The 144,179-nt window shown below is 40.3% G+C and overlaps 1 protein-coding gene and 1 non-coding gene across 2 annotated transcripts in view; both read right to left on the reverse strand.

Annotated features, from left to right (window-relative positions):
- LOC127091959 (convicilin) overlaps window positions 1-1,869 on the reverse strand; it is a 2,434-nt gene extending 565 nt beyond the window's left edge. The window contains exons 1-5 of the mRNA XM_051030709.1: window positions 1,173-1,869; window positions 846-1,021; window positions 668-742; window positions 242-565; window positions 1-153 (exon numbers count right to left, since the gene is read on the reverse strand). The exon at window positions 1-153 is cut by the window's left edge and continues 130 nt beyond it. Of these exons, the coding sequence (XP_050886666.1) occupies window positions 1-153; window positions 242-565; window positions 668-742; window positions 846-1,021; window positions 1,173-1,833 (1,389 nt within the window). The 5' untranslated portion in view covers window positions 1,834-1,869. The remainder of the gene's footprint in view (window positions 154-241; window positions 566-667; window positions 743-845; window positions 1,022-1,172) is intronic.
- A 140,594-nt stretch (window positions 1,870-142,463) lies between these two features.
- On the reverse strand, window positions 142,464-142,570 carry LOC127099182 (small nucleolar RNA R71). Its single transcript, XR_007793722.1, has one exon. It is a non-coding gene; the product is annotated as a small nucleolar RNA R71 (small nucleolar RNA).
- Between the last annotated feature and the right edge of the window lie 1,609 nt (window positions 142,571-144,179).

Here is a 144,179-nt window from a genome sequence, read left to right on the forward strand (position 1 = left end):
TTCATATCTCTGCACTTCATTGTTTCTTTCTTTTCTATCTTCCCTCTCTTGTTGCTCATTTTTTAAACCCAGAAGTTCAAGGTTTCCTTTTCCTTCATTAACTAATAGTACAACTATTGCCCTTGAATTGTAGTGTGGCAACATTAGAGCTCCCTAAAAATTTAAGCAAAAACGCATTAACATATTTCTGTAATATAATTAAAATTATGTGTTTTATATATATTTAGTGTTGTGTACATACCTTGTTAATCTCCACACAACTAACAAGTATATCTAAATCTTGAAGCTGAGGGTATTTTTTCTCTGGAGTAATCTCAAACAACTTGCCAAACTTATTAGAATATTCTGGCTTGTGGCTTCTCAAGTTGAAAGGTTCAAATTCAGAGGGTAAGCTTTTCTTTGAGCTTGATTTTGCAAGCTTTCTCAATTCCTCAATTTGTTCCCTTGATACTTTGATTATTGCGTCTCTTTCTTCCCCTTGTTGTGTTCTTTTCCGATCTCTCAATTGTTGTGGTTTTTTCTCTTGCTCTTCTAAAAGAACCTTCTCTATGGTCTCGTATTTAGTCTATATTTGCGAAAAAGGATACAAAATATAATGGTTATATTTATTAAACATTTGATAAAAAAATCACACATTAAGCTTAACATGTGTTGTTTGCATACTTACATTTAAGGAGGCCTCTAAAATGTTCTTGCTGAATCCTCGTAAGTATTGGTTTTTATTTTCAGATAGACCAAAAGCCTGTAGAAGAAGGATAAAGATCAATTTTTCAATCCAGACAAAAATAAAAGTAATATAAAGGAGGTGTTTTAATAAGAATAAAACATGTGAAGAAAATTATTACCTCAAATTTACCAGGCCTGTTCACGGGTATTACAAAATCCACCACTCTTAGATCTTCTTCATCATCTTGGTTAACTAGATAAGATGTTGTTCCTGCGGGAATTTTGATGGTATCACCACGCTCAAGATTATACGAGTTTCTATCATTGGGACTCAACACTGTCAATATGGCTTTCCCTGTAGTACATATTAACCACACCAAAATTTAATTATGAAATATAAGAAATATTGCTAAATTGAACTTTACAATATTTTTATTTTAAATAGTCATATTTCTATAAAACAAAAGATTTGTTATAATAATATTATAAAGAAAAATAAAAATTACCATTGAGGACTACAAGGATTAAGTCAGCATCTATGTGTTGAGGAAGGAAGATGGTGTGGGGTTTGGCTCTATATTCCACAAGACGATAGTTTTGGAGATTTTCAAATAAGTCTGAACGTTTGTCGAACCTTTGAAGGCGACGAATGTGACCGTTTTCGTTTTCAAAGAGTGTCAGAAACTTGTTAGACTTGAATAAAAAGGGGTTTCTTTGTTCTTGTGATTCTGAAGATCTTTCTTCCTCCTCTCCTTCACGTTGATGGCGTCTGTCTCTTTTTGTTCTCTCCTCTCTATGCCTTAGCCTTGCCCTTTCTTCGGGATCTTCACGACGTTGACTTCCTCTCCACTCTTCGTCTACTTGTTCCTCATCTTCCTCTCTTTCCCATCTCTCACGTCCAGGTTGAACTTCCTTTTGTTCCTTCTTTTCACGTTGATATCGATATTTCTGCTTCTCTTCTTCATCTTCTTCCTTTTCATATGAAGGTCTCCATTCTCCATGGCGTTTTTCTTCTTTCTCACCCTCTTGGCGACCTCTTTCTCTTTGTCCCGGTACCCTAGTTTCTGAACCTTCATCGTAATTGGCATAAGTGACGCAAACAGAGGCCAGGAATATAATTCCCAGAAACAATAAAAGTGGAAATCGTGATTTGACAGTGGTCGCCATGATTTGTATTTCACTAGTTCGAACTTTAGATGATGAAATAAAAGATTAAGTTGAAGGATATTTATAGTGATAGAACGTAAAGCTAGATGAATAACGTGGATGGTCATTTGGGTACATTGTGTCATGTAACTTGACGAGTGTTGAAATGAACAAAATTGAGGTGGCAACTGAGTTGTATTGCAACTGTTAGAAAGGTGCGGATGAGCTCGCGGGTTGAGTTGTTGATTATTTTGAGCTGCATGTGTGACACATTGGTCGTACGTGTTTTCATGCATGGAGTTTGGGGTCCAGTTCTTTTAGATTTACATGGATGCGGCGATCATGACCATGATTATGTCAAGTTTTTTGTTTTAATTGGATGAATGAATGAATCTGGAAATTCTTTAATATTTAAACTCGTTAATTTTTTATGTCTAAATTAATGCTTATGATTGAAGCCACTTGAGAGTGAAACAAATAAACATAAAATTACGGCGAAGCAAGAAAACTTGATTGATCGGTCCTTCTGCATGTGAAACAATCTCATTACTAATTAGTACTTTCACTGTTTGATATAAAAAGTTTGTACTAGATTAAAGTTTCAAGGTACCAAAAAAATTATTGATATTTTTTTATTACTTTTAGATACTCTTTATTTATTTATTTTTTTAATTACTTTTTTTATTATTAATGAAGAATAATTTTATAAAATATTTTTTTCTTTTTCATATATAATTAATTTTATTGTTTAATAACAATAAACATGACAGAAAAATATATAATCAAAATTAAAAATAGTCTTAGGTTTGTAATATGTATCTAATATTTTTTTCTTCGATAATACACATTTTTTTTTATAAAATTTTAATTCACTTAACAACTTCATTAATTAATTATAAGTAATAGAAATAATTTTAGTAAATGACATTAACTTATCATTAAAATCAACTCAACTAATCATTTCTTTAAAAATTACACAAATCTATTTTGAACGGGCGAAACCAAATCAACATGAAAATATGTCACCAATGTCTGGTCAATTTGAGTGGACCGGCAAATATGCACACCCATTTGATCAAGGTCGATGAAACATTACATACCTTTAAATAAGGGCTCGCAAAATCATCTGACAAAGACAATTGTCTTCAAGAAGGTTTTAGAGCCTCTAAACCCTAAATATCTCGTATAAAGTTAATCTTATAGTTCAAAGTCAAAATCTCGTTACAATGGAAAACACATATAATAACGGTTGTGAAACACATATAATAACGGTTGCACATTCGTTGTTAGCTAGTGTGTGATTGTATGTATGGTGGTTTTTACAACGGGCGTGTGATAATTGTTATAAGCAAGGTAGCTTGCTACCTATCACAACAGTTATATTAAACAACCAATGTGATATATATTAAGTTCATGTGTTCGAAATCTAGCAGCAGCAACAATTTATTTGGAAATAATTAATATTTCACCACGGTTACACAATATAACCGTTGTTAAAAGTACCTTGAGTTTGTTATAAAATATGTAGATTGTTTGTTTTTTCTTACACCTCACTGAACATATACAATCATAAACTTGATGTACACGACAATAATTAAAAAAAAAACTTGAAAAACAACTTAAACGAACCACTATTTTTCAAATTGCATTCATACCATAATTCATTTCTTGCTTCTTAACACGTAGTATTTGATTCAATGCCCCAAATTCTTTAAAACAACAGTTCCTTCCTAATTTATTTTGCAAAGCATCAATATGTTGAGTAATTCGGGATCACCATCATCGCTATCAACATCATTATTTTAATCAATGATGAAGATTAATATGATGACAACGATTAAGATGATCCAATTTCTCAACAAATTTGATGTTTTGCAATATAAATTAAAGAGAATGAACTGTTACTTTGAAGAATTTGGGGCAATAGACCTAATTCTACGTGTTAAAAAGCGATATAGATGAATTACGAGATGAATGCAATTCGAAAATCATGTTTGATCTAAGTTGCATTTCAAATATAACATAATTTTCAGATTATTATTTTCTAAATCACTTTAAATGAATGCATGTTCAATGAAGGGAGTGAAACAAACAATCTACATGCATTATAATAAACTCAACAACAACATAAACATCAATAAAACAACAACAACATACCTTTTATTAAAAAAATCGTGGAATGATCTGAAGTTGATCTATTTTGTGTTGCCATGAAGAAAAAGTATAAGGCGAATAAAGCTTCCAAGGTTGATTCATACTTCTTGTAGTGTTTCTCCATAGCAAAATAAAGCATTTATAAACCACCAATCATATAAGTTAACCTGTTTTGAAAATATAAACTATCATTAATATTAAAACATAACAAGCAACAACAAAGTATTAAGGAAGTAAATCATGCCACAACAAAAAACGACATGTTAACATAAATAAGAAGTACACTGTAACTAAACAAGTAACAACAACCACAAAATAACTACCATTAACATTGTAACATAACAAGCAACAACAACCAATAATACATATTTAACCCTAAAATGAAGTACATCATGCCACGACAAAAAGCAACATGTTAACAACAAATAACAACAAATAATAACAACTACCCACAACAAATCAAAAACCTGTCAACAACAACAACTAACAACAAATCATGTAAAACATGACAAGGTCTTTTATCTTCATGCCTAGTTGAATACGTGCAGTTCTCAAGGTCTTCAGAGTTCTCAAGGTCTTTAGAGTTCTCAAGGTCTTCAATTGATTCAGAATCAGTTACATTCATATTCATAAATTCATTCATAATATATTCTACCTTCTTCATCTTTTCAGAGTTAAGATTCCTCAAATAAATCTTCTTTTAGCCTGTTCCATTGGAAGGTTCAACAACAATAATGTGTTCCCTAACAGATTCAACTTCCTTGGCTTTGTTCAACCATAACTCCACCATATCAATAACCTCTTTTGTAACCCGAATCTTGTGGATAAGTTTGTTGCTCCCACTATTCATCATGAGAGAAGAATCTGAAATCGGAAAATACAACAACAATAACAACAACAACAACAACATAAACTACAACAACATACTAAAACACTTTCAAACAAGGAAGAAGAAGAATACCTTTATGTATGAAGTGAAAGCTAATGACGAAGAAGATAGAAAATGTGTGTTAGAGTTTTACTGTGATAAATATGGTGATACTGTCAAGAAGCGATAGCTAATTCATTTATATTATAAATAAGTAAACAATTTCACCATAATTATTTTAAAAAATTGTGATAAAATGTAATGACTTTCACAAGAGTTGTCACCATCAACCGTGGTGATATGTATTTCATTTTAATTTATATTATAACTATAAGGACAACATCAATTATAACGAAAAAGTAGAAATTTTTTGGAGTTGGGATTCGAACCCTGTCATTCGATAAATGTATAATCACGGTTTATTAGTTTGATCGTAGTGCAATGTATTTACATAAATATAAATAAAAAAAGTGTGTCTACAATTGAGGTATCACCATAGTTAAAAAACAAATTGTTGTAGTTTAGTGTGACGAAAGATCTATTTTATAGTAGTGAAAACATAAATCCACACTCATGATATTTATTAGCTAGCTTGTTCCAGTCAGAGGCAAGAGAATTTGGAAGCAAATATATCTTATATTTCTGCTAATCAGGAAGTTATGACTAATAAGAAAAGGGAGATGGATGATCAGATGAAGACTATAAATTCCATACAAGATGTGATGGGTGTTGATCTAAAGGAGTTTTGGAGCTTCTGAAGCAAAAATATTAGGCTCTAGGATTTAGTCACCATTTGTTTTATCTTTTTTGAAATTGTGCTATGCATATTTTGTTAATGAAAACTTTTCTTCAGTATATTTTCTGTTCTTTTTTAATTTATCTTTTTGTTGATGACAAAAGGAGGAGAGATAAAGACTATTTAAGAAATTAGTTCTTTCATTAGTAATTAGTAATCCGTACAATCTCATTAGTAATTAGTACTTTCATTAGTAATTAGTACAATATCATTAGTAATTAGTACTTTCACTGTTTCATATAAAAAGTCTGAACTAGATTAAAGTTTTCTTCGATTTTGGAATTTTCACGTTATGTTCTATTATTGTGATTGTGTTCCTCATTTTTCTCTATAATTTGCTTTGTGTTTTTTACAATAACTGGTATCATAGTTTTTAGTTCGATTCAAGGATAAGTGTTCTTAGTATGCTTTGTGGTTGCAGTTTTGTCTGATCTTCCATATCAGAAAAGAAGGATAGTGTTGTGGAAGAGTTGTTGAGCTGTAGTAAAAAATTTCATTGTGCAGTTTGGGATAGAGAATTTTGACGGAAGATTTTGTGTGACTTGTGAAAAGTTTAAGTCAATGATGTGTTGATACAATCAAGATTACACAAGGTGCAAGATTATGTCGGTGCTTGAAGAACTTTCTGCCAACTAGAAAGTTGCACCATAATGTTTCAACCTGATTTTAGAAATGTAAAAATTCTTGAAGTGGTTTATCTTCAAGTGAAGTATACTCTTCTTTAGCTGGATTATGATAGTTTTTTAAAACCATGATTGTCGGTGAAGACAATCTGAAATTCTTGGAGTGGTTTAACTTCAAGTGAAATTTATTCTTCATGATAAAATATATGATTGTCGGTGATGACAATGTGAAATTCTTGAAGTGTTTTATCTTCAAGTGAAATATATTCTTCATGAGAGAGTATGATAGTTTTTGAAACTATGATTGTTGGTGAAGACAATGTGAAAATTCTTGTAGTAGTGTAGTTTCAAGTGACTATATTGTTTATCGTGAAGTATGATTGTCGACGAAGACAATTAAAGTTTATGTATTATTTTCAATCAAGGTGGAGATTGACGGGATTGGTTAAAAATATACATATTGAAGAAGTCCCACATTGCTTAGTTTTGTGAATGAAGAGAGAGTCAAGGCTTCATATAGGATACAAGTTCTTTGAAGTCCCACATGGCTTAGTTTTGTGAAGAAAGAGGGAGTACCAGGCTATATATAGGATTCAAGTTCTTCATTTGAAGATGCACTAGTCAAAATGACTTTATGTTTGTATTTGACTTTCTTTGTTCTATTATGCTCTTGTATTAGAGCATTGTGAGATGTAGTTAAATATTTGTTTTGGAGGGTGTGGTGTACTAGGGGGCTGAGTTAGTTGAGAGTATATTATGTGTTGTAATAATTTTCACATAGTATTATTCTCTAATTGTCATTTGACAACGATCGTAATTTTTTCTCCAATTTTAAAATTTCCACGTTATGTTCTTGTGTTGTAATTGTGGTTCTCCTTTTTCTCTATGATTTTCTTAGTTCTTTCCCAATAACATGTGAACTTTTTCATTATAAAGCATATGTCCATTAAGGCATACATGGTTCTTCTAAGCCTATAACCTCCCAGTCCAAAAAAAAAACACTTCAAAGAGTTGTTACAACTAAATAGGAGAAATCATCATAAGCAGACGAGTGAAGGTTTTCAATGGTCTATATCTGAGCGATGATTTTTGATCTGATGCGATCAAATTACTAGATCTCTGTCGATTGGAATCAAACATTATTGATAACAAAGGTCCTTCAATTGAGAATTATAATTTCAAGTTAGATACTTATTTAGAAACACTGAGTTTATTGAACTGAATTAATTAAATAAATTTTAAAAGTAGAACTCAAGTAGTAATCAAATATTGATATTTTAAAAACTGAATCAATTGACTTTATTAAATTGAATAATCAAATATTTTTCAATTATTTATTTTATAAACATATGTTCTCAAATTAATCAAAAATATATTTTTTAAAATATTTAATTATTTCATATTGAAAAATAATAAATTAAATTAATAGTAATTCAATAAAATCATAACTAATTCATTTCTATTTGATCAATTATATTTAGCACTTACATTTTATTAATTATATTTAGAGCTTGCATTTAATTAGTTTAAGCTTTATTTGATTAATTATATTTGATTAATTTAAAAATATTCATTAGAAATAAGTCATAAATATATATTTACTTATTTTTCAATTTTTTTTTTTGTGTTTTAAAATTTCAATTGTTTCTTGAGAATTTCAATCTATATATTAATGGTTCCACGACAAACAATTGAAATTTCAAAACATAAAAAAATAAGTAAAATAAAGGTGAATTTAAATAAGAACAAATAAAAAATATGTACTTGTGTATTATATTAAATAAATACATACTTAATCATGTATTATTAGAAATAAGTAAATATTTATTTATGTATTATTTTAAATAAATAGATACTTATTTGTATATTATCTTAAATAAGTAAATATTTATTTATGTTTTATTCAAAATAAATAAATATTTATTTATGTAATATTTATTTGCGTATTATTAAAAATAATTAAGTATTAATTTATGTATTATTTAAAATATGTAAATATTTATTTGTCACTTATTTTGATGACTAGGTATAATGAGGAGAAAAAATAGGATAATCTTTATAAGGGAGATAATATGAACTTTTTTTTACAGAGGGTTTAGATATTAACCCTTAATTGTATTGTTTTAATATTTTAAGTATGTATCTTATCACCCCATAACATATTAAATAAAAAACGGAGAGTGCGATGAGATGAGATGAAATGAAATTTATTTTATCATGTTCCATTTCATTCCATTTGACATGTTATTTATAAATCTAAACAATAAAATTATATTGTTTATCACGTTATTCTATGACATACTATTAATTTAAACATAGACTTTTTGGACTAACCCTTAGATACAAAGCATACTTCTTAAGGTTAAGATCCCTAGGTTGTTTACGATTACAAACTATCATGAGGGGAGTGTTGGTCAAGTTGGTAGGTGGGATGGTGACCCCTTAGATTGAAATTTCAGGTGGAGGAGATCTTTCTTTGTGTAAGATAAATTTATAGTTTCTATTTTTTTTCTCGGTCATTAGAGGGCGTCTTTTCTCCATAGTTAGAGATAAGTTGGTTTGGAATTATTTTAAGGATGGTGTTTAATCGGTGTCCTCTGCTTATCACTTTCTTTTGATATCTTCTAGCCACTCATCTTCTGATCACATTCAATTTAATCCCCACATCTAGGGTAGTTGCGCACTTTCTAAGGTGATTATGTTCTCTTGAAAGCTTCTCAATGATAGGTTCCTTTAGTCTTACTTTTGTGTCCCTTTTGTGGTGTTTCCGTCGAAATGACGTCTCACTTGTTTGTGACTTTTGACTTGGTTAGTACAATATGGTTAAGTTTTTTAGTTGGTTAGATTGGAAAAAAATTCTTCATACGGATTATAGTAGTCTTTTGGAAAGTTCCATCTCTTTAAGCGGGAGAGCAATGTCTAGAGTGTGTTTATCTGTGATCTGGCATGCATGAGTTTAATTTTATCTTGTTCCATTTTATTTCATTTTACATGTTATTTATAAATCTAAATAGTAAAATTATATCATTTTTCATGTTATTCTATGGCATACTACTAATTCAGACATAACCTTTCTAAGGTAGGATCTAGGTTTCAGACATCCTTTTGAAATGACCCTTGGATATGAAGTATACCTCTTAGGGTTAGATTCACTAGATTGTTTATGATAATTGACTATTCTAAGGGGAGTGTTGGTCAAGTTGGTATATAGTTTGGTGACACCTTAGTTTGAGACTTCAGGTGGAGGATATCTTTCTTTCTACATAAGGAATCTGTAGTTGCTGATTTTCTCGTGGTCATTCGAGGGCATATTTTCTCTTTGGATAAAGATAAATGGGTTTGGAATCTTTCGAAGGATGGTGTTTTCTCGGTGTCCTCTACTTATCACATTATTCTGACTTCTTGTAGCCACTCGTCCTCCGATCAAATTCAAGTTAATCCCCATATTTGGGGTAGTTTGAAACCTTCTAAATTGATTGTATTCTCTTGGCAGCTTCTCGATGATAGGTTTCCCTCTAGAGAGAACTTATTCAAGAGAAAGGTGATTGACAAACCTAGTCTTACTTTATGTCCCTTTTTGTGATGTCTCTGTCGAAATGAGGTCTTACTTATTTGTCACTAGCTTGTGACTTTGTTAGTACAATCTAGTATAAAAAATTTATATGGTTAGGTTGACAAGTAGTTCTTCAGAGGGACCCGAGTAGTCTTTTTCAAAGTTTCATCTCTTTAAGTGATAGAGCGAAGTCTAAATGGGGTATTTTTTATGATTTGGTCTATTTGGAGGATTAGAAATGAAGTCGTGTAATTTTAGGTCTTCAACAAACGTGAGAGATGTGGAGGAGAAAATTATTTTTGGACTTCGAAATAGTTTTTTAGAAGATTAGCTAAGAACTATTGCACCTTCATAGAATGACTTAAGAATCTCATTCTTTAGATTAATCAATAGAGGATTGAGATTTATGGTTAGGTTGTGAGTTTGAGTGTTCCTTTCTTTTTCTTGACAATCTTTGATTCGGTGTTAATAGTCCTAGTGACTTGAGATCTAGTTTGTTCTTCATCATAGTGAAGTTTTGAGGCTAGTTACATAGAAGTTTGAGTCGTGGTGATTTTTGGTTTCTTTGTGTGTTTGTATTTGTTTGTCTTCTTTAGTTTATATTTTTGGATTCTGAGATGTTGCTTTCGAACTTCTTATGCTATTTTTGTGCCTATGTACTCTATGAAGTTCATCCCTCTTTTTTCATTTTTATTATATATAATTATTATTTACCTTTTAAAAAATTAAATATATTTTAAAATTTTAAATTGTGACAATAAAAAATAGAAGATGAATAAGAAACATATATAATATAAAAAGTAAATTAAACATCTGATGGTCACAAATGACAAGGAAGAGGAAAAGGGACGGGGATCAACATGAAATGATGATAAAAGACAGAATCATGAGAAAGCCTAGTGCATTTCTTGAATTCTCTATGCTCATCATGCGATTTCATATTCGATCACAAAATTTCCATTTCTCAATGTATTTTGGCTGCTAGGATCGGAGTAGTTGTTGAAGTTCCTAATAAACCACCCTTCCTTGCGTTGAAGGATACTCCTGTAGGCTCAAGAACAGCTGTTGGCACAAAAAACATTTCAACAAAAGCTTAAATAAGATCATCAAAAGCAAAACATTTAGCAATCATATATGAGAATGATGAAGTGAAACTTACGGTTGTTTTCGTACATGGGGAATTTACACCGATATTTACATATAGGATCGGCGATGGGTTTTGGGTAAATCATGGATTTGTAGCAATAATCGTAGCATGCTTCCGGGGTCATCAATTTCCCTTTACCCTGAGTAGTTACAACACACACCAACAACAACAATGCAACTAATTTGTTTGACATTTTTGTTTCTAACTCAACTTTAAAATGTACAACTATTTGCTTTGTTGTTGTTGGTGTTTTTTATCTCTTCCTTCTTCCTTATCATTATTTATCCACAATGGTAACTATATATATATATACTACATAACCCGGTGTGGCTCGTGAGCCATACATATTTTTAATGTACAGTGATAAAATTTCGGTGTTTATTTTTAAGAAGAAAAGAATTTTTTCTTGAAAGTTTCAATGACTATTTCTATTGAGCAAAATTTTAGGATTATCGAATGTTAATTTTCTTTTTTAAGATAAATTATTTGGAGTTTTGTTGTATATCATTATATATCATTGTTTTGGAGTTTATGTGTACAAATTAATTGGTGTGTTGGAGTTTTATTGTATATCACCATTATGGTGTGAGTGTTTTAGAGTTTTACTTTTAAGGTTGAAATGTAAAAAGAAGAAAAGAAAAAAAAGGAAAGGTTGTACCTCATATTTTGTTAGGAGTTAAAGATATATACAATATTTAAGGGGAAAAAGGAAAATGATTTGTTATTCCATGTGAATAACGATTTTATATATGATTTAAGCAAGGAGATAATGTTGGTGCCGTTAAATAACATTTGCACAACGTCCTTGAATATTTGTAACGTCATCCTCATGAAATGGTGTTGAGTCTTCAAATATTTGAATAAATATTAAATAATATTAGAATATTGTATTAACATTTAAGAAGATAATTAATACATAATAGATTTTTTTTGTTACATATCTGATTCCATGAATTAACAATCCCAACATATATAGTGTTTAACATATATAATAATAGTCACACTCATAATTAAATGATTTTCTTTGGCACTACAATTACCATAAATTATAGTAATTAAATAGTATATATATATATATATATATATATATAATATATATATATATATATATATATATATATATATATATATATATATATATATAAAATTATTAATCAACTTTAAATTATTTATAAAATTGTCAACTTACTTTGAGAGTAATGTTCCATTTTATTTTTGTGTTTTCTAAACCTTTCAACCTATTAAACCCATTTATCGCACTACGATAATAAAATATACTTATTAAATTTATCTTCTAAAATTTCATAAATTACATTTAAGGTAAATAAATTCTACATGCGAATCAACAATAAGAATAAGAACGATATTTTTGTCTGGCTTCAACCCCATCAAACATTGAAAGATTGAATTTTATTATGCTCATTAATGAGCAATTTTCAATGATGACTACATTCCATAGAAAACAAAAATTAAATGTGACAATTTTAATTCTTTATAATATGTGATTAACTAACAGAAACTAGTTTAGTAAAAAAATGAAGATCAAATACACTTACTTGTTGAGGTATGGAAAAAAAACACTCTTTGTCATTCTCAAGTAGGTTTTAAGTTATATGAGACTGAGAACTAGCTCGATCATTTTGTGGTTGAATGAAATTTGGATCCATGAAATCGTACATGTTACTCTTGTCCAACTGACTACAAAGGTGTTTTATATACCTAAAGCCAAACACCAAATACACCCCCCCCAATGTGTTGTAGGGTAATTTAGTATTTTAGTATTTCACCTACGTGACATTATTATTTGTGTATATATAGTATTGTACCTGCCAACATTTGTATCCACTGAGTATTGTAGTGTAGTGTGCAACCATTTTATTGTAACTGTTTTTAGCAGAGTAGTGAAAGCTTCTTATTCTCTCTTCTTTCTCTTCTTTAATTTTCATCTTCTTTATCTTATGAATCAACAATTGGTATCTAAAGCTCCGGTTCAGATCCGCAGGGAAACACGAATGAACGATGAGGCGTTGTGTGATTGATTTAGTTTCTCGAGTTTGTGTTGAACTTTGATTAGAATTGTAACAAAATCACATTTCTTAATTCTGCAGGATTGGGAATCACTAGTCTTTGGTGATATCTGATTTTTGCACAAGGTTGAATATGAACGAAAAATGGTAAATCTGAGTACTAAACTTCCAGTGTTCGATGGCAAGAACTAGAATCAGTGGTCAATTCAGATGTGTGTGTTATTTGGCGCTCAAGGTGTTCTTGATCTCGTCAACGACAATTACATTTAGGATGCACTTCCGGAAAATGCAACAAATACGCAAAGAAATGTTTAACGTGATATGAGGAAGAGAGATCAGAAGGCGTTGTTCTAAATCCATCAGTGTATGGATGTGAACCTGTTTGATAAAATCGTTGGTTCGACGATGGCGAAGGCTGCGTGGGACACACTGGTACGGTGCTATGAAGGTGTTGCATCAGTAAAAGAGGTAAAGCTTCAGTATCTACGTAAGTAGTATGAGAATCTCAACATGAAAAATAATGAGAAGGTACCTGAATACATCTCTAGAGTAATTCTGATCACAAATGAGATAAAGATGTATGGAGAAACTCCCTCTGAAGACAATATCATTGAGAAGGTACTTAGATCTCTTACTCCTCAGTTTGGTTACATTGTGGTAGCAATTGAAAATTCTAAGGATCTTAGCACCATGATAATTGAAGAGATGCAAAGCATTCTAAAGGCACAAGAGTTGCGTCTGACTAAGATAAACTCTGAAATAGAGGTAGAGCAGCAGACTCTGAAAGTAGCTTATGGTAAGAAGTATCTGAAGCAGTCTTGGTCAGAAGCCAAGAAGAGATTTTATGGTGTTTAGAAATCAGAAACCTCAACTTCTTGAAGGCAAAAGAGTGTTCACAAGGGGAAGAATAAGTATGACAAGAAGAAAGTTCAGTGTTATTGTTGTAAGAAGTTTGGCCATTTTGTCGCATTACGCGAAAAACCGGCGGAGAAAACGAAACAACAGAGCCGCCACCGGGCGTTATTTATCCCAAAGGAGGGAAAGGAAACGCTCGAAGTAAACTTGGAAAGGAATGGTCTCGCGACCAGAGATGGATGAGTATGGGAGTCGGCTATGTGAAGGGAAGGTATTAGCACCCCTACACATCCGTCGTACTCGACGGGATCCACACTCAGAAAGAAAGGATAAGGTTGCTAGAAACTGCTCACAAACTGCACAAGGCTGGAAACAAACACAGAAAGACGAAAGAAACGGGACTCGGCAGGATATCGCATTCTGGGCCTACGTAGTCTGTCAGACACAAACATCAGAGTCGACGTAGTTCGGGAACAGGGGAAACGTGCTCGCTAGGATATCACATCCTATGCATACGTATCTTCTCTAACCAGAGTAAGAATCAGAGCACTCGTAGCTCGGCTAACGCACGCCAAACAAAACACAAACAGGAAACCGACTGCCAATCACTGGACTTATGTCAGACTCCACACAAACAGGAAAACATGGAAACTGAATGCCAATCGCTGGACTTACATCAGACTCTGAACCAACAAACACACACTGGAAACCAAATGCCAATCGCTGGACTTACATTAGACTCCAAGCACACGACAAACAAACACACACAGGAAACCGACTGCCAATCGCTGGACTTATGTCAGACTCCAAACACACACAAAGGGTTGAAAAAGCAAAAGGTTGAAAAAAAACAAAAGGGTGCCCGGAGAGATCAACTCAATCTCCTGCCTACGTACCTCATCTGGTATGAGGATCAGGGCGACGTAGTTCCCCTTAACAGGGAAAGAACTTCTAACCTAACCAGAGACAAAGGGAGATAACAGACTACTAGGGAGACTACGACTCGAGCTTAGAAGTTGTCATGCATACGAACCCTATGTTGAGGTCTCTATCCTAACTTGCACAGGAAGCAAGCTAGCCTAAACAGCACAGTAGCAAACACAAGCAAGCACAAGTAGCACACACTATATGCAAACAATTGGCTCACACAAGGCTGGGCTTTAGACAAGGGGTCATGTCAACCTCGACAAACAAGCCAACTGGAATGGGGTGTGGTTAGCTCTTAACCCTAACATTAAGAGTTAGGGTGAAGCAGATGAAATGAGAATGAGGGTAAGACCTCATAGCTCTTATCCCTGGCCTGGGAGAGCTTCAGACAAATGAAAGTGTGGGAGTCCAGAATGTGGGACTCTTCTCCACATGACTGACACAACAAGATCTTGGGTTCTTATTCACAATGCATCAACACAAGGGTGTGAGCAGAATGAATGACACAACTGAATAGCAGGGGATAGATTGCACATCCCTTTTATCTGCCAATTGCTTCTCAAGAGGACTTTACCTGCTTGGCACAAAATTAAACAACCACAAACATTGCCTCTTAAGGAGGGCTTCAGACAGGTGCCTGCCAAAGTAACATGACAGGTCTTCCAGACTACATGAAGATCAAGGAATTATATCTCAGTGGTATGCCAACCACAAGCAAGCAAAACAAAGTTCAAATGAACTTAAAGCAACTTAGGTACCTGTGGAAACAACTAAACCAATCAGTTCAGCTGTACAGACAAACAAACAACAGTTAATAACCCACAGATAATCCCAGTGTACAAGGCAAAAGCCATAAACCAAACTCAAATGAGTTATCATCAACCTACAAAACACCAAGTGTTAGTAATCAAAAGCAAATATCAATGTTCAAATGATGAAGCATCATTAACCATGGCATTTGGATGCTTAAACCTGAAATCAAAGCTCACATGTAAGCAACAAACCACTAGGTCAAAGCCTAGGGTCAAAGGTGAAGAAAAAAAATTCAAAACAGGAGCTGAAATTCAACACATTGCAACTTCAAACACATATTAACATGTCCTAAAAAGGCTCACATTAAAATCAATCATCAAGAGCATTTCATGATCAAAAGAAATCAAAGGCAATTTCAAGGCTCATATATGGACATCATGAATGAAAATTCTCAATCAAAACAGGAATGATTCAAATAATTCTGGAAAAAATTCATGAACACTCAAGACATCCAAAACATCCATCACACAAAAAATCAGAAGCATTAGAGGTCATTTGGCATGGAAATCACATTGTACAAGTTAGACAACCAAATGTGTGACACAAATTGTCACACCATGTTAACACAAGCATAAAACCGAAATGGTGAATGAGAAAAATACCAAACCAAAACCAAGACATTCATCAATGTGTCTAGAATCAGCATATAAAATTTCAAGCTCATTGGATTAAAATCAAGCATTTCACAAAGGAAAGAGTAAGGCAAGGTCACAAATACATACGTGTTCAATCAACCTAGAGCAAATTAATTTTCCAGCCATGCACAACTTTCAAATTCATGATCATAAAAAACTAGACATTCTAAGGAGCATTTTGCAAAAAATTGGGATTGAATTGGATAATTTTTCAATTTACTATGATTTTATGAAGTTGGGAAAAAATTGAAGTTTAAAAATGAACATAGCATGAAATAATGGAGGGAACATGTGAAAATGATGACCAATTTGAATAAAATGCGCTTGGCCAGAATCGATCCTTGGCCAAATTTGAAGATGCGCGCTTAAGTGAAACGACACCGTTTCACTGGATAACCCTAGGCCTGGCAAAATTTCCAGAAATTCGTAGCTAATTCTAGAAATTCGTAGCAAAACATGAACATTCGTAGCTAATCTGGAAAAACCTCATGATCTTCATCTTCTTCATGAGGTTTAAGATGAAGATGAAGATGAAGATGAACTTCATACAAATTCCAGAAAATTCCAGAAAACTCCAGAATCCAAATTTTTTAACACCATTCGAATCCTTGTTTCATGTATATTAAAGATCAAACAACAAATCATGCTAAAACCTCATATATTGTTCAGATCGAAGAAAATAAAAATTGACATCAAAATTTCAAACACACATAACTTCATGAAGAATGCACCATTTCACTTGATTTTTCTACCAGAATGATCACCAACACAAGATCTACACAAATATAACAATGAATTTGAGAATAAGTGAGATCGAAACTTGACCTCTTGAAGAACAACAAGTGGAAACGCGTGCTACAAGGCTCAGCAATGGTCCAAAGCTCCTCTACAATGCTTGTTGAGATGATTGATGGAGAGATTAAAGCTCAAACACGTGTGAATCCAGTAGAATTTGAAAATTCCATTAATGCTTCATGCTTCACGTATGGTTGAGTATGGCACGAATTCCTCTAAATTCACGTTCAATCTTCCTCAGAAACACTTCATGATCATGAATTTAACAAGAGAAATGGTCTTTGTGTGAGAAAATTGGAAGTTCTTTTTGAGAGAAAAATTTGATCAATTCCAAAATCTAGATCTGAAAGTGTTGTTAATGATCAATGCAGTTGTGATTATCATTATATATGCCTTGTTAATGAATCTGAAATCATGCTTAAGCCAAAACTAATTGGGATTAACAAGTTACAAGGTGTGTGCACAAATTTGTGTTTTCACCTCATGCATGAGATGCATGCGTGAACAGTGCATTATGCTGACCCAAAACCACTTAAAAATAACCCATGCACACTTTGGAATTGGTATTTCATGCATATGATCACCCAAATTGATTTTGATAACTTTCCCTTCAAAAATATCATGCATGAGCATATGATCATGCAAAGGAATTTCATGCCATGTAATGAGATATTTGGAAAGTGCATGTCATGAGGAACAAAATGCAAAAAGAGCCACCAAAATTGGAGTCTTAGTTCAAAAGATATGGCCATTTGAATTTTTAAGCACACTTTGCCATGATTTGATCATAACTTCTCAACCACAAATCAAAAATCTATGATCTTGGACTTTTTGGAAATGGGAGAGAGAGATCTTCAACCTTCATGTTCAACAAAATTTCATTTGAAGCTTTTTTGATGATGTAAAATTAAGTTGAAGTTGGTCTAAAACCTTTCCATTTTTGGAAATTTCAAATTATGGGTCACTTTCTATTTTGGGAATTTTTTGACTTGACTTCAAATTCGTCAATGTGAGTGTTTGAAATGTCAAATGAGACTTGTTTGAACATGAATGAAGTATCTCTAATCACTTCCCATCTCCAAATCCACAGTTGACTTTGCAGTTGACTTTTATGGGCCTCAAATGAATTGGACATGCACTGTGGACTATGAACCTTCAACACTTGGCCAAGTTGCTTCAAAATGATCCTTGGGTCATGTAAGCTCATTGGAACCACCATAGGGCTTTCATCTCATGGGAAATGCTCTTGCTCTCTTGCACAGTTGAATCTCCTGATTAGTTTTGACTGATGAAATGCAACATGCTATGCAATGCTAATGACCTAAAAATGAAATGACTGTACAATTGGGAGGTGCAAATTTGAGGTGCTACAGCTGCCCCTATTCAATCAACTGGGAACTTGAACGGATGAGAGCAACGGTTGTCAGACATTCAAGGTAAACAGGGATTGAATACCAAAGAACCGTAGAAATTTTCACTCTACGGGGATCCAAGAAAAGAAAGTTCACCAAGGGTAACTTCAACTGGGATATGATATTTATCACCGGGGATTTTGATTTTTATCAATGAAAAGGAACTACAACCATACATCAACAGGTGATGAATAAGAGAAAGAGGTACAACCAGACGTCAGCGGACGAATGGGAAAAACTCAACGTTTATCGACACCAACGGAGAGGTGACCAGACATCAACGGATGAATGGGAAAGACTCGACCATACGTCAACGAACGAATGGGAGGAACTCAACGTTTATCGACACCAACGGAGAGGTGACCAGACATCAACGGATGAACTGGGAGAGGATACAACTAGACGTCAACGGACGAATATGAAAAACTCAACGTTTACCAATACCAACGGAGAGGTGACCAGACATCAACAGATGAATGGGAAAGGACTCGACCAGACGTCAACGGACGAACGGGAGAAGCTCGACGTTTATCGATACCAACGGAGAGGTGACCAGACATCAACGGATGACCTGGGAAAGAGATACAACCATACGTCAACGGACGAAATGGGAAAAACTCAACGTTTATCGATACCAACGGAGAGGTGACCAGACATCAACGGATGACCTGGGAAAGAGATACAACCATACGTCAAACGGACGAAATGGGAAAAACTCAATGTTTATCGATACCAACGGAGAGGTGACCAGACATCAACGGATGACCTGGGAAAGAGATACAACCATACGTCAACGGACGAAATGGGAAAAACTCAACGTTTATCGATACCAACAGAGAGGTGACCAGACATCAATGGATGACCTGGGAAGACTCGACCAAACATCAACGAGTGAATGGGAGGACTCGATGTTTATCGACACCAACGGAGAGGTGACAAGACATCAACGGATGACTGGGAAAGCGGAAAGAGGATGTTACTAACATCGAAAGATGATGTCTACAGAAATGAAACAAGACTAGACATTTACCGATGACTGGGGTGGGACTCGATGTTTACCGACATCGAAACAATGGTGTTTACCGACACCAAAGAATGAACACACGCGGGTACTAACATGACATTTACCGGTATTACAAGGATGACATCTACATATGTCAGGACAAGGCCAGACACTTGTCGGGGATCTCACGGGGGAGAAAGCTTTCCTCTCACCTGCGGGTGAGGAAATAAACCTCTCTGGGTATTGCCAATCCTGTCTATCAAGAGCAACTGTAGCAAATGTGTCATACAGATGTTGAACACTGACCTGCCTCTGCTGGGGATATGGTCCAATTAGGTTTAACGCATGAATGCATATGTTTGAATTTTCTATGGCGTAATGCTCCATATTGAATGGAAATGCTACACGATTTGAGGATGCAATGATTACTATATGCAAAAATGCAAAATGAAGAAAACTCCTGCTGGGGAGCAAAAGGTCGCTCCGCTGAGCGCACAATCTGATTAGGTTCTCCAACTCTGTGGGGAGACGCACTGCCGGGGGTGCTTTGCTAATCTGATACTCTGGGGATGGCAGAGAAACCAACTCAACTGGGGAGATTCTGGTTGGGGAACGCACCAACCTCTCAAACACGCTGGGGAATAGCACTGCTGCTGGAGAAAGGACAAATCCCACCAGGGACAACCCTCACTGAATCTAATCCATTTAGGGACTCCGCTAGGGAAACAACCAACGCTCACCTCTGTTGAGGATAACTGCCAATCCACGGGCAGGATAAACTCTACTGGGGATAATTTTCACCGAACCTGATCCACTTGAGGACTTCGCTGGGGAAAACCATCAACACAAACCTCTGCTGGGGAGATCTGCTAGGGGAAAACATTCACAACCCTGCTGGGGAAATTGCAGACCCGACCATGTTGGGGATTACAGTACTTCAGACCCGACTGCTGAGGAATATACCACTCACTGACACCTCCGCTGGGGATACGACAACCTTCCGACTCAGTGAGGACCAACAATCTTCAGACTAGCTGGGGAACGGGTGGCCTTTGAACCTGCTACCCGACTGCTGGGGAAGCACAATTCTAACAGCTTTCAGATTTGCTTGGGGAAACAGCCACTTTCAAGCCTGCTGAGGAATCCCTGATCTTGACTATGCTGGGGAGACAAATCTTGAATTTGCTTTAGACAACCCCACCTCTCACACCACTGGACAGTGCTAAGACATCTTTGAACAAACAGTGGCTTATCTGCTTCAGCCAGGAATCAAAAGTAATGACCTGCAAAACAACGAGACATACATGCCCCAGGGGATTGCATGGACAAGATACACTTCAGTGTACTCAACATTCAAAATGATTTTCAAATGTTTTATCTTTCGGCACGTTATTGTCTAGCCTTCATGTTTTTATATGCAATGTTTATAAAAAATTCGGACGTTTTTGCAAACAAAACAGTAAAATAAAAACAAGAGAGCCATTTATCTGAATAACGACTTTTTATTGATTGAAAATGGGCCTGAAAAGGCGAATACATCGGGAAGCAATTCCTAGGAAGAGGTAATTGCGCACAAAAGGAAAATAAACTATCCTAATGGCAATGTGAACACGGCATCCACCATTTCCCAATTCTGTTATGACTCACAGATTCTCAATTTTATCCCCAAATTCCTTGCTTTCTGAGAAGAACGACTGGACCGATCACATCTTTGGAGATGGCAGACGATGAAGTGCGATGAAGTACAGATAACTCAGACTGTAGTCTTCGCTTTAATCCCTCTTTTGTCTGGATCGCCCTTTCGGGTTTTCAATCCACCGGGATACCCATTTTTGCCTAAGCCGCCCTTGCGGGTTTTCGACTTACCGGGTGTACATATTCTTTTCATTCTTTATCCCTAAGTTTTGCCTGAACCTTTTCTCTTTTTTTTTTTGGGTTCGCCGGGATGCCCTTTTTTGCCTGGACTCTTTTATTCTTTTTGTCCAGCGGGTCAACTTATGCGAAGTATTTTTTGACTACATCTGAGTTAACGGGGGACGGAAAATCTTCACCATCCATAGTTGTAAGCATCAAGGCTCCACCAGAGAAAACCTTTTTAACAACATATGGACCTTCATAATTAGGAGTCCATTTGCCCCTGTTATCTGTACCGGGAGGAAGGATCCTCTTCAAAACTAAATCACCAGTCTGATAGCTTCGAGGACGCACTTTCTGATCAAAGGCTCTCTTCATCCTTTTCTGATACAACTGCCCATGGCACACAGCCGCTAACCGTCTCTCTTCGATAAGGCTCAACTCGTTAAACCTTGTTCGAATCCACTCAGCTTCGTCAAGCTCAGAATTATTTGAATCATTTCTGTTTTGTTATGGAATTTTCATTCTCAATGTCCATTTGAATGCTTTGAAATTGTCTTTGACTTCCCTTACACATGAGATGCCTTTGCTTGATGATTTTGATTTGGTCCTTTTTAGGACATGTTAATATGTGTTTGAAGTTGCATGGTGTTGAATATTAGCTTCTGTTTTGAATTTTTTCTTCACCTTTGACCCTAGGCTTTGACCTAGTGGTTTGGACTTACATGTGAGCTTTGAATTTCAGGACCAAGCATCCAACTTCCATGGTTGATGTTGCTTCATCATTTGAATGTTTGTAGGTGTTTAATTGGTTGCATTGTATGGTAAAACACTAGCTGGATTCTAATGTCTTGACTGATGTCATGACATGCTGTGGAGGTGTTTGTGTGACTGCATTGTAGGTTAGAATATCTAGCTGTACTCTGATGTCTTGACTGATGTCATGACATACTTGAGTAGTTTACTGCAGGATTAGCTAATACAGGATTTATTGAATGTCAAATTAGATGTTGTGACATTCATCCCTGTCAGCAGATACTGAGGAATAGAACAGTTGGTGTTCTGTTAGAACTCTGTATTTATTTTCAGTCTGGTTATCAAGGAAATACCAGATCTGGCATAAGGCATACTGTCTGAATGTCAAACTGGATGTTATGACATTCATCATTGACAGCATATACTGAACAATAGACAGAGTGGTGTTCTGCTACACTTCAGTATGTTTCTCAGTCTGTTCTTCAAGAGGATAACAGAACTGACTTAAGGCTAAATGTGTAAATGTCAAATTGGATGCTTTGACATTTATTAATGTAAGCTGTTATTGTAGAATGGACAGATTGGTCCTGTACAGTTCAACAAATTTGTACTGTCTGTTTTCAGGAAAAACAGACTTAGCATATTGTAACACCTCAAAATTTGCCCTCCTCTCTTGGGGCTAGCATATCATATTTCATATCATTGTTAGGTCATTAGACATTGCATATTGCATATCATGTGGTTACATTGTGCAAGCCATTCTCACAAGTCTTGATCAGGAGATAAGAGGTCATATGCAAGCTAGGGTTTTTGGACTGATCATTAATCATCTGAAGGTTGGTGTGTCAAATTAGGGTTTTGTGATTCTCAAAGGAGATTGGTCTTCATCTTGATTGAAGTGATACATCATCATCATCATGGTCTTGATATCATCAAGTGTTGAAGCATATTTCTTGAGATTAGGGTTTTGACCACTGGTCAACCCTAATCAGTTGCATTAAGCCAATCAGGGCATAGCAAGGAGATGGGGTCTATAATGGATATGAGGATCATCTCATGGTTTTATTGAGATTATTGAGGCTAGGGTTTCATCCTTGGGCCATTTCATTAGAAGATTGGAGCTCAGTTTGATCTATGCATTGCCAAATTCATCTATCAGTTGAAAAAGTCAACTGTGGTCAACTGTGCATGATTTAATGGATTTGGAGGAGGGATTGAGTTGGATACACTTCATTCATGTTGAAACAAGTGTTATTTGACATTTCAAAGCTCAAGAATGGAGAAAATAAAGTCAGGACAAAAGTTGCCAAAAATAGAAAGTGACTTGTAATGAAAGTTTCCAAAAATGGAAAGTTTTTGACCACAAAATTCCGTGTCCAAAAAAGCTTCAAATGAAAATTTGTTCAACATGAAAGTTGTAGATCTTGGTCTCACCTTTCCAAAAAGTCCAAGAACTTGAAAATCCCATGTATGGTTGGCAAGTTATGGTCCATTCAATTTCAAAAAAGACCCATAATCAAAGTGGCATAACTTCCACATGGAGTGTCCAAATTGAGTGATCTTTTTATGTGCAAACTCCATTTGACATGTTATTTCATGGTGCATAATTGGAATTCATCAAAAATGGTCAATGCAAAAGGTCAATTTTCAAGTGTACAGTTAAAAAGTCAAGGGCAAAATGGTCCAAGTTGAGAAATAATTGGAATTTTGGCATGGGAGTTTTTGCAACACCTCACATTTGCCAATTAGAGATGGTTTGAACTGTCATAAGCTTGCAAAGTCCAATATTTGGTTAAGTCATTTTGGAATTGTACTTGAAAATACACAATTTGGCATAGCATAGTGAAAATGAAAATTACAAAGCCAATTGCCATGAGACAAGTGCCAACACATCACAACTGGTATTTGGAGAGTGTGTGAGCTGTCATACAGCTGTCACAGAGCCCTATGTGAAATACCAATTTTGCCCTTGCCTTAAGAAAATGACATTATGCTAATTATTTCATTTTTGGTTAATTGGTGATTAGGAGGTGATTAAGCTGAGGTATTTAATCCTAATTGTAACTGAATTGCACACACAATCACATTCACCAAGATCTGTAACAGAATTTCACCAAAAACCTCTCAAATTCTCCAAAAAGCTTCATCACTTTTTCTCATCAATCTTCATCAATTCTCAATCATTTTGCGAAATTCCTTTTGCTTCATCTTCCATGGATCATTGGCTTGGACTGTTTTGAAGAATTGGAGCAAGAAAGTGGCCAAATCGTGACTGTTCATCTTTAGCTCATCCATGGTGAATTGAAATTTCTTGCACTTGGATCAACGTTGGACCAAGCTAAGCATTGCATTCACTTTCCTATAGCTTCTCCTTCATCTGTTTTAAGGAATCACGCGCCAAAGCTCCAAGAACATCAACTGCTTCATCCAAGGTACCAAAACTCGACCTCAATGTTTGCTTCAATTGTTACATGCATTCTGTAGTGCCTTCCATGTAGATGATCATGATATAGGTAGTTTTTGATTTAGTGAACTATAGGTCGAGATATGTTGATTTTAAGATTTGAATGCAAAACCTAAATCGCTCGATCCGTGAGCTACAGTTAGAATTAGGATGAATTAGTTGCATATTAGAAATCCTCATGCTTAGACCTTTCCAACCATATAGAGTTTGTGAATTTTGGTTGAGGAATGATCGAAACCGAATTGGAAGGCGATGAACATGTGTGAGTACGCGAAGAAGATGCTGAACTGTTGCGTTTGATCCATGTAATTGCCTTGGCTGTTTGAATCTTTGTTTGCCGCGCTCAGGAGCCAATAGGAACATTTCGTTGCCATTAAGCCATACGACGTCGTTTTTGCCTGGCACGTTAATATTACAACAATGCCATTCCTTCAATTTATTTTGTTATTTCATTTTCTTTTTCTTATTTCAATTTCAAATTTGTTACCACAACTTAGAAAATTGATATCTCACTCATAATTCATCCAAATTTTGTGAGATTTTTTGTGCCATGCTCATGAGAATGTGTAGAATTTAATGATATTTTTTGTGGATTTTTTGCACGTGTAGAAAAATAAAATGCTTAGGGATTGTTTGATGTGTCACATTTTTGTACACTTCACCATATTCAACATGAAATACTCATACTTGTAAAGAAATGAATAAAAAATTTTGTGCTTATTTTGGACTTGTTGATGGTGATTTCCATGTAGAGTTTGTGGTTTTTGGATACTTGGTGATGGAGATATGATTTTTTGAAGTAAGGTGTGACAATTTGTGTCACACCAAGCTAGGTCAACTTTCTGATTTTATTTGCATGACCTAGGATTGTTGAATTGCTCCAATTATTTGTGTGGATGATCATTTATATGTCAAGATTACATGTGATTTTTGCAGGAATTTTTGATGGAGTTTTCTAATTGATTGATAATTTTCTTCTCTGTATGCTCATTTTGTGAATTTATGTGACACATGTTGGCATTTTGCTTGTGAAATTCTCATATGGTACTGGATGAAGATGAAATTTGATATGTTGATTGTAGACACATTGTGGGACATCATGCTTTTGGTCCCATTCATTTCTTAATTGTTGTCACTGTTTTATGAATTATTGAAATGGATGCTTGCTTGGATGTCTTGAATTGGCTTACATAATTGTGTCTGGACTTTTTGATTTTCATTGACCTACTTTATTTTGTCCAATTGAGCTGAAAATTGACATGCTACTTGTTGATTGTGTCCTGTTTAAGTGTGAATTATTTGAGGATTTTTGGAATTGTTTTGGTATGCCTTTGATTGAAGTCATTCTGTTTGGACTTTTGGTGTTGTATTTGACCTAGTTTGTGGTATATTGTGCATGAATTGATATTGGTGAATGGTATAAGCATGGGACCAATTGCATTTGCTTTTGAATGGTTTTAATTTGATTTTGGATTGGTTTGGCTTGCTGTTTAGATTTTTTTCTCCCTTTTGGACCCTAGGCTTGGCCTAGTGGTCTAGTTTCTCACATTTGGTTTGGATTTTCAGGATGAAATGCACAATGCTTAAGGAGATTGCTTCAAGGCAATTTGAATTGAGTTTGGTTGATGTTTATAAACTAACTTGACTTTGTTTTGTAGGTTGTGATGCTTGAGCTTGGGCTTATAGCTTGCACTTGTGTGCATTAACTTGTGTTGCCTGTGCAGTTTAACTGATTAACAGTTGCTGTTTACTGTTGGTTTGTCTGAGTACTGATGATACTTGATTGATTTCAGGTACATTTAGTCGCTTACAGTTCTTTAAGAACTTGCTTGCTGCTGCTTGGTTTTTTTTAACCAGTTGAGGTAGAATCTCTATACTTCATGTAGTCTGGAAGACCTGGCGTGTTACTTGGCCAGGCAACTGTCTGAAGTCCTCCTTAAGAGGCGATGTTTGTGGTTGTTTACATTTGTGCCAAGCAGGTAAAGACCTCTATGAGGCAATTGGTGGATCAAAGGGATATGCAATCTATCCCCCACTATTCTGTGAGTCGTCCCCTGCTCACACGGCTGTGTGTTGATGCATTGGGACACAAACCCAAGATCTTGTGTTGTTGCACAATCGAGTCAGAGTCTTGAGCGTAGAAGGGTCCCTCCATTCTGGACCCACGCTCCTTTGTCTGAAGCTCTCCCTGGTCAGGGATAAGAGCTGTGAAGTCTAATCTTCACTCACCTTTCATCTGCTTCACCTTAGCCCCGTAATGGCAAGGTTAAGAGCGAATACTACCCATGTACAGATGACTTGCTTCGGCAGTCAAACCCATTGTTTGAGCCTCACTTGATTGGCTATAGTGTGTGCTTTGTGAATATTTGTTTGCTCTGTTTGCTTGTATGCTTGTATGCTTGCTTTCTTCCTGGATAGGATTAGCTTGCAGTTGTGCAAGTAGGTAGAAACCACAACGTAGGGCAATGATGCATGACAACACTAGGCTCGAGTCCAGCTCCCTGGTAGTGTGTCTTCCCTTGGTTTCTGGCTAGATTTTCTTTCCCTTTCAGGGGGAACTACATCGCCCTGATCCTCGTTCCAGACGAGGTATGTAGGCAGGAGACCGTGCGAGGTCTCTCCGGGCACTTTTTTTCTTTTTTGTGTGTGTTTGCATGTTATCTTCTTGTGTATGTTTGGTTCGGATGCTGACGTAAGTCCAGTGATTGGCGGTCGGGCTCCACGTTTGCCGTTTTGTGCGCGTTTTGGTTCGGATGCTGATGTAAGTCCAATGATTGGCATTCAGGCTCCAGGTTTGCCTGTGGGTGTGTGTGTCTTATTTGGCGTGCGTGAGCCGAACTACGGCAACTCTGATTCTCGTTCCAGACGAGATACGTAGGCAAAGGGTGCGACGTCCTATCGAGCTCCCTTCTCTTAACCCCACCTACGTTCCCTGTGTGTGTGTGCGATGTTTTAGCAACCTATTCTTTCTTTTAGAACGTGGATCCCGTCGAGTACTACGGACGTGAGGGGTGCTAATACCTTCCCCTTGCGTAACCGACTCCCTTACCCTTTCTCTTTGGTCGCGAGACCATTTCCTTTCCAGGTTTCTCTGAGCGTTTCCTTTCCCTATCTTGGGATAAATAACGCGCAGTGGCGGCTCTGTGTTGTTTTTGTTTCAGCCCGCCGGTTGTTTTTTCGCGGATGCGACAGCTGGCGACTCTGCTGGGGACTTGAGATGTTGACCTGTGCTGGTCCATCTTCCCTAAGCGAGTCCTTCCTAGCGTTCTAGGATAGTTTAGGTTGCTTGTGATGCTTGATTTATTGCATTTATTATTCTAACCAGTGTATATATTTGCATAAATATTTGCATGCATCATACTATCATGTTGCCGTCCTCTGTGCAGGTGGTTCCTCTGTTTGGGGTGGGTGTTCTGAGTGGGGCTAAAACCCAGGCCCGAGTATACACCTAGGACTAGTGTGGTCTCATGTTGCCTCCTTCATGTTAGGTCAATATGTGCCTGGCAGCATGATGTACCACAAGCCGGACGAGGTTCATTTGATAGTGCTCTCCTCTGTGGGGTACTCCACTTTGGTTGAGTTACTTCATTTGAGCTGTTGACTCTGGTGACCGATTATTTCCCGGATCTTTGGTTTAGACGATCTTAAGGGAGCTACAATGGCACACCCGAAAGGGCAAACCCATTGAGTATCTCTGCCCGATTGTCGAGACTATTATCCGCCTTAGGATGACCTGTTTAGAATTTACCTGTGAGGGGAGGGTGATTCTTTCAGATGCATGTTCAGATGGTGACTTTTTGTTCTGTGGATCAGAGTTCTATTTATAAGTCGGATTTATGGCCATTTATTGCCGAGACGCCGGAGTGCTGTCCGAGTTATTTATCAGTGGGGATCCGTTTATTTCAGGATTCCCCAGGCCGATTCAGATGGTTATGGGTATCTGCTCAGAGACTGATGATGATGATGATGTATCTGTGTTCCGTTTATTTTGGAACCCTTGAGATGAATTTGTGGTTACATTCTCCTTCAGATGGTTGTGATCGGTTCAGTGGTCCGGGCTGTGGTTCAGAGTAGATGATCAGATGACTTGGAGGACGGCAATGCATTGCATTCATTCATCAGCATCATTACATTTTGCATTTACCTGCATCTAACACATGTTTACCCATATGCAGGGACATTTTGGATCAAGATCCTGGTCGAGAGATTTCTTGCTCAGATATGAGGACCGGTTTGAAGCGTGATGTGGCCTACAGTTTCTTTGACCCAGAGATTGGTGTGCTGAAGGAGATGATAGCATTGATTACACCCGACCATGTGGGGATGTTCAGAGAGTCATACGGTAGTATTCTGAAGATGGTTTTCAGACTCACTGACAGTGACAGGAGCGCCATTCATACTTTTCTCCAGTTCTATGACCCGGGGCTGAGATGTTTCATATTTCCAGATTATCTCTTGGGACCTCTGATGGAGGACTATGCTAGCATTCTGGGTATGCAGATCCGTGATCAGATTCCTTTCCATGTTACTAGGGTGGAGCCTGACGTCCTTGGGATTTCTCGTGCTCTTTATTTGAGTCCGGAAATGGTTGTAAGACCCCAATTTTTGGCCCTAAGATCCCTCATGGCCCATATCATCTCATATCATGGCCTCAAGGATCATTGCATGCCTTAGTTTCCCTCCTAGTGGGTGGTTTGCCTTGTGAGTGTGGTTCTTGATCACCAAGCATGTCTTGCATTTGTATATCTTTGCTTTTCATATGTTTATCATTCACAAAGTACAAAAATATTGTCATTCTAACCTTGTTGCTTGCAGTTGAAGCAATCATCAGCAATTAGGTCAAAATCAGTCACAGTCAGTCATAGCAGTGGATGGTGGCCATTCTTGCAGAATTTGGGCACCATGATCAATAATCAAGGGTTCATATGACTTGGGACATTATTTGAAATCAAGTTCTCAAGGAATTAGGGTTTGGAATTCATCAGAAGTGGTTCAATCATGCAAAACCCTAGAAAAGTCAACAGAAGTCAAACTTGGTCAACTGTGGATTTAATCAGTGATTTGATGGATGGAATTGATTTGAAGGAGCTCATTCATGTCTATACAAGCCTCATATATCATGTCCAACCTCATCATGGAAGAATTTGGAGCAAAATCAGAAATTTCCCAAAATAGAAAGTGGACCTGTAATTTCAACTGCCAAAAATGGAAACTTCTTGATCTTAAACTTACATCATGATACAAGCTTCAAATGAATTTTTGCCCAACATGAAAGTTGAAGATCTTGTTCTCCCATTTTCAAAAAGTCCAAGAACTCTCAAATCCCATGTATGGTTGTCAAGATATGATCAATTCATTTTCACAAAATCTTGAACTTCAAAAGGCCATATCTCATGAACCATTTGGCCAATTTTGGTGGGGTTTTTTCCTACAAACCACATTTCATCTCCTCTTTCCAAAAATATAAATTTCCTGTACCAAAAATCTATGGATCAAAATGGCATTTTTGAGCTTGACTTCATTAAAATTCAAGTGTGCAAAAATGTTGACTTTTTAATTTGGCTATTTTTAACACAATTGGCCATTTGGGAATTGTTTGGAATGGTAATTGAAACTTGTTCAAGGCCCAAACTCGGCCAGAACTCACACCCTCCATGTGCAATGCTCAAAATTAGCAAAATGGCAAAATCTCTTCATTTAAGTTAATCTTTGTTAGCACATCATTAGCCAAGCTAAAACAGCAAATAAAAAGTGAATTTTCTGTCATTCTCAACCCTAGCTGCAGCCTCTAATACACAGAAAACTTTCAATCTCTCTCAATCAACATTTTCACATCTTGGTTTTTCTGCTCAAAATCTTCAAAAGACCACGAGTCCTCTTGGTTGTTCCATGATCTAGCCAACATTTGAGAGCCTTTTCAAGCACACAACACCAGCTGGAGGTCCATTTTCGGGTTTTGTTTCTTCAAGGCATTTCCATGGCGAGTGTAGATTCAAGGTGGAATTGAGTTGTTCGAGCTGAGTTTCTTCAAGCAGTCATCATTATCAGCCATAATCTTCATCTGTTTCAAGCTAAGGCACTCAAAACAACACTGTTTCACAAGTTTCTTCATAACCAAGTAAAATTTCGACTCTCTTTTTTCTCCAATCCATGCTATGTTTATGGTAGAATATTCATTGCTGAGTCCATTGCAACTTGTATCACATGAAATGGTTGAGTTATGCATGAGAAATCTGGATTTTAATTTTTATGCTCAAATAAGTTTTTGCTCGATTTGCTTTGTTCAAGATGAATTAGTGAAAATGGATGTCATATTCGTGTTGTGTGTTGATTGCTGATCATATTGATATGCTCAATTTTATTTTCTGGAAAGTTTGATCATGAGTGATTGTTGATGATGAACACGGGTACTGTAGCCAACCCTAAACACTGTTCAAAGCCCTAAAAATTTCCCAGAACATTGGAAGCGCGTTTGGCTGTTGTGGTTTCGTATACTGCATGAAATTTTACTGTGTTATTGCCAAGCCCTATCGCTGAGTGACACGCATCTAAATGATGCACACCGTTTCACTAAAAGATCCACCGAATTACAGTATTGCCACCGGTCAACCTTGTTGACTTACCATTCCATGTCATTTTATTCATTTTGTCTCAATTGATTACTCAAATTACAAAATTCATAACTCGTGCAATTCAACTCCAAAAATCATGAAATTTTCTGCATCATGTTCATGAGAATGTCCACTATTTTATCATGATTTTTAATTATTTTTTGTGTGGCTGGATTTTAAATGGTATTAGCTTTCTTAACATGTATGCACATTTTGTACCTTTTGCCAATTCTTTTGTGAAATGATGAGGATGTATCCAATGATTCTGAATTTTTTTGTGGTTAATCTACACTCATTCATGTTTGTTTTGATGTAGAGTTTTGGAATTTATCATATGTGGTTTGTGAGATATGAATTTTTGAAGTAGGGTGTGACAATTTGTGTCACACCAATGTTATGCAATTTCATGATTTTTGTTGACATGCTTCCTGACCTCCAATTAATGTGAAATTTTGCATGATCCTTCTCTTATATGTCTAGTTGATGTGTGAATTTTCCTGGAATTAATTATGCCATTTCCTATTTGTTTGAGATTTTTCTTCCCTGCCTAGTCAAATGTTGACTTGTTTGATACATGTTGCCATTTCCTTTGTGAAATTCTCATACCTTATTGGATGATCATGAAATTTTACATGTGCATACTAGACATCTTGAGCTTTGCATTGGTGTTGAACCCATTCATTTCTCATCCGTTTTCATTTAGTTATGATTTTTTGAAGTTGACCCATGAATGTTTGACTTCTTTGTGCATGCTTGAAATTGTTTTGACTTCCTGATTTTAATTGACTATCTTCCCATGATCCAATTGAGCTGAAATTTCATATGCATGCTATGTATTGGCTTGTGACTGACCCTGAATTATTTGATAATTTTTGGAATTGACTATGTTTGGTTTTGAACTAAGTCTTTCTGTTGACTTCATTGAGCATATTCAAATTTGCTTTGACTTCATGATTTTCATTGACTGCCTTCCACTTGTCCAATTGTGATGAAATTTTACATGCTTACCATGCTAGGTGTTAGGATTGATCATGAATTATTTGGTGATTTTTGAAAATGTTTGAGTTGACTTTTGATGCAAGTCTTTCTGTTGACTTCTATAAGCCCTCATTTGCCATGCTTTGCCTTCCTTTGCTTATGAAATCATGATGATGAATGATATGAACTTGAGACCAATTGAGTTTGCTTCTTAAATGTTTTAACTTGATTTTGGTTGACTTTCACTTGCTGTTTTGACTTTCTCATTCCCTTTTGACCCTAGGCTTGTCCTAGTGGTCCTGTTGCTTATGTTTGAGCTCATTGTTTCAGGTTAAGCTACAAATGCTTCAAAGAAACTTTTGCAAGTTGATTAAGTTTGATTTGTTTATCATAAGCTAACCTTTGTTTTGTAGGTGGCTTGACTCATATGACTTGAGTCTTGTGCTTTGCACATTCATCTGATCATGTTGACTGTTAATTCTATTCTCACTTTTGCTTTAAACTGTTGAATTGTGTACTGATTTGTTTGATTATTTCAGGTACCATTTAGTTGCTTAAGTTCTTTGAACTTGCTTTGCTTTGCTATTTAGCAATTTGCTTTGAGGTAATCCCTCTTTCTTCATGTAGTCTGGAGACCCGGCCTGTTATTTGGCCGGGCAAACTGTCTGAAGTCCTCCTTAAGAGGCAATGCTTGTGCGTGTTTAATTTTGTCCCAAGCAGGAAAAGTCCTTCAAGTAAGGCAATTGGTAGATCAAAGGGATAAGCAACCTATCCCCTACTATTCAGTGAGTCTTCTCCTTGCTCCCATTACATGGTTGTAGCATTGAGATCTTAGCCCAAGATCAATCGAGTCAATAATATGTGGAGAGAGTTCCTACTTTCTGAACTCCCACACTTTCTGATATGCTCTCCCTGATCAGGGATAAGAGCAATGAGGCACACCCCTCATCTCCTTTCATCTGCTTCACCTTAGCCCCTCAATGGCAAGGTTAAGAGCACCTGTTACCCTATTCCAGTTGGCCTCAGTGCCTAACCCTCTTGTGTGAGCCTCCTTGTTTGGATATAGAGTGTGTTGTTTGTTCCTCATTGATTAATTGATTACTTCATATGCACATGTTTGCTTGTATGCTTCATGCATTTATCATCATCATTAATTGCTCATTAATGCCCAATCATCTCATTTGTCTTTGTGATATTGTCATTTGTTGTTTGCCCATTGAGGACAATTGTAAGTCCATCTCTTTGGCCATTGTTCCTATGATATGGAAGGATAGAGTGTAAGACCTCATTGGTCACTCATATCTTCTGTTGCTTTGTTTGTATGTGAGGATGCAGTTATAAGTCCCTGTAAGTTGGCATCTGCTTTTCCTGTGATCATAAGTTGGTTTATCTGTTTGTATGTGAGGTTGCAATTATAAGTCCCTGTAAGTTGGCATTTGCTTTCCTGTGATCATTTGTTGCTTTTGTTCTTGTATGTGAGGATCCATTGTAAGTCCCTGTAATGTGGCATTGGTTTTCCTATGAGCATATGTGAAGTTAATCTAAGTCCAGATAGATTGGCAGTTGACTTCCATATTTCATCTTCGTTTTCTTTTGAGGAGATTAGTGTAAGACCATTGAGTGGCCTCTGATATCCAGTTTTGTTTTAGGAGATTGGTGTAAATCCATCTATTGGTATCCGGTATCCGCCTTTTATTTCTTTGTTTGAGGAGATTAGTGTAAGACCATTGAGTGGCCTCTGATATCCAGTTTTGTTTTAGGAGATTGGAGTAAGACCATTGAGTGGCATCCGGTATCACCTGTTTGTTTATGTTATCATTGTTTATTGCCCATTCCAAAGGACACACTTGAATCATCCCTTATATGATTTCAAGAAGTGAACCTTCTAAGAAGTTTTACTTTCCACCTTCATCCATTCATCATTCATTATGTCCTAAACCTTTTCACACTTTACTTTTCAAATTTGAGATAAGTGTTGTGCAAACATCTTCATGTTTTCAAACTAAAAATCTGGACCCAAGTCCTTGACTTTTTTCAAACTCCATTTCATAATACTTCTTTGAATCAATCTTAATCATACTTTGACTCTACTTTCATAATCACAATCAATTAACATCACCCATTCACTTGTTTTGGCTTTGTCCATTGTTAATCTTTTCATGCATTAGCCATAGGTTTCAATTATCATTGTGGTTGATGTAAATCTTGCCTATCCTTAGTGAGTCGACAGTAAGACTTCCGTACTGAAAACAGGGTTAACCCCTCTAGTACGTCGAAGCTATCCTCGCATGGTGGATGTTGGTCTTGGTCGAGTTTTCTCCCATTGATAATGAAGAGCCTCAGTGCTATTGTTTAAAATTGAATCCACCAACTTTTGGAAATCTTTTAGCCGAACTACGGCGTTTTGATCCTTACCTTTGATGGAAGGTACGTAGGCAGCGGGTTCATCCGTTCAAACCCAATAAAAAATGTATATTCTTTTCTCATCATCCCAATCATGTTTGCATAATACTAATGTCATAACAAATAACAATATTATACAACAAGTGTGAAAAGGGCTCCCTAGGAGTACCTAGGACGTAGTGGGTGCCTAACACCTTCCCATTACATAATTTACCCCTTACCCAGACTCTCTGATCTTTTTATTAGTTTTCTACGTGTAAAACTTCTTAGGCTTTTGTTCGCTTTTTAGCCAGTCCTTTGGATAAATAAAAGTGCGGTGGCGACTCGAAATTTCATTGTATGCTTTGCTTATGGTTTAATCAATAAATCATATAGCGACGAATACACCGCTACAGAAAAGTGGCGACTCTGCTGGGGAAAACGATCCTTGGTGGTATTGCCTACTTTTCACCCTTGTTGTGCTATATTATTATTTGTTATTTGACATATTTTTGTACAATTTGGGATAACTGTATTGATTGTAATGTTTGAATTGCTTGATATACAAATGTTGTTTGCTTTGGTGATCTCTGTGAGATGAGTTCTATACCCGAACTCGAGTGCTCTCTAGGATAGGAGAATGGCATAGTCTTGTTGACTGGTGTGGAGTATTCCTTAGCCAGTTGACTTGCGAGTCCATTCACTTGGTGGAGGTCATGTTGAACTAATAATGTCACACAAGTTATTTGTGGTTAGGCATTATTCTTTCAATCATGTGCCGCAGAAGCCAAGGACCTTAGTTTACCAAACCCATCTTGGCCTATTTTTTAGGACCGTAGTGCGGAGGTCGTTCAGATGTCAGTTCTGATACGATTGTTACGCGATACTACACTCATGAGAGTTTCTCTTGAGAATATTTTTGGAATACGAGTATTCGTTCCTCCGATAATATTCGAAAGATGGAACGATGATTATGGGAACCTCTGATAGAACATGTCTGGCAGGTTTAAACCCTAGTACACTCCCTTTGGGTGGTTCTTAACCGAGACTCCATGCTCGTGACTCTCAACAAACCCGTGATTCGTGGTTGAGTCGTTCAAACATTGTTAATATCAATGGATCCCGGATCAGGTGTAAAACCTAAAATCCATCAAAGCGGCTGGTTGATATTAAGAATGTCTGAACCGGTTCATGTACCGTTAATATCAATGGAACTTGGGTGTCGATAAGGTGAAAACCTAAATCCACCAAAATGGATGATTGATATTAGGGATATAATGAGCTTTCCCACGACCTTTGTTTGGCGTGCCTTGCTTGATCCTTGAGTGTGATTGTTGCATTCATGCATTCATACATTCATCTGCATCCATGTCATCAGAAAAAAGAAAATTTTCAAGGAACTCAAAGGAGTTTATTTGCAAAAATTCTCAAAACATGAAAAAACCGGGAAAATTTTTTCACCTGATATATCTGATGAGATATTTTCATATACGATCAAAATGCTTAAATATTTCAAAGTTTGCAAATAAAACCCTCGGGTTCCTTTGATATAAAAAACAAGCATATGCACAAACACTTCATGCATCATTTGCATCAGCAGGTGTTTTGTTCCGGTCTCCCGTCCTGTGGTCTGACCCTGTGATCTTCATTCATTTTGAAGATGCACCTCACCGGTATTATACCAGAGCCGATTCTGCCAGACTGATAGATCATCCTGAGCAAGAGAGCTGTGAATTCAGAGAGGATTTTGCCAGCCTTAGTGCTTTTGATGGATTTATTCCTGTTGATGGATTTATTCCTGGTTAACCGATCCCGGGCTGGCATTGGCTATGGTTCTGGGGCATGCAACGAGCAAGGTCTGTTCACAAGTGGAGGATTCATCCATGCTGATCAACCTGAAGAAGAGGAAGCTGCTACTATCATTGAAGAAGAAGATGCAGAAGACTTGAACAATTTTGTTATTCCTGGTGGTGTCTGCCACAATTGGGTCGCTGTGGATGTTCCTACAGTTATCCATAGATCAGAGTAAATTGTTCACTTTGTTTGAAACCCTTCTCCCATGCCAAAAGGAGAAGTGATGACATTGTTGGCAGCATTTAATACAATGATGTTTTCATTCAATTAATGCATCGTTAAACATTTGTTTTTCCATTTGTTTTCACTTTTTGCTTTTGCATGAAATCAGTGATCACAAAAAAACCTTGAAAAACAATAAAACAATATTTTTCATCTGCATAAATGATTTGCTTGTTTAAATTCAAAAGCTTTTCATTATCCAGAATCATTATGCAGGGATTTCTAAACCCATTGAACATAATGATCCAACGCCATCTCCCAATCTTGAATTCATTGTATCTGAGGCAGAGGAAGATGATGTTGAAGGGGATTCCTGACGAGATTACCCGCCTTCTTGAGCACCAGAGAAGCTCATTCAGCTGTATCATGAGAATCAACAAAACAGTCAAACTGGGGCATTGCAAATGCAATCAAAACAAAACAAACAAAAAATCAAAAAAAAAAAAAAAAAAAAAAAAAAAAAAAAAAAGAGAAAGAGGGTGAAAAAGATGAAAAAAATCAAAAATCAGGAAAATTTTTTCAAAATTTTTCCAAAAGAAAAAGAAAAATTATACCCTCAAGTCCTTAGTTGACTGATGCTGAATGGATTCAGAGTCGTTATGACCAGCTGAATTTGATTGAAGAAAAGCGATTAACGGCCATGTGCCATGGGCAGTTATATCAGCAGAGAATGAAGAAGGCATTCGACAAGAAGGTCAAGCCTCGTGTGTTCCGAGAAGGTGACCTCGTGCTCAAGAAAGTTTTGTCTTTCGCGCCCGATTCCAGGGGCAAGTGGACTCCAAACTACGAGGGTCCATATGTTGTTAAAAGAGCCTTTTCAGGCGGAGCTTTGATGCTTACAACAATGGATGGGGAGGATTTCACTCGTCCTGTGAATTCAGATGCAGTTAAGAGATACTTCGCCTAGAAAAAAAAAGTATATGCAAATGAAAAACAGAATAGCTCGCTAAGTTGAAAACCCGAAAGGGCGGCTTAGGCAAAAATGAGCGTCTCGGTGGAGAACCCGCAAGGGTAATCCAGGCAAAAATTAGAGACTTGAAAAAAAAGAGAATATTTACATCCCGCTAGATTGAGTACCCCACCCTGGGGCAATCTAGGCAAAAATTAGGGATTTGGCAAGTGACTGCATCCTGACAAGACTTTCTGGTTCATCATTCGCCATTTCGTCAGAAGATTCTCGATTCGTCGTCAACTGAAGCTTCGGATACATCGAGATTCAAATTGGTAGAGAAAGGATCATTATGTTCAATGTAGCCCTCTTCCAATATATATCACTGATTTCAAATTTGTACAGATCTATGGAGTCTTGCCATTTGCAGGCTACCATTCCATCAAATCAATTTGAGCTTTTTATCCAATTATTTGCACTCTTATTTGTTTCGATTCAACAAATGTTTTGCATGTTTTAAATTGATAAAATGTCATTGTTTTAAACCAATCAAATTTTTCAAAATTTGTTGTTTTAAGCAAAGTGAACATTCACAAGATTGAAAAGATACTCAAGAATATCTCAGTGCTCTCCCGAGGGTGGCATGATTTCCAACAGGTAAGACATTTGTTCATATTCCTGGTTTGGTGGTATCTTCTTTCTTCAGATCTTTGTTGGGGTTGTTCCCCAGTATAATCGCAAGCAGAGTGTTGTTGAAGACTTCTTTTTCTCCAGCAGCAGTTTTCCCAGCATGGGTGTTTTCTTGTAGAAGTTTCGGCGGTTGATGGTTTGTCATCTTGGTGCCCCGTCACTTTCTCCAGTGGGTCTCCTGCCCCAGACTTTATTTGTCTCCTCAGTGCAGTCATGAGTAGAGTTGTTATTGATATCCTCATCGGAGTCGCGAGCAGAGTTGTTGTCACTCTTCCCAGTGCAGTTGCCAGCGGAATTGTCTGTTTCCTCAGCACGATCGCTTTCTTTTTAAAGACTCGGTAAGTCAGCGGTTTGATACCCGGTACTTTACCTTTTCCCCGGCGAAGTCGTCTGCGGAATTGTTGCTATCTCTCCATCAGAGTTTTTCTCTTCAGCAGAGCATGATTTATTTTCCTACTCAGTGCTTGATTTGGGTTGATATCCCAGTATTTCAACCATCTTTTCCTCAGCGTAGTCTGCAGAGCGTTTGTTGTGGCAGTTTTGCTTGTTGAATACTCCTTCAATCCCCAGTATGGTCGGATGATGGCTCTAGCCTCCAGTGAACGGATTGATTTCCTGACTGTTTGTGATCCCCAGTAGAGTGGCTTATATTGCAGAATCTACTTGTCGTGATCAGTTTGCTGTGTATTCTCCCCAAGTAGAGTGGCTTATATTGCAGAACCTACTTGTTTGATCTGTCCTCCCTCAGTGGTTTGTTTCCCAAGAGAGTAGCCGACAGTTTTCCCCGGTAGAGTTGCTTATGCAGTTAGACTCTATTTGGATGATATCATTCTCCCTCAGCGGGTTGTTCCCCAGTGGAATTTTGTGGATTTGCTTCTACAGCAGTTCGTGCTATGCACCTTTTTGTTTCTCAGTTGACGCTGGGATCCCCTGCAGATATACTTTGGGACTTCTCTTGTTCCCCTAGAGATTTGTCTTGGTGGCTGTCTTGCCCGTTGTGACTTTCTGTACCCTGATGGGGTTGTTTCTTGATATCTCTGATCCTCTGCTTCTTCAGCAGTACCCGCAGATCTTTGCTTTACAGCATGAAGATCTCCGCAGATTGGCTCTCCAGCTGGTTTTTCCCCTGGAAGTATAATACCGGACGTTTGATTCCTGAACCTGTTGTGTTAGAATTGTCTGTTTTGTCAGCATTCATCAAACATAAATCACGCATATTCATCCATATTCACTAAACATTCAGATATTCATGTTGCATTTCTTGCCATGTATCCTTTGTTTGTCGTGTCTCCTGCTATGGTGATATAGATCTCTTTACAGATCTCCCCAAGCAGATGTCGGGTGTTTAAAATCTCTCCATATAGAGTCAACCCCATAAGCAGAAAGTGTTGGTCTTTCATTCTGCAGTTCCCCACTGAGATATACCCTCGTGGATGACGGTTTCTTCCGTTTCCTCCCAACACATATATTGGGATGGATTTTCCTATTTGAGTTACATCCTCATTAGGACGTGTCTTGATTCAGTCCGTCTTTTCGGATCATTCCCGAATTGGCTGTTTGTCGAATGTCTTGTGCTTCCCAGTGGGTTGTTCCCCAGCGGAGTAGTTGTTGGGCCTCTACCCTCATACCGGTAGTTATAAGTCCTATTTTTCCTGGCTTTCTTGACAGAATTTGTGGTTATACACCTTTTATTCTCCAGCCAGAGTTTTGGTTTTCTACCTCATACCGGTAGTTGTAAATCCTATTTTCCTGCTCTCCAGCAGTTTGTGGTTTGTTATCAACCCTATTTTGGTTTCCCGTGCGGATTTGTGGTTTGTTATATCCCCACGCGGAGTTGTTGGTCTTCTACCCCGTATTCGGTAGATGTAAACCCTAATTTCGTGATTATCTTCATTCAATATTTGATGTTGATTTTCCTTTGCTTGGATAAGTTGCTCAGATCGGCACTTATATCCCTAGCAAGTCTTTTGTGGATAATTGCCGTATGCTAGCAATTTTATCCCCAGTGGGTCCTTTCACCGTTTGCTAGTGATTGTGTTCCCCAGATCATTGGTTGTATATCAATACATCCCCAGCTAGTCCCTGTGGATAATTGCCGGATGCTTGCAAATTATCCTCAGCAGATCGCCTTTCATTTACCCTTTTGTTGGTAATGTCTGTTGCTCCCCTTTGATTGGTCATCATTATATACCTAGTTTGGTATCCCGATGCCTTTCTTTTCGGTTGATTTATCCTTTATTAACCCAGTAACCGGTTGTGGATAATCTTCCATGCGAGTATATTATTCACGGTCTGCCGGCAATGAATAATATATCTCATGCACTCTTCAGTCGAAGCCTTTTTGCGTTTCCCTGTTCGAGTAAGATTCGTCATTTTCCCTCTGCGGAGTCGAATATCTCTTTGTTGTTGGATAATTGCCGGATGCTTGCAATTTATCCCTTCGAGTTGTCTTTCGTTTACCCGGATGCTTGGTATCGATTGTCTCTCTGTTTTGGATAGTCACCTATTATATACTTCGGTATCTCTGGTGTCTTTTCCTTTCGAGTATATTATTCACGGTCTGCCGGTAATGAATAATATATCTCATGCGCTCTTTAGTTGGAATCCTTTGTTGATTTTCCCCAGCTGAGCAAGATTCGTATTCTTTGTAGAATCGAATGTCCATCCTTTAACCAGTTTGTGTTTTGGATGATGAGTGTTTTGGAAGTGAAATCCAATTCACGTTTTCGGTAGATCACCTATTATATACCCAGTAACCGATATCTCTGGTGTTTCTTACCATGCGAGTTTATTATCTACGTTCTGACGGTAATAGATAATATATCTCATGCGAGTATTCTTATCCACGGTCTGCCGGTAATGGATATTATATCTCATGCACTCTTTGGGTTTGTGTCCCCAGTTGAGTAAGATTCGTTTTCCCGTTGTGGATTCGAATATCCATCCTATAAACAAGTCTGCTGTTCTAGCTTTCTTCAGGGTGATGAGTGTTTTGGAAGTGAAAACCAATTCACGTCTTCGGATCTTATCCTATAAACAACCCAGTAACCGGTTCAGGATAATTTTCCTTTCGAGTATATTATTCACGGTCTGCCGGTAATGAATAATATGTCTCGTTCACTCTTGGGTCAATCCTTTGTTGCTTTCCCCTCAGAGTAAGATTCGTATTCTTTGTAGAATCGAATATCCATCCTATAAACAAGTTTGCTTTTCTAGCTCTCTTCAGGATGATGAGTGTATTGGAAGTGAAATCCAATTCACGCTTTGGTCGGTCACCTATTGTATACCCAGTAACCGGTATCCTTGGTGTTCCCTCTTTTCTGCTCCCTATTATGACCTCGGTCCCCCTGTGGAGTCAGATTTTCCTGATTTTTGTTACCCTTATGCCGGTAACATCTTTTTCTTTGGTGCTTCCTCAGTGAAGTTTTCTTTTGCTTCTCCCCAGGAGTCAGTTTGTGTCTCTCCAATGGATTTATTTTCCATTTGGAAATCTTTTCCCCAGTGTGAGTCCTTCACTCCCCAGTGAGTTCTCCAGTCTGTTTCCTTTTGTTTCCTAATCAGAGTCGTGTCTTGTTCACGCTGTGTCAATTTTGTTTATCCCCAACTAGAGTCTTGTTAGAGTCTCTGTTCCTGGTGAGTGTATTACTCCGATGGATCGTCTTTTCTTCTGTGTGAATCATATTCCCCACAGAATTTATGTCTTTTGCATACATACATTTGCATCATGAGGTCTCTTAGGGACCAAAATTTGTCTCATTACTGTTATTTAAGCCCATTCTACCGCGTCGAGATGAAGATTTCTAAACTTCACTTCTCCGGCTAGAATGACCTTAAATAGGGGCATCTGTAAGACCCCAATTTTTGGCCCTAAGATCCCTCATGGCCCATATCATCTCATATCATGGCCTCAAGGATCATTGCATGCCTTAGTTTCCCTCCTAGTGGGTGGTTTGCCTTGTGAGTGTGGTTCTTGATCACCAAGCATGTCTTGCATTTGTATATCTTTGCTTTTCATATGTTTATCATTCACAAAGTACAAAAATATTGTCATTCTAACCTTGTTGCTTGCAGTTGAAGCAATCATCAGCAATTAGGTCAAAATCAGTCACAGTCAGTCATAGCAGTGGATGGTGGCCATTCTTGCAGAATTTGGGCACCATGATCAATAATCAAGGGTTCATATGACTTGGGACATTATTTGAAATCAAGTTCTCAAGGAATTAGGGTTTGGAATTCATCAGAAGTGGTTCAATCATGCAAAACCCTAGAAAAGTCAACAGAAGTCAAACTTGGTCAACTGTGGATTTAATCAGTGATTTGATGGATGGAATTGATTTGAAGGAGCTCATTCATGTCTATACAAGCCTCATATATCATGTCTAACCTCATCATGGAAGAATTTGGAGCAAAATCAGAAATTTCCCAAATAGAAAGTGGACCTGTAATTTCAACTGCCAAAAATGGAAACTTCTTGATCTTAAACTTACATCATGATACAAGCTTCAAATGAATTTTTGCCCAACATGAAAGTTGAAGATCTTGTTCTCCCATTTTCAAAAAGTCCAAGAACTCTCAAATCCCATGTATGGTTGTCAAGATATGATCAATTCATTTTCACAAAATCTTGAACTTCAAAAGGCCATATCTCATGAACCATTTGGCCAATTTTGGTGGGGTTTTTTCCTACAAACCACATTTCATCTCCTCTTTCCAAAAATATAAATTTCCTGTACCAAAAATCTATGGATCAAAATGGCATTTTTGAGCTTGACTTCATTAAAATTCAAGTGTGCAAAAATGTTGACTTTTTAATTTGGCTATTTTTAACACAATTGGCCATTTGGGAATTGTTTGGAATGGTAATTGAAACTTGTTCAAGGCCCAAACTCGGCCAGAACTCACACCCTCCATGTGCAATGCTCAAAATTAGCAAAATGGCAAAATCTCTTCATTTAAGTTAATCTTTGTTAGCACATCATTAGCCAAGCTAAAACAGCAAATAAAAAGTGAATTTTCTGTCATTCTCAACCCTAGCTGCAGCCTCTAATACACAGAAAACTTTCAATCTCTCTCAATCAACATTTTCACATCTTGGTTTTTCTGCTCAAAATCTTCAAAAGACCACGAGTCCTCTTGGTTGTTCCATGATCTAGCCAACATTTGAGAGCCTTTTCAAGCACACAACACCAGCTGGAGGTCCATTTTCGGGTTCTGTTTCTTCAAGGCATTTCCATGGCGAGTGTAGATTCAAGGTGGAATTGAGTTGTTCGAGCTGAGTTTCTTCAAGCAGTCATCATTATCAGCCATAATCTTCATCTGTTTCAAGCTAAGGCACTCAAAACAACACTGTTTCACAAGTTTCTTCATAACCAAGTAAAATTTCGACTCTCTTTTTTCTCCAATCCATGCTATGTTTATGGTAGAATATTCATTGCTGAGTCCATTGCAACTTGTATCACATGAAATGGTTGAGTTATGCATGAGAAATCTGGATTTTAATTTTTATGCTCAAATAAGTTTTTGCTCGATTTGCTTTGTTCAAGATGAATTAGTGAAAATGGATGTCATATTCGTGTTGTGTGTTGATTGCTGATCATATTGATATGCTCGATTTTATTTTCTGGAAAGTTTGATCATGAGTGATTGTTGATGATGAACACGGGTACTGTAGCCAACCCTAAACACTGTTCAAAGCCCTAAAAATTTCCCAGAACATTGGAAGCGCGTTTGGCTGTTGTGGTTTCGTATACTGCATGAAATTTTACTGTGTTATTGCCAAGCCCTATCGCTGAGTGACACACATCTAAATGATGCACACCGTTTCACTAAAAGATCCACCGAATTACAGTATTGCCACCAGTCAACCTTGTTGACTTACCATTCCATGTCATTTTATTCATTTTGTCTCAATTGATTACTCAAATTACAAAATTCATAACTCGTGCAATTCAACTCCAAAAATCATGAAATTTTCTGCATCATGTTCATGAGAATGTCCACTATTTTATCATGATTTTTAATTATTTTTTGTGTGGCTGGATTTTAAATGGTATTAGCTTTCTTAACATGTATGCACATTTTGTACCTTTTGCCAATTCTTTTGTGAAATGATGAGGATGTATCCAATGATTCTGAATTTTTTTGTGGTTAATCTACACTCATTCATGTTTGTTTTGATGTAGAGTTTTGGAATTTATCATATGTGGTTTGTGAGATATGAATTTTTGAAGTAGGGTGTGACAATTTGTGTCACACCAATGTTATGCAATTTCATGATTTTTGTTGACATGCTTCCTGACCTCCAATTAATGTGAAATTTTGCATGATCCTTCTCTTATATGTCTAGTTGATGTGTGAATTTTCCTGGAATTAATTATGCCATTTCCTATTTGTTTGAGATTTTTCTTCCCTGCCTAGTCAAATGTTGACTTGTTTGATACATGTTGCCATTTCCTTTGTGAAATTCTCATACCTTATTGGATGATCATGAAATTTTACATGTGCATACTAGACATCTTGAGCTTTGCATTGGTGTTGAACCCATTCATTTCTCATCCGTTTTCATTTAGTTATGATTTTTTGAAGTTGACCCATGAATGTTTGACTTCTTTGTGCATGCTTGAAATTGTTTTGACTTCCTGATTTTAATTGACTATCTTCCCATGATCCAATTGAGCTGAAATTTCATATGCATGCTATGTATTGGCTTGTGACTGACCCTGAATTATTTGATAATTTTTGGAATTGACTATGTTTGGTTTTGAACTAAGTCTTTCTGTTGACTTCATTGAGCATATTCAAATTTGCTTTGACTTCATGATTTTCATTGACTGCCTTCCACTTGTCCAATTGTGATGAAATTTTACATGCTTACCATGCTAGGTGTTAGGATTGATCATGAATTATTTGGTGATTTTTGAAAATGTTTGAGTTGACTTTTGATGCAAGTCTTTCTGTTGACTTCTATAAGCCCTCATTTGCCATGCTTTGCCTTCCTTTGCTTATGAAATCATGATGATGAATGATATGAACTTGAGACCAATTGAGTTTGCTTCTTAAATGTTTTAACTTGATTTTGGTTGACTTTCACTTGCTGTTTTGACTTTCTCATTCCCTTTTGACCCTAGGCTTGTCCTAGTGGTCCTGTTGCTTATGTTTGAGCTCATTGTTTCAGGTTAAGCTACAAATGCTTCAAAGAAACTTTTGCAAGTTGATTAAGTTTGATTTGTTTATCATAAGCTAACCTTTGTTTTGTAGGTGGCTTGACTCATATGACTTGAGTCTTGTGCTTTGCACATTCATCTGATCATGTTGACTGTTAATTCTATTCTCACTTTTGCTTTAAACTGTTGAATTGTGTACTGATTTGTTTGATTATTTCAGGTACCATTTAGTTGCTTAAGTTCTTTGAACTTGCTTTGCTTTGCTATTTAGCAATTTGCTTTGAGGTAATCCCTCTTTCTTCATGTAGTCTGGAGACCCGGCCTGTTATTTGGCCGGGCAAACTGTCTGAAGTCCTCCTTAAGAGGCAATGCTTGTGCGTGTTTAATTTTGTCCCAAGCAGGAAAAGTCCTTCAAGTAAGGCAATTGGTAGATCAAAGAGATAAGCAACCTATCCCCTACTATTCAGTGAGTCTTCTCCTTGCTCCCATTACATGGTTGTAGCATTGAGATCTTAGCCCAAGATCAATCGAGTCAATAATATGTGGAGAGAGTTCCTACTTTCTGAACTCCCACACTTTCTGATATGCTCTCCCTGATCAGGGATAAGAGCAATGAGGCACACCCCTCATCTCCTTTCATCTGCTTCACCTTAGCCCCTCAATGGCAAGGTTAAGAGCACCTGTTACCCTATTCCAGTTGGCCTCAGTGCCTAACCCTCTTGTGTGAGCCTCCTTGTTTGGATATAGAGTGTGCTGTTTGTTCCTCATTGATTAATTGATTACTTCATATGCACATGTTTGCTTGTATGCTTCATGCATTTATCATCATCATTAATTGCTCATTAATGCCCAATCATCTCATTTGTCTTTGTGATATTGTCATTTGTTGTTTGCCCATTGAGGACAATTGTAAGTCCATCTCTTTGGCCATTGTTCCTATGATATGGAAGGATAGAGTGTAAGACCTCATTGGTCACTCATATCTTCTGTTGCTTTGTTTGTATGTGAGGATGCAGTTATAAGTCCCTGTAAGTTGGCATCTGCTTTTCCTGTGATCATAAGTTGGTTTATCTGTTTGTATGTGAGGTTGCAATTATAAGCCCCTGTAAGTTGGCATTTGCTTTCCTGTGATCATTTGTTGCTTTTGTTCTTGTATGTGAGGATCCATTGTAAGTCCCTGTAATGTGGCATTGGTTTTCCTATGAGCATATGTGAAGTTAATCTAAGTCCAGATAGATTGGCAGTTGACTTCCATATTTCATCTTCGTTTTCTTTTGAGGAGATTAGTGTAAGACCATTGAGTGGCCTCTGATATCCAGTTTTGTTTTAGGAGATTGGTGTAAATCCATCTATTGGTATCCGGTATCCGCCTTTTATTTCTTTGTTTGAGGAGATTAGTGTAAGACCATTGAGTGGCCTCTGATATCCAGTTTTGTTTTAGGAGATTGGAGTAAGACCATTGAGTGGCATCCGGTATCACCTGTTTGTTTATGTTATCATTGTTTATTGCCCATTCCAAAGGACACACTTGAATCATCCCTTATATGATTTCAAGAAGTGAACCTTCTAAGAAGTTTTACTTTCCACCTTCATCCATTCATCATTCATTATGTCCTAAACCTTTTCACACTTTACTTTTCAAATTTGAGATAAGTGTTGTGCAAACATCTTCATGTTTTCAAACTAAAAATCTGGACCCAAGTCCTTGACTTTTTTCAAACTCCATTTCATAATACTTCTTTGAATCAATCTTAATCATACTTTGACTCTACTTTCATAATCACAATCAATTAACATCACCCATTCACTTGTTTTGGCTTTGTCCATTGTTAATCTTTTCATGCATTAGCCATAGGTTTCAATTATCATTGTGGTTGATGTAAATCTTGCCTATCCTTAGTGAGTCGACAGTAAGACTTCCGTACTGAAAACAGGGTTAACCCCTCTAGTACGTCGAAGCTATCCTCGCATGGTGGATGTTGGTCTTGGTCGAGTTTTCTCCCATTGATAATGAAGAGCCTCAGTGCTATTGTTTAAAATTGAATCCACCAACTTTTGGAAATCTTTTAGCCGAACTACGGTGTTTTGATCCTTACCTTTGATGGAAGGTACGTAGGCAGCGGGTTCATCCGTTCAAACCCAATAAAAAATGTATATTCTTTTCTCATCATCCCAATCATGTTTGCATAATACTAATGTCATAACAAATAACAATATTATACAACAAGTGTGAAAAGGGCTCCCTAGGAGTACCTAGGACGTAGTGGGTGCCTAACACCTTCCCATTACGTAATTTACCCCTTACCCAGACTCTCTGATCTTTTTATTAGTTTTCTACGTGTAAAACTTCTTAGGCTTTTGTTCGCTTTTTAGCCAGTCCTTTGGATAAATAAAAGTGCGGTGGCGACTCGAAATTTCATTGTATGCTTTGCTTATGGTTTAATCAATAAATCATATAGCGACGAATACACCGCTACAATGGTCAAGGAAGGTTTGAAGGAAAAGGGGAAGTTACCTGGATTTCATTTGAGTTTCTTGGAGGCTAATGCCAAGGAGCATGCTGTTATGGGTAATTGGAAGACGGTTTGCGCTCTGATTGCTGTGAGCATTTATGGAGTTATTCTGTTTCCTAATCAGAAGAATTTTGTGGACCATAATGCTATCAGACTGTTCATACAGAGGAACCCTATTCCTACTCTGATCGGAGATGTCTATTACTCGGTTCATAACAGAAACGAGAAGCGGCGTGGGGGTTTGATCCGGTGCTGTGCTCAGTTGCTATTCAGGTGGTTTATGGGGTATTTGCCTTCCAGAGGTGCTTTTGCTCATCTTGATCCTACTGTTAAGTGGTCCTTCAGATTGATGGGTTTGCGGGCTGATGATATTGCATGGACTCATAATGGTTTGGCAGGACGGGATTTTATATATAGCTGTGGGAGTTTACCTAATGTGCCTCTTGTGGGAGTTCAGGGTTGCATCAATTACAACCCGGTGCTTCTCAGGAGACAGATGGGGTTTGCTGTAGAGGGTCCTCCTCTCGGGCGGGAGATTCAGGAGTCCTTTTACTTCCCGATTGATGGCAATCAGGCCAAGCTGAGGCAAGTGTTGGATGAGTGGCGTGATATTCAGAGGAAGGGCAAGGTTCCTTATGAGAAGGTCAACTGTCGGTATTTTCCGTTATTTGAGGATTGGTTGCGGAAGAGAATTGAGATTACACATCTACCATTTCCGGGAGGTGATCTTGGGTGTCCTATGATCGAGGGTCCAAGTTCTTCTGTCAGTATGGGAGAATTCCTCGAGATGAAGAGAGCCAGAGATCAGTTGCTTATGGAGAAAGCGGAATTGGAGATGACTGTTGCTCGGGTTCAGATAGCCAACCAGGAGATCAAAGTGAAGATGGAAGATCAAGACAAGTGACATGCCATGGAAGCAAAGCGTTTTGAGATAGACACTGCCTACTATGGGAAAATTAACCAAGCCCTAGCGTCATCTACCAGAGAGCACGACATCACTAAGGAGAAGCTAGCCAGAGCTGCAAAGGTTATTGAGGATCAGAAGAGGAGGCAGATTCTCGTGAAGGATCAGAGAGACGACAGAGTCAGAGTCCTCATCGCTGAGTGGGAAGCCAAGCTGAAGGTTAAGGAGGCAGAGGGCATGAAGATCATCGCCGAGAGAGATCATTACATGGCTGAGAGAGATTATTACTTCAGGCAGATGAAGATTCACCAGAAGGAGGTGGGGAGATTACAGCAGGAGAATACAGAGCTCAGGTTCGCCGCAGAGTTCGCGAGGATGGAAGCTGAGATAGGGCCATCTGTGGGACCCTCATCAGGCTAGATCTTTCATTTGGGTTGGATTACCGTCAGGCTTGTTGACGGAATTCATTTTGTTTGTATTTCTTTCCCGATTCTGGAGACTGGTATTTGTTTTGATGTATGACTATGGCACTGTTTGTGCACTTTTGGCCATGAGATGGTTACTTTTCATTCAGTGATTGGTTTTCAAGCTTTATTTGCTTTACCGTATGCACTCACACAAGCACACACATGGTTGGGGGTATCATGCTAAATCACATATCTCCGATCTGCACGATGAAATCAAATGCTGAATGACTGAATATTAATGCCGGATTATTATTTGTCTCGATGATGCCAGGATTAAGAGACAAAGTGTCCTTCATATGGATAAATACTGCATTCATGCATTGATCATAATAACCTGTGTTTTATTTTTGCAGGTATCTGTTGCTAACGTGCTTGATTGTTTCAGGAATCATTGCTCGCGCTCGCAGAACTGTACCTTTGCACTCAACTCGTCCTCACAGATACTTCACCAGACGCAATACTCCCAGACTCATGGATCTTCCGAGTACCGATCTCCTCGAGCTGAAGGACAAGATGAATGAGCTGATCAACATTATGCAAGGCTTTGCGGTTGGTCAGAAAGCTCTGGCAGATAAAGTCGAGAAGCTCGAGCGGGCTTCAGCAGCAAACAGTGGTATAAACTTGGATGGTGTCTCCAACCAGGGGCTGGGTGGCTCAAGAGATGGCGGAAAGAGGACAACGGTCGGTATAGTGAATAATGCCGCTGGTTTTGGTACTGCTGGTGGTCAGCCTGGGCCCGGTCTGGGGCAGAATATGAAGGACGGTCTGTTGCCTCCATTCTACGGGTTTGATGAGGACAGAGAGGAAGACAGGGAAGCAGACCAGTTTTCAATGCATAATGAGCCCTTGGGGAAATATGGGGTCCAACCTCAAAGCAAGGAGAATCAGCTGTTGGCTGAGAAGATTAAAGTGCTGGAAAGTTATGCCACTCCTGGGGTGGTGAACATGTCTAATATGGGGCTTGTTGAGGGGATTGTAATCCCGCAAAAGTTTAAAGCGCCCACGTTTGACCGTTACAACGGAAGTTCTTGTCCAGAGACCCATCTTCAAGCTTTTGTCCGCAAGATCTCTGCGTACACCATGGATCAGAAGCTGTGGATGTACTTCTTCCAGGACAGCCTGTCCGGAGGCTCCTTGGAATGGTACACCAAGCTAAAGTCCTCGGATATTAAAAATTGGCAGGATCTTGGGGACGCGTTCTTCAAGCAATATCAGTTCAACGCTGACATGGCTCCGAGTCGTACCCAGCTGCAAGGTATGTCTCAAAAGAATAATGAAGGATTTAAGGAGTATGCCCAACGGTGGAGAGAGTTGGCTGCCAGAGTGCAACCTCCCCTGGTTGACCGGGAGATGTCAGATCTTTTCATGGGGACCCTACAGGGGGCTTATGCTGAAAGAATGGTTGGTTGTCCGGTGACCAATTTTTCTGATATTGTTGTGGCAGGAGAAAGAATTGAGAGCTGGTTGAAGCTTGGTAAGATTCAGGGTAGCGCCTCTTCTTCAGGATCGAAAAAGCCGTTTGGTAATGGTGTCCAGAGGAAGAAAGAGGGCGATATCAGCGCCGTGTATGCTCAACGGGGACCCAGTAGGGATCGTTACTTCCAGCACACCGCTGCGGTAACTATTCCTGCTGAACATCAGCCTGCACCGCAACAGCAGCAACCTCAACAACAGAGACAACCCTTCCAGCAGAGGCCTCAAAGGGCTGGTTATCAGATGAAGGGAAGAGCAGTGGACAGACAGTTTGATAGGCCTCCGGTGACTTATTCTTTCCTGTTCAAAAAGCTGATGGATCTGGGGTTGGTACAGACAAGGACTCTGGCACCTTTGAGACCTGATCAAAGGCCAGCCAGTTATGATGAAAATTCCAAGTGTGAATTCCACTCAGGTGCGCCCGGACATAACATTGAGAACTGTAAAGCTTTTAAGCACACAGTTCAAGACCTGGTAGACTCCAAGGCTATCAACTTCGCACCATCTCCCAACGTCAATGCTAACCCCATGCCCGCACATGGTCAGAGGGGGGTGAATGCTATCTCCGAGGAGAGCCGAGTTGGGTTGTTGTCTGTGGATCAGTTGAAGACTCCTCTGGCCAAGGTCAAGAGGCAGTTGTTGAAAAATGGGGTCTACCCGGGTTGTGATTCTGGTTGTGCCGAGTGCACTATTGCTCCCGAGGGATGCGTATTGTTGAGAAGGACTGTCCAGGGTTTGATGGACGAGGGAAGTATTGTGGTTGAGAAGAAGGCTGGTAAGGGAAAAGAGGAGGTCTCCACCATAACAATCTATTTTGATCCGGTGGATTTGTCTAATCTTGCTGAAGCGGCTCCAGTTACCATCACGGTACCTGGGCCAATTCCGTATGACAAAGATGATGTCGTGCCTTGGCATTATGGTGGGGAAGTGTATTGTAATGGTGAAAAGTTGGAGGACCAATCTGCTAGTGAAACCACCATTTCAAAGGTGGATAATGCCGGTACCAGTGGTTTCACTCGTAGTGGAAGGTTATTTGCTCCTGATGCGTTGAGGAGAGGAGAAGAAGAAAAAGAGAAAAAAGAAAAGGCCGAGGCTTTAGCCAGGGCGAAAGGAAAGGCTGTGGTTGATAATAGTACTCCAGTTGTGACACCGGCGCCTGCGGGGTCGGATGGAAAACTTGATGATGATACAGAAGAATTTTTAAGAATCATCAAGAAGTCTGAGTACAGGCTGGTTGATCATCTGCAGCAGACTCCTTCCAAGATTTCGATTCTGTCATTGCTGTTAAGCTCTGGGGGGCATAGGGAGGCTTTACTGAAAATATTGAAGAAAGCTTATGTTCCTCAAGAGATCACTATAAACCAATTGGAGACGGTCGTGTCCAATGTGCATGCTAGCCACGGGCTGGGCTTTACGGACATGGATCTGACGGTGGATGGGAGGAATCACAATAGGGCACTACACATTGCTATGGAATGCAAAGGAGCCGTGCTTTCGCATGTGCTGGTTGATACCGGCTCCTCTTTAAATGTGTTGCCAAAGAAGGCTCTGGCAAAGCTGAACTGTGATGGGCTGATTTTGACTCCAACAGATCTGATAGTGCGGGCTTTTGATGGGTCGAAGCGGGCCGTGTTTGGAGAGGTAGAGCGGCCAGTGAAGATTGGGCCTGAGGTGTTCAAGTCAACTTTCTATGTCATGGATATTCAGCCGGCATACAGTTGCCTGTTGGGTAGGCCATGGATTCATGCTGCTGGGGCAGTAACTTCGACTTTGCACCAGAAGTTGAAATACATCTGGGAAGGCCAAGTCGTTACTGTTTGTGGGGAGGAGGACATCTTTGTCAGCCACTTGTCCTCATTTAAGTACGTGGAGATGGATGGTGAGATATGGGAGACGCCCAGTCAGGCATTCGAAACCGTTAAGGTGGAGAATGCTCTGTTTGCTAAACAGGAGGAAGAGAAACCGTCCATTTCTTCATATAAGCAGGCCGCCGAGGTGGTGAAAAGTGGAGAGGCTCCCGGTTGGGGCAGAATGATGGATGTCCCTGCAAAGAAAGACCGATTCGGAGTGGGGTACCAGCCGGGCCGAGGCTCAGGACGGGGTAGAGGACGTCGTGCGTCGGTAACCTTCACAAGCGCCGGAATGCTGGATCCGGATCACATCTGCATGATGGGTGAAGATGCTGATAGCGACTGTGACATGGACCGGTGGATAAAGCCGTGCGCACCAGGGATGGGAATTCAGAACTGGAAGGCTGAAAAGATCATCCGGGTCACTCTGCTGGAAGAGTAATATTTTTCCTGTTTTAGTCTTATATGCATGAAAGCCATGCGTGTTGCCCGACACGTAATGGTTCATTGTAAGGGCCACCTCATGTTTAAATTTGCAAATTCGCATCATGAATAAAAGGATGTTTTTCAGTTAAAAGCGGTGTTCCCTGTTTTTCATTTATTTTTGCAGTTTAAAAATAAAAACAAATAAAAATGGCAATGTTTCATTTTTCTTTTTCAATTTGTCTCACACCGGTTCTAAAGCAATGCATGAATCAACATTCATGCAGATGTGATCATTCTCCGGATCTCATTGATAACAATCCTGTTACACCCTTGTATGACTTCGACAATCCAATCTATCTTGCTGAAGAAGAAGACGAAGAAGATTGTGAACTGCCAGGGGAATTAGCCAGGTTGTTAAAACAAGAGGAGAAGGTGATTCAGCCGCACGAAGAGCCGATTGAGGTTGTAAATCTGGGTACCGATGAGGTTAAGAAAGAGGTGAAAATCGGGGTTGCTTTGGAGGAAAGTGTCAAGAGCAGATTGGTAGTGTTGTTGAAAGAGTATGTCGACATCTTTGCCTGGTCTTATCAAGATATGCCAGGGTTGGATACCGATATCGTTGTGCACAAGCTACCGTTGAGAACAAATTGTCCTCCAGTGAAGCAGAAGTTGCGCAGAACTCGACCTGATATGGCGATGAAAAGAGGAAGTGCAGAAGCAGTGGGATGCTGGTTTCCTTGCTGTTACTAATTATCCGCCATGGGTTGCGAACATCGTGCCAGTCCCGAAGAAAGATGGGAAGGTTAGAATGTGTGTGGACTACCGAGATCTGAACAGAGCTAGCCCGAAGGATGATTTTCCGCTACCTCACATTGATGTGTTGGTAGACAATACAGCTCAATTCTCGGTGTTTTCCTTCATGGATGGCTTTTCTGGCTATAATCAAATTAAAATGTCGCCAGATGATATGGAGAAAACAACGTTCATTACACCGTGGGGCACCTTTTGTTACAAGGTGATGCCATTCGGTCTTAAGAACGCCGGTGCTACTTATCAGAGGGCCATGGTGACTTTGTTTCATCATATGATTCATCATGAAATTGAATGCTATGTTGATGACATGATAGCAAAGTCCCAAACAGAAGAGGGGCATTTGGTAGATCTGGCCAAGTTGTTCGACCGGCTGAGACAGTTCAGACTGAGGTTGAATCCGAATAAGTGCACGTTCGGAGTGCGGTCTGGTAAATTGCTGGGGTTCATTGTAAGCGAAAAAGGAATCGAGGTTGATCCTGCAAAAGTAAAAGCAATAAGAGAAATGCCTGAACCAAGAACAGAGAAAGAGGTTCGTGGTTTCTTAGGTAGATTGAACTACATTTCACGGTTCATATCTCATCTAACAGCCACATGCGAACCGATATTCAAATTGTTGAAAAAAGATCAAACGGTCAGGTGGAATGATGATTGCCAAGCGGCATTTGAAAAAATAAGAGAGTATTTGCAGGAGCCTCCGATTCTGATGCCTCCTGTGGAGGGAAGACCGTTAATTTTGTACCTGACAGTCCTCGAGGGGTCTATGGGGTGTGTATTGGGGCAGCATGACGAGTCTGGTCGAAAAGAGCATGCCATATACTACCTTAGCAAAAAGTTTACCGACTGTGAAACAAGATATTCACTGCTCGAGAAAACTTGCTGTGCTTTGGTCTGGGCTGCTCGCCGACTAAGGCAGTATATGCTGGTTCATACCACTTTATTGATTTCCAAGATGGATACAATCAAGTACATTTTTGAGAAGCCAGCATTGACCGGACGGGTTGCGAGGTGGCAAATGATTTTGATAGAATATGATATTCAGTATACGTCTCAGAAAGCAATCAAGGGGAGTGTATTGTCTGATTACCTCGCTCAGCAACCCATTGATGATTATCAACCAATGAAGTTTGAATTCCCTGATGAGGACATCATGTTTCTCAAATCGAAAGATTGCGAGGAACCAATCCCGGAGGAGGGGCCTGACCCTGAATCCGAATGGATTCTGATGTTTGATGGGGCCGTTAACGTGAATGGAAGCGGTGTTGGTGCTGTTTTGGTTACGCCGAAAGGATCCCACATTCCTTTTGCTGCCCGGCTAACATTTGAGTGCACCAACAACGTGGCTGAGTATGAAGCTTGCATATTGGGGATTGAAGAGGCGATTGATTTGAGAATCAAGAACCTTGTCATATACGGAGATTCAGCTCTGGTGATAAATCAAGTTAACGGAAAATGGTATACGCATCAATCTCATTTAGTGCCGTATCGGGATTATACGAGGAGATTGTTGACGTTTTTCACCAAGGTGAAGATGCATCATGTGCCCAGAGAAGAGAATCCTTTGGAGGATGCTTTGGCTACTCTGGCCGCCTTGATTAAGGTGCAGTGGTGGAATCAGTTCCCCAGTGTGGAGATTGGTCGTCTGGATAGGCTGGCTTATGTGTTTGCTGTTGATACAGCGCCTGATGATGAGAAGCCGTGGTATTATGATATCAAGCGCTATCTAGAGACTCAAGAGTATCCTGAGGGAGCATCTAAGAAGGACCGAAAGACTCTGCGGAGGTTGGCCATGGTGTTCTACCTGAACAAGGATGGGGTTTTGTACAAGCGGAATTTTGATTGGGTCTTGCTCAGATGTGTTGATGATAAAGAAGCAAGCCAATTGATGAAGGAGGTTCATGAGGGGTCGTTCGGTACCCATGCCAGCGGGAATGCAATGGTGAAGAAGCTGCTGAGGGCAGGTTATTACTGGATGACAATGGAGGCCCAATGTTTTAACTTCGTGAGGAAGTGTCATAAATGCCAGATTTATGCTGACAAGGTGCACGTGCCTCCAAATCCGTTGAGTTTAATGTCGTCTCCATGGCCGTTTGCTATGTGGGGCATTGATATGATCGGAAAGATTGAGCCTACTGCTTCGAATGGGCATCGATTCATATTAGTGGCTATTGATTACTTCACCAAGTGGGTTGAAGCAGCCTCCTATACGAACGTGACGAAGCAGGTCGTGGCCAGGTTTCTCAAGAGAGACATCATTTGCAGATATGGGGTTCCTGAGAGAATCATTACTGATAATGGTTCTAATTTGAACAATAAGATGATGGCAGAGTTGTGCCGGGAATTCAAGATCGAGCATCACAATTCTTCTCCATATCGTCCGAAGATGAATGGGGCGGTTGAGGAAGCCAATAAGAATATAAAGAAGATTGTGCAGAAAATGGTGGTGACCTATAAAGACTGGCATGAGATGTTGCCGTTTGCGTTGCATGGGTATCGAACGTCGGTGCGTACATCTACTGGGGCAACTCCTTTCTCATTGGTATATGGAATGGAGGCTGTATTACCTGTTGAGGTTCAGATTCCCTCTTTGAGAGTCTTGATGGATGTCAAGTTGCAAGAGGCTGAATGGGTAAGGACCCGGTACGAAGAGTTAAGCCTGATAGAGGAAAAGAGGCTGGCAGCCATCTGTCATGGGCAATTATACCAGCAAAGGATGAAGCGTGCTTTTGACAAGAAGGTGCGACCTTGGGTATATCACGTAGGTGATATGGTGCTGAAAAGGATCCTTCCTCCTCAAAACGATCGTAGGGGCAAATGGACACCGAATTATGAAGGTCCATTCGTGGTCAAGAAGGTTTTCTCTGGTGGAGCCTTGTTGCTAACGACCATGGATGGCGAGGATTTTCCATCCCCTGTGAATGCGGACGCAGTTAAAAAATACTTCGTGTAAATAGACCCGCTGGACGAAAAGAACAAAATAGTCCAGGCAAAAATGGGCATCCCGGCGAACCAAAAAACAGAAAGAAAAAGGTTCGGGCAAAAGTTAGGGATAAAACTGAAAAAAATGTACACCCGGCAAGTCGAAAACCTGTAAAGGCGACTTGGGCAAAAAAGGGTATCCCGGTGGATTGAAAACCCGAGAGGGCGGTCCAGGCAAAAGAGGGATTGAAACGAACAACTGCGTCTGGCATGATCGTTTGCGCTTTGGTTAAGGCATCATGGATAATACCCGGTAGGGATCAGTCGGAAGCGTCTTGTTCAGAAGGCAGAAAGCATGGAGAGTCTGAGGACATATGGGGTGTAACCGAGTTGGAACTCGATGAGATCACGGGTTTCACATTGCCATTAGGATAGATTTTTCCTTTTGTGCAATTACCTCTTTTCAGGAATTGCTTCCTTCTGAGTTCCTCATTGCTCAAGCTACCGTTTATGGGAATGCCATGAGTGAGGATGCCTTTGAAGCCATATTTGTGCTTCTCATCTATGGATTGGTATTGTTCCCCAACATCGACAAATTTGTGGATGTGAACGCTATTAGGATCTTTTCTGTTCTTAATCCCGTTCCGACTCTGTTGGGTGATACCTATGTCTCTTTGCATCTGAGGAATGCAAAGGGTGGTGGTGCTATTGTGTGTTGTTTTCCTCTGTTGTATAAGTGGTTCATTTCTCACTTACCTCAGACGGTCGCTTTCAAGGAGAACAAGGGATGTCTACGGTGGTCTACGAGACTCATGTCTCTCACTAATGATGATATCTCTTGATATGATCGTGCATATGATGGTGTCCAGATCATTGATTCTTGTGGTGAATTCTCCAATGTGCCTCTTCTTGGTACATGTGGTGGGATTAGCTACAACCCTGTGCTAGCACGTCGTCAGCTTGGGTTCCCCCTAAAGGATAAACCTAATAACATTCTGTTAGAAGGTGTGTTCTTTCAGGAGGGTAAAGATCCCCAAGGCCTGAAAGCCAGGATGGTCCGCGCTTGGCGCAAGATTCACAAGAAGGGTAGAAATGAATTGGTTCCGAAGAACTGTATAGCTTTGGAGTCATACACTACTTGGGTGAGGAAGAGAGCATTCGAGTATCTCATGCCATATGATTATCCGAGACCTATACCGTTGGTTGTGGCTGGGCCTTCAACCCTCCCTAACCAAGGCGTAGAGGAGTTGAGAGAAGAAGACCTTTCACGTGCCTGGATCCGTGAAAGAGAAGAGTTGCTTCAGCAAATCAAGGAGAAAGATTCTATGATCGAGTTTCTCGAGCGTCAGGTCATTGATGATCTGAATGATGCATGGACTTCTCTACTTCCTCAATCTTCCAAGTTCTGGAAAAGGAGGTATGATAGGCTCGCCAAAGATAAGGCGGATATGGAAGCAACATATGAGAGAGAGATCAAGAGGCTTCGTGCAGCTTATCTTCCGGCATCCCGAGCTTCTAGGGATCCATAAGATGTTTATTTTCCTTTTCTCTTGTAATAATCGACAATGCTGTACTCCTTTTTCTCAAATATATTTGATGAGATATTTTCCATATGCTATTAAAATGCGTAATATTAGAATTTGCAAATAACACCCTAAAAGTTCCTTTGAAAATAAAAACAAATCATGTGCACGAGCATTGCATTCATCATTTGCATCAGCAGGTGTTTGTTCTCGGTCTTCTTGTCTGTGGCCTAACTCTATGCTCTTCATTTATTTTGAAGACAAGCTAACTCATCGGTACTACACCAGAGCCAACTCTTCCAGATTAATGGATAATCTTGAGCAAGAGAATCGTGAGCTGAAAGATGAAGTCGCCAGACTCACTACTTTGATGGAGCAATTCTTAGCTACATAGAACCAGCCGTCTCCACCACCTGCAACTCCTTCCCAGAGGACTGTTATCTCTGAGGTTGTTTCTGCTACTGTGCCAGCTGCCAGTGCTCATTTCGTGTCGAATGCCATGCCAGCCGGGTTTCCGTGGGGTATGCCTCCTGGTTATATGCCTGATATTCTAGCTCCAACATTTGCTTCCATGCCGGCATCTAGCTCGGTCATTGCTATTCCTCCTCCTGTCGTGCATACCGTTCCGAGGGTAGACGACACCATCTATCATTCTGAGCCGTCTGAGGTCCCAGATGTTCATGAGAAGATGGACGCTATGAATGACCAATTCCTTGAACTCCGCAAGGAATTGAAGACCCTTCGAGGAAAGGATTTGTTCGACAAATCTGCAGCCGAACTCTGTTTAGTTCTCGGTGTGAAAATACCTGTCAAATTCAAAGTCCCAGACTTTGAGAAGTATAAGGGGAACACCTGCCCGCTCAGTCACCTGGTTATGTATGCCAGGAAAATGTCTACTCAGACAGATAATGATCAACTGCTGATTCATTATTTCCAGGACAGTTTGTCCGGTGCTGCACTGCGATGGTATATGAGTTTGGACAGTGCAAACATCCGCTCCTTCAACGATCTTGGCAAAGCTTTCGTCAAGCAATATAAATACAATGTGGATATGGCTCCCGATAGGGATCAGCTCAGAGCCATGTCCTAGAAGGACAAAGAGACATTCAAGGAGTACGCCCAGAGGTGGCGAGAGCTGGCAGCTCAGATTACTCCTCCGCTGGAAGAGAAGGAAATGACCAAGATCTTCTTGAATACCTTGAGCTCATTTTATTATGAGCGGATGATCGCTAGTGCTCCCTCTGATTTCACTGAAATGGTGAACATGGGGATGCGATTGGAGGAAGGAGTCCGTGAAGGACGTCTATCCAAGGATGAATGCTCTTCTAGCTTTTCCGGTATTCAGACCGAAGCGGTATCCAGACCGAAGTGGTATCCAGACCGAAGTGGTATTCAGACCAAAATGGCATTCAGGACAGTTTTTCGGGCATTCAGACCAATCTCTCGGTGTTCAGACCGGCATTAATACTCTCATATTCCGATATTTAGTATTCAGACTGACGAGCGCGTTCAGGCCATGGGTGGTTCCTGTGTTACCATTTGTTTTGGTATCCAGGTCAACATTTTCTTTTCGGTATTCAGGTCGACTTTCTCCGTACCAGACGGATTCTTCTTTTGAGATTGCTTCTTTGCCGATTCTGACAGGCATTGTTAATTATTTCCCATCAGAGTGCAAATTGTTCGTCTGTTCTTGGTATTCAATCACTCTTCACCCTGATCATCTGAAAGCCGAGGTTGTTCATATCGACAGGTTCACAGTGGATTGAATAGGGGCAGCTGTAACACCTCAAAGTTTGCCCTCCTCTCTTGGGACTAGCTTAGCATATTGCATTTCATTTTTTAGGGCATTAGGCATGTGCATATTGCATATCATGTGAGAACAAGCAAGTCATCCTCCTAAGTCTTTCTCAGAAGATAGAGAGGTTGAGAGATGCAAGCCTGAGGGTCTCATAAATTGATAAATCATCTGAGGGCTGCTCTTCAATTAGGGTTTCTTGGTTCCTCAAGGAGGTTTAGTATTATCTTGGTTGAAAGGGTATGTCACCATCATCATGGTCTTATCATCCTCAAGGGGTTCATTGTTCATGCTTATGATTCTTTGAGATTAGGGTTTTGACCTCTGGTCAACCCTAATCAGTTGCATTGTACCAGTCAGGGATTTTCCAGGAGATGAGGTCTTTCTTGATAAAGAGATCAACATATGATTTTATTGAGCTTGTATAAGCTAGGGTTTCATTTTGGAGCCATTTCATCAAGTGGTTGAGGCTCAAAGTCATTTGGGCATGTTCAAGTCATCTGTCAACCATAAAAGTCAACAGAAAGTCAACTGAGGGCTAGGAGGTGGAGAAATGAGTTCCAACATCTCATTCATGTTCAAAAGAGGTTTATTAATCATGTCAAATGCATATCTTGAAGAATTTGAAGTCAGATCAAAAGTTTCCAAAAATGGAAAGTGACCTGTAGTTGGAAGTTTCCAAAAATGGAAAGTTTTTGGTTCAAATTCAACTTGGTCTTGCATTATCAAAAAAGCTTCAAATGAATTTTTGTCCAACATGAAAGTTGAAGATCTTTCTCTCCCATTTCCAAAAAGTCCAAGATCATGAATTTATGATGAATGGTTGAAGAGATATGATCAAATCATTGCCAAGTGTACATGGAACTTCAAATAGCCATAACTTTTGATTCATAACTCCAAATTTGGTGGTTCTTTTTGCAAAATGCTTGTCATGAAATGAAGTTTCCAAAACATCCATCACATTGCATGAAATTTGAACATACGATCATTTGTGCATTCAAGTCAATTTTGGAGGGAAACTTGAGAATTTAAAAATGGTGCATTATGAGAACTTTCTACCATTGCTAATGTGTCCATGGAGTGTTTTTAAGTGCATTTGATCATTGGTTTGGTACTGTTCACGTTTGGAATTGCCATGCACCACCAAATTTCCAATTTTTGCCATGCACCCTTATGTTGCTTAATCTCTAATTAACTTTGATTAACTTTAATTAAAATGAGATTAGGACAGAGTATATATACATAATTGTAATAGAATTTGGAGAGGTTAATCACAATTCACCATTTCTAGATCTAGTTTTCATTTCCCTCCAAAATTTTCTTTCAATCTTAATTCAAAATTTTCTCACATAACATACCAATTTTCTTCCATATTCTTGTTCCTTGGTGTGGATTTAGCATAGATCAAGCATTGGATCTTCAAGATTGGACCAGAATTGTGCATGTGGAGCTCAAGAACATAACCATGGCATTTGAGATTTAAGTAAGATCTACACGTTTCCAAGCCTCAATTTCATCATCAAACTTCATAACAAGTGATTTGGAATGGATTTGCATGCTTGCTTGGCCTTGGATCTGCATAATTCAACAACTGTTCTTCAAGAGGTCACATTTTTTATCCTCTTAATTCTATGTTTTATGTATATAATCTTGTAGATCATGCCTTGCTGATGATTCTGGTGGAAATTTCGTAAGATTTGGCCAAAAATTGAGTGAGTTATGAGTGATTCAAGTTTGACATGTGAAAATTATTTTGCTCGATTCTCTTAATTGATGATGAATTAGCATGAATTAATGCTTGATCTATGATCTATGTTGCATAAGGATTCATTTGATGTATTTATTTCATGATTCTGGAAATTTCTGGAAATTTCTGGAAAAATCTGGAAAAGCTTGCATGAACATTCATGGTGTTCATCTTCATCTTCATGAAGAAGATGAAGATCTTCATGCAAATCCGTTACTACCAGCCTAGCGTCCGTTTTTTTCCATCGCTAGTGACGCGCTAGGGTTTGCAGGTGAAACAGCGCCGTTTCATTGAGGCGCGCTCACGTTTGAAATTGTACCTGGTTCGATTATTGTGTGCTCCACTTTTTCAAATTCGTTCATCATTTTAGCTTTTCCCTCCTTATTTCACATGCCATGCTTCATTTGAATTTCATTTTTTATGCTAACTTCAAAAATCCATAACAAATTGAAAAATGCTCCAATTCACCTCCAATTTTTTGCAAATTAATCCTTGTGATATCTAGTTTTTTATGATGATGAATTTGGAAGTTGTGCATGGCTGGAATTTTATGACCTTGCCTTATTCATCTCATTGTGAAATGCTGGATTTTAATCCAAATTGTTTGAAATTTTGCATGAGTGTTCTTGACATATTGATGGATATTTGAGGCTTGGTTTGGTATTTTTCTCATTCACCATTTCTGTTTTACACACATGTTTGCATGGTGTGACAATTTGTGTCACACATTGGGTTGATCAACTTGTGAAATTTAATTTCCATATCAAATAACCTTGGATGTTTCTGATTTTTGGTACGATGATCATGTTGGATATGGTGATTGCTCATGAATTTTTCCATATTTGTTTGGATCATTTCTGTTTTGATTTGGAATTTTCATTCACGATGATCATTTGGATGCTTTAAATTGGTCTTTGACTTCCTTGGCACATGAGATGCCTTTGCTTAATGATTTTGTTTTGGTCCTTTTTAGGACATTTTAATGTGTGTTTGAAGTTGCATTGTGTTAAATTTCAGCTCCTGTTTTGAATTGTTTCTTCACCTTTGACCTTAGGCTTTGACCTAGTGGTTTGTACTTACATGTGAGCTTTGAATTTCAGGACCAAGCATCCAATTTCCATGGTTGATGTTGCTTCATCATTTGAATGTTGATATTTTCTATTGATTGCTAGCATTTGGTTGTTTTGTAGGTTGATGATAGCTCACTTGAGTTGTTTGGTTTATATGTTGTACATTGGGATTGTCTGTCTGTTGAGATCTATTGACTGTTGTCTGTTTGTCTGAGTATTGTACTGATTTGTTTAGTTGTTTACACAGGTACCTAAGTTGCTTTAAGTTCATTTGAACTTTGCTTTGCTTGGCTTGTGGTTGGCATACCACTTAGGTAATGACCTCTGACTTCATGTAGTCTGGAAGACCTGTCATGTTATGTTGGCAGGCACCTGTCTGAAGCCCTCCTTAAGAGGCAATGTTTGTGATTGTTTAATTTGTGCCTTGTACATTCAAAGACCTCCTAAGTGAAGAGGCATTGGCAGACACAAGGGATGTGCAGTCCATCCCTGCTATTCTGTTGTGTCATTCATCCTGCTCACACCATGTGTTGATGCACTTTGAATAAGAACCCAAGATCTTGTTGTGTCAATCATGTGGAGTAGAGTCCCACATTCTGGACTCCCACACTTTCATTGTTTGAAGCTCTCCCAGGCCAGGGATAAGAGCTGTGAGGTCTTACCCTCACTTCCCATTTCATCTGCTTCACCCTAACTCTCAATGTTAGGGTTAAGAGCTAACAACACCTTTTCCAGTTGGCTTGTTTGTCGAGGTTGATTTGACCCCTTGACTAAAGCCTAGTCTTGTATGAGCCACTTGTTTGCATATAGTGTGTGTGCTTGCTCTTGTGATTGCTTATTCGATGTTTATTTGCTGTTTCAACTTGCTGCCTGTGCGAGTTAGGTTATGTTATACACCTCAACCTAGGACCATTGTGGATTGCATGATAACTATTAGGCTCGAGTCAGTCTCCCTTTTAGTTTGTCATTTCCCAGTCTCTGGTTAGGAGAGGAGTTTCTCCCCTGTTAAGGGGAACTACGTTGCCCTGATCCTCATACCAGATGAGGTACGTAGGCAGGAGATCGTGCGAGATCTCTCCGGGCACCCTTTTTCCTTTTTTGTTGTGTGCTCGGAGTCTGATGTAAGTCCAGCGATTGGCATTCGGTTTCCAGTGTGTGTTGGTTTGTTCGGAGTCTGATGTAAGTCCATCGATTGGCATTCGGTTTCTTGTTTGTGTGTTGTGTGCTTGGAGTCTGATGTAAGTCCAATGATTGGCATTCGGTTTCCTTTGCGTGTTTATTGTTTGGAGTCGGATGTAAGACCAGCCATTGGCAGTCTGTTTCCGTTTGTGTGTTTGCTTTGACGTCTCAGCGTCTGTACGTGTTCTTTGTTTCGGCGTGCGTTAGCCGAACTACGGTAGCTCTGATTCTCATTCCAGATGAGATACGTAGGCATAGGATGCGATATCCTAGCGAGCCCTTTCCCTGTTTCCCCGAACTATGTCGACTCTGATGTTTGTTTCTGACAAACTACGTAGGACCAGGATGCGACATCCTGCCGAGTTACCTTCCTCCGTCTTCCTTCCTGTGCTTTATTCCAGTGTGTGTGCATTCTTTGAGTAGTTATTTGGAAACCTTATTCTATTCTTTTGAGCGTGGATCCCGTCGAGTACGACGGACGTGAGGGGTGCTAATACCTTCCCCTTACGTAACCGACTCCTGTACCTTGTAATCTCCGGTCGTAAGACCATTTCCTTTCCAGGTTTACTTCGAGCGTTTCCTTTCCCCTTTTGGGATAAATAACGCACGGTGGCGGCTCTGTTTGTTTGTTTTTCCCGCCGGTTGTTTTTCGTGGATGCGACAGCTGGCGACTCTGCTGGGGACTTGAGAAGTTGACCTTTTGCTGGTCCGTCATCCCTAAGCGAGTCATTCCTTGTGGTCTCTAGGGTAGTTTAGGTTGCTTTTATTGCTTTATTTATTGCATTTATGATTATTATGTTGTGTATATTTGCATAAATGTTTGCATGCATCATATTATCATTGTGTATTCTGTACAGTTTGGTTCCTTTGATTTGGGGTGGGTGTTCTGAGTGGGGCTAAAACCCAGGCCCGAGTATACACCTAGGATTAGTGTGGTCTCACGTTTCCTCACATGTTGGATCAGCATGTTGTTGCGACGTGACATACCACGAGCCGGACGAGGTTCTTCTGAGTGAGCTCTTCCTTTGTGGAGTATTCCACTTTGGTTGGGTTATCTCTTTAGGGCTGTTGACTTCGGTGACCGATCTTTCCCGGATCTTTGGTTTAGATGATCTTAAGAGAGTTGCAACGGCACACCCGAAAGGGCAAACCCGTTGAGTATCTTTGCCCGATTGTCGAGACCATTATCCGCCTTAGGATGACCTGATTAGAATTTACCTGTGAAGGGAGGGTTGATTCCTACAGATGCATGTTCTGATGGTGACTTTGATGGTGATTATTGGTTCAGTTATTGATCAGAGTCCTATTTACAAGTCGGATTTATGGATTTATTTCTGAGACGCCGGAGTTCTGTCCGTGGTATTTATCAGTGGGGATCCGTTTATTTCAGGATTCCCCGGGCTGGTTCAGAGGATCTGTTGGTTATCTGTTCAGAGGACTTTCTGGGGATGATGGTGATATATCCTCCGTTCCGTTTATTTCGGAACTCCTGAGTTGGATTTGCGGTTACTCAGTACCTCAGATGGTTGTGATCAGTTCAGAGACCAAGGCTTCAGTACAGATGTTCAGATGACTTGGAGGATGGCACAGTGCATTGCATTCATACATCAGCATCATTCACATTTTGCATTTATCTGCATCTAACTCATGTTTATCCATATGCAGGGGACATTCTTGATTGAGATCCTAGTTGAGAGACTTCTTTGTTTTAGACATGAGGCCCGGCTTGAAAGATGACGTCGTCTACAGTTTCTTCAATCCAGAGATTGATGTGTTGAAGGATATGATAACATTGATTACACCCGACCATGTGGGGATGTTCCGTGAGGATTTTGGTGGTATTCTGAAGGTGGTTTTTAGGCTTACTGATACAGATAAGAGTGTCATCCACACTTTTCTCTAGTTCTATGACCCGGGCTTGAGATGCTTCGTTTTCCTGGATTACCTGTTGGGGCCTTTGATGGAAGACTATGCCAGTATCCCGGGTCTTCAGATCAGAGACCAGATTCCGTTCTATGTCACAAAGGATGAACTTGATGTTGCTGAGATTTCTCGAGCTCTTTATTTGAGCTCAGAGGTGACCAAGGGGGGTTTGAAGGAGAAGGGAAAGTTGCCCGGTTTTCATCTGAGTTTCTTGGAGGCTAAAGCCAAGGAGCATGTTGTTGTGGGTAATTGGAGGGCCGTTTGTGCTTTGATTGCGGTGAGCATCTATGGAATCATCATGTTTCCTAACCAGAAGAACTTTGTGGACATTAATGCCATTCGATTGTTTATGCAGAGGAATCCTGTTCCTACCCTGGTTGGAGATGTCTATTACTCGGTCCATAATCGGAACGAGAAGCGGCGTGGGGGATTGATCAGATGTTGTGCTCAACTGTTACACAAGTGGTTCGTGGGATATCTGCCTTCCAGAGGTGCTTTTGTTTCTCTTGATCCTACGGTTAATTGGGAGACCAAGTTGATGGGTTTGCGGGCCAAGGACATAGCTTGGACTCATAATGGTATGGTTGGACAAAACTTCATTTACAGTTGTGGGAGCTTTCCCAATGTGCCTCTTATAGGAGTTTAGGGTTGCATTAATTACAACCCGACGCTTCTCAGGAGACAAATGGGGTTTGCTATGGAGGTTCCTCCTCTCGAGTGTGAGATTCAGGAGTCTTTCTACTTCCCAGTTGAGGGTAATCCGTCACAGTTGAGGCAAGTGTCCGGAGCATGGCGTAATATTCAGAGGAAGGGCAAAGTTCCTTTTGGTAAGGTTAATAGCAGGTCTCTTCCTCTATTTGATGATTGGCTTAGGAAGAGGATTGAGCTCACGCATTTGCCATTTCCTGGAGGTGATCCTTGGTGTCCATTGATTGAGGGGCCATGTGCTTCTGTCAGCATGGAAGAGTTCCTTGAGATGAAGAAGGCCAGAGATCAGCTGCAGGCAGAGAAGACTGAATTGGAGATGAGTGTTGCTAGGATTCAGATGGCTAATCAGGAAATTAAAGGGAGAATAGAAGATCAGGATGAGAGACATGCCATGGAGGTGAAGCGCTTTGAGATAGACACCGCTTATTACCGCAAGATCAACCAAGCGTTTGAGTCGTCTACAAAGGAGCATGACATTACCAAGGAGAAGTTTGCTAGAGCCTTGAGGGATATTGAAGATGAGAAGAGGAGGCAGATCCTTGTGAAGACCCAGAGAGATGCCAGAGCCAAAGTCCTCGCCACATAATGGGAAGCTGAGAAAGTGAAGATTGTTGCTGAGAGAGATCGTTATCTTGCTGAGAGAGATCATTATTTTCGACAGATGAAGATTCACCAGAAGGAGATAGGAAGATTGCAGCAGGAGAACACTGAGCTCAGGTTCGCCGTGAAGTTTACCAGGATGGTTGATGATGCCGAGCCCTCTGGGGGACCTTCTTCGGTGTAGACTGTTGTTATCATGTGTTGGATTACCGTCAGGCCTGTTGAGGGAATTCACTTGCTTGTATTTGGTTTCTGATTCTGGAGAATTGTATTTGACTTGTATCAGCCTGATGTATGACTTTTGCACTTGTAGTGCACTTTTGATATACAGTGGTTGTTTTCATTCAGTGATCAATCTTCAAGCTTTATTTGCTTTGCCATGCTTCACTCGCACAGCACACACATGGTTGGGTGATATCTTTGCTAAATCATATATCTCTGATCTGTATGATGAAACCAAGTGATGAATGTCAGAATGTGGATGTCAAAATATTATCTGTCTCGATGAAACCAGGATCGAAAGACAGAGTGTTCCTCATATGGATAGACGTTGCATTCATGCATGAATCATAATAACTTGTCTTCTATTTTGCAGGTGTCAGTTTCTAACGTGCTTGATTGTTTCAGGAATCATTGCTCGCGCACGTAGAATCATTCCTTTGTACACAGCACGTCCACACAGATACCCTACTAGACGCAACACATCCAGGATGATGGATCTACCCAACGCAGATATTCTCGAGCTGAAGGAGAAAATGAGCGAACTGATCAATGTCATGCAAGGGTTTGTCGTGGGGCAAAAGGCACTTGTTGATAAAGTAGAGAAGCTCGAGCGGGCTTCAGCTGCCAACAATGGTGTCAATCTAGAGGGTGTCTCCAACCATGGCCTTGGTGGTTCCAGTGATGGAGGAGATCTCAGAAAGAAGATAACTGCTGGGGTAGTGACTAATAATGATGGTGGTTTTGGTGTTGCCACGGGCGGTGGACCAGGTCCGATGGGTAATAATTTGAAGGACAGTTTGTTTCCTCCTTTCTTCGGGGCCGAGGAGGATAGAGAAGAAGATCAGTTCTCCGTGCTTAATGAACAGTTTGGGCAGTACGGTGTCCAACCACCAAGTAAAGAGATTCAGGTGTTGGCGGAGAAAATCAGGGCTCTTGAGAGTTATGCTACTCCGGGGGTTGTTAATATGTCGAACATGGGGCTTGTTGAGGGGATTGTGATCCCACAAAAGTTCAAAGGGCCTGCATTTGACAAATACAATGGGAGTTCTTGCCCGGAAACTCATCTCCAGGCTTTCGTCCGGAAGATTTCTGCTTATACAATGGACCAGAAGCTGTGGATGTACTTCTTCCAAGACAGTTTGTCTAGAGGGTCTTTGGAATGGTACACCAAATTGAAATCTTCTGACATTAAAAGCTGGCAGGATCTTGGCGATGCATTCTTTAAACAATATCAGTTTAATGCTGACATGGCTCCTAGCCGTACCCAATTACAGGGTATGTCTCAGAAGCCAAATGAGGGGTTTAAAGAGTATGCACAGAGGTGGAGGGAGTTGGCTGCCCGAGTCCAACCTCCGTTGGTAGACCGAGAAATGTCAGATCTGTTTATGGGTACCCTGCAGGGGACCTTTGCTGAAAGAATGGTTGGATACCCGGTTACCAACTTTGCTGATATTGTGGTGGCCGGAGAAAGAATAGAGAGTTGGTTAAAGATGGGGAAGATCCAAGGTAGTGCTTCGTCGTTTGGATCGAAGAAGCCCTTTGGGAATGGTCAGAGAAAGAAAGAGGGTGACACCAGTGTGGTGTATGCTCAGAGGGGGCAGAGCAGGGATCGTTACTACCAGCACACTACTACGGTAACCATTCCTGCTGATAATCAACAACAGCAACAACAACAACTGCAACAACAACGACAGCCGTTTCAACAGAGACCGCAGAGGGTCGGGTATCAAGTAAGAGGACGAATGACCGATCGTCAATTTGATAGGCCACCTGTGACCTATTCATTCTTGTTGAAAAAGTTGAAGGATTTAGGTTTGGTTCAGCTGAGAACTTTGGCTCTAGTGAGACCCGATCAGAGGCGTCCCAGCTACGATGAGAACGCCAAGTGCGAATTCCACTCAGGTGCCCCTGGACACAATGTGGAAAATTGTAAAGCTTTTAAGCATGTAGTCCAGGACTTGGTGGATTCCAAGGCTATCAACTTTGCTCCATCTCCAAATGTTAATGCTAATCCCATGCCTGCGCATGGTCAAATGGGGGTGAATGCAATTGCCGAGGGTGGAAGAACGATCGGGCTGATGAGTGTGGATCAATTGAAGACTCCGTTGGCTGAGGTCAAGAGACAATGGTTGAGGAATGGGGTCTTCCCGGGTTGCGATGATCGTTGTGCTGCGTGCACGGTTGCTCCTGATGGATGTGTTTTATTGAGGGAGGTTGTCTAGAGGCTGATGGATGAGGGAAGCCTCAGATTTGAAAAGGTTGATTTGGTGAAGGAAGATGTCTCCACCATAACTATTTACTTCGACCCGGTTGATTTGTCAGTGCTGGCAGATGCGGCTCTAGTTACTATCACGGTACCTTGGCCAATTCCTTATGACAAAGATGACGTCGTGCCATGGCATTATGGTGGGGAAGTATATTGTAATGGGGACAAGTTGGAGGATCAAACTGCAGTTGAAACCACCGTTTCAAAGGTGGATAATGCCGAACCTAGTGGTTTCACTCGCAATGGAAGGTTGTTTGCACCGGACACTTTGAGGAATGGGGATGGAGAGAGAGAAAAGAAAGATAAGGCCAAGGCTTTAGCCAGGGCAAGAGGGAAACAGGTGGTAAGCGAGGGTACTCCTGTGGTGACACCGACGCCTGGTGGGTCGGAGAGAGAACTTGATGATGAAGCTGAAGAATTTTTTAGGATCATCAAAAAGTAAGAGTACAAGCTTGTTGACCATCTACAGCAGACTCCATCCAAGATCTCAATTTTGTCCTTCCTGCTGAGCTCCGAGGGGCATAGGGAGGCTTTGCTGAAAATACTGAAGAGAGCCTATGTTCCTCAAGAGATCACAATCAATCAGTTGGAGACGGTGGTGTCAAACGTCAATGCCAGCCATGGGCTGGGTTTCACCGATTTGGATCTAACTGTGGATGGGAGGAATCATAATAGGGCATTACACATTGCCATGGAATGTAAAGGAGCCGTGCTCTCGCACGTGTTGGTTGATACCGGCTCGTCATTAAATGTGTTGCCAAAGAAAGCCCTAGCGAAGCTGGACTGTGAGGGGTTAGTGCTGAGGCCCACATACCTGGTTGTGAGAGCCTTTGATGGTTCTAAGCCGGCAGTGTTTGGGGAAGTGGAGCTTCTTGTGAAGATTGGGCCTGAGGTGTTTAAGTCGGTATTTTATGTCATGGATATTCAGCCGGCATACAGTTGCTTGTTGGGTAGGCCGTGGATCCATGCTGCTGGGGCAGTGACTTTGACTTTGCACCAAAAATTGAAGTACATCTGGGACGGGCAGGTTGTCACAGTGTGTGGAGAAGAAGACATCTTCGTCAGCCACCTATCATCGTTCAAATACGTGGAAATGGACGGTGAAATTGTTGAAACACCAAGTCAAGCATTCGAAACCGTCAAGGTGGAGAATGCTATTTTTGCTAAAGAGGAAAAGCCGCCCATTTCTTCGTACAAACAGGCTGCTGAGGTGGTGAAGAGTGGAGAAGCCCCAAGTTGGGGAAAGATGATTGACATCGCCGCCAAGGAAGACCGGTTTGGGGTTGGTTATCAGCCAGGCCGAGGCTCGTCTGGTCAGAGCCAGGGACGTCGTCAGCCATTCACGTTCACCAGTGCTGGTATGCTGGATCCAGATCACATCTGTATGGTGGCTGAAGAAGTTGACAGTGACTGTGAGATAGATCAAAGGATAAAACCGTGCGTACCAGGGATGGAAGTCCAGAACTGGAAGGCTGAAAAGATCATCTCTGTCACTCTACTTGAAGAGTAATATTTTCTGTTTTCAATTTTATTTGCATGGAAGCCATATGTTTTGCCCGAAACGTAATGGTTCATTGTAAGGGCCACCTCATGTGTTTCATTTTGCAATTTTTTGCATCATAAATAAAGGGATGTTTTTCAATTAAAAGCGGTGTTCCCTGTCTTTCATTTATTTTGCAGTTTAATAAAAACAAAAATAAAAATGGCAATGTTTTCATTTTCCTTTTCAATTTGTTTCGCTCCGGTTCTAAAGCAATGCATGAATCAACATTCATGCAGATGCGATCATTCGCTGGATCTCATTGATAACAATCCTGTTACACCGTCATATGACTTCGACAATCCGATCTATCATGCCGACGAAGAAGGCGAAGAAGATTGTGAACTGTTGGAGGAATTAGCCAGGTTGTTAAAACAAGAGGAGAAGGTGATTCAGCCGCACGAGGAGCAAGTTGAGGTTGTGAATCTGGGTACCGAAGAGGTCAGAAAGGAAGTGAAAGTTGGGGCTGCTTTGGAGGCAAATGTCAAGAGAAGAATGGTAGCCTTGCTAAAAGAGTATGTTGATATCTTCGCCTGGTCTTATCAAGATATGCCAGGGTTAGATACCGATATCGTTGTGCACAAGTTACCATTGAGAGCAGATTGTCCTCCAGTAAAGCAGAAGTTGCGCAGAACTCGACCTGAGATGGCCATGAAAATTAAGGAGGAAGTGCAGAAGCAGTTGGATGCTGGTTTTCTCGCAGTCACTAATTATCCGCCTTGGGTCGCGAATATTGTGCCAGTCCCGAAGAAGGATGGGAAGGTGAGGATGTGTGTGGACTACCGGGATTTGAATAGAGCTAGCCCGAAAGATGATTTCCCATTACCTCACATTGATGTGTTGGTAGATAATACAGCTCAATTCTTGGTGTTTTCCTTCATGGATGACTTTTCTGGCTATAATCAAATCAAAATGTCCCCAGATGATATGGAGAAAACCACGTTCATCACACCATGGGGCACTTTTTGTTACAAGGTGATGACATTTGATCTCAAGAACGCTGGTGCTACTTATCAGAGAGCCATGGTGACTTTGTTTCATGATATGATTCATCATGAAATCGAATGTTATGTTGATGATATGATAGCAAAATCCCAGACAGAAGAGGGGCATTTGGTAGATCTGGCCAAATTGTTTGACCGGTTGAGACAATTCAAACTGAGGTTGAATCTGAATAAGTGCACTTTCGGAGTGCGATCCGGTAAGTTGCTGGGGTTCATTGTAAGTGAAAGAGGAATCGAGGTGGATCCTGCTAAAGTAAAATCAATACAAGAAATGCCTGAACCAAGAACAGAAAAAGAAGTTCGTGGTTTCTTAGGTAGATTGAACAACATTTCACGGTTCATATCTCATCTAACAGCCACGTGCGAACCTATATTCAAATTGTTAAGGAAAGATCAAACGGTTAGGTGGAATAATGATTGCCAAGCGGCATTTGAAAAGATAAAAGAGTATTTGCAGGAGCCTCCGATTCTGATGCCTCCTGTGGAGGGACGACCGTTAATTCTGTACTTGACGGTCCTTGAGGGGTCTATGGGGTGTGTACTGGGGCAGCATGACGAGTCTGGTCGAAAAGAGCATGCCATATATTACCTTAGCAAAAATTTTACCGACTGTGAAACAAGATATTCACTGCTCGAGAAAACTTGTTGTGCTTTGGTCTGGGCTGCTCGCCGACTGAGACAGTATATGCTGGTTCATACCACTTTGTTGATTTCCAAGATGGATCCGGTCAAGTATATTTTTGAGAAGCCAGCATTGACCGGACGGGTTGCGAGGTGGCAAATGATTTTGACCGAATATGATATTCAGTATACATCTCAGAAAGCAATCAAGGGGAGTGTATTGTCTGATTACCTCGCCCAGCAACCCATTGAGGATTATCAACCGATGAAGTTTGAGTTCCCTGATGAGGACATCATGTTTCTCAAATCGAAAGATTGTGAGGAACCGATCCTGGAGGAGGGGCCTGACCCTGAGTCCGAATGGATTTTGATGTTTGATGGGGTTGTTAATGTGAATGGTTGCGGAGTTGGTGCTGTTTTGGTTACGCCGAAAGGATCCCACATTCCTTTTGCTTCCCGGCTAACGTTTGAATGCACCAACAACGTGGCTGAATACGAAGCTTGTGTCTTGGGGATTGAAGAGGCGATTGATTTGCGGATCAAAAACCTTGTCATTTATGGAGATTCAGCTTTGGTTGTGAACCAGGTTAACGGAAAATGGTTACGCATCAGTCTCATTTAATTCCATATCGGGATTATACGAGGAGATTGTTGACGTTTTTCACCAAGGTGGTTTTACATCATGTGCCTAGAGAAGAGAATCCTTTAGCAGATGCTTTGGCTACTCTGGCCGCTTTGATTAAGGTACATTGGTGGAATCAGTTCCCCAGTGTTGAGGTGGGACGTCTAGATAGACCGGCTTATGTGTTTGCTGTTGAGACAGCGCCTGATGATGAGAAGCCGTGGTATTACGATATCAAGCGCTATCTGGAAACCCAAGAGTATCCTGAGGGAGCATCCAAGAAGGACCGAAAGACTCTGAGGAGGTTGGCCATGGTGTTCTATCTAAACAAGGACGGGGTTTTGTACAAGAGGAATTTCGATTGGGTTTTGCTCAGATGTGTCGATGACAGAGAAGCAAACCAATTGATGAAGGAGGTTCACGAGGGGTCGTTTGGTACCCATGCCGGTGGGAATACAATCGTGCGGAAGTGTCATAAATGCCAGATTTATGCTGATAAGGTGCACGTGCCTCCAAATCCGTTGAGTTTGATGTCGCCTTCGTGGCCGTTTGCTATGTGGGGAATTGATATGATTGGGAAGATTGAGCCTACAGCTTCGAATGGGCACCGGTTCATATTAGTGGCTATTGATTACTTCACCAAGTGGGTGGAAGCAGCCTCTTATGCAAATGTGACGAAGCAGGTCGTTGCCAGATTCCTCAAGAGAGACATCATTTGCAGATATGGGGTTCCCGAAAGAATCATTACTGATAATGGTTCTAATTTGAACAATAAGATGATGGCAGAACTGTGTCGGGAATTCAAGATTGAGCATCACAATTCTTCTCCTTATCGTCCGAAGATGAATGGGGCGGTTGAGGCAGCCAATAAGAATATTAAGAAGATTGTGCAGAAGATGGTCGTAACCTATAAGGATTGGCACGAGATGTTTCCGTTTGCATTGCATGGGTATCGAACTTCGGTGCGTACTTCTACTGGGGAAACGCCTTTCTCTCTCGTGTATGGGATGGAAGTTGTGCTACCGGTTGAGGTCCAGATTCCCTCTTTGAGAGTCCTGATGGACGTGAAATTGCAGGAGGCTAAATGGGTAAGGACTCGGTATGAGGAGTTAAGCCTAATTGAGGAAAAGAGGCTGGCGGCTATCTGTCATGGGCAGTTATACTAGCAGCGGATGAAGTGTGCTTTTGACCGAAAGGTACGACCTCGTGTGTATCATGTAGGTGATATGGTGCTGAAAAGGATCCTTCCTCCTCGAAACGATCGAAGGGGCAAATGGACACCCAATTATGAGGATCCAGTCGTGGTCAAGAAAGTTTTCTCTGGCAGAGCCTTGTTGTTAACGACCATGGATGGCGAGGACTTTCCATCCCCTGTGAATGCGGACATAGTTAAAAAATACTTCGTATAAAGAGACCCGCTGGACAAAAAGAATAAAATAGTCCAGGCAAAAATGGGCATCCCGGCGAACCGAAAAAAAAAGGTTCGGGCAAAAATTAGGGATAAAAATGGAAAAACTGTACACCCGGCAAGTCGAAAACCCCACAAGGGCGACTTGGGCAAAAAAGGGTATCCCGGTGGATTGAAAACCCGAAAGGGCGGTCCAGGAAAAAGAGGGATTGAAACGAACAACTGCGTCTAGCATGATCGTTTGTACTTTGGATATGACATGGATAATCCCCAGCAGGGATCGATCAGAAGCGTCTTGTTCAGAAGGCAGAAAGCATGGAGAGTCTTGAGGACATATGGGGTGTAACCGAGTTGGAACTCGATGAGATCGCGGTTTCACATTGCCATTAGGATAGATTTTCCTTTTGTGCGCAATTACCTCTTTTCAGGAATTGCTTCCTTTGTATTGCTTAGTTATGAGCCACACTTTTTCAATCAATAAAATGCATATTCAGTCAAATAATTTCGTTTTTGTTTTCATTACTGCTTTGATTTCAAAAACATCCATTTATTTTGATAAGGAATCTTTGCATTTTAAGACATACAGGTTCCTTCCAATGCATGTTTATAAGATTGAAAACTTGAAATCTTATTTGGAAGGGTGAGTGACTCAGGTGTTGAAATTTTGGCACGCCTGGGGCATGTTTTATCTAACGATCTCTCTTGCAGGTGCTGTTAGATATTTTCACTCACTTGCAGGTTGTGATGTTAAGCTTTTGACAAAAGATCCCCGTGGAGTCCAGTCAAGGACAAGAGAAATAGAAGAATGGTGAAAAGACGACGGAGGAACGTGCGACGATCCTGGAGGGTTAATGAAGAAGACTCTTCAAGGTCTGAGGACTGGAAAGTTTGTATGAATCCAGGGAGTTCGATCTCCGTGGAGTACAGAGAAGTCGAGGATACAAGGTGATGAATCAGAAAAGTCCAGACGAGTCTGGGAGCTCTCAAAAGTGGAAAGCTGATACTGGATTTAGATGTGGAATACCAGGGTTCGACGAGTCGACGGGTGTTCTGTGCCAGACTTTCCTTATTTCCCCCAAGCAGAGTCGGGATTGTTATCTCCCCAATAGTTTCGAGATTGATATTTCCTCAGCAGCAAGACTGGAAGGTTGCTATTTCCCCTAGCAGGGTTGAGATTGTTTTTCCCCAGCAAGTCGAAGATTGTTGTTTTCCCCGCAGAGTGTGTTGGTGGTTTCTTCCCCAAGCGAAGTCCCCAAACGGATCGGGTTCAGCGGAAGTCCTCCCTGGTGAGTGTGGTCCTTTCCTCAGCAGCAGTGCTATTCCCCAGCAGGGTGGAGATTGGAGCGTTAGCGAGTTCCTCAGCAGAGTGCCTCGAGCTTCCCAGAGGAGTCCCTTGAGAGGGATACTTTTTATGCATTCATCATTTAGATAAGCATAGCATATTGCATAGCTAATCGCGTAGCATTTCCATGATTATGGAGCACTACACTAAAAATCATCATGCATAAGCATTGCAAGCGTAAGCTAGTCTCAAGCCGTGGTTACCGTTTGAGAGGTGGTTTTGCCAGAGGGTGAAGATGTTACTCTGAGGAGTTCGGCATCGTGATTTTGAATCAACAGTATTCCCCAGTAGTGCGATAATGGAGGAAGGATTTCTGTCGGGAGGAGATGGAAATGATAATCAAAGAAGTTTCGGGGTCCAAAAAGAAAAGTAAAGAGAGAAAAATCCCCAGTTGAGCGCAAATTGTTCGTTTGCTAGGGATGAATAGAGGATATCATGCTAATGGCTTGTTATCCCCAGCATGGGTCGTTGGCATGCGTGCCGCCTCATTTATCACTATCCCTTATTTCTGCCGATGCTGACAGGCATGACAAGTTTTCGGGTATTCAGACCGATGTGGCGTTCAGGCCGGGTTTTTCGGGTATTCAGACCGTTGTGGCACTCAGGCCAAATTCCGATCTTTAGATCGAAGAAGCTTCCGAAGTTAAGATCGATGCAGCTTGTGGCATTTAGGCCAAGTTTCCGGTGTTCAGGCCGAGGTGGGTATTCATACCAGGTTTTCGATTTTCAGATCGAAGAAGTTTCCGATGTTCAGGTCGACGCACTTGTGGCATTCAGGCCAGTTTTCTGGTATTCAGACCGATGTGGCACTCAGGCTAGTTTTTCCGGTATTCAGACCGAATTGGTATCCAGACCGAAGCGGTATCCAGACCAAAGTGGTATCCAGACCGAAGTGGTATTCAGACCGAAATGGCATTCAGGCTAGTTTTTCGGGCATTCAGGCCAATCTCTCGGTGTTCAGACCGGCATTAATACTCTCATATTCCGATATTCAGTATTCAGACTGACGAGCGGCGTTCAGGCCATGGGTGGTTCCTGTGTTACCATTTGTTTTGGTATCCAGGTCAACATTTCTTTTCGGTATTCAGGCCGACTTTCTCCGTACCAGACGGATTCTTCTTTTGAGATTGCTTCTTTGCCGGTTCTGACAGGCATTGTTAATTATTTCCCATCAGAGCGCAAATTGTTCGTCTGTTCTTGGTATTCAATCACTCTTCACCCTGATCATCTGAAAGTCGAGGCTGTTCATATCGACAGGTTCACAGTGGATTGAATAGGGGCAGCTGTAACACCTCAAAATTTGCCCTCCTCTCTTGGGACTAGCTTAGCATATTGCATTTCATTTTTTAGGGCATTAGGCATGTGGAAATTGCATATCATGTGAGAACAAGCAAGTCATCCTCCTAAGTCTTTCTCAGAAGATAGAGAGGTTGAGAGATGCAAGCCTGAGGGTCTCATAAATTGATCAATCATCTGAGGGTTGCTCTTCAATTAGGGTTTCTTGGTTCCTCAAGGAGGTTGAGTATTATCTTGGTTTAAAGGGTATGTCACCATCATCATGGTCTTATCATCCTCAAGGGGTTCATTGTTCATGCTCATGATTCTTTGAGATTAGGGTTTTGACCTCTGGTCAACCCTAATCAGTTGCATTCTACCAGTCAGGGATTTTCCAGGAGATGAGGTCTTTCTTGAGAAAGAGATCATCATATGATTTTATTGAGCTTGTATAAGCTAGGGTTTCATTTTGGAGCCATTTCATCAAGTGGTTGAGGCTCAAAGTCATCTGGGCATGTTCAAGTCATCTGTCAACCATAAAAGTCAACAGAAAGTCAACTGAGGGCTAGGAGGTGGAGAAATGAGTTTCAAAATCTCATTCATGTTCAAAAGAGGTTTATTAATCATGTCAAATGCATATCTTGAAGAATTTGAAGTCAGATCAAAAGTTTCCAAAAATGGAAAGTGACCTGTAGTTGGAAGTTTCCAAAAATGGAAAGTTTTTGGTTCAAATTCAACTTGGTCTTGCATTATCAAAAAAGCTTCAAATGAATTTTTGTCTAACATGAAAGTTGAAGATCTTTCTCTCCCATTTCCAAAAAGTCCAAGATCATGAATTTATGATGAATGGTTGAAGAGATATGATCAAATCATTGCCAAGTGTACATGGAACTTCAAATAGCCATAACTTTTGATTCATAACTCCAAATTTGGTGGTTCTTTTTGCAAAATGCTTGTCATGACATGAAGTTTCCAAAACATCCATCACATTGCATGACATTTGAACATATGATCATTTGTGCATTCAAGTCAATTTTGGAGGGAAACTTCAGAATTTAAAAATGGTGCATTATGAGAACTTTCTACCATTGCTAATGTGTGCATGGAGTGTTTTTAAGTGCATTTGATCATTGGTTTGGTACTGTTCACGTTTGGAATTGCCACGCACCACCAAATTTCAAATGTTTGCCATGCACCCTTATGTTGCTTAATCTCTAATTAACTTTGATTAATTTTAATTAAAATGAGATTAGGACAGAGTATATATACATAATTGTAACAGAATTTGGAGAGGTTAATCACAATTCACCATTTCTAGATCTAGTTTTCATTTCCCTCCAAAATTTTCTTTCAATCTTAGTTCAAATTTTTCTCACATAACATACCAATTTTCTTCCATATTCTTGTTCCTTGGTGTGGATTTAGCATAGATCAAGCATTGGATCTTCAAGATTGGATTCGAATTGTGCATGTGGAGCTCAAGAACATAACCATGGCATTTGAGATTTAAGTAAGATCTACACGTTTCCAAGCCTCAATTTCATCATCAAACTTCATAACAAGTGATTTGGAGTGGATTTGCATGCTTGCTTGGCCTTGGATCTGCAGAATTCAACAACTTTTCTTCAAGAGGTCACATTTTTGATCCTCTTAATTCTATGTTTTATGTATATAATCTTGTAGATCTTGCGTTGCTGATGATTCTGGTGGAAGTTTCGTGTGATTTGGCCAAAAATTGAGTGACTTCTGAGTGATTCAAGTTTGACATGTGAAAATTATTTTGCTCGATTCTCTTAATTGATGATGAATTAGCATGAATTAATGCTTGATCTATGATCTATGTTGCATAAGGATTCATTTGATGTATTTATTTCATGATTCTGGAAAATTCTGGAAAATTCTGGAAAAATCTGGAAAAGCTTGCATGAACATTCATGGTGTTCATCTTCATCTTCATGAAGAAGATGAAGATCTTCATGCAAATCCGTCACTACCAGCCTAGCGTCCGTTTTTTTCCATCGCTAGTGACGCGCTAGGGTTTGCAGGTGAAACGGCGCCGTTTCATTGAGGCGCGCTCACGTTTGAAATTGTACCTGGTTTGATTCCTGTGTGCTCCACTTTTTCAAATTCGTTCATCATTTTAGCTTTTCCCTCCTTATTTCACATGCCATGCTTCATTTGAATTTCATTTTTTATGCTAACTTCAAAAATCCATAACAAATTGAAAAATGCTCCAATTCACCTCCAATTTTTTGAAAATTAATCCTTGTGATGTCTAGCTTTTTATTATGATGAATTTGGAAGTTGTGCATGGCTGGAATTTTGTTTGCCCTAGATTGATTGAACATAGGTGCTTTTATGACCTTGCCTTATTCATCTCATTGTGAAATGCTGGATTTTAATCCAAATTGTTTGAAATTTTGCATGAGTGTTCTTGACATATTGATGGATCTTTGAGGCTTGGTTTGGTTTTTTCTCATTCACCATTTCTGTTTTACACACATGTTTGCATGGTGTGACAATTTGTGTCACACATTGGGTTGATCAACTTGTGCAATTTAATTTCCAAATCAATTGACCTTGGATGTTTCTGATTTTTGGTATGATGATCATGTTGGATGTGGTGATTGCTCATGAATATTTCCATATTTGTTTGGATCATTTCTGTTTTGATTTGGAATTTTCATTCATGATGATCATTTGGATGCTTTAAATTGGTCTTTGACTTCCCTTGCACATGAGATGCCTTTGATTAATGATTTTGTTTTGGTCCTTTTTAGGACATGTTAATGTGTGTTTGAAGTTGCATTGTGTTAAATTTCAGCTCTTGTTTTGAATTTTTTCTTCACCTTTGTCCGTAGGCTTTGACCTAGTGGTTTGTACTTACATGTGAGCTTTGAATTTCAGGACCAAGCATCCAATTTCCATGGTTGATGTTGCTTCATCATTTGAATGTTGATATTTTCTATTGATTGCTAGCATTTGGTTGTTTTATAGGTTGATGATAGCTCACTTGAGTTGTTTGGTTTATATGTTGTACATTGGGATTGTCTGTCTGTTGAGATCTATTGACTGTTGTCTGTTTGTCTGAGTATTGTACTGATTTGTTTAGTTGTTTACATAGGTACCTAAGTTGCTTTAAGTTCATTTGAACTTTGCTTTGCTTGGATTGTGGTTGGCATACCACTTAGGTAATGACCTCTGACTTCATGTAGTCTGGAAGACCTGTCATGTTATGTTGGCAGGCACCTGTCTGAAGCCCTCCTTAAGAGGCAATGTTTGTGATTGTTTAATTTTGTGCCTTGTACATTCAAAGACCTCCTAAGTGAAGAGGCATTGGCAGACACAAGGGATGTGCAGTCCATCCCCTGCTATTCTGTTGTGTCATTTATCCTGCTCACACCATGTGTTGATGCACTTTGAATAAGAACCCAAGATCTTGTTGTGTCAGTCATGTGGAGTAGAGTCCCACATTCTGGACTCCCACACTTTAATTGTTTGAAGCTCTCCCAGGCCAGGGCTATGAGCTGTGAGGTCTTACCCTCACTTCCCATTTCATCTGCTTCACCCTAACTCTCAATGTTAGGGTTAAGAGCTAACAACACCTTTTCCAGTTGGCTTGTTTGTCGAGGTTGATTTGACCCCTTGACTAAAGCCTAGCCTTGTATGAGCCACTTGTTTGCATATAGTGTTTGTGCTTGCTCTTGTGATTGCTTATTCGATGTTTATTTACTGTTTCAACTTGCTGCCTGTGCGAGTTAGGTTATGTTATACACCTCAACCTAGAACCATTGTGGATTGCATGATAACTATTAGGCTCGAGTCAGTCTCCCTTTTAGTTTGTCATTTCCTAGTCTCTGGTTAGGATAGGAGTTTCTCCCCTGTTAAGGGGAACTACGTTGCCCTGATCCTCATACCAGATGAGGTACGTAGGTAGGAGATCGTGCGAGATCTCTCCGGGCACCCTTTTTCCTTTTTTGTAGTATGCTCGGAGTCTGATGTAAGTCCAGCGATTGGCATTCAGTTTCCAGTGTGTGTTGGTTTGTTCGGAGTCTGATGTAAGCCCATCGATTGGCATTCGGTTTCTTGTTTGTGTGTTGTGTGCTTGGAGTCTGATGTAAGTCCAGTGATTGGAATTCGGTTTCCTTTGCGTGTTTGTTGTTTGGAGTCGGACGTAAGACCAGCCATTGGCAGTCTGTTTCCGATTGTGTGTTTGCTTTGACGTCTCAGCATCTGTACGTGTGTTTTGTTTCGGCGTGCATTAGCCGAACTACGGTAGCTCTGATTCTCATTCCAGATGAGATACGTAGGCATAGGATGCGATATCCTAGCGAGCCCTTTCCCTGTTTCCCCGAACTACGTCGATTCTGATGTTTGTTTCTGACAAACTACGTAGGACCAGGATGCGACATCCTGCCGAGTTACCTTCCTCCGTCTTCCTTCCTGTGCTTTATTCCAGTGCGTGTGCATTCTTTGAGCAGTTATTTGGCAACCTTATTCTATTCTTTTGAGCGTGGATCCCGTCGACTACGACGGACGTGAGGGGTGCTAATACCTTCCCCTTGCGTAACCGACTCCCGTACCTTGTAATCTCCGGTCGTAAGACCATTTCCTTTCCAGGTTTACTTCGAGTGTTTCCTTTCCCCTTTTGGGATAAATAACGCACGGTGGCGGCTCTGTTTGTTTGTTTTTCCCACCGGTTGTTTTTCGCGGATGCGACACTCAGCAACAAGCTTATCAGCCTCGCAACAGTAATCCAGCTGGTCCGAGTTATGTAAGGAAGAAGATCAGCTTCGATCCGATTCCTGTATCCTATGCAGAGTTGTATCCCTATTTGATAGAGCGGAAATTGATTACGCCAAGAGATCCTCCGGCTGTACCTGCTAACCCTTAGTGGTGGTACAAACCTGATCAACATTGTGTTTATCACTCGGGTGCTCCGGGCCACAATGTAGAAAACTACTTTCCGCTGAAGACTAAGGTTCAAGACCTTTTGTGGTGCGGTATTCTGAGCTTTGAGGACTCAGGCCCCAATGTTACGAAGAACCCATTGCCCGAGCATGGGAAATCAGTTAACATGGTCCAGGGTTGCCCTGGCAAATACAAAGTCAAATATGTAAGTCATATTCGACAGTCATTGGTTGAGTTGCATCATCTACTGTGTCAGTACAGTCATCTGGAGCACGACCATGACAAATGTCGTATCTACTCTGTCAATCGTTTGGGTTATCGCCTAGTGCGGAAAGATCTTCAAGAGTTGCTGGATGAGGGGACTATTGAGATTCTTCAAAACAGGAATGTTGATGAAGATGAATCTGAGGTCAATGTGATTTCTCCTGTGTTCAAGATACTTGAGCCTGTTGTCATTCGTTATGATGGCAGCAAGCAGAAGGTTTCTCCTACTCTAGTTATTAAGCCTGCCGGCCCTGTGCCTTATGCTTCTGACAAAGCTATTCCATTCCGTTATAATCCTGTTGTTGTGGAAGATGGGAAAGAAGTGTCGTTGCCCTCATCCTCTGTTGTGAATATAGCTGACGTGAGCGGATTGACCCGTAGTGGTCGCGTGTTTTCACCTCCAAAGCCTCAGGCTGTTGCTGACACTATTGTGCGTCCGGTTGGGAATGCTGTTAATCCTCCGAACCCGACACTTGCTGTTAAATCCTCCTCTGTACAAAAGACTCCTACTTCTTCTGTTGGCCCTAGTGGCATTGTGAATGAAGAATGTGATGAGATGCTGAAGCTCATCAAGAAGAGTGAGTATAACGTTGTAGACCAGCTTCTACAAACGCCGTCCAAAATCTCTGTGTTATCGCTGCTTCTGAATTCAGAACCCCATAGGGAGGCTCTGCAGAAAGTTTTGGACCTGGCTTATGTTGATCATGATGTCACCATAGAACAGTTTGACATTATCGTTGCAAACATTACCGCTTGCAACACTTTGAGTTTCTGTGATGCTGATCTCCCTAAGGAGGGAAGAGACCACAACATGGCTTTACATATATCCTTGAATTGCAAGAACGACGCCATGTCCAACGTGCTGGTGGACACTGGGTCATCTTTGAATGTATTGCCGAAGACGACTCTCTCGAGATTGTCATATCAAGGGCCTCCCATGAGGCAGAGTGGTGTTGTTGTGAAAGCTTTCGATGGGTCGCGTAAGACTGTGATTGGGGAAGTTGATCTCCCAATCAAGATTGGACCAAGTGATTTCCAGATCACCTTTCAGGTTATGGATATCCACCCATCTTATAGCTGTCTCCTTGGTAGACCATGGATTCACGAGGCTGGCGCCGTGACATCCACCCTACACCAGAAGCTGAAATTCATTAAGAATAAGAAACTGGTTGTGGTAGGGGGAGAAAAGGCTCTCCTGGTTAGCCACTTGTCTTCTTTCTCATACATTGATGCTGAGGATGAAGTTGGAACGCCTTTCCAAGCTTTATCTATTGCTGAGCCTATTGAGAAGAGAACTTCTTCATTTGCTTCCTATCGTGTTGCGAAACTGGCCATTGAGTGTGGTGCAGTTACTGGTTTAGGAAAGATGATTGAGCTTGAAGATAACAAGTCCCGGGCTGGCATTGGCTATTCATCTGGGGTCTTCAACAACAAAGGGTTGTTCAAGAGTGGAGGTTTCATCCACGCCGATCAGGTTGAGGAAGCTGTTGCTATTCTAGAAGAGGATGCAGAGGATACTGACAACTTTGTTATCTCTGGCGGGATCTGCCACAATTGGGTCGCTGTGGATGTTCCTACAGTCATTCAAAGATCAGTGTAATATGTTCACTTTGTTTAAAAACCCTTCTCCCATGCCAAAAGGAGAAGTGATGACATTGTTGGCATCATATATACAATGATATTTCATTCAATAAATTCATGTTAAATGTTTGTTTTTCCATTTTGTTTTCACTTTTGGCTTTTTGCATGAAATTGGTGATCACAAAAAACCCTAAAAACAAGAATAAAAACAATCTTTTCATCTGCATAATGATTTGCTTGTTTAAATTCTAAAGTTTTTTTATTATCCAAAATCATTATGCAGGTTGATTCTTAAACCCATTGAACATAATGATCCAACGCCATCTCCCAATTTTGAATTCCCTGTATTTGAGGCAGATGAAGATGATGTTGAAGAGATTCCTGATGAGATTACCCGTCTCCATGAGCACGAAGAGAAGATCATTCAGCCGCATCTTGAGAATCTGGAAACAGTCAACTTGGGGTCTGAAGATTGTGTTCGGATGGTGAAGATTGGGGCACTCCTTGAAGAGTCTGTCAAGAAGGGGTTGATCCGTTTGCTACGAGAATATTCCGATATCTTCGCTTGGTCGTATGAAGACATGCCAGGTCTAGATACAGATATTGTGCAACATTTCCTGCCTCTGAAGCCTGAGTGCATGCCGGTGAAGCAGAAGCTCAGAAGAACTCATCCAGATATGGCAGTGAAGATCAAAGAGGAAGTTCAGAAGCAAATTGATGCGGGGTTTCTGGTGACTTCTACCTATCCTCAATGGGTGGCCAATATCGCGCATGTGCCTAAGAAAGACGGAAAATTCCGTATGTGTGTTGATTATCGAGATTTGAATAAAGCTAGTCCGAAAGATGATTTCCCTCTACCACACATTGATATGTTGGTAGACAATACAGCTAAATTCAAAGTCTTTTCGTTTATGGACGGATTTTCCGGATATAATCAAATCAAAATGGCACCCGAGGATATGGAGAAGACAACATTCATCACACCATGGGGAACATTCTGTTATCGAGTGATGCCCTTCGGTTTGAAGAACGCCGGAGCCACGTATCAACGAGCTATGACTACCTTGTTTCATGATATGATGCACAAGGAGATAGAGGTCTATGTTGATGATATGATTGTTAAGTCACGAACGGAAGTTGAACATGTTGAGCATTTGTTGAAGCTTTTTCAGCGCCTGAGTAAGTTCAGACTTCGTTTGAATCCGAACAAGTGTACATTTGGAGTCCGTTCCGGCAAGTTATTGGATTTTGTTGTCAGCAAAAGAGGTATTGAGGTTGATCTTACAAAGGTCAAAGCAATACAAGAGATGCCTGCACCCAAAACTGAGAAGCAAGTCCGAGGTTTTCTTGGTCGCTTGAATTATATTTCCAGATTTATATCCCACATGTGCGCCGATATTCAAGCTCCTCCGGAAAGATCAATCTCATGATTGGACCGAGGATTGCCAGAAAGCTTTCGACAGTATCAAAGAATATCTGTCTGAACCTCCGATATTGTCTCCGCCTGAAGAAGGAAGACCTCTGATCATGTATTTGACTGTTCTTGAAGACTCGATGGGTTGTATACTCGGTCAGCAAGACGAATCGGGAAAGAAAGAGTCTGCTATCTACTACCTGAGTAAGAAGTTCACTGATTGTGAGTCTCGATACTCAATGCTTGAGAAGACGTGTTGTGCTTTGGCTTGGGCTGCTAAGCGTTTACGCCAGTACATGATAAATCATACAACTTGGTTGATATCCAGAATGGATCCAATCAAGTACATCTTCGAGAAGCCTACTTTAACTGGGAGGATTGCCCGTTGGCAGATGTTGTTATCTGAGTATTGATAACGCGAAAACACATCAGATATTTGCCTTGATTTACACTCAAAAGAGCATACCATTTTAACTAATATCCTGATTATTCCGCAAGTATTTGAGTTGTTTTTGCAGGTATTTAAAACTCCAAGCATTAATGAGCAAAATGAAGGAATGGAAGAAAAATAAGAAGAAACAGATGAGAAAGCACTGAAAAAGCAGAAATGCAGAATTTGTTGATGTGACGACCGTCACAGATCATGACGACCGTCACGACCCAGCCTATGACGACCGTCACAGGCCCGTGACGACCGTCACGCATCCACGAAGTACGCTTTGAAGCAGTCAGCCAAACGTGCCAAATTTTGCTCCAACAAACTTTTCTCCACGGATCCCTCAACCAAAACCAAGTCTCCCTTGATTTTCTCAACCACCAAAACCAAGTCTCCCTTGATTTTCTCAACCACCAAGACCAAATGGACACTATATAAAGGACTCAAATGGAAAAAATGGGGGACGACCTACTTTTACATTTTTTTACGCTCTGCAATTTAGTTTTCAGCTTTCTAGCTTTTAGCATTTTTTTTCTTTTCGAGCAACCTTGTTTCTATTGCCTTATTGTATTCGCCATTCTTTTTAGAATTTTCCTTTTTCCTTTCCGTTTTCCAGTTAGCCATAGTAGTAGTTTCCTACACTAGGGAACTACTACACTTTATTTAATTTTAATAGTAATTTGTATTGAAGAAGCAAAGCCTACCGACTTGTGGAGGACTACTCAAGTACTCCAAGAATCGCTACACTCTGTTACTTTGATCTCCAGGTTTTTATTTAATTATTATTGTTATTGCCCATTTATTATTATAAGCATGTTTTCCGCAATGTTAATCTGTGTATGCCTTGTGTCTGCTTTATTTAATAAGTCCGGCTAATTAATTTAGATATCGGTATGTAAAGTAAGCGGAATAAGGAATCAAAACTAAGTTGGTTTAATTTTATTTAAAAATAAAGTCACTCTTTTTATGGTCTCAATTTACAGAGTTAATACCAAAGTTTTTGTACGAGAGTAAAAGACATAAAGAAGTTAAAATCAATAGAACGACAGTTTGAGTTTTTAACTAGACAGTGTAAATTGGACATTAATTCTAAATCAGGGCGAAAGCAATTTTTAGAGTTAATTAAATTCTAATCTTTTTCAAAAAGTATTTTTAAAGGTTAAATGTGAGGACGAGAGTTAAGCATTTAATTTTAATTATATAATCTAAGTCAACAAAGCGAGAGTTTGAGACGAGGGTGTTTAAACGGTTATTATTTTAATAAAAAGAGTTTCTATAGATTCTATTGTTTTCAAAAAGTGATTTTGGACTTAACTAATTAGTGACAGCGCACGTTAATATAAAGTCATAGTCTATTCAATAGAGCGAGAGTTTGAGAAAAGGCTTTTAATCAATAGTGTCTACTGAAAAGATTTATTTTAAAACCTAGAAACCAACGAAGATTTGATTCCCTAATTACAACGAACTACATACCGATATCCGCTTATTTGATATTTAATCTAGATCCAATTTTAGTTTTACGATTCCCCCAAATCATCAAAGTATCATACGCCTTAGCTTTACGAAGTGACCTTAGAAAACGGTATATCGATTCATAAGTCCCTGTGGGATCGATATCTTTTATTACTACACGATTAGACTGTGCACTTGCAGTTAATACCCCAATAGACTCATAAAGTCGCGATCAAGTTTTTGGCGCCGTTGCCGGGGACTTTTATTTAGTCGATATCGTAACTCTTTTGTTACGTTGTAGAGACTAAGGCAATTTTTCTCTATTACTATGTATCACCCAAACTTTCTCTACGATTATCACTCCCAGTATTTTGAGGAATCGCAAGATTCCTATAAATCCAACTTGGAAATATTAATGGAGGATTTCATTGAGACGCAAACTCACTCAAGGATAGAATCTATGATGGAACGCTTTGTGGCTACACAAACTCTTCAGAATGAAGAATTTAGAAAACAAAGTCTCTATACCAATGAAACCCTTACCCAACTGAACATTGTGGTTGAGTCCTCGTCACTCACAACGAGACATTGGAGACTCAAATCTCCCTACTTGCGCAGACACCTCTAGGACCCTTCCCTGAGAAACATGCGGATATGGTAACAACCACCAGTGAAAGATTTATCGAAAATCCTAAGGATAGTGATAATGAGGAGGGTTCAGGTGAGAAAAAAGTAGAGATTGAGAAAGTTCCACAAACACCACCCGAAAGGGAGGTTATCAAAAAGGTAGAGAAGGAAGAGCTATGTGTTATCCTTCCTCCTTATAAATCACCAATTCCTTTCCTGCGAAGGTCTGTGGAAGTTAAGGTAGACCCCAAATCCGATAGAAATGAGGAGCTATCAGAAAATATCCACACCAATGCACCTTTATTTGCCACCCTGAACAAGAAGAGAGAATTCAAAGCCCATGAAATTAGGGAACTAATTAGTATAAGAAGGGGCAAACCAGACTTTGAGGTGGTGTTTTCAAAAATTGAACCTAAACCTGAAAAGCTAGCTCCCAGAATAGAGCCAGAACCACCACCACAAGTTCAGGAGGATAAACTACCTCGCAGAAGAAAAAGAAGAAAAAGTGACGGATATGAGAGATGGATTGATAAGTGGCCATGGAAATCAAGGATAATTAAAAGTTTGACCGAGGATTCATCCTCGAAAGAACCACCATGAGTACTTACACTTCTAAGTCGCCACGCTATCGACGTAAAACATAGCGAATATTTCCAGTTCTATTAATGTCAATTTTTCTCTCTATCCATTTTTTTTCTTTCTTCCCTTTCATAAAGTCAATCCGTATTTTTCTTTAATAACCATTACTGACTTAATGCCAGTATCTACTTGAATTCATCGAGCTACTGACTTTCATCATGCAACCAGTAGATACCATTTTCAGAGGCAGTGTTCAGAGAAGGCGGTATGATTATCTAGCCCAGAAGGATATGGCACTGACCATATATTATGATGGACCGACCATGGATAAATTAGGCATCTGAGATATTATCCTGTTTATGTTTAACCAGCTTGGGTGGGAAAACGCAGTCATTAAGAGACTGTTTGTCACGTACCGTGAGCTAACCTTAGAATTCCTGATTTCCCTTGTATACATCCCTGAACATGGTTACGGACTTAACAAAGGGTTAATATCCTTTAGGTTATTTAGCATGGACTTCACCTACACCCATCGAGACCTTGCTGACCTCTTAGGATTCCCTAGCGGCCCTTTCGTCTTTAATACCCGCCAGGAGGACCTTATTGATGACATTGATCTCGATGACTTCTGGGGTTGCATATCCGGAGAATCCAACCCAAACCCGAATGAGATGCACTCACAAAAGATCCATAACCCTGCTATCCGATATTTTCATAAAATACTAGCCCACACCTTATTTGGTAAGGAAGAGAATAACACATTAGTGTCCCGAGATGAACTCTTCATCCTGCAGTGTGTCGATCAAGGTCGACACGTCAATATAGTCACATTCTTTATCGAAAGATTTGTGCACCTTGCTAAGAACAACCGTACCCCAATAATAATAGGTGGCATAGTAACCATGATAGCATACGCCATCGGACTTAGACGACCATTTTATGAGCTTGTACCATTTGGAAACATCCGACCCATGGATATCGAATTTTGCTTTAACTGCAGAATCATAGGAAACCTTGGGATGGATACTTTTGATTACCTAATCAATAACGAAGTGGTCCGACTATTTACCTTGCCTAACCATGAGAGAACGAGTGTTCACAACCACAATAGCTGGCTTTATGACTTAGATGAGCACCCTATTGATCCACCTTCACCTCCCGAGACACCGCCCAAATATGAGTACACCAATGACCCTATCCATAAGGAAGAATCTGACCCTGAAACACCTCCTAACTATTATAGCATTGCTGAACCAGTTCCTCTATCATTTTTGTTTGATTACTTTATTACTTTTGTTTGCTATGTTATCGTCACTATTTTTTTCCCTATGTTACATTTAATTTCAATTTATTAATTCAAGTGCTATTCATTTAATTACGCTTATTTCATCTATTTATTTATTTTTTGCACTTATGCTGTCAAAATTCAAATTGCTTAGCTATCATTTATGCTGTTAACTCTGCTGCAACCTGTGTTAGAGAAACTTTTTGAAATTCAGCGTGTGACGACCGTCACTATAGGGTGACGTCCGTCTCACAGACGTGACGACCATCACGAATTCCAGAGAGCTCGCCTATAAATGCAGGCGCTCTTTCTCCCTTCTTCCTCACCAATTATCACTCTCTTGCATTCTGCTCTTCATCTATTTAATTCTCCATATCTTCTTCAAGCGTGTAACTCAAAAAAAAAAAATATCCATCTCACCCACCAACAGCAGAAGTTTCATACAACTCATCGATGGCCCGTCAAGAAAGAGCTACTCCCGACCTTTCAACCGTCATATTCCGAAACGAAGAAGCCAGACGCGTAACGATGAGCAGTGATTTTTGTTTCTTTCCTTCTTTATTTTTATTTTTATTATGTACACTGTCCCATTGAGGACAATGTAATGTTTAAATGTGGGAGGAAATCCTTATCACTCATCTACTTGTTTCTATTGCTAAAATTTTAAGCCAATACAAAAAAAAATTGCTTGTCCTTTTCAATCACTTTTACATATTTTGGGCATACCAAAAATTTTCCTTAAGATTCAAATGCATACCCTACGAGTATATAGGTTGTCTTGTGGAGATTCTGTTAAGAAAACTGAGAAAGATCTGACAAGATTGATACCGTCCCGACACCCTAGACCCCTTATTTCTACAAGATCAGTTTGAATAACCATTATACCGACACCTTGAGTCTCCATTCTAGATCAACCCCTAGTAGTTTATACTAGCAGTCAGCACCATCTCAAGCGCAAACCACGTGGAGAGCCGATGAATATAAGTGTTTGATGCCTACAAATTAAGAAACTCCTTCATACTGTTGCTATCAAGAAAATTGATAAAAGAACCATACAAAAGGTTGCAAAGTTATGCAAAAAGAAGGAATAGAAACCCCAGTTGGTTGGTCCAGAGGTACCTGGTACTGGACTCGGTAGGGCGAACTATGGTTCGATCCCCCACAACCCTAAAAAAAAAGGGATATATAAAGGGGTACCACACTAGTGTACCAGACCCCCGTACTGAGAAAAAGGATCAAAGTCACTAACCGGCTACTTCACTAAGTGTGTGCGGAGACAAAGGGCTTAATGTGATTGTGCTAGAATGAAACTGGGTGAAATAGAGGCAGAGACACTAGGTTGAGCTATAATAGCATGATTCGAACTGGCTTGTACAAAGGAGAGATCTACGCTAAAGATGAAAGCTCGTGTTGGCACAGTATCTTTAGTGTTTTACTCGAATATCGGCCATCTTAACCATCCACCTGACAACCATGTACGAATGGGTAATGTATTCGCGTTTAACTTTGTTTTCAAATTGTATTTGCTTGAGGACAAGCAAAGATTCAAGTTTAGGGGAGTTTGATAACGCGAAAACACATCAGATATTTGCCTTGATTTACACTCAAAAGAGCATACCATTTTAACTAATATCCTGATTATTCCGCAAGTATTTGAGTTGTTTTTGCATGTATTTAAATCTCCAAGCATTAATGAGCAAAATGAAGGAATGGAAGAAAAATAAGAAGAAACAGATGAGAAAGCACTGAAAAAGCAGAAAATAAGAAATGCAGAATTTGTTGATGTGACGACCGTCACAGATCATGACGACCTTTACGACCCAGCCTATGACGGCCGTCACAGGCCCATGACGACCGTCACGCATCCACGAAGTACGCTTTGAAGCAGTCAGCCAAACGTGCCAAATTTTGCTCCAACAAACTTTTCTCCACGGGTCCCTCAACCAAAACCAAGTCTCCCTTGATTTTCTCAACCACCAAAATCAAGTCTCCCTTGATTTTCTCAACCACCAAGACCAAATGGACACTATATAAAGGACCCAAATGGAAAAAATGGGGGACGACCTACTTTTACATTTTTTTACGCTCTGCAATTTAGTTTTCAGCTTTCTAGCTTTTAGCATTTTTTTTCTTTTCCAACAACCTTGTTTCTATTGCCTTATTGTATTCGCCATTCTTTTTAGAGTTTTCCTTTTTCCTTTCCGTTTTCCAGTTAGCCATAGTAGTAGTTTCCTACACTGGGGAACTACTACACTTTATTTAATTTTAATAGTAATTTGTATTGAAGAAGCAAAGCCTACCGACTTGTGGAGGACTGCTCAAGTACTCCAAGAATCGCTACACTCTGTTACTTTGATCTCCAGGTTTTTATTTAATTATTATTGTTGTTGCCCATTTATTATTATAAGCATGTTTTCCGCAATGTTAATCTGTGTATGCCTTGTGTCTGCTTTATTTAATAAGTCCGGCTAATTAATTTAGATATCGGTATGTAAAGTAAGCGGAATAAGGAATCAAAACTAAGTTGGTTTAATTTTATTTAAAAATAAAGTCACTCTTTTTATGGTCTCAATTTACAGAGTTAATACCAAAGTTTTTGTACGAGAGTAAAAGACATAAAGAAGTTAAAATCAATAGAACGACAGTTTGAGTTTTTAACTGGACAGTGTAAATTGGACATTAATTCTAAATCAGGGCGAAAGCAATTTTTAGAGTTAATTAAATTCTAATCTTTTTCAAAAAGTATTTTTAAAGGTTAAATGTGAGAACGAGAGTTAAGCATTTAATTTTAATTATATAATCTAAGTCAACAGAGCGAGAGTTTGAGACGAGGGTGTTTAAACGGTTATTATTTTAATAAAAAGAGTTTCTATAGATTCTATTGTTTTCAAAAAGTGATTTTGGACTTAACTAATTAGTGATAGCGCACGTTAATATAAAGTCATAGTCTATTCAACAGAGCAAGAGTTTGAGAAAAGGCTTTTAATCAATAGTGTCTACTGAAAAGATTTATTTTAAAACTAAGAAACCAACGAAGATTTGATTCCCTAATTACGAAGAACTACATACCGATATCCGCTTATTTGATATTTAATCTAGATCCAATTTTAGTTTTACGATTCCCCCAAATCATCAAAGTATCATACGCCTTAGCTTTACGAAGTGACCTTAGAAAACGGTATATCGATTCATAAGTCCCTGTGGGATCGATATCTTTTATTACTACGCGATTAGACTGTGCACTTGCAGTTAATACCCCAATAGACTCATAAAGTCGCGATCAAGTATGATATTGAGTATCGGGCTCAGAAAGCTATTAAAGGTAGTATCTTGGCTGACCATTTGGCACACCAGCCGATTGAAGATCATCAGTCTGTTCAGTATGACTTCCCCGATGAAGAGATTTTGTATTTGAAGATGAAAGATTGTGATGAGCCTACACTTGATGAAGGTCCAGAACCTGGTTCCAGATGGACGATGGTGTTTGATGGCGCTGTAAATCAGTATGGAAATGGAATTGGGGCGATAATCATTACTCCTCAGGGCACACATATTCCATTTACAGCAAGGCTAACTTTCAAATGCACGAATAATATGGCGGAGTACGAAGCCTGCATTATGGGATTAGAAGAATGCATTGATCTGAGGATCAAGCACCTTGATGTGTATGGTGATTCGGCCCTCGTTGTCAATCAGATCAAGGGTGAATGGGAAACGAATCAGCCTAGTCTCATTCCATATAGAGATTATGCAAGGAGAATTTCAACGTTCTTTACTGAAGTTGACTTTCATCATATTCCTCGGGAAGATAATCGGATGGCAGATGCTCTTGCTACGCTTGCTTCAATGATTGTGGTCAAATATTGGAATGAAGTCCCTAATATCACCGTGATGCGCTTGGATAGACCAGCTCACGTGTTTGCAGTTGAAGAAGTAAAAGATGACAAGCCTTGGTATTTTGATATCAAGAATTTCCTCCAGAACCAGGTCTACCCGCCTGGGGCATCTGTGAAAGATAGGAAAACTCTGAGAAGGTTGTCAGGCAGTTTCTACCTCAGTGGTGAAGTGCTTTATAAGAGAAATTTTGACATGGTTTTTCTCAGATGCGTGGATAGACACGAAGCAGACCTGTTGATGACTGAGGTCCATGAGGGTTCATTTGGTACTCATTCCAATGGACATGCCATGGCTAGAAAGATGTTGAGAGCGGGCTACTATTGGCTGACAATGGAGTCTGACTACTGCAAATATGTGAAGAAATGCCGCAAGTGTCAAATTTATGCGGATAAGATTCATATTCCTCTGACACTTCTGAATGTGATTTCATCACCATGGCCTTTCTCTATGTGGGGAATTGACATGATCGGCATGATTGAACCGAAAGCGTCCAATGGACACAGGTTTGTTCTCGTAGCAATTGACTACTTCACCAAGTGGGTTGAAGCGGCGTCGTATGCTAATGTGACCCGATAGGTGGTCGTGAAGTTTGTCAAGAATCAACTTATTTGCCGTTATGGTGTGCCTGATAAGATCATTACTGATAATGGATCTAACTTGAACAACAAAATAATGGAAGAGTTGTGCGCTGAGTTCAAGATTGCACACCATAATTCTTCCCCCTACAGACCCAAGATGAATGGGGCTGTTGAAGCTGCTAATAAGAATATCAAGAAGATTATCCAGAAAATGAAAGTTACGTACAAAGATTGGCATGAGATGCTGCCATTCGCTTTGCATGGATATCGTATATTTGTCCGCACTTCAACAGGGGAAACCCCTTTCTCTCTTGTTTACGGCATGGAGGTTGTTCTCCCAGTAGAGGTGGAGATCCCATCAATGTGAGTATTGATGGAAGCCAAGTTGACTGATGCTGAATGGATTCAGAGTCGTTATGACCAATTGAATTTGATTGAAGAGAAGAGATTGACTGCCATGTGTCATGGTCAGTTATATCAGCAAAGAATGAAGAAAGCATTCAATAAGAAGGTCAAGCCTCATGTGTTCCGAGAAGGTGACCTCGTGCTCAAGAAAGTTTTGTCTTTCGTGCCCGATTCCAGGGGCAAGTGGACTCCAAACTATGAAGGTCCATATGTTGTCAAGAGAGCCTTTTCAGGCGGTGCTTTGATGCTTACAACTATGGATGGGGAGGATTTCACTCGTCCTGTGAATTCAGATGCAGTCAAGAAATACTTTGCCTAAAAAGAAAAACAGAATAGCTCGCTAAGTTGAAAACCCAAAAGGGCGACTTAGGCAAAAATGAGCGTCTCGGTGGAAAACCCGAAAGGGCGATCCAGGTAAAAATTAGAGACATGAAAAAAGAATATTTGCATCCTGCTTGATTGAGTACCTCACCTTGGGGCAATCTAGGCAAAAATTAGGGATTTGGGAAGTAACTGCATCCTGACAAAACTTTCTGTTCCACAGCTGTCTTTTCGTCAGAGATTCTCGCTCAGTCGTCATCCACTGAAGCTTCGAATACATCGGATTAAAATTGGTAGAGAAATGGTCATTATGTTCAATGTAGCCCTCTTCCAATATATATCACCGATTTCAAATTTGTATAGATCTATGGAGTCTTGCCATTTGCAGGCTACCATTCCATCAAATAAATTTGAGCTTTTATCCAATTATTTGCACTCTTATTTGTTTCAATTCAACAAATGTTTTGCATGTTTTAATTGATAAAATGTCATTGTTTTAAAACAAACGAATTTTTCAAAAAAATGGTTTTAAACAAAGTGAACATTCACAATGATAAAAGGATACTTAAGAATTTCTCAGTGCTCTTCCAAGGGTGGCATGATTTCCAACAGGGTAAGACATTTGTTCATATTCCTGGCATGGTTGTATCCTCTTTCTCCAGATTGTTGTTGGGGTTTCTCTCCAAGCAGAGCTTCTGTTGAGATTTTGTTTTCCCTAAGTAGGGAATTTGTTGGGGATTTCTCCCGAACATGATTTTGTTGAGCAGAGCCTTTGTTAGGACTCTCCTCATCAGAGTGCTTGTTGAGGTTTTCACCTCCCCTCCCTTCAGCAGAGCAGTGATTCTTTCCTCCTCAACAGTTGTGGTTTCCCTTTGGAAGGTTCAGGGTGGTGGTTGATCCCCAGTTCGCCATCTTTGCCTCAGATAAATCCCAGTAGATTTGTGTGATGTTGGGTTGTATCTATATTAATTTCCCCTGCAGAGATTTGGTGATTTCCTGATATCCTTGATCCCCAATAGAGTGGCTTATGTGGCAGAATCTACTTGTGTGATCTTATCTCCCTCAGTGGGTTTTCCCCAGCAGTGGAGTTGTTTGGAGTTACTTTTGTGGCAGTTTTCGGCTATGCAGTGAGCTCCTCTTTTCCAGATGAGAATGATGATCCATCCTTGCAGAGATCCTTGTTGTTTCCTGATCCCGGCAGATTGATTATTCTCTGGTGATCCTGGCTTTCTCTCCTGTGGTGTAGTATCGGGCGTTTGATCCCTGGACCCTGTTTGTGTTAGAAATGTCTGTTTCGTCAGCATTCATCAAACATAAGTCATGCATATTCATGCATACTTTCAACATTCAGATATTCATGTTGCATTTTTTGCCATATATCTTTTGATTGTTGTTTCCTGCTATTGGTGATACAAGGTCTCCCCAGTAGATCTCCCCAAGCAGATGTCGGGTGTCTAATCTCTCAATATACAGTCAGCCCCATAAGCAGAAAGCGTCTGTCATTCCTTCTACAGTTCCCCACTGAGATGTATCCTCGTGGATGACGGTTGTTTCCGTTTCCTCCCAACACATATATTGGGATGGATTTTCCCTTTTGAGTTCTTTCCTCATTAGGACGAGTCTTGATCCAGTTCGCCTTTTTTGATTGATCCTGAATTGGCCTTTTGCAACTGCCTCTTGTGCTTCCCTATGGAATAAATGAACGTTTGCCCAGTAACCAGAAATAGTTCATCTTCTTCCCAGCGGATTTTGTGGCTTCTACCCAGTAACTGGTAGTTATAAATACTATTTTTTTCTTGCTTTCCAGCAGTTTGTGGTTTTCTACCCAGTAACTGGTAGTTATAAACCCCATTTGTGTTTCCCCGTGCGGAGTTGTGATCCTTTCGCTCCCCACGCAGAGGTTTTGGCCTTCTACCTAGTATTTGGTAGATGTAAACCCTATCTTTTTATCCTCATCAGAGTTTGTGGCTTCTACCCAGTAGTCGGTAGTTTTAAGTCCTATCTCTATGGTTTCCTACCTTGTATCAGGTAGTTATAAATCCTACTTTTATCCCCTAGCAGAGGTAACCTTTGTGCTTCCTTGTGGTATAGAGGGATAATTGCTCAGTAATCGGCAATCATTCACCTTATCCTCAGCAAGAGTGGTCTTCTACCCAATATTCGGTAGTTGTAAATCCTTTGTTCTCCTTGTGCAGATTTAACCTTGTTGTTCATCCTAACCGATGACGGTTACTCGTCCGTGGTTTTCTACCCAGTATTCGGTAGATGTAATCCCCTCTTTGTGGTTATCTTCATCCAATATTCGATGTTGATATTCCCTCTCTTCTGGGTAATTGCTCTGAGTAAGAACTTGTAGCCCCAGCAAGTCTTTTTGTGGATAATTGCCGTATGCTAGCAATTTTATCCTCAGCGGGTCCTTTCACCGTTTGCCAGTGATTTGTTCCCCAGATCATTGATATTTTATCAATGCATCCCCGGTGAGTCCTCTTTCATTTACCCGTTTGATTGGTAATGATTGTTGCTCCCTTTGATCGGTCATCTTTATATACCTAGTTTTGGTATCCCGATGCCCTTCTTTTCGGTTGATTTATCCTTTGTTAACCCAGTAACCGGTTGTGGATAATCTTCCATGCGAGTGTATTATCCACGTTCTGACGGTAATGGATAATATATCTCATGCACTCTTCAGTCGAAGCCTGTTGTGTTTCCCCAGTCGAGTAAGATTCGTGTTCCCTTGGCGGAATCGAATATTCAGTTGTTTATCCTGTTTTGAGCGTATCTCCCAGTAACCAGTGATATGTTTCCTGGATAATTGTCGTATGCTTGCGATTTATCCCTAGTGAGTTATCTTTCGTTTACCCTGTTGTTGTTGGTAACGATTGTTTCTCTTTTCGATCGGTCACCTATTATATACCCAGTAACCGGTATCCCTGGTGTTCCTTCCATGCGAGTATACTATCCACGTTCTGACGGTAATGGATAATATATCTCATGCGCTCTTTGGTTGAAGCCTTTTGTCCTTCCCCATTTGAGTAAGATTCGTTTTCCCGTTGCGGAGTCGAATGTCCATCTTGTAAGTCGATTTGCTTTTTCAAGCCCTCCTTTCGGATGATGAGTGTTTTGGCAGTAAAAACCAATTCACGTTTCCGATCGGTCACCTATTATATACCCAGTAACCGGTATCTCTGGTGTTCCTTTCTCTTTGCTCCCTATTATGACCTTGGTCCCTTGTGGAGTCAGATTTTCCTGAGTTGACGTACCTTTTTCAGGTCTCCCTCAGATGTTTTTGGTTGATTGATATCTCTCACCCTTATACCTGTCTTAGATATTCATTCTTCCTGATCTTGTTGTTCTTTCACCCAGTAACCGGTGTTCAGATCACATGTCTCTTTGAGCTTGTTACCCAATAACCGGTAACACCTCACTCCTTGTTGCTTCCTCTGGAGAGCCTTTGTTAGACATTCCCCAGTGGAGTTTCTGTTGTGATTCACCCTTTTGCTGTATTGGCGTTTTCTCCAGTATATGCATTTTTCCCCGGCAGGGAGGTTCTGTGTGAATCTCTTCCTCAGCCTGAGTCTGGATTTTCATCCGAAGTATCATTTGTGGATAGTTCTGCTGTATTGGCGTTTTCCCCAATACACGCACCTTTGAGTCAGCATGAGTCTTTCCAATGGATTTGTCCCTTTGAAACTTCTTCTTTTCCCCAGTTTGAGTCCTTTACTCCCCAGTGAGGTCTCTAGTCCAGTCGTGTCCTGCTCACGCAGTGTCAAGTTTTTTCTTTCCCTAATTCAGAGTCGTGTCCTGCTCACGCAGTCTTTTCTTATCCCCATGAGAGTCCTGTTAGAGTCTATGTTCCTGGTGAGTGTATTGAAGGTGAGAAAAACAAGAAAGGGGGGTTTGAATTGTTTTGGAAAATAAGCGCTTTTTCAGAATAAGACAACACAAGGAATTTATACTGGTTCGCTTATAACATAAAGCTACTCCAGTCCACACGGCCAAGGTGATTTCGCCTTCAACAAGGACTTAATCCACTAATCTTGAAAGATTGTTACAACCAACGTCTAAGAGAAAGATCTCTTAGTCCTCTCAAGTATACAGACTGCGCAGAGTCACTTGAGGAAATATAAAACAACTTAGATAAAAATAAGGTTTGTAATCTAGAGTGCTTCTAGGATAAAGCAAGTATTACAATAGTAAGAGCGAATAGAATGTTTCACGTATTGAGCAAAAGCTCGTGAAAGATTGAGAGAGAGAGAGAATGTTTCAGTGTGTTCAGGTGTGTCTCTCAATGTTGTTTGCTGTCCTTTATAAAGAACTGAAGGAACCGTTGAAATTGATGGCAGATAATTTAGTTTTGATGAGAGTTAAATGCCATAACTTCTGTTGTTTCTTGCCAAAACAACTTTGTCTCCCTGAATAATTTCTTTCCAATAATGTTTTCTTTCCATTTGAGATTGAAGTTGCCGTTACTCTTTCTGAATAATGAGATCCAATATCAGAGTCTGTGTTACTCTGTTGGACTGAGATTCTGAGATGTTGCTTCAGAGCTTCTGATGGTTCTCATCTTCAGATGACTTTGAGACTTCTGGAATCTGGTATATGGTTGATCAGAGTCAGAACTTCTAGAGCGTGCTGCTTCTTCAGACGCTTCTGATATCCTGATATGCTGTTTCACTCAGAGTCAGAGCTTCTAGAACGCGTTTTTCTACTTGGAGGCTTCTGATCTTCTGGTACATTGTATCTGATTAGATTCTGTATCTGATGACGTCATCAGATTTCTTTCTTCTTGTCTTAGAATCCTGCACACTTAGAAACTTTTCGTTAGAGTGCCATTTTTGGTTTCATCTTTTGTTATCATCAAAATCCTGGAATCTGTTGTAGAACAATTTTTGTTCTTACAATCTCCCCCTTTTCGATGATGACAAAACAAACTCAAATGATAGATGAAATATAAAAAATTAGAGTTTATCAGATTAGATAGGAAAGCGCTCCCCCTGAGATAGGCTAGGGAGTTCAGAAGTTCTTACCAGAGCTTCTAAGAAATGACGTTTCGATTCCTTCAGCAATTTTCTTAAGTCCAGGTTAGATGAGTTTATTTTAGAGAATAGTATGTTTGCAGAGTGCTTAAGGACTTAGACAATTTTTCATCAGAGCTATTTGATTTCTCCCCCTTTTTGTCAGAATCAAAAAGACTTAAACAAAATAATAAGCAACAAAAAAACATATATATTCAGATAGAAGCAAAGAAAACATCAGAGACAGGGACATAGGCAACAAGCAAAATAAATCCTAAGTGCCTAAGGGTTGGGAGGAGGAGGCATTCTCTGAAGCAGTTGGTGCAGCAGGTTTTGAATGTTGGCGTTGACAGTGTCCTGTTGGTCCAATCTGGCCCTAACTTCCTTTTGCTCCTTCTGCAGTTCTTCCAGAGTCCTGAGAATCAGGGGGGCAAAAGTAGAGGACTCCCCCTGAGTCAGAGCACTCTGTTCTTTAGCAGCTCTGGCTTCAGCTTCTGCAGCAGCCTTTGCTTCAGCTTCAGTAGCAGCAGCAGTGGCGTCAACTAGAGCTTTGGCTTCAGCTTCCCTTGCCCTTTGGATTTCTGCTTGTCTGGCTCTTTCTTCTTCTTGCCTTCTGGCTTCTTCTTCAGCTTCTCTGGCTAGACGCTCCTGTAGTCTTGCCTCAACATCTCTGATGAAGTCGTTTCTGACTTGCTCAGAGATGTGTTTCAGCTTGAAGGCCTCAGAAGTCATCCAGCCAATGACTCTGTTCCAGTGTGTCCTTACAGAGTCAGGATCATCACTGATGCCAGAGTTTATGGTCAGAGACTTGACCTTTTGCACTGAAGCCCCTGCGAACAGCATAATGGCTTCCTCTAGGGTAGGCAGGGAATGTTCTGGTTCAGATGTTTGAGGTGGAGAGGTTGGAGGGCTTAGGTTGAGTGTTTGAGGTTCAGGTTCAGCGGAAGTGTTTGGAGGGGTGGTGTCAGAGGTATGAAGGTCAGAGGGTTGAACTTCAGAAGGGGTGTTGGTTGGTTGTTCTGGGGGTGGTGAAGTTACTTCAGGTTCAGGTGGAGATTGTTGTGGTTGTTGTGAGTTACGGTTTAGAGATGAGAGTTGGGCTAGAGTGGGAGAAGCGGGGTCAGAAGGTTCTGGGTCGGAGGAGAGGATAAGGTAGGGAGGTGATTCTGGGGCTGAAGATGAGGAAGTGGTTTGATTGAATTCTTCAGCTTCGGATAGTGGTAAGGATGTATTGGCAAGATTGAATTTAGGTAGAGGTTGTTGTGTTCTGGTTGTGGAAGGAGGGGTTTCAGATGTGGTGTAGATGGGGGTTGGTAGAGGAGTAGAAGAAGCCAATGGCTGTATAGAGGGAATAGCAGAGGCAGACTTACCAGAAGATTCTTGCAGAGGCGCTGGAGGTCTTGATTCAGAAGATTCTCCTAGCTTTGCTTTCTTCGCTCTTGAAGCTTTCTCAGATGGACCCCTTTTGAATTTTACGAAATCTGGAGCTGAATTAGGCAGTTCGCTTAACTGAAAGTCAGAGATGTCCACTCCTTCATCCTTTAGGCGTTGGAGATAGTGGAGAATTGCTTCTACGGGTTCATCCTTATAGAACCTTGCGATGCCATTTGGCATATCCCTCTGATCTTTTAAAGCTTCCCAAGAGGTGTCCAGAGTAGGTTTAACTAGAATCTTCTTCAGAATCCCCATACTCTTCAGATTTCTGGAGTTCAGAGGCCTTCCAGTTTCTATTGCCATATCTTCCATGACTTTATGTTTCTCCAGATGGTCTACGAGCCCATTTTCTATCAGTACATCTGATAGAAGTCTTCCCAGAGGGATGTAGGTTCTGGGTTTCATGTTGTTCCTGGTCTCCCGTACGGAGTCTCTGTGATATTTGAAGAGGAGTGCAGGGAGGCAGAGTTTCAGACCCTTGTGAATACAGTACAGAATACACTTCTGATCTGTATTGATGTAATCTGATGAGTTAGATGCTGGGCGATGATGAATAGTTCCCAGAATGATTTTGAGCCACACCCGGAGGTTCTGATGAAGTTCCTTGTTCTTTGAGGGATTTCGTTCTGTGTTGAGTTTGAAGATTGTTGGGTTGATTTCATGAGCAATGTACTTTGACCTAGGATTGATGTCGTAAATCCTTCTTCCTCCAGCTTTCTCCATGTTAAGCAGGGCAGCTATAGACTGTTCAGTGATCACAATTTTTACCCCCAAGACATAGGAGACAATGAAGTGATCGTCAACGTTAGCAAACCTCCAGAATTCCTTGATGAGGTTTGGGTAAACAGGACCATAAAGGCATTGAAAATAGTTTTCCCAACCTTGTTGATGAAGTTATTCAGTTAGGTCTACTCCATTTCTCTTCATGTTGTTGAAATCCACAAGTGATTCACACAAAACATCCAGTTTCTCAAAAGGAGTTGCAAGATGGATATGAGGCTCACGGTCAAGAATATGAGGCTCCTTGTACACTGGTGTTATAGTTACGCCTGTAACTGTTGGAGTAGGAATGCTTGTGCTTTGAGCTGCGTTGCTGGAGTCTATTTGTTGAGAAAAGTTGAACACGAATTGTTGTTGAGAATCCATTGTTGATGAAGAACGAGATGAAGATGAACTGCTTGCAGAAATGCCTGAGAGAGCTGGTTTGAGAAAGTGAGTGAGAGTGAAGTGTGTGCACAATGTGAGAGAAGTGTTTATATACCCTAAACAAAACGCATGCAAAACGACACGCAAATCAGAGTTAGCACAAAAAACAAGTTAGCACGCTTAGAGGGAGAAATGATTATGGCTCATTAATGAATGTCTAATCCCAACAGTATGCACACTGCTCGAGGAGATCTCAAACGTCTGTCCTTTGAATTTCTTCTGGACAGCTGTCTAGAAGTTCCAAGGTTAGACGCAATTCACTCCACGTGTTTGCTTTATCTGATCTTCAGGAATACCAAACGAATGGTTCCTGGAGATTTCTAACTCAGATATCTTCTTAACTTGGTAGAAGTATCAGAGTCAGAGGCAGAAGCTCATTTGTTTATGTCAGAGTCTCATTTTACATCTTCAGAGGCACAATTTATTCAGGGCAATTTTGAATGTTCAGATTTTCTAAGATAAAAAGAAATCTATCTTCAGCTAAAGGCTTAGTAAAGATATCTGCCCATTGATGATCTGTATCAATGAACTTCAATGTTACTATCCCTTTCTGAACATAGTCTCTGATAAAATGATGTTTTATTTCAATGTGCTTAGCTCTGGAGTGTAAAATGGGATTCTTACTTAGACAAATGGCAGCAGTATTATCACAGAAGATAGGAATGTTACTTTCGAAGATTTGCAGATCTTCTAACTGATTCTTCATCCAGAGCATCTGAGTTGTGCACAGTGATGCTGAGATGTATTCTGCTTCTGCAGTTGATAGAGCGATAGTTGACTGTCTTTTGCTGGCCCAGGATATCAGATTATTTCCTAGGAGCTGACAATTTCCAGATGTGCTTTTTCGTTCCAATCTATCTCCTGCATAATCTGCATCACAGTAACCCGAAAGTCTATACTCTGATGTTTTCTCATACATCAGGCCAAGGTTAGGAGTTCCTTTCAGATATTTGAAAATTCTCTTAACTGCTGTTAAGTGAGTTTCTCTAGGATCTGATTGGAATCTGGCACATAGACAGACACTAAAGAGAATATCAGATCGAGTAGCAGTCAGATAGAGAAGGGAGCATATCATACCACGATAGAGCTTCTGACAAACCTTTTTACTTACTTCTTCCTTTTCAAGAATGCATGTTGGATGCATGGGAGTTTTTGCAGAGTTGCATTCAGCCATGTCAAATTTCTTCAGAACATCTTTAATGTATTTGCTTTGATGAACGTACGTGACTTCTGAAGTTTGGTTAATTTGAATTCCTAGAAAGAACTTTAGTTCTTGCATTAAGCTCATTTCAAATTCTGCCTGCATTAACTCAGAGAATTCTTGACAAACAGAGGCGTTAGCAGAACCAAAAATAATATCATCAACATATATCTGACATATCATGAGATCATTGTTAAGGTTCTTACAGAAGAGTGTGGAGTCAACTTTCCCTCTGATTAAATTGTGTTCCAGAAGAAAGTTACTTAAACGTTCATACCAAGCTCTGGGAGCTTGTTTAAGTCCATATAAAGATTTTTTAAGTTTAAAAACATGTTCTGGAAAATTTGGATTTTCAAAACCTGGAGGTTGGTTGACATACACTTCTTCTGATATATAACCATTAAGGAATGCGCTCTTGACATCCATTTGATATAATTTAATAGAATGATTAATGGCAAAAGATACAAGAAGACGAATAGATTCTAACCTTGCGACTGGAGCAAAGGTTTCATTGTAGTCAATACCTTCTTGTTGACTATAACCTTGAGCTACCAGTCGAGCTTTGTTTCTGACGACTTCTCCTTTCTCATTCAGCTTGTTTCTGAATACCCATCTGGTTCCAATAACATGAGTGCCTCTGGGCTTGGGAACAAGATCCCAGAAATCATTCTTTGTGAATTGATCTAATTCTTCTTGCATGGCTAGAACCCAGTCGTTGTCTTGGAGTGCTTCATCACAGGACGTAGGTTCGATCAGAGACACTAGTCCCAGAGGAGTCTCTTCAGAAGTCCTGAAGGTTGATCTGGTTCTGACTTGTTCGTCCTTGTTGCCCAGAATCAATTCTTCAGATACATTGAGGCGACTTTTAGCTTTCTTTGACGGAAGATTAATTTCCTCAGAGTTCTGAGTGGTAGTTGCTTCTGGAGCTTTGTCAGATCCTGCAAAAGTGATTTCCAAATCTGCAAGATTTTCAACTAGCTTTGACTTTTCAGGGTCAAGCTTATCGTCAAATCTGACATGAATTGATTCTTCCACAATTTTGGTTTCTGTATTGTATACTCTGTAGCCTTTAGAGCGTTCTGAGTATCCTAACATAATACATTTCTGTGCTTTGGAATCAAACTTGTTCAGATGTTCTTTAGTGTTTAAAATAAAGCAAGAACATCCAAAAGGATGAAAATATGAAATGTTTGGTTTCCTTCCTTTACACAGTTCATAGGGAGTCTTTTCCAGAATAGGTCTTATGGAGATTCTATTCTGAATGTAACACGATGTATTTACAGCTTCTGCCCAAAAGTGCTTAGCCACATTTGTTTCGTTGATCATAGTTCTGGCCATCTCTTGGAGTGTCCTATTCTTCCTCTCTATAACTCCATTTTGTTGTGGAGTTCTAGGGCAGGAGAAATCATGGGATATTCCATTAGAGTCAAATAATTCGTCAAAGGATTTATTTTCGAATTCCCCACCATGATCACTTCTGACTCTGATAATTTTAGAGTCAAATTCTTTTTGCACTTTGGAGCAGAAACTAGTGAATACAAAGTGAGACTCACTCTTGTTTTTAAGGAATTTCACCCATGTCCAGCGACTGAAATCATCAACAATGACTAGTCCGTACGTCCTTCCATTGAGTGATGCTGTTTTCACAGGACCAAATAGATCAATGTGAAGAAGTTCCAGAGGCTTAGAGGTAGTAACAATAGTTTTCCTTTTGAAAGATGTTTTTGAAAATTTTCCTTTCTCACATGCTTCACATAGAGCATCTGAAGAAAACTTCAGTTTAGGTAGGCCTCTGACTAACTCGAGTTTATTTAGCTGAGATAGTTTTCTCATGCTAATGTGGCCCAAGCGTCTATGCCATACCCATTGCTCTTCGTGAACAGACATCAGACATTTCACATTTTGTTCTTTTAAATCAGAAAGATTAATTTTATAAATATTGTTTTTCCTCTTTCTTGTGAATAGGACAGAACCATTGTTTTGATTTATGGCTTTACATGTTTTTTGATTAAAGATCACATCATAACCGTTATCACTTAATTGACTTATGGATATCAAATTATGCATTAATCCTTCTACGTAAAGGACATCAGATATAGAGGGAAGAGTACCATTACCAATAGTTCCGGAGCCTCTGATCCTTCCTTTCTGATCTCCCCCGAAGCCTACGAATCCAGCGTCTTTAAGTTCCAGGCTTTGGAACATAGACTTTCTTCCCGTCATGTGTCGCGAGCATCCAGAGTCCAGGTACCATGACTGGTGTCTGAACTTTGCTGCATAAGATATCTGCAACATAAACAATCTTATCTTTTGGTACCCAGAGTCTCTTGGGTTCTTTCTGATTAGTTCTCCCAGAGTTTCTTATAACTTTGGGTTTTCTAGCATTTTCAAATTTTTGTTTTTGTGTGTGTGTATAGTGATATGAAAATGGAGATTTAAGTTGGTCACTAGTAGAAGTGTTATCTTCCTTAGGATCATACCCAATTCTTTTTCTATTGTTCTGACTGACTCCATAAATCATGGATGCCATTACACTCCTTCCTATCCCATTTTTCAGAAACGTTTGAAAAGCTTTTTCGTATTTATAAATTATTGTATTTGAAGTTTGTGGAGCTTGAGATAATGCTTCTTCCAATTTTAAACAATTTTTCTTTGCTGCATCTCTTTGTAATGTTAAAGATCTGTTTTCATCTTCTAGTTTTAGAATTGTCATCTCAAGTTTGCCACATTCTTCAAATTTTTCTTCAAGACAGCCTTTTATGGCTTTAAACTTTTGTTTTAGTTTCTGATATGAGCTAAGAGTTTCAGACAGGCATGATTCTAGATCAGATCAAGAGAGTTCAGAAAATACCTCTTCAGATTCTTCATCTGAACTGTTCCTGGATGTGGTAGCCATGAATGCCACGTTGGCCTATTCATCAGAGTCAGATTCTGATGAGTCAGATTCACTGTCATCCCAGGTAGCCATTAGTCCCTTCTTGGTTCTGAGGGGATTTTTCTTGAAGCTCTCTTTTCTGGAATTGTCTTTCTTTAACTTGGGACATTCATTCCTGTAGTGACCTGTTTCTTTACATTCATAACAAGTAACATCTTTGTTAGTTTTACCTTTTGAGGTTGATTCTGATCGATCCCCTCTGGGTCTTGGTCTTCTGAAGTTGTTGTTCCTCTTTTTCCAGAGTTGTTTAACTCTTCTGGTCAGGAGGGACAATTCTTCTTCATCATCAGAATCTTCCTGTTCAGAGTCATCAGCATCTTCTGTTTCGGCCTGGAATGCTTTGGTTCTGTAAGATTTGCGTCTTTCAGATCTGGACTTTAATGCTACATACTTGTTCTTCTTCTGAGGCTCATCTTCCTCTAGTTCTATCTCATGGCTTCTGAGGGAACTGACAAGCTCTTCAAGACTGATGTTGTTCAGATCCTTTGACAGCTTCAGGGCAGTGACCATGGGTCTCCACTTCTTTGGCAAGCTTCTGACTATCTTTTTGACGTGGTCTGTAGTTGTGTATCCTTTGTCTAGAACTTTGAGACCTGCAATAAGAGTTTGGAATCTAGAGAACATTACCTTTATGGCTTCGTCATCCTCCATTTTGAAAGCTTCATATTTCTGGATAAGCGCCAGAGCCTTTGTCTCTTTGACCTGAGAGTTTCCTTCATGAGTCATCCTCAAAGAGTCAATTATGTCTTTGGTTGTTTCTCTGTTGGTGATCTTTTCATACTCGTTGTAAGATATAGCATTGAGAAGTATGGTTCTGGCCTTGTGATGATTTTTGAAAACACGCTTCTGATCATCTGACATCTTACTTCTGGGAACTTCAACTCCATCCTCTGTGACAGGAGGTTTGTATCCATCTGTGACAATGTTCCAGAGATCAGCATCATAGCCTAGAAAGAAGCTCTCAATCCTATCTTTCCAGTAGTCGAATTTTTCTCCATCAAAGACAGGAGGCTTAGCATTGTAATTGTCTCTTTCATTTGTGTGGGCCATGGTTTTTCTCGTTCTGGATCTCTCTACACTGTTAAGTGTTTGATTAGAAAATCAATAACAGAGCCGAAGCTCTGATACCAATTGAAGGTGAGAAAAACAAGAAAGGGGGGTTTGAATTGTTTTGGAAAATAAGCGCTTTTTCAGAATAAGACCACACAAGGAATTTATACTGGTTCGCTTATAACACAAAGCTACTCCAGTCCACCCGACCAAGGTGATTTCGCCTTCAACAAGGACTTAATCCACTAATCTTGAAGGATTGTTACAACTAACGTCTAAGAGAAAGATCTCTTAGTCCTCTTAAGTATACAGACTGCGCAGAGTCACTTGAGGAAATATAAAACAACTTAGATAAAAACAAGGTTTGTAATCTAGAGTGCTTCTAGGATAAAGCAAGTATTACAATAGTAAGAGCGAATAGAATGTTTCACGTATTGAGCAAAAGCTCGTGAAAGATTGAGAGAGAGAGAGAGAGAGAGAATGTTTCAGTGTGTTCAGGTGTGTCTCTCAATGTTGTTTGCTGTCCTTTATATAGAGCTGAAGGAACCGTTGAAATTGATGGCAGATAATTTAGTTTTGATGAGAGTTAAATGCCATAACTTCTGTTGTTTCTTGCCAAAACAACTTTGTCTCCCTGAATAATTTCTTTCCAATAATGTTTTCTTTCCATTTGAGATTGAAGTTGCCATTACTCTTTCTGAATAAGGAGATCCAATATCAGAGTCTGTGTTACTCTGTTGGACTGAGATTCTGAGATGTTGCTTCAGAGCTTCTAATGGTTCTCATCTTCAGATGACTTTGAGACTTCTGGAATCTGGTAAATGGTTGATCAGAGTCAGAACTTCTAGAGCGTGTTGCTTCTTCAGACGGTTCTGATATCCTGATATGCTGTTTCACTCAGAGTCAGAGCTTCTAGAACGCGTTTTTCTACTTGGAGGTTTCTGATCTTCTGGTACATTGTATATGATTAGATTCTGTATCTGATGACGTCATCAGATTTCTTTCTTCTTGTCTTAGAATCCTGCACACTTAGAAACTTTTTGTTAGAGTGCCATTTTTGGTTTCATCTTTTGTTATCATCAAAATCCTGGAATCTGTTGTAGAACAATTTTTGTTCTTACATTTATTACTCCGATGGATCGTCTTTTCTGCTTTGTGGACCCATATTTCCTCACAGAGTTTGTTTCTTTTGCATTCATACATTTGCATCATGAGGTCTCTTAGGGACCAAAATTCGTCTCATTATTGTTATTTAAGCCCATTCTACCGCGTCGAGATGAAGATTTTAACCTTCACTTCTCCGGTTAGAATGACCTTAAATATGGGCATCTTTAAGACCCCAATTTTGTCCCTAAGATCCCTGATGGCATCATATCATAGCATTACATAAGCCTCAAGGATCATTGGACACCTTGCTTCCTTCCCTGTGGGTGGGATCTCTTTGAGAGTGGTTCTTGATCACCAAGCATTGCTTGCATTTGTATGTCATTGCTTTTCTTTTAATCACTAACCAAAAATGTACAAAAATATGTCATCTAACATTTGTTTTGTAGCTTAGACAGTCAACAAGTCAAGGCATCAAGTGAATTCATGGTACAAAGAGCAGATGGTTTTCCATTGAGATATGGAACATGTGATCATTACTTTGAGCTTATATGAGCTAGAGGTTCATTTTGGAGCAAATTCCCCAGGTGGTTGAGGCCCAAATTCATCAGAATAATTTCAGGTCATCTATGGTCAATGCCAGTCAACTGAAAAGTCAACTGAAGGCTTTGAGTGTGGGAATTGAGTTTCTTCATCTCATTCATGTCCAAACAATGCTTATTCATCATGTCAAATGCTGACATTGAGGAATTTGAAGTCAAGTCAAAAGTTTCCAAAAATGGAAAGTGACCTATAATTTCAACTTTCCAAAAATGGAAAGTTTTTGGACCAACTTAAACCCAACTTTCCAACACCAAAGAAGATTCAAATGAACTTTTGTCCAACATGAAAGTTGAATATCTCTCTCTCCCATTTCCAAAAAGTCCAAGATCATGAACATCTGATGAATGGTTAAGGAGATTTGGTCCAATCATTGCCAAGTATACATGGAACTTCAAATGGCCATAACTTTTGATTCATAATTCCAAATTGAGTGGCTCTTCTTGCATTTTTCTTGTCATGACATGAACTTTTCAAAACATTCGTCACATTGCATGAATTTTCAAAACTTTTTAGTATGATTAGTACAACATATAAATACCCTAATCATAACAGAATTTGGGACTTTTTCACCATTTCTAGATCTAGTTTTCATCTCCCTCCAAAAATTTCTCCTAATCATAATTCAAAAAATCTTCACATAACCTTGCAATTTTATTCCATATTCTTGTTCGCTGGTATTGATATAGTGCAAATCAAGCTTTGGATTGTTGAATTCGTGTGGAAATTGTGCATAGCAAGCTCAAGAACTCAAGAATGGAAGTTGATTGTTAAGCAAGATTGAAGGAGTTTCAAGTCTCAAATTCTTCATCAAACATCATAGCAAGTGTTCTGGAGGATATTTGGAGCTTGCCAAGCCTTGGATCGTTCATTTCAAGAAGCTGCTCTTCAAGAGGTTCAATTTTCGAATCTCATAATTTTGCAATTCATTGACATGTTCATGTAGATCTCTCTTTGCTGATAATTCTGAGCTAAAATTCACATGATTTGGTGCATTATTGAGTGAGATATGCTTAATTAAAGTTTGATGCATCAATTTTATTTTGCTCGATTCTCCATGTTCATGTTGAATTAGTGTGAAATAATGATCGATCTGTAATCTCCATGGAATAACGGTTCGTTTGGTATAGGTATCTGTGATTTCTGCAAAAATTTGTTTGAACCTCGTACTGTTCATCACCGTCTTCACGAGGAAGACGGTGTTTTCCACCGTAGCGTCCACCTAGCGTCCGTTTTGCCACCGCCTGGTTATTGCAGCACTGGCCTAGGGTTTTTGTCTCATTCGTCCACGTGAATGCCATGCTAGCGAAGTGATAGGCTCAGATCTCGCTGACTTGCCACGCATTGGCACTGATTGCTGACTGGCACGCCCAGTCATTAATGAAACGACTGCGTTTCAGTGCATAGCGCGCCTCTTTTGAATTGCAACCGAGTTCGAGTCCAGCGTGCAACATTTTCTTCAAATTGATTTCTCACTTTAGCCATTTCCCTCCATATTTCATATACATTCTTCATTTTCATTTCAATTTTTTAGCCAATTTCAAAAATTCATAATAAATTGAAAAATGACTCAAATAATTCCAAATTTTTTGTAGCATGATCCTCTATTTGTCTAGTATTTTTTGATGATAATTTCTGAAGTTGTGCATGGCTGGATTTTTGTTTGTGCTATACTCTTTGATCATGTGTACATTTGTGACATTGCCTTGTTCTTTCCATTGTGAAATGCTTGATATTGATCCAAATGCTATGAAATTTTGCATGATTATTCTTAACATGTTGATGGATGTTTGAGACTTGATTGTGCATTTTTATCATTTACCATTTATGTTTTATGCACATGTTTGTATGGTGTGACAATGTGTGTCACACAATTTGATGATCAACTTGTGCAATTTCATTTCCATATCAAATGACCTCTGTTGATTCTAATTTTTGGCATGTTGATTGTGTAGGATGCGCTTGATGCTCATAAATTTTTCCAGAATTATTTGAATCGTTTCTGTTTTGTTATGGAATTTTCATTCTCAATGTCCATTTGAATGCTTTGAAATTGTCTTTGACTTCCCTTGCACATGAGATGCATTTGCTTGATGATTTTGATTTGGTCCTTTTTAGGATATGTTAATATGTGTTTGAAGTTGCATGGTGTTGAATATTAGCTTCTGTTTTGAATTTTTTCTTCACCTTTGACCCTAGGCTTTGACCTAGTGGTTTGGACTTACATGTGAGCTTTGAATTTCAGAACCAATCATCCAACTTCCATGGTTGATGTTGCTTCATCATTTGAATGTTGATATTTGCTATTGACTACTAACATTTGGTTGTTTTGTAGGCTTTGATGATAATTCACTTGAGTGTTTGCCTTATGGCTTACATGTTGTACATTGGGATTGTCTGTTTGTTGTTGACTGTTGTCTGTTTGTCTGAATACTATACTGATTTGTTTAGTTGTTTACACAGGTACCTAAGTTGCTTTAAGTTCATTTGAACTTTGCTTTGCTTGTGGTTGGCATACCACTTAGGTATAATCCCTATTCTTCATGTAGTCTGGAAGACCTGCTGTTATTGGCAGGCACCTGTCTGAAGCCCTCCTTAAGAGGCCATGTCTTTGTTTGTTTAATTTTGTGCCAAGCAGGTTAAGTCCTCTTAAGAGGCAATTGGCAGATAGAAGGGATGTGCAATCCATCCCCTGCTATTCAGTGTGTCATTCATTTTGCTCACACCATGTGTTGATGCATTTTGAATAAAAACCAAAAATCTTGTACATAGAGTCAATCATTGTGGAGTAGAGTTCCTCATTCTGGACTCCCACATATTCTTTGATTCAAGCTCTCCCAGGCCAGGGATAAGAGCTATGAGGCATAACCCTCATCTCCATTTCATCTGCTTCACCCTAACTCTCAATGTTAGGGTTAAGAGCTCAAAACACCCCTTTTCAGTTGGCTTGTTTGTCGAGGTTGATGTGACCTCTTGACTAAAGCCTAACCTTGCTTGAGCCTATTGATTGTGTATAGTGTGTGATAAGTGACTGCTTGTTTGCTTGTTTGCCCATATGTGCATAATTGTTTGTGTGTGCCTCTGTGCATTGCTTTCATCTTTGAGCATTAATTGTATATCATTTCATGATCATTGTTCATACTTGGTGACATTTTGTTTTGTCCATTGAGGAGTCAATTGTAATTCCATTTATTGGCATTTGTTTCCTGTGATCTGGTAGGAGTTGGGACTAAGACCATTGATTGGCATCCCATTTCCTTGGAGTCGAGTGTAAGTCCATTGATTGGCATCCGGTATCCATCTTTGTTTTGTGAGACTGGTGTAAGTCCATTGATTGGCATCCGGTATCCATCTTTGTTTTGTGAGACTGGTGTAAGTCCATTGATTGGCATCCGGTATCCATCTTTGTTTTGTGAGACTGGTGTAAGTCCATTGATTGGCATCCGGTATCCATCTTTGTTTTGTGAGACTGGTGTAAGTCCATTGATTGGCATCCGGTATCCATCTTTGTTTTGTGAGACTGGTGTAAGTCCATTGATTGGCATCCGGTATCCATCTTTGTTTTGTGAGACTGGTGTAAGTCCATTGATTGGCATCCGGTATCCATCTTTGTTTTGTGAGACTGGTGTAAGTCCATTGATTGGCATCCGGTATCCATCTTTGTTTTGTGAGACTGGTGTAAGTCCATTGATTGGCATCCGGTATCCATCTTTGTTTTAGGAGACTGGTGTAAGTCCATTGATTGGCATCTGGTATCCATCTTGTTTTTGTGAGGCTAGTGTAAGTCCATTGATTGGCATTTGGTTTCCATTTATGTTGGCTTTTTCTGGTATATTGTTTATCTGTTATTTGCTTGTTGCTTATTCCAAAGGAATCACTTGGATCATCTACATATGATCTCAAGAGGTGAACTCTTAAGAAGTTTTGCATCCTTTAACCTCCCACCCTTGTTGTTCTTTAAACCTCCATTTGCATGTTAACTCAAACCAAAAAATATTGTGCAAACATTTTCACCTGTTTTTCAAACTAGAAACCTAGGCCTTAAGCCTTTGATTTTCAAACTTCATTTTCACAATACTTCTTTTGAATTGAATTCTAATCATATTTTGACTTCTTTTTGTGAATAATTCTAATTGACTAATTCCATTCATTCAATTGTTTTGTGGCTTTGTCCATTCTTCAATCAAGTTTTCACACATTAGCTATAGATCTTAGTTATCTTAGTGGCTGATGTGAATCTCACCTTTTGTCCTTAGTGATTGAATTGTAAGACTTCCTTGCTTATTATAGGGCATGGTCCATCACTAGCAAGTTGAAGCTTTTCTCACATGGTGGACTTGTGGTTGTATAGGTTGAGTTTTCTCCCGTGGATAACGAAAGACCTTAGGCCTTTTGTTTAAAATCAATCCACTTACTTTTTGGAAATCTTTTAGCCGAACTACGAGGTTTTGATCCTGTAAAGGTACGTAGGCAATGGTTATCCATCCAAACACAAAAATAATAAAAATTTGTATATTCTTTTCTCACCTCTTCCCTCATGTTTGCACAATAAATATTTTCATAAACAATATCTTTTTACAACAAGTTGTGAAAAGGGTTCCCTAGGAGTACCTAGGATGCATTGGGTGCCTAACACCTTCCCTTTGCATAATTACCCCCTTACCTAGATCTCTGACCTTTTCATTAGTTTTCTATGTGTAAAACTTCTTAGGCTTTTGTTCGCTTTCTAGCCATTCCTTCGGATAAATAGAAGTGCGGTGGCGACTCTTTATCTTTGTATGCTTTGCTTTTGATTTAGTCAATAAATCATAAAGTGATGAATACACCGCTACAGAAAAGTGGCGACTTTGCTGGGGAGCGAAATACTTCCTAGTGGGTTTGCCAACTTTTCACACTTGTTGTGATATATTGTTTATGACATATTTTTGTGCAAATTTGGGATGAATGTATTGTTTGTAATGATTGATTTGCTTGATATATCAATTGCTTGCTTGCTTGGTGATCTCTGTGAGATGAGTTCTATACCCGAACTCGAGTGCACCTTATGATAGGAGAATGGCATAGTCTCGTCGACTTGTGTGGAGTTATTCCTTAGCAAGTTGACTTGCGAGTCCATTCACTTGGTGGAGGTCATGTTGGATTAATAATGTCACACAAGTTATTTGTGGTTAGGCATTATTCTTCCAATCATGTGCCTTAGAAGCCAAGGACCTTAGTTTACCAAGCGCATCTTGGCCTATTTTTTAGGACGTAGTGCGGAGGTCGTTCAGATGTAAGATCTGATGCGATTGTTACGCGATACTACACTCATAAGAGTCTCTCTTGAGAATATTTTTGGAATACGAGTATTCGTTCCTCCGATAATATTCGATAGATGGGACGATGACTATGGGAACCTCTGGTAGAACATGTTCGGCAGGTTAAACCATAGTACACTCCCTTTGGGTGGTTCTTAACCGAGACTCCATGCTCGTGACTCACAACAAACCCGTGATTCATGGTTGATCCGTTCAGACATCCTTAATATCAGTGGAACCTGGGTGTCGATAAGGTGCAAACCATAATCCACCAAAATGGATGATTGATATTAAGGAGGTTTGAATCGTTCGTATATCGTTAATATCAATGGAACTTGGGTGTCGATAAGGTGAAAACCATAATCCACCAAAATGGATGATTGATATTAAGGATGATACGAACCATCCCATGACCTTTGTCTGGTGTGCTTTGCTTCATCCTTGAGTGTGATTGTTGCATTCATGCATTCATGCATTCATCTGCATCCATATCATCAGAAAAAGAAGATTTTCAAGGAACTTAAGGGGTTTATTTGCAAAATTTTCAGATATGGAAAGACAAAAAAGGCATACAAAGAAGTACAGCTTTAGACAACCCGATCTGAAAGAGTTAAGGAATCTGACATCTTATGTATTAGATCCCTTGGGTTTCAAAGCTCGTTATGGGAAGCTTCTGCCTATGCTGACTACTCAGGTTGATGAAGGATTGATGGGAACTTTGGTTCAGTTCTATGATCCTCTGTATCACTGCTTCTCTTTTCCAGACTTTCAGCTATTGCCTACCCTTAAAGAGTACGCTCATCTTGTGGGTATTCTGATTCTGGATCAGGTGTCGTTCAGTGGCTTGGAGAGTATTCCTACTTCTCGCGAGATCGCAGACTTGTTGCACATAGATGAATCCTTGGTTAAAGCTAATATGACTACCAAAGATGGAATTCAAGGTCTTCCTTCTGAGTTCCTCATCGCTCAAGCTACCGTTTATGGGAAGGCCATGAGTGAGGATGCCTTTGAAGCCATATTTGTGCTTCTCATCTATAGATTGGTATTGTTCCCCAACATCGACAAATTTGTGGATGTGAATGCTATTAGGATCTTTTCTGTTCTTAATCCCGTTCCGACTCTGTTGGGTGATACCTATGTCTCTTTGCATCTGAGGAATGCAAAGGGTGGTGGTGCTATTGTGTGCTGTTTGCCTCTGTTGTATAAGTGGTTTATTTCTCACTTACCTCAGACGGTCGCTTTCAAGGAGAATAAAGGATGTCTACGGTGGTCTACGAGACTCATGTCTCTCACTAATGATGATATCTCTTGGTATGATCGTGCATATGATGGTGTCCAAATCATTGATTCTTGTGGTGAATTCTCCAATGTGCCTCTTCTTGGTACATGGGGTGGGATTAGCTACAACCCTGTGCTAGCACGTCGTCAGCTTGGGTTCCCCCTAAAGGATAAACCTAATAACATTCTGTTAGAAGGTGTGTTCTTTCAAGAGGGTAAAGATCCCCAAGGCCTGAAAGCCATGATGGTCCGCGCTTGGCGCAAGATTCACAAGAAGGGTAGAAATGAATTGGGTCCGAAGAACTGTATAGCTTTGGAGCCGTACACTACTTGGTAATAGGACAAAAATCAGATGTGCCGATGATAAATACCTCAATGCTGAAGGTATGGGAAGTGTCAGACTAATTATAAGTAGTGGTAAATCAACATTGATTCAGAATGTGTTGTATGTTTTTGGCATGAAAAACAATCTGATGTGTGTAGGTCAATTAATTGAGAAAGTTTTTTCAGTTACCATGAAGGACAATTTTTTGAAGTTGTATAATTGTAATTAGAAGTTGATTATGAAGTCAGAACAAGGGAGGAATAGCATATTTAAAGTGAATGTTAAAATTACAGACCTTGAATGCCTTAGTGCAACAAGTGTTGTGAAGGAAATTGAGTTATGGCACAAAAGATTTGGTCATCTGAACTTCAGAAGCTTAGGGCATCTAAATCCAAAGAAGTTAGTACATGAAATTCCTATAATTAAGAAGCCAGACAAGTCATGAAATATGTGCATGAGAGGGAAGCAACCAAGACTTCCATTTGATTCTGAAATGCCTCAAAGAGCAAAGCATGCTTTAGGTATGGTGCATTCTTATGTATGTGGACCATTTCCAGTACCTTCACTTGGATGGAATAAATACCTTGTGTCATTTGTTGATGAGTTTACAAGAATGACATGAGTATCCCTTATAAAGTTCAAACAGAAGGTGTTTGCTGAATATAAGAAATTCAGAATCAAGGTTGAGAATTAGAGTGATCAGACTCTAAAGATTATCAGGATTGATGGTGGAGGTTGATGACACTGAAATTCACCGTATTTTCGACTCCGATTTCGCATGCATTTTAGTAGTTTTATTGTTATTTTGTTGTGTTATTACTACGTTTCTCTTTGTTTTCAGGTTTTTACTTTAATCGGAGCCCCGATCGAGAAAAGGAGTGAAAATGAGCTAAAAAGACTAAAATTCAGCATTTTGCACTTCTGGCTCCCACTGTGGCTGACGCCATAGACCCAGCCATGACGTGTCACAGCTCAACTTCCCTCAACTGCCACGTTCCCCACTACTTCCACTAAGGCGCCACAATTTGGCCTTATGGCGGGCGCCATGGACTTGTGGCGGGCGCCATGGACTTGTGGCGGGCGCCACAAGAGGAAAAGTTTTCCCTCCCAATTTCAAATTGAAGGGCATCCTTGTCATTTCCATCATTTTACTTGCCTATAAATACAGACTCGTTTTCATTTGTTTAATCATCCAAACTTAGAGAAGAGGCAAACTTAGAGCAAACTTAGTTTCACTTAGGCATATATTCAGTATTTTAAAGTGGTAATCGCTTCGCATTGGGGTGTTACCACAATTGTGTAATCAAGTCTGTAATCGAGTTTGGAGCACTTTCGAAGGAAGTTAATCCTGCCGCCATTTTCATTTCCGCTTTGCATTTTATTCAACCCTCCGATTGGAGCAGGTTTTTATTGCCTTACCTTTATCTATTTATTTCCCGCGTTGTCTTTACTTTATTTATTTCCTGCACTGTCTTTAGTTTATTTATTTCCCGCACTGTCTTTACTTTATTTATTTCTCACATTGTCTTTATTTTATTTATTTCTTGCACTCGCTTTACTTTATTTATTTCTTGCACCCGCTTTACTTTATTTATTTCCCGCACTCGCTTTACTTTATTTATTTTCTCGCACTCGCTTTACTTTTATTTATTTTCCGCACTCGCACTACTTTTATTTATTTTCCGCACTCGCTTTACTTTATTTACTTTCCGCACTCACACTACTTTTATTTATTTTCCGCACTCGCACTACGTTTATTTACTTTCCGCACTCGCACTACTTTTATTTAAATTTAAATGCACATTTACTTTACCATGTCTAACTAAACCTATAAGGTTAGAATGTAAGGATCGTAATTGAACCGATAATCCGTACAATTGTTCGGAGAAATGCTTAAGGGCTATTTTAACTTTCAACTTAAGTTTTCCCGCACTTAATTTCCATTGGGTAAGATCGGAAGCCGTCCAACGTCTTTTTAAACTTAATTGTTTTAACTATTTCAAATACAACTGTCGCATCACGCGAAAAACCGGCGGGAAACAAGAACAACAGAGCCGCCACCGTGCGTTATTTATCCCAAAAGAGGGAAAGGAAACGCTCAGAGTAAACCTGGAAAAGACGTGGTCTCGCGACCAAAGAGAATGGGATCGGGAGTCGGTTATGCGAAGGGAAGGTATTAGCACCCCTACGCAACTGTCGTACTCGACGGGATCCACGCACAATAGGAAGGAAAATGGTTGCTAAAAACACTGCTCACACGCACACACAATGGCTGAAAGAGACACAAGAAAACAGACTGAAACTGACTCGGCAGGATATCGCATCCTGGGCCTACTTAGTCTATCAGGCATAGACATCAGAGTCGAAGTAGTTCGGACTGGGGAAACGACACATGCTCGCTAGGATATCGCATCCTATGCATACGTATCTTCTCGGACGAGAGAAGAATCAGAGCATTCGTAGCTCGGCTGACACGCACACAAACCAACACTGGCAAAGGCAAACGTGGAGCCTGACTGCCAATCACTGGACTTACATCAGCATCCGAACCAAAACGCACTCAAGAAGGCAAACCTGGAGCCCGAATGCCACTCGATGGACTTACATCAGCATCCGAACCAAAGACACGCACACTGGAACCCGAATGCCACTCTATGGACTTACATCCGCTTCCAAGCACACAACGACACAACAAGTTAATAGGGAGTCGGGGACTCGAGCCTATAACTGTCAAGCACACACTTAAACAAACAGACAACAAATTGCTAAGGAGTCAGGCACTCGAGCCTAGCAACTGTCAAACAACACACATAAAAAAGAAAAAAGGGGCGCCCGGAGAGATCAGCTCATCTCCTGCCTACGTACCTCATCTGGTATGAGGATCAGGGCGACGTAGTTCCCCTACGTAGGGATAAAGGATTAGCCTAACCAGATAACAGAGGGAGACACAACACTAGGGAGACTTCGACTCGAGCCTAGATGTTATCATGCAAAATCATCCCTAAGTTAAGGTTTCTAGCTAACTGGCACAGGGAGCCAGCCTATCCTAGTCATGACTTGCACAGGAAGCAAGCCACACACACACTTAACTTGCACGGGAAGCAAGCCAAGCAAAACCTAACTTGCACAGGAAGCAAGTCTAAACTAACCCTAACTTGCACAGGAAGCAAGTCAAACAAACATACAAGCACAGATAGCACACACTATACACAAGCAAGTGGCTCAAACAAGGGTTAGGTTTTAGTCGAGGGGTCATATCAACCTCAACAAACAAACCTCTGGAACTGGGTAATGTTAGCTCTTAACCTTGCCATTGAGGGGCTAAGGTGAAGCTGATGAAAGGTGAGTGAAGATGAGACTTCACAGCTCTTATCCCTGGCCTGGAGAGCTTAAGACAAGAATGTGTGGGTTCAGAAAGTGGGAACCCTTCTACACATTTGACACTGACTCAACTGTACAATTGTACAAGATCTTGGGTTTGTATCTGCAATGCATCAACACAGTGGTGTGAGCAAAGCAAATGACACACAGAATAGCAGGGGATAGATTGCATATCCCTTGGGTTCTGCCAATTGCCTCTTCACTTAGGAGGTCTTTGACTCTATACAAGGACAAAATTAAACATCCACAAACATTGCCTCTTAAGGAGGACTTCAGACAGTTGCCTGGCCAAGTAACAGGCCAGGTCTTCCAGACTACATGAAGATGAGAAATATACCTCAATGCAAATTGCTTATACAAGCAAAGCAAAGCAAAAGTTCACAAGGAACTGAGCAACTAAAAGCACCTGAAATAGTCAAGCAGACATTAGTATACAACTTCAAAACAAAGCAAAAGGAAACAGTCATCAACAGTTAATCATAGGCAAATGGATGCGCAAGGCACAAGGCTCAAGGCATGTGAGCCAAGCCACCTACAAAACAAACAAGTTAATCAATGATATTCAAGCAAGCTCAATCAAAAAAGAATTGGTCTCATTGGTCATTTGTTGGTCAACCTGAAAACATGAGCTCAAAGGTGAGTAACAGGACCACTAGGGCAAGCCTAGGGTCAAAAGAGAATGAAAAAGTTAAAACAGCAAAGGGCAAGTATCCAAAATCATGTTCAAATAATCAAGAAACAAAACCAATTGGGTTCATATTCATATCAATCATCATCATCATTTCATGAACGAATTAAGTCAAAACATGGCATTTAGGAGCTCATAGAAGTCAACAGAAAGACTTGCATCAAAACCAATCTCAAACATTTCCAAAAATCATCAAATAAATCATGATCAATCACAACCCACAGCAAGGTAAGCATGTCAAATTTCATCTCATTTGGACAAGTGGAAGGCAGTCAATGAAAATCAGAAAGTCAAAGCAATTTTGAACATGCTCAAAGAAGTCAACCAATCATGCATCAACTTGAAAAATTCATAAATCCGAGATGCCATATGATAAATGAATGGGACTAAAACCATGGCAAAACTTAAGATGTCTAGTAATCACATATGAAATTTCATGTCTATCTAATAAAGTATGAGAATTTCACAAATGAAATGGGAACATGTGTCACAAAAAGTCAACATAAGACCAAACAGGGGAGAATATCCCAAACAATTAGGAAATGCCACAAATAATTCCAAGAAAATTCACATGTAAACTAGACATCCAAGAGTACATTCATGCAAAAATTCAGATCAGTTGGAGGTCAAGAAGCATGGTATCAAAAATCATGAAGTTGCACATCAATGGTGTGACACAAATTGTCACACCCTAATTCAAAAAATCATATCTCACAAACCAGCAATGATAAATTCACAAACTCTACACCAAAATCACCATGAATATGTCTAGTTTTTGCTCAAAAAGTTTCAAGTCCATAGGATAAGTCATGACCATTTCACAAAGGTTTTGGTGGAATGTGCAAAAAATGAACACATGTTACAAATCAATATGCCAAATAAAATCCAATGATCATAAAAAATCTGGAAAAAATATGATAAAAAAGTAGAGATCATGATGAGGATGATGCAAAAATTCCCATGAATTTTGGACAAAGCATGCTTGACTTATGATTTTTGTAAGTTTGAGATCAAAAATGAAATTAAAATTGAAAAGAAATAACATAATTCAATGAGACATGTGCCACGAATGGCAAACTTGTAAATAACCCAACCACTTAACAAAACGGTCGCGTTTTGGATGCTGGAATGGAATAATGTGATTGGCCAGCATGAGTTACAGTGGCCATGCACACGTAAGGCCTCCAAATTCTGGGCAAGGCATGAATGGTTTTAGGGTTTCATGAACAGGGAGCAATATTCATCTTCCCCAAATCGAGTTGCTCAAAATTTTTTCCAGAAATATCAATTGGATATACCAAACGACTCAGCAAACAACCAACAACATGAATCCAACAATAATTTTCACTAAAACATAACACAACTCATGAATCGAGCAAAAACATGTTTCATCACCAAACTTCATTTCGACATAACTCAAGAAATAATCAACCATTTTCAAAAGCAAAACCATCATGAAGCTCAGCATGGATAGACCTTTCTAAAGCATGTAATAGTTTAAAGAAACAAGGAGGTCGAAATTTTACCAAAGTGGGAGGGCAGTGTCGATACAGTTGTTATTTGGCCATGTTAAAGTGAAACAGATGCTCCTTAAGCTCCCTAAAGTTGAATGGTGAAGTTGGCTTGGCTTGAAACGAACTGAAACAGCTTCAACCACACTTTGCCATTGATGATGCCTTAAAAAAAACAGTCGGGCAGGAGGCTTTCCAGTTGTGGAATGATGGTGAAAACAAGCTTAAAATGGTGTATGGATGTTGTTTTAGGCAAGGCAATGTCAAGGTCTTTGAGTTTCTTTGCAGATTTTTCAAAAATGAGAGAAAATGAGGAAGAATGAAAAAATGAGAGAAAGAGTTTTTTCTGCTTGTCAAATGTGGCTGCTAGGGTTTCTTTCAGCAGGAAAATGATGAATATATACTCTGTTTTGTGGTACTGATCAAGGTTCATGAAAAAGTGGAATGGAGTTGGTGAAAAGTGTCCTTTGCCAATTTTCAAGCAAGTTGGTGATGGGTGTGTGTACTGCACGAAAATGGGCTTTGAACATGTCCAAAATACAATTTCAGATCAATTCCAAATGGCCAAAATGATGGAAAAGGTTTATTTTAAAAAGTCAAAATTTCACTTCACTTGAAATTAATTCAAGTAAGTCAAAAAATGCCATTTTGATCTATGATGTTTTGGTGAGTGATGGTTACATTTTTGAAAAGAGGAGGTCAAATGTGACTTGTTGGAAAAAACCTCACCAAATTTGGCCAAATGGTTTGAGAGATATGGCCTTTTGAAGTTCAAAAATTTCTGAAAATGATTTGATCATAACTTGCCAACCATACATGGGAATTGAGTGTTCTTGGACTTTTTGGGAATGGGAGAACAAGATCTTCAACTTTCGTGTTGGGCAAAAATTCATTTGAAGCTTGTATCATGATGTAAGTTTGGGATCAAGAAGTTTCCATTTTTGGCAGTTAAAATTACAGGTCCAGTTTCTATTTTTGGAAATTTCTGATCTGGCCTCAAATTCTTCCATGATGGTATTTGACATGATATATGAGGCCTATTTGGACATGAATAAGCTCTCTCAAACCAAATCCATCCATCCAAACCATAAAATTAAGCCCAGTTGACCAAGTTTGACTTTTTAGGGTTTCTGACTGACTGTGCATTGACTGATGACTTCTGAACATCCAATCCTTGACCAAAACACTTCAAATGGATCCCCAAGTCATGTGAACATGTTGGACCAACCCTAGGGCCTTGGCTCCTTGAGAAATGCACTTGCTTGCTTGACTGACTGATCTCCTGACCAGTTTGACCTAATTCTCTTGATGACTTGCACTTGGGGCAAAGGGGACAATGCAATGTTATGCAGTGGACCATGTTATGTTATGACCTAATAATGACAATGTATGTATAATGATAGGTGCAAATTTGAGGTGCTACAGCTGCCCCTATTCAATCAGCTGGGAACCCGAATGGATGAGAGCAATGGCTGTCAGACTTTCAGGGTAAACAGGGATTGAATACCAAGAACCGTAGAAATTTGCACTCTGCCGGATATGATACAGGAAGAACCACGTCATTTACCGATGACGCCTGCCATTGACAACTTCAGAAAGGCGAAACCATTTACCGATGGTTAGAAACTGGTAACTTGATATTTACCGATATCAACTTCAGCAAGACCATTTACCGATGGCTGCTGGGAAACAACTTCTGATGTAAAAAAGGAAGCAAGACCATTTACCGATGGTGGTTTCAAAGAAACTTGATATTTACCGATATCAACTTCAGCGAGACCATTTACCGATGGCTACTACAACCGGGGATCCGATATTTACCGATATCGAAGAAAACGGGGGCCATTTACCGATGGCGGATAAAACTGGGCATTCAATATTTACCAATATCGAAGCATACAGGGCCATTTACCGATGGCGTCTCCACTTGGGGAGGAACAAAATCTTTGTGGTGTAATCAGACAAGACGTTTACCGACGACTTCTAGGGATCTTGATTTTATCAACAAGGAAACAAAGCATGACCAGACATTTACCGATGACTGGGGATGAGACTCGACGTTTACCGACATCGAAAGATGATGTTTACCGACATCCAAAAACGACCAGACATTTACCGATGACTGGGGAACACTTCACTAAGGGAAAAAACAAATATTTGCAACTGGAAACCAGATAGGACATTTACCGATGACTCTACTGGGGATCTCTAGCTGGGGGTTATCAGACATTTACCGATGATTGCAGAAAAGACTCGATGTTTACCGACATCGAAAGATGATGTTTACCGACATCAAAAATGACCAGACATTTACTGATGACTGGGGAGAAAACCCGATGTTTACAGACACCGAAACAATGGTGTTTACCGACACCAAAAATGATGACCAGACATTTACTGATGACTGGGGAGAATACCCGATGTTTACAGACATCGAAACAATGGTGTTTACCGACACCAAACAAAGAAACACACGCGGGCGCTGGCATGACACTTACCGGTATCACAAGAACAACATCTTAGATATGTCAAGGCAAGGTTGACCACTTGCTGGGGGGTCTCACTGGGGAGAAACAAACTTTCTATCACCAACGGGTGAGGAAATAAACCTTTGTGGGGATATCAATCCTGAATGCTGTCAAGAGCAACTGTAGCAGACTTGCTGTGCTGATGTTGAATGAAATGATCCGCCTCTGCCGGGGATACGGTCTGGTGTGATTAACACATGAATGCATATGTTTGAATTTTTCTATGGTGTAATGTTCCATATTGAATGGGAATGCTACGCAGTTTGAGGATGCAATGATCACTAAAAATGCAAAAATGCAAAAATGACGAAAAACTCCGGCTGGGGAGCCAAAACTGATCGGGTACTCCAATTCTGCGGGGAGACTCTGCAAGGAGAGCAGCGACTTCTCACCCATGTTGGAGAATAACACTGCTGCTGGGGAAAGGTAAACTCCGCTGGGGATATCCTTCATAGGACCCAATCCACTCGGGGACTCCACTTGAGAGAACAACCAATACAACGCTGGGGACGAACCAAAACGACTGCGCTGAGGAGTAAACAAAGCCACTCGCTGGGGAGTAATAAGACAACTTGCTAGGGACAACCTGGTGACTTCACTGGAGGAAAGCCAACCAATCCACAAATAGGAAAAAACTTTGCTTTGGGAAATAAGAGCTATTCCGCTGGGGACGACCCATCCAGTCCACAGATAGGATAACTGCTGGAGATAAATTTCAATGAACCTGCCTCACTCGGGGAGGAAATCGGCAAATACAGGCCTGCTGGGGGATAGGCAATCCTTAGATCTGTTGGGGAATAGAAGGCACTATCCACAGACGTCTCCGCAGGGGAACATAGCTCTGATAGCTTCCAAACTTGCTTGGGGAAAATATCTGCTGGGGAAACGTCCTCACAGACGCCAACCCGAAAAACAGCACAACAAAATGCCCCTAGGGGATACATGGACAAGATACGCTCAAGTGTCCTCAACATTCAAAAATGATTTTCAAATGTTTTGTCATCCTGCAAGCTATTGTTTATCCTTCATGTTTTTATATGCAATGCTTATCAAAAATTCGGACATTTTTGCAAACAAAACAGTAAAAATAAAAACAAAAGAGCCATTTATCTGAATAACGACTTTTATTGATTGAAAATGTGCCTGAAAAGGCAAATACATTGGGAAGCAATTCCTAGAAAGAGGTAATTGCGCACAAAAGGAAAAATCTATCCTAATGGCAATGTGAACACGACATCCACTATTTCCCAATTCTGTTATAACTCACAAATCATCAGTTTTCCTCCCAACTCCTTGCTTTCAGAGAAGAATGACTGGACGGATCACATCCTTCGAGATGGCAGACGACAAAGCTCGATGAAGTACAGACAACTCAGACTGTAGTCTTCGCTTTAATCCCTCTTTTGGCTGGATCGCCCTTTCGGGTTTTCAATCCACCGGGATACCCATTTTTGCCTAAGCCGCTCTTGCGGGTTTTCGACTTACCGGGTGTACAAATTCTTTTCATTTTTATCCCTAATTTTTGCCCGAACCTTTTTTTTCTGTTTTTGGTTCGCCGGGATGCCCATTTTTTGCCTGGACTCTTTTTTTCTTTTTGTCCAGCGGGTCAATTTATGCGAAGTATTTTTTGACTACATCTGAGTTAACAGGAGACGGAAAATCTTCACCATCCATAGTTGTAAGCATCAAGGCTCCACCGGAGAATACCTTTTTCACAACATATGGACCTTCATAATTAGGAGTCCACTTGCCCCTGTTATCTGTACCGGGAGGGAGGATCCTCTTCAAAACTAGATCACCGATCTGATAGCTTCGAGGACGCACTTTCTGATCAAAGGCTCGCTTCATCCTTCTCTGATACAACTGTCCATGGCATACAGCTGCTAGCCGTCTCTCTTCGATAAGGCTCAACTCGTTAAACCTTGTTCGAATCCACTCGGCTTCGTCCAGCTTGACATCCAATAAAACTCTCAGAGAAGGAATCTCCACTTCAACAGGTAGGACAGCTTCCATACCATACACAAGGGAGTAAGGGGTTGCCCCGGTCGACGTACGTACTGAGGTACGGTACCCATGCAAAGCGAAAGGCAGCATCTCATGCCAATCCTTGTACGTAACGACCATCTTCTGCACAATCTTCTTGATATTCTTGTTTGCCGCTTCTACAGCACCATTCATCTTCGGTCTGTAAGGAGAAGAATTGTGATGTTCAATCTTGAAATCTTTACAAAGCTCTTTCATCATCTTGTTGTTGAGATTCGAACCATTGTCAGTGATGATTCTCTCAGGAACTCCATAACGACATATGATTTCTTTCTTGATGAACCGGGTAACCACTTGTTTGGTAACGTTAGCATAGGAAGCTGCTTCCACCCATTTGGTGAAATAGTCAATCGCTACCAAAATGAAGCGATGTCCATTCGAAGCAGTAGGCTCAATCTTCCCAATCATATCAATGCCCCACATGGCAAACGGCCAAGGCGAATTCATGACATTCAGAGGGCTTGGTGGTACATGCACCTTATCAGCATAGATTTGACACTTATGGCACTTCCGAGCATACTTGAAACAATCGGATTCCATAGTCATCCAGTAATAACCCGCTCTCAACAATTTCTTAGCCATTGCATGTCCGCCGGCATGAGTACCGAAGGAACCTTCATGAACTTCCTGCATTAACATGTCCGCCTCGGGTCTGTCCACGCATCTGAGCAAGACCATGTCAAAGTTTCTCTTATACAGCACATCATCCTGATTCAAATAGAAGCTTCCAGCTAGCCTTCTCAGGGTTTTCTTGTCATTCTTCGACGCACCTTCAGGATACTCCTGAGTCTTGAGGAAGTTCTTGATGTCATAATACCACGGCTTCTCATCAATCACAACAGACTCGGCTGCAAACACATACGCAGGCCTCTCGAGTCGATTCACCGCAACATGTGGCACATGATTCCACCAATGAACTTTGATCATAGACGACAAAGTTGCCAAAGCATCAGCCATTTGATTCTCATCCCGGGGGACATGATACAACTTCACCTTCTTGAAGAACGTCAGTATTCTTCTGGTGTAATCTCTATACGGAATCAAATGCGGCTGGTTCGTATTCCAATCTCCGTTGACTTGATTGATCACTAGAGCGGAATCTCCATAAATGTCAAGCGTTTTGATCCTCAGATCAACGGCTTCTTCTATCCCCATGATACAAGCCTCATACTCAGCTTCGTTGTTGGTGACGTCAAACGTCAATCTGGCAGAAAAAGGTATATGAGCACCTTTAGGATTGATCAATACTGCCCCAACACCGTTACCGTTCATATTCACAGCCCCATCAAACATCAGTGTCCATTTGTCATCCGGATCCGGTCCTTCCTCGACAAGAGGCTCTTCGCAATCTTTCATCTTAAGATACATGATGTCTTCATCAGGGAATTCAAACATCATAGGCTGATAATCTTCAATCGGTTGCTCGGCGAGGTAGTCTGACAGAATACTACCTTTGATGGCCTTTTGTGACGTGTACTGAATATCATATTCTGTTAGAATCATCTGCCAACGAGCAACGCGTCCGGTGAGAGCCGGTTTCTCAAAGATGTACTTCACTGGATCCATCTTAGAAATCAATAAGGTAGTATGGTTCAACATATACTGCCTCAGTCGGCGAGCAGCCCAGGCCAAAGCACAGCAAGTTTTCTCGAGCAGTGAATATCTTGTTTCACAGTCGGTAAACTTTTTGCTAAGGTAGTATATGGCATGCTCTTTTCGACCAGACTCGTCATGCTGTCCCAATACACACCCCATCGAGTTCTCAGTCACTGACAGGTACATTATCAGAGGTCTCCCTGGAACTGGAGGTATAAGGATTGGAGGTTTCTGTAAATACTCCTTTATCTTGTCAAAAGCTTTCTGACAGTCATCATTCCACTGATCGCTTGATTCTTTCTTAGCAGTTTGAAAATTGGTTCACACGTGGCAGTTAGGTGAGATATGAACCTTGCAATGTAGTTCAATCTCCCTAAAAACCCACGGACCTGCTTTTCCGTTTTTGGTTCAGGCATCTCTTGAATAGCTTTGACTTTCGCTGGATCAACCTCAATCCCTTTCTCACTGACAATGAAGCCTAAAAGCTTCCCTGATCTCACCCCAAACGTACACTTGTTCGGATTCAACCTCAGCTTGAACTTTCTCAACCGGTCAAACAGCTTCTGCAAATTAACCAGGTGCTCCTCTTCTGTCTGCGACTTCGCAATCATATCATCTACGTACACTTCAATTTCTTTGTGCATCATGTCATGAAAAAGAGTCGTCATTGCCCTCTGATAGGTAGCACCAGCATTCTTTAGCCCAAATGGCATCACCTTATAGCAGAACGTGCCCCAAGGTGTAATGAATGTCGTCTTTTCCATGTCCTCTGGCGCCATCTTGATCTGATTATATCCAGAGAAACCATCCATGAAAGAGAATACCGAGGATTGAGCCGTATTATCAACCAATACATCAATGTGAGGTAATGGGAAATCATCTTTCGGACTCGCTCTATTCAAATCCCGGTAATCGACACACATTCTGACTTTGCCATCCTTCTTCGGCACAGGAACGATGTTGGCCACCCATGGGGGATAACTTGTAACAGCCAAAAAACCCGCATCCCACTGCTTCTGAACCTCTTCCTTGATCTTAGTTGCCATGTCAGGACTCGTTCTACGAAGCTTCTGCTTGACCGAAGGACATCCTTCTCTAAGAGGTAATCGATGCACCACAATGTCTGTATCCAACCCAGGCATATCTTGATATGACCAGGCGAATATCTCCACATATTCTCTCAGCATCTCAATCAGCCTCCTCTTGACAGAGTCCTCTAAAGCAGCCCCAATCTTGATTTCTCTTTTGGCGTCCTCAGTACCCAAATTAACAACCTCCAACTCCTCCTGATGAGGTTGGATGACCCTTTCCTCCTGCTTCAGCAATCTGACCAATTCTGCAGGAAGTTCACAGTCTTCCTCACTCTCCTCTTCAGCTTGGTAGATGGGATTGTCGAAATCATACTGAGCCATAACAGAACTGTTCATAGTGAATGCCATAAGATCGCTTCTGCATGTTTAATGCTTTGTTTTAGAAAAAGAGTTCAATAAAGTCACAAAAAACAAAAACATTGCCATTTTTATTGTTTTTTTTGAAAAAGATGAAAACAAAAAATAGAAAGACAGGGATCACAAAGTTTGATTGCAAAAAATGTCCTTCATTAATGATAATCATTAAAACATGATGAGGCCCTACAATGAATCACTACGCCTTGGGCAGATCGTAGGATTTTCATGCAAAATGAAAAACAACAGAAAATTACTCTGTCAGAAGAGTAACTTGAACCACTTCTTCAGCCGTCCAGTTGTTGATAGACCCCCTGGTGCACACGGGCGAACCCAGTTGTCCAAATCACAATCACTGTCACAGTCTTCACTACCGGTTGCAGAGACGTCGCCATGATTCATCAGCCCAGCGCTGGTAAAGGTACTCGGACCCGCTTGACCATTCTGCTCTGCTTGGAGAGGCTCGTAACCAACGCCAAATTTGTCTTCTTTGACAGGCAAATCCACCATCTTGCCCCAGCCTTCAGCTTTGCCAGAATCAACAACCTCCTTAGCCTGCTTGTAAGAAGTAATTGAAGCACCTGGCTTCCTCTGCTCAGCGTACGCCACTTTCTCAAGAGCCACAGTCTCAAACGCCTGGCATAAGGTTTCGTGGATCTCGCCATCCACCTCAACATATTTGAACGAGGATAGATGACTCACCAGAATCTCTTCTTCACCGCACACGGTCACAATCTGACCGTTCCAGACATACTTGAGCTTTTGATGGAGAGTCGACGAGACTGCCCCTGCTGCATGAATCCATGGACGCCCCAATAAACAACTATAGGCGGGCTGGATGTCCATAACATAGAAGATGATATCGAATACCTCAGGACCTATCTTCACAGGCAAGGTAACTTCCCCACACACAGAACGTTTGGATCCGTCGAAAGCACGAACGATCAGGTCACTGGGAGTAAGCACAAACCCTTCCACATCAATCTTCTTCAGAATCTGCTTAGGCAGCACATTCAGCGACGACCCGGTGTCTACCAATACGTGAGACAACACTGCCCCCTTGCACTCCATGGTGATGTGCAAGGCTTTGTTATGGTTTCGCCCTTCAGGCGTTAAGTCCAGGTTGGTGAATCCTACACCATGCCTGGTGCTCACATTGGCCATCACCCTCCAGTTGATTGACAGAAATCTCCTGAGGCACGTAAGCCAGATTCAACATCTTCAGCAAGGCATTACGGTGTGCCTCAGAGCACAACAACAGTGAAAGTATAGAAATCTTGGACGGAGTTTGATTCAACTGATCTACAATCTTGTAGTCACTCTTCTTGATTATCTTCATAAACTCCTCCACGTCCTTCTCAAATGACCCCTCGGGCGCTTCCTTCTGGACAGGTTCTTCCTCAACCACAGCTTGCTTACCCTTTGCTTTGGCGAGAGCCTCAGCATTATTGTCCCTCAAAGGCTGCGGTGCGAACAGACGACCGCTTCTGGTAAAACCTCCTGGACCCCCTACATTATCCACAGCCGGACCAACAGTTGCAGGAACTCTATTCGGTAAACCAATTGTCACTGGAGCTTGATTCACTGGTCTCGTCTGACTTTCAGCCCTTCTGTTACTGCGGTAAGCATTATCATACTTCCACGGCACGGCTCTACTATTCTCAACAGCCCTTCTTCCAGACGCAACGATAGTAGTTGGAGCACTGATGGTTACAGGCACGGAAATGGTAACTGGGGTACCATTTGTTGCAGGTGCACTAACGACCCTTTGTCCACGTCCTTCAGTTGGTTTAAAGTAAATGGTGATAGTTGACACTGTCCCACGATCTTTTACAGCCCTACTGAATTGCAAACAACCCTCATCCATCATACCCTGGATACCGGCCCTTAACTGGTCGCAACCATTCTCAGATTCTGCACAGCCCAAACAATCCTCATCACAGCCCGAGTAGACACCCCCATTCAGCAGACGGCCCTTCACAACTAGCAGAGAAGTCTGAACATCATCAACATTAACAACCAGATCTTCAGCTTCTTTCCCCTCAATATTGTTCACTCTATGCCCACCATGCTGAGGCATAGGGTTGTTTACGACGTTAGGCACTGGAGCGAAGTTGATTGCCTTGGCATCGATCAAATCTTGGACCTTGTGCTGGAGAGCCCGACACTTCTCAGTATGATGCCCTGGTGCCCCAGAGTGAAAGTCACAACGGACGTTGGCGTCGTACCCAGGAGGCAATACTGTAGGCGGAGCCATTGTACGCAACTCAACCATCCCCAACCTGAGTAGTTCGGGCAGCAGTTCGGCGTACGACATGGGTAGCGAATCAAAACGTCGATCAGGCATCCTTTGTCTGGGCTGATACGGACGTTGCTGTTGTTGTTGTTGAGGTTGTTGAACTCTTTGTTGTTGTTGTTGACGAGGTTGAGGTGCCGGAATGGTTACTGCAGCAGCTTGACGGTATTCACTTCTGTTCTGATCTTTGCGGTGTTGAACAGCATTAGTTTCACCCTCTCTTCGACGAGGTGCCCCAGCAAATGGCTTCTTAGAAGAAGAGGAACCAGCATCTTGGATCTTCCCAGTTTTAATCAAGCTCAGTCCTCTCTCCACAAATGACAACATCAGAAAAACTACCGAATGGGCAGCTCCCCATCCGGTCCATAAACACACCCTGAAGAGTACCGATAAACATGTTTGTCAACTCCCTCTCCACCATAGGGGGTTGAACTCTAGCAGCCAGTTCACGCCACCTCTGGGCGTACTCCTTGAAGCTCTCTCCGGATTTCTGACATAGACTCTGCAGCTGAGTCCGGCTAGGCGCCATGTCCATGTTATGTTTATATTGCCTCAAGAAGGCCTCACCCAGATCCCTCCAGCATCGGATCGAATCTCTCTTTAATTCCATGTACCAGTCCAAAGAAGCCCCAGATAGACTATCTTGGAAAAAATACATCCACATCTTTTCATCATTGGTATACGCAGAGATTTTTCGATAATAAGCCTGCACATGGGTGCGAGGGCAAGAAGTACCGTTGTATTTATCGAAGGACGGTGCTTTGAACTTGTAAGGGATTCTCAAACCTTCCACCAACCCCATATTGGTAACATCAAAACCGAGAGAATTTTGACATTCCATAGCCCGGATCTTCTCAGCAAGGGCATCAACTTTACGATCCCTCTCATCAACCCTTCCCAGAACGTCTTCGTCTTCACTGAGCAGAGTGAACATATCCTCTTGTCTGTCAACAATCGGAGCAGGATTACGGGCCGGGGCACGGATGCTCTGGCATTAGCGGCATCTGGAGCAATAGGTTGACCGTTGATTCGAATACCCCCCAACTCATCACCTACAGCATAGTTGTTGATGGGTACAGCAGCAGCAACATTATTATCATTGACCGGGCCTCCCTCTGGCGGAGCATGGTTGACCGGTGGAATTGCAGCCTCTTGTCTCTGAACCATGGCTCGAAGTTCTTCTTGACCTTGTGCAACCCCTTGCATCATATTCATAAACTGGGCCATGTTAGCCTTCATCTCAGCCAACTCAGCTTGAACTTGATCCATACCTCTCTGTTGATTCAGTCTTGTTGAGTAGCGGTGCGGACGTTGATCAGCTATCCTGCCTGAACAGGAACCAAGAGTGAGAAGTCACGACCAAGAACACCTGTTATGCAAAATGATATGAGTATGGTGCTAATGATGCGTATGATGCACATGATATGTTCATTCCTCAGGCATTCAAAGAGCCTGAGTCATCCTCAAAAGATGGCAACCTGCAGCAAGAACAACATAGAAGCACAGAAACAACATACACAAGAGTGATGAGTACAAGGTGAAACCAACAACCTCATCTATATGAGTAACAGGATCATACAACAAAGTCGACAAAGAAAATCCAAACAATCGGAGTACAACAATGAATCCCATCCAACAAGCCTGGAGGTGATTCTCAACATACATATCAAAGATACAAGCTAAGACAAACGGCCTCCCGGAATGAGAGTCTTCAAGTACTGACACTGGTCTATCAACAGGTCACATTCTGAACATTCTGGCAAAAGAGTGATCTTCTCCTTCAGTTGTCGTCTAAGCTCTACCACTTCTCCTCCAAGGTGGTTCTCTGATGCCTGTCTCAAGTCTACTTCCTTCTTCAACTGGATGTCTTTATCTCTGAGTTGCTTCTCCAAGTCTCTGATCTTCTTCTGATAGCTGGCCTCAACTCTCTGCAACCTCAAGCACTCCCGGTGTTCTGCATCTAACATGCTCTCCATCTCCTCGTAGGATCTCTTCTTGCTTCTCAGTCTGCTAGCATCTTCTTCTCGCACTCCTCTGAGTTGATGAGCCAAGTTCAACCTATCAGCTTTGGCTTTGTACAGCTCCATCTGGGTATCTTGCTCCTTCCCTCTCAAACGGCGATTCTCCATCAGGGCTTGCTTGTAGTGCTCCGCAGGCACACTCTCAGCAAGGATCAAAGGTGGTTGCTCCTGCAACGGCTCCATCCTATCGTAGGGTAACAACAAAGTTTCTACTCTCTCCTTGACCCAATCAGTGTAATCAGGCATAGCAACGGCAAACTTCTTCCCTAAGACAGATCCATCCTTCATACCAATAGACTTCCAAGCTCTTCCTATCTGCTCCAATCTATCCGGGTCACTCTGCTTCTCAAAATACACACTTTCTGCTACCTCAGCCTCAAGTGGTCTTCCCTTCATCACAAACCCCAACTGGCGAGAGAAAGAACCGGGTTGTAATTGATGCAACCCCTAGTCCCTACGAGTGGCACATTACGGAATCCTCCACAGCTCATAATGACGTTACGCACATCCATCCGGTAAGATTGCCACCTGATATCATAGGAGGTAAGAGACATAACCCTCTGAGTCCACTTATGCGTGCTCTGAGCATCCACAAAAGGTCCACTGACTGGCAGAAGAGACAAGAACCATCTGAGCAAAAGCGGGAGACAACACCTGATAGCCCCACCCTTACCATGCCTACTGTGAATAGCATAGTAAGTGTCAGCTAATAGAGTAGGAACTGGATTTCCTCCAATGAAAATACTGACTGCAGCATAGTCAACAAAATTGGGCATACTCGGAAACAGGACGATCCCATAGATCATGACGGCCAACTGAGCATGAAAGGCTTCCCAACTTCCCTTCTCCGCTTCTTCTCTAGCTACCCTCAACAAAAACTTCAAAGGCAACCCTACAACATCCCCACTGGACCTCCAACTATCACTGACTTCCTTGATACCCAAATGGAGAGCTCTGGCAACAACTCTGAAATCAACCTCCTTGGGCACATCCAAGAAAGGAACCTGATACCGGACCGGGACACTCAGCAGAATGGAGTACTCCTCAAGAGTAGGCGCCAACTGATAATCTTGAAAGGTGAAACAATGAAGCTCTGGGTCGTAGAACTGTAGAAGAGTCTGCAACGGCACCGGATTGACTACCATCTTCAACAGTGTCAGAATATCTCCGTACTGGTCGACAAACCCCTTCTGGTTACCACTGGTCATAAGGTTACTCAACTCAATCAGAGACGTCAAAGGTTCACGGTGAAAGCTGTAGGAACAAGTCTTCCGCTTCAACCCTGGGACTGTTGCCATCTCTATCAGTGAACAAGCTCTGGAATGTACCTGAGAAATGATATGCATGCAGGGATTAGTTTTTTTTTGTTTTTCTTTTCTTTTCTTTTTTTTTTTGTATCTTTTTTTTATTGCGTTTCTTTTGAAAAATAAATATGCTATGATGCAAATGATGCAGACTGGACTGGTTGGCTGTGTCTCTCGGAACACAGGATCAAAGCTTCGGCTTGAACTCGGAACCACAAATTCATCTGAAACCCAAAGTCATCTGAGACCCCAAAATTCTGAACCAATAGTCACCAACGGGATCACAAGTCACCAACAAGTCACCAACAAGTCACCAACTGTACCTGTAATAATGATCATTCCCTCCCCACTCACGGGTGTCATCTAGGCCAGGGTAAGGTCGAGAGAAACGCAGCATAAATAACCTTTCGCAGAATATCATCATATACACACCCGAAGTATGTAACGATAATATCCCACCAGGGTCTGAACTGCTCGTGATATCAATGTTCCGCTAAGTGGCGCAATACCACCCGCTTCCCATGAATCACTCTATTCCTAAGTATCCTAGATTTCACTCATGGCCTGGGTATTGGGCCTTTTACCTCATGTAACTCCCACCCCAACAGAGAGAAACAGACAACCAGCCAGGTGAACAGATGAATATGAATGCAAGCATTAATGTAAACATAAATGCAAACAATAAATGCACATATATACAAATGAATGCAATAAATAACAGCCAATAGCAACCAAACCCTATCCTAGAGAGCGCTAGGAGAGACTCGCTCAGGGAAGACGGACCAGCACAGGTCAACTTCTCTATTCCCCAGCAGAGTCGCCAGCTGTCGCATCACGCGAAAAACCGGCGGGAAACAAGAACAACAGAGCCGCCACCGTGCGTTATTTATCCCAAAAGAGGGAAAGAAAACGCTCAGAGTAAACCTGGAAAAGACGTGGTCTCGCGACCAAAGAGAATGGGATCGGGAGTCGGTTATGCGAAGGGAAGGTATTAGCACCCCTACGCATCCGTCGTACTCGACGGGATCCACGCACAATAGGAAGGAAAATGGTTGCTAAAAACACTGCTCACACGCACACACAATGGCTGAAAGAGACACAAGAAAACAGACTGAAACTGACTCGGCAGGATATCGCATCCTGGGCCTACTTAGTCTATCAGGCATAGACATCAGAGTCGAAGTAGTTCGGACTGGGGAAACGACACATGCTCGCTAGGATATCGCATCCTATGCATACGTATCTTCTCGGACGAGAGAAGAATCAGAGCATTCGTAGCTCGGCTGACACGCACACAAACCAACACTGGCAAAGGCAAACGTGGAGCCTGACTGCCAATCACTGGACTTACATCAGCATCCGAACCAAAACGCACTCAAGAAGGCAAACCTGGAGCCCGAATGCCACTCGATGGACTTACATCAGCATCCGAACCAAACACACGCACACTGGAACCCGAATGCCACTCTATGGACTTACATCCGCTTCCAAGCACACAACGACACAACAAGTTAATAGGGAGTCGGGGACTCGAGCCTATAACTGTCAAGCACACAGTCAAACAAACAGACAACAAATTGCTAAGGAGTCAGGCACTCGAGCCTAGCAACTGTCAAACAACACACACAAAAAAGAAAAAAAGGGGCGCCCGGAGAGATCAGCTCATCTTCTGCCTACGTACCTCATCTGGTATGAGGATCAGGGCGACGTAGTTCCCCTACGCAGGGATAAAGGATTAGCCTAACCAGATAACAGAGGGAGACACAGCACTAGGGAGACTTTGACTCGAGCCTAGATGTTATCATGCAAAATCATCCCTAAGTTAAGGTTTCTAGCTAACTGGCACAGGGAGCCAGCCTATCCTAGTCATGACTTGCACAGGAAGCAAGCCACACACACACTTAACTTGCACGGGAAGCAAGCCAAGCAAAACCTAACTTGCACAGGAAGCAAGTCTAAACTAACCCTAACTTGCACAGGAAGCAAGTCAAACAAACATACAAGCACAGATAGCACACACTATACACAAGCAAGTGGCTCAAACAAGGGTTAGGTTTTAGTCGAGGGGTCATATCAACCTCAACAAACAAACCTCTGGAACTGGGTAATGTTAGCTCTTAACCTTGCCATTGAGGGGCTAAGGTGAAGCTGATGAAAGGTGAGTGAAGATGAGACTTCACAGCTCTTATCCCTGGCCTGGAGAGCTTAAGACAAGAATGTGTGGGTTCAGAAAGTGGGAACCCTTCTACACATTTGACACTGACTCAACTGTACAATTGTACAAGATCTTGGGTTTGTATCTGCAATGCATCAACACAGTGGTGTGAGCAAAGCAGATGACACACAGAATAGCAGGGGATAGATTGCATATCCCTTGGGTTCTGCCAATTGCCTCTTCACTTAGGAGGTCTTTGACTCTATACAAGGACAAAATTAAACATCCACAAACATTGCCTCTTAAGGAGGACTTCAGACAGTTGCCTGGCCAAGTAACAGGCCAGGTCTTCCAGACTACATGAAGATGAGAAATATACCTCAATGCAAATTGCTTATACAAGCAAAGCAAAGCAAAAGTTCACAAGGAACTGAGCAACTAAAAGCACCTGAAATAGTCAAGCAGACATTAGTATACAACTTCAAAACAAAGCAAAAGGAAACAGTCATCAACAGTTAATCATAGGCAAATGGATGCGCAAGGCACAAGGCTCAAGGCATGTGAGCCAAGCCACCTACAAAACAAACAAGTTAATCAATGATATTCAAGCAAGCTCAATCAAAAAAGAATTGGTCTCATTGGTCATTTGTTGGTCAACCTGAAAACATGAGCTCAAAGGTGAGTAACAGGACCACTAGGGCAAGCCTAGGGTCAAAAGAGAATGAAAAAGTTAAAACAGCAAAGGGCAAGTATCCAAAATCATGTTCAAACAATCAAGAAACAAAACCAATTGGGTTCATATTCATATCAATCATCATCATCATTTCATGAACAAATTAAGTCAAAACATGGCATTTAGGAGCTCATAGAAGTCAACAGCAAGACTTGCATCAAAACCAATCTCAAACATTTCCAAAAATCATCAAATAAATCATGATCAATCACAACCCACAGCAAGGTAAGCATGTCAAATTTCATCTCATTTGGACAAGTGGAAGGCAGTCAATGAAAATCAGAAAGTCAAAGCAATTTTGAACATGCTCAAAGAAGTCAACCAATCATGCATCAACTTGAAAAATTCATAAATCAGAGATGGCATATGATAAATGAATGGGACTAAAACCATGGCAAAGCTTAAGATGTCTAGTAATCACATATGAAATTTCATGTCCATCTAATAAAGTATGAGAATTTCACAAATGAAATGGGAACATGTGTCACAAAAAGTCAACATAAGACCAAACAGGGGAGAAAATCCCAAACAATTAGGAAATGCCACAAATAATTCCAAGAAAATTCACATGTAAGCTAGACATCCAAGAGTACATTCATGCAAAAATTCAGATCAGTTGGAGGTCAAGAAGCATGGTATCAAAAATCATGAAGTTGCACATCAATAGTGTGACACAAATTGTCACACCCTAATTCAAAAAATCATATCTCACAAACCAGCAATGATAAATTCACAAACTCTACACCTAAATCACCATGAATATGTCTAGTTTGTGCTCAAAAAGTTTCAAGTCCATAGGATAAGTCATGACCATTTCACAAAGGTTTTGGTGGAATGTGCAAAAAATGAACACATGTTACAAATCAATATGCCAAATAAAATCCAATGATCATAAAAAATCTGGAAAAAATATGATAAAAAAGTAGAGATCATGATGAGGATGATGCAAAAATTCCCATGAATTTTGGACAAAGCATGCTTGACTTATGATTTTTGTAAGTTTGAGATCAAAAATGAAATTAAAATTGAAAAGAAATAACATAATTCAATGAGACATGTGCCACGAATGGCAAACTTGTAAATAACCCAACCACTTAACAAAACGGTCGCGTTTTGGATGCTGGAATGGAATAATGTGCTTGGCCAGCATGAGTTACAGTGGCCATGCACACGTAAGGCCTCCAAATTCTGGGCAAGGCATGAATGGTTTTAGGGTTTCATGAACAGGGAGCAATATTCATCTTCCCCAAATCGAGTTGCTCAAATTTTTTTCCAGAAATATCAATTGGATATACCAAACGACTCAGCAAACAACCAACAACATGAATCCAACAATAATTTTCACTAAAACATAACACAACTCATGAATCGAGCAAAAACATGTTTCATCACCAAACTTCATTTCGACATAACTCAAGAAATAATCAACCATTTTCAAAAGCAAAACCATCATGAAGCTCAGCATGGATAGACCTTTCTAAAGCATGTAATAGTTTAAAGAAACAAGGAGGTCGAAATTTTACCAAAGTGGGAGGGCAGTGTCGATACAGTTGTTATTTGGCCATGTTAAAGTGAAACAGATGCTCCTTAAGCTCCCTAAAGTTGAATGGTGAAGTTGGCTTGGCTTGAAACGAACTGAAACAGCTTCAACCACACTTTGCCATTGATGATGCCTTAAAAAAAACAGTCGGGCAGGAGGCTTTCCAGTTGGGGAATGATGGTGAAAACAAGCTTAAAATGGTGTATGGATGTTGTTTTAGGCAAGGCAATGTCAAGCTCTTTGAGTTTCTTTTGCAGATTTTTCAAAAATGAGAGAAAATGAGGAAGAATGAAAAAATGAGAGAAAGAGTTTTTCTGCTTGTCAAATGTGGCTGCTAGGGTTTCTTTCAGCAGGAAAATGATGAATATATACTCTGTTTTGTGGTACTTATCAAGGTTCATGAAAAAGTGGAATGGAGTTGGTGAAAAGTGTCCTTTTGCCAATTTTCAAGCAAGTTGGTGATGGGTGTGTGTACTGCACGAAAATGGGCTTTGAACATGTCCAAAATACAATTTCAGATCAATTCCAAATGGCCAAAATGATGGAAAAGGTTTATTTTAAAAAGTCAAAATTTCACTTCACTTGAAATTAATTCAAGTAAGTCAAAAAATGCCATTTTGATATATGATGTTTTGGTGAGTGATGGTTACATTTTTGGAAAGAGGAGGTCAAATGTGACTTGTTGGAAAAAACCTCACCAAATTTGGCCAAATGGTTTGAGAGATATGGCCTTTTGAAGTTCAAAAATTTCTGAAAATGATTTGATCATAACTTGCCAACCATACATGGGAATTGAGTGTTCTTGGACTTTTTGGGAATGGGAGAACAATATCTTCAACTTTCGTGTTGGGCAAAAATTCATTTGAAGCTTGTATCATGATGTAAGTTTGGGATCAAGAAGTTTCCATTTTTGGCAGTTAAAATTACAGGTCCAGTTTCTATTTTTGGAAATTTCTGATCTGGCCTCAAAATCTTCCATGATGGTATTTGACATGATATATGAGGCCTATTTGGACATGAATAAGCTCTCTCAAACCAAATCCATCCATCCAAACCATAAAATCAAGCCCAGTTGACCAAGTTTGACTTTTTAGGGTTTCTGACTGACTGTGCATTGACTGATGACTTCTGAACATCCAATCCTTGACCAAAACACTTCAAATGGATCCCCAAGTCATGTGAACATGTTGGACCAACCATAGGGCCTTGGCTCCTTGAGAAATGCATTTGCTTGCTTGACTGACTGATCTCCTGACCAGTTTGACCTAATTCTCTTGATGACTTGCACTTGGGGCAAAGGGGACAATGCAATGTTATGCAGTGGACCATGTTATGTTATGACCTAATAATGACAATGTATGTATAATGATAGGTGCAAATTTGAGGTGCTACAACAACGAAAGCGCTTTGCTTAGTTCATTAGGAGTTTTTAACTTAAGAAGAAAAGAGATTTTAAGACTATTTTCGGACGCGTTTATAAGTTTAGAGTCTGGTTCGTAAGAACCTCTTTTGGTTAAGGAATCCAGGTTAAAATACTTTTCAACTTAGTCAAGATACTATATTTCTTAAAAATAGATTTACTACTCTAACGCATTGCGCGCCTTTTTATAAGTAACAATAAGAGGGTTTGATTAGGGAGTACAACTCGGTTCTGAATACGCGAAAGCGACAGTTCCTGTTAAATTGGTTCTTTTCAAAGTAGGAAACATTGCCCATAAGTAGTTCTATTAGCAAGTACTTAGATTATTAATTGATTATGTGAATTACATTCGAGTCTGTCTTTATTAATTGAACTTTATTCAACACTTTACTTTTCATTGCACACTTTAAAAACCCCTATTTTGATTGCCTTAGATAAACACCATAACAATAGATAACGATAGATTGACACTTGGTATTTATGGATTCGACAATCTTTTATATTACTCTGACGCGTTCGTATACTTGGGAAAAGCACGCATCAATTTTTTGGCGCCGTTGTCGAGGACCAATTTCGTCAAATTTCATACCCTGCTGTTATATCGTTTAGACTTAGGTTGTTACCTGCCGGTCAATGCGAAGAACTCGCAGCACCGGAAGCTTAATATATCCTCTACCGGAACCTGAACGTTACGCTCGCGCACGTTTATTTTTTTCATAGAATTAGGAGAGCTATGGCCGAAGATCAAAACCAAAGACCTCTTAAGGACTTCGCCCAACCATCCAACGAAGAACCTAGTTCTAGTATAGTAAACCCAACCATCCCAGCTAATAATTTCGAACTTAAACCCTCCCTGTTGCAACTAGTGCAACAGAGACAATCCGCAGGTCTCGCTACTGAGAACCCAAACCAACATTTAAAAATCTTTCTCCAATTAGCAAACACTTTTAAAACCAATGGAGCTTCTCCTGAGGCAATCCGTTTAAGATTATTCCCTTTTTCCCTCAGAGATAAAGCCCTATCATGGTTAGATTCCCTTCCACCCAATTCCATTACAACTTGGGATAACCTTAGAAGAGTATTCCTTGCTAGATACTTTCCCCCAAGTAAGACCGCCGTTCTTCGAAATCATATAACTAGATTTACCCAGAACCAAGGAGAATCGTTGTTCGAAGCTTGGGAGAGATATAAAGAGTTGTTAAGAGCATGCCCACATCATGGTTTAGAAAATTGGTTAATCATTCAAACCTTCTATAATGGACTTCACTATAACACTAAGATGACCATCGACGCTACTGCAGGCGGTGCGCTGATGAACAAACCTTATCCTGAAGCTAGTGCCCTCATCGAAGATATGGCTCAAAACCATCAATCATGGGGAGTCGAACGAGCGACAGTTGAGAAGAAGGAAGCCCAAGGAGGAGTGCATGAACTAAGCTCTATAGACATGATGCAAGCTAAAATGGATGCATTAGCCCTTAAGGTCGAGCATATGTGAATAAACCCGAATATTGTAGCCGCAATTTCGTCGGATTGTGAGATATGTGGAACCAAAGGACACCAATCTGCAGAATGCAGTCTATTAAACGAAACCCACTCTGAGCAAGTGAACTACACCCAAGGGAACCCATATTCGAATACCTATAACCCTGGATGGAGGAATCACCCAAACTTCTCCTATAAAAACAATAACCCTATCCAAAATAATGCACCTCCGAGACAACCTGGTTACCAAGCCCCAAGACCAAATCAACCTATGCAACCTGTACCACCAAAGTCGAACCTTGAGAAAATTATGGAAAATTTTATCATTGCTCAAACCCAACAAAACAAAGAGTTCATGAACCAAAACATTTATGTTAACGAACTGATTACTCATTTAGGAACCAAGGTTGACCAAATAGTTACTCATACCAAGATGCTTGAAACCCAGATCTCTCAGGTAGCTTTAAACCAAGCCCCCCAGACCACACCTGGAGGACAGTTCCCTGGACAACCTCAACAGAATCCGTGAGGACAAGCCAATGCCATTACCCTACGAAGTGGGAACGCTTAAGATGAGCCACCAAACCCAAGATTGAGTAAACCCGAAACTTCTAAGGAATATACCAGACCCCAGACGAAGTAAAGGAACCAGAGGAATCTGAAAAACAGGAAGGTCAAGGAAAAGGAGAAGAACCTAAAGATAAAACTTACGTACCACCTCCGCCATATAAACCACCCATACCATATCCGCAAAGACTCAAACAAACCCAGATCAATAACCAATATCATAAATTTATTAAAGTTATAGAAAAACTTCATGTAGAAATCCCTTTCACATAAGCCATCACACAAATACCTTCTTATGCAAAGTTTCTCAAAGACATCCTTACCAATAAACGCAGACTTGACGATCCGAAGCCCTTGGAGTGCAATTCTATTTCCAAGAATAAGTTAGCCAAAAAAGATAAAGATCCTGGAAATTTCTCCATTCCTTGTCTTTTGGGTAGTCATGTCATCGAAAAAGCTTTTCTAGACTTAGGAGCTAGTGTGAGCTTAATGCCTTTAGCAGTTTGTGAGAGGTTAAACTTAGGAGAATTACAGCCTACTAAGATGTCATTTCAGTTAGCCGATAGATCTGTTAAGTATCCGATAGGCATTTTAGAAGATGTCCCTGTTAGGATAGGTCAGTTATTTATCCCTATTGATTTTGTTGTCATGGACATTAAAGAGGACAATGATATACCAATCCTTCTAGGTAGACCATTCTTATCAACTGCAGGAGCCATAATAGATGTCAAGAGAGGAAAGTTGACCTTTGAGGTAGGTGATGAGAAAATAAAATTTATAC

This window comes from Lathyrus oleraceus, chromosome 6 (assembly GCF_024323335.1).
Source record: "Lathyrus oleraceus cultivar Zhongwan6 chromosome 6, CAAS_Psat_ZW6_1.0, whole genome shotgun sequence".
In the NCBI taxonomy this organism is placed as follows: Eukaryota; Viridiplantae; Streptophyta; class Magnoliopsida; order Fabales; family Fabaceae; genus Lathyrus; species Lathyrus oleraceus.